The sequence below is a fragment of the Mesocricetus auratus genome, unplaced genomic scaffold (genome assembly GCF_017639785.1).
Source record: "Mesocricetus auratus isolate SY011 unplaced genomic scaffold, BCM_Maur_2.0 Super-Scaffold_100007, whole genome shotgun sequence".
Taxonomy (NCBI): domain Eukaryota; kingdom Metazoa; phylum Chordata; class Mammalia; order Rodentia; family Cricetidae; genus Mesocricetus; species Mesocricetus auratus.
Window position 1 is genome coordinate 63,435,614 of NW_024429191.1, and position 142,876 is coordinate 63,578,489.

Genomic DNA, 142,876 nt, shown 5'->3' on the forward strand with positions numbered 1-142,876 from the left:
CCTGCTACAAAGAAGTGTTTGGGGATTCTGTTATGTAAATATTGTCACCACATCCAATATTCAGCTGGGGAGTAGCTTAATTGGTAGTCCTTGCCTAGCATGCACACAGCTCTGGGTTCAGAATGTGGTCGTGGATGCCTGTAATCCTAGCACTCGGAAGGTAGAGGCAGAAGAATCAGAGGTTTGATAGTAAGGGTCATAGTTGAGACTATGTAGCACTGGCTGGCCTGGAAACTTGTTATGTAGACCACGATGACTTTGAACTCAGAGAAATCCAAATGTGTAGGCTCCCAGAGTTCTAGAATTAAAGGTATGAACCACCACAATTACCCCTCTTTTTTTTTAAAGGATGCTGGCAAAATGACTCATTGAATAAAGGTGATTGCTAATAACCTCTCTCTCTCTCTCCCCCCTCTCTCTCTTTCTCTCTCTCTCTCTCTCACACACACACACACACACACACACACACACACACACACGCACGCACACTTAATACAAAAAAATGTTAAATCAGCAGGGCATTGGTGGCACACACCTTTATTTTTTTTATTTTTTATTTTTTTGGTTTTTCGAGACAGGGTTTCTCTGTGGCTTTGGAGGCTGTCCTGGAGCTAGCTCTTGTAGACCAGGCTGGCCTCGAACTCACAGAGATCCGCCTGCCTCTGCCTCCCGAGTGCTGGGATTAAAGGCGTGCACCACCAACGCCCGGCCGGCACACACCTTTATTCCCAGCACTCCGGAGACAGAGGCAAGTGGATCTCTGTGAGTTTGAGGCCAGCCTGGTCTACAAAGTGAGTTTCAGGACAGGCTCCAAAACAATACAGAGAAACCCTGTCTCGAAAAAAAAATGTTAAATGAATATCTAGCGACAAAGGTGGCATGAATGAATGTAGAGTTGGGAGGAGATGCCTTGGCAGAACATCAGTAAACATTTCTACCATAGAGACAAAATAGACAATCTGAAAAGTTACTAATCAGATCCAGTGATCCAAGACTAGAAAAATACTAGAATCGGCAATTTGCTCAATTGGATCCATACAAGGGATAACTAAGGAATTAAGCTCGCCATACCAGTCTTTCCCAAATGTGCCTGATGATAAGTAGTGTTTGTTAAAATATCACGATATTTCTGGGAATTCGGATTCTAAAGGTCTGAAGCCAGGTGTTTTTTTTTTCACAATCTAGAAGATTTGATATTAGCATTGCTCTCAGAACCACCAATCTGGGCTTAATGGGAAGTAGACAAAATCCAGAACTCTGGAAGACAGGAGGCAAAAGTGAGTTCCTGGGAGAAATTGTTGCAAAACTTGTAGATGATTTTTTTCTGTCCAACATACTTCCCAGCTTGAATGTTTGCTCACTGTATTAATTCAGACTCATCTCTCTAAATCTCATCTCAAGAAAGAAAACCTTCATCCGGGCGTTGGTGGCGCACACCTTTAATCCCAGCACCCAGGAGGCAGAGGCAGGCGGATCTCTGTGAGTTTGAGGCCAGCCTGGTCTACAGAGCTAGTTCCAGGACAGCCTCCCAAGCCACAGAGAAACCCTGTCTCGAAAAACCAAAAAAGGAAAAAAGAAAGAAAACCTTCCTGTGAACACAGAGTAGAAATCCTCTGGCCCAGCAATTTGACAGCATCACAGACACTTGCATATTATTAGACTATTTAGAAATATGCTCTCAAGTTCTGAGGTTGTCATTCTGCAGTGTTATTTTGATACCCTGACAAGATATTTTTGGAGCAACAAGCCCAAATTAAAACGTTGTGACAAACACAGTGAGATTAACTAAAAACTTCATTAAAGTAGAAATACAGCAAATATTTGGTTAAGAGCAGGGTAAATAACTACAGAATATATTTTGAGAACTGTTTGGAGAGTAGCAGAAGATAAAGAGATATTTACGGCCTGTATTCTTAGAGGGATCTACATCTTGTCAGTCAGAGCGGTAAGGCCTTTGCCTTACAGCCTGTTTTGACAGGCCCAGATGTCTTGGATTGGTCCAGGTAGAGCTAATCCCCTGTCCGCACCTCAGGGGAAGCCTATATAGCACTTGAACTTCACTGTATGTGGTCATGAAAGCTCTGGACTTACTTTAATCTCCAGGTGTCTTCTGCACCTGTCTGCTCAAGACTAGTCCTGTATGTGACATTTCTCAGTGCCTCTATTTGAAGGCTTCCATGACTTAGACTTAAAGACCTATTTAACCCCAAAGCCACTGCTGGAAAGGTGCGCACACCTCCATTATACCTGCTAGAGCCTGCTTCCCAAAGTCTTTAATGACTTTTCACGTACAGTTTGCTGCACTGTCAAAGCTTCATGGATTCCCTCAAGCATCATCTGAAGTGATGATTCAGACCCTGATGACCTTGCAGTAGGGGTGCCTTGGCCCTCATCTGGGATCTGTAAGCACTTTTTGCTGCTACAGTACTATGGCTATGTTAAGAATTTGAATGTCCTTCCTTTTCTAGGGGTCTTAATATAATTTTAGTTATATAACTGAGTATTTTACCTTAAAATTTCCTCTTTAGCAATTCTAAGGATACCCTTACGTTTCTCATCAAAGAAAGCGATAGTGGACAGTTCTTTGGGGGTGGGAATGGGTATTCCTTTTTTTTTAATATTTTATTTATTTATTATGTATACAGTCTTCTGCCTGCGTGACAGCAGAGGGCACCAGATCTCATTCAAGGTGGTTGTGAGCCACCATGAGGTTGCTGGGAATTGAACTCAGGACCTCTGGAAGAGCAGTCAGTGCTCTTAATCGCTGAGCCATTTCTCCAGCCCGGGGATGGGTATTTCTGTGCCACTCAGAAAGCAGGGGAGAAAAACAGATCTTCATTTCTGTGAGGCAAAGTTCAAGGAGATGCTAAGAACTGTTTCCCATGCCTACTTAATTCAGGGTACATAACAAGAAGTTGGGAGCTCTGTCTTGTGGACCTTGGTAGGGAGTGACACATGATCAGTATGAGACCAGTCTGTGCAGTAAAGGAGAATGCCAACCTGCATAAAACGGAGTGTGGACAAAGCAGCAGGCCTCACCTCCCAGACCCCTCACAGATGTCTAATAAACATGGTAGCTGTTTTAAAAAATTTTTTTGAATTGGGGGAAGCCGGGTGTGTTGTGTGTGTGTGTGTGTGTGTGTGTGTGTGTGTGTGTGTGTGTGTGTGTAAGTCAGAGGACAGGTTTTTGTTTGTTTTTCAAGAAAGGATTTCTCTATGTAGCCCTAGCTGTCCTGGAACTCACTCTGTAGACCAGGCTGGCCTCAAACTCAGAGATCTGTCTGCTTCTGCCCCTGGGATTAAAGGAATGTGTCACCACCATGTTGCCAGAAGACAGTTTGGGAGATGATTCTCTCCTTGCACTTGTGGGTCCAAGCTATCAGACTTGGAGGCGAGGCCCTTGTCCCTGAGCCATCCCGCCATCCCATGGTGTGTAGCTTTAGAACGAGTGCTGCGAGGAATAACATTGTTAAATGAGTTGACTTGCCCTACAGAGTGATTTTATGCTGGCCAATTAAATTTTGATGTGTGTTTCCCAAAAGCAATGGGATTTGTGTTTGGTTTTAGTTAATGTTGTATGGGAGCCATTCTTTGTTATCAGTTGTCTCTTCAGGCTCCTCCCCATGTTTGATAATAGAGCCATTATGTAAAAGGCGCAGCTCTCCAGAGCTTAGGACTTGCTGGAGGCTTTTGAAGTGAAAGGGAAGTGTTGAAGAGAACAAACAGCCTTTTGTTTCTCTCTTTTGAAATATAGATGTGTGTGTGTGTGTGTGTGTGTGTGTGTGTGTGTGTGTGTGTGTACTGTGAGTAGTAAACATGTATATATTTATTCAAATCTTTGTTTTTACTGTTCTTCAGTGTTGGTCATATCCATGTCAGTTTTGTATTGTAATGTGCATGCCTGTTTTATTTATTTATCTGTTTTTAGACAGAATGTCGGTATGTAGCTGGGTGACTAGCACTCGGTCTGTACAGACCATAGGCCAAGCTGGACTTGAACTTGTAATAGCCCTCCTCCTCCCTCCTCCTGGTGCTGAGATTACAGCCCTGTGTGTTTGGTTTCTGTGGTGCTGAGCATGACACCCAGGACGTTCTGCATTAGCAAGCACTTTACCCACTGAGATGCTCCCTGAGCTGTCTGTTATGCTTCCAATTTTTAATAATGCTATTTAGGTTTCCTCCAAGACAGAATTTCTCTGTGTAACAGCCCTAGCTATCCTGAAACTTGCTCTGTAGACCAGGCTGGCCTCAAAATCAGAAATTCCCCTGCCTCTGCCTCCAGAGTGCTGGGATTAAAGGTGTGTGCCACCAACGCCCAGCTTCAATATATTCTACTTTTTATATTTTGGCTTTTGAGACAGATTTTGCTGTGTATCCCAGACTTGCCTTAAACTTACAACAGTCCTACTGCTTCAGCCTTTTGAGATCCCTGCCCTGCCCAGCTTACAAGTACAAAAACTAAGCAGGGTGGAAAAAAATCCTCTTTGATATTTTGAAGTGTACACTCCAATACCCTTTCCAGTGTATATCCAAAACTGGAATTGTGCCTGCCACACATGCTTATTCCACCCCCATCTCACTTCTCAGTAGGTATAGCTATAGAATAACACTTGAACATATGTGACAGATATGTGTCATAACATTTTAGTTATCCTATTGATGACATTTCCAGAATGGTTTCCAGAATGTCACTGTTGTCAAATCTTTTTCTCCTTAGGACTATCCCTAGAATGGACAAAGGTAATGCTTGTTTTATATCCTCAAACTCATGGTTTGACAATTTCTACTCCCCATAGAGTGTCTAGAAGGCATTCTTTTGCCTTCCCCTAACCAACATAATTGTCCTTAGCTACAAAATAATCCTTAGGGAACAGATCTCCCAAAGTGAGGGCAAAGAAGTAGGAACTGTGATTGTCTCCGTCCCCTCCCCACAATTTCCTAAACGTAATGGTACAGGGAATAGGAATAGAGAATAGTTAAGAGTTTCTGGACAGAAAAGGAACTCACCAAAATCCCAGGGTCTCCTAGCTTCCAAGCCTTGAAGCTGTCAAGAGCCACCGTGTCCTGTCCTGTGGGACTAGATGGACAGAGAGAAGACTCTATTGGCGGACAGTGGCCAGACCCAGTGGCCACCAACAACGAGGGAGAACATGATCAAACCGGGTGGGGGAAAATGGCTCTCCAGCCCCTGAAGACATCCAAAAGGTCCTGGCGATAGAATGAATCCAGCAGCAACGGTCTTTGCACCAGGTAACTAGCTGTGCTAGTTGCTGAAGAACGCGAGGGGGCACTGGTGCCCTGGTAGGGACGCGAAGAGTCCGGACTGAGGCTGGAGCTTCTGATCGCCTACCAGCCAGGCCCATCTTGCAGCTGCAGACGCTGTTGACAGTGTTTGCTCCCAGAAGCCCGCGGGCATGCGGAAGGGAAAAGAGAATCCGACAAAAAAGCCTTGCACCTGTTTCAATGACCACTGACCTAAGGCAAGAGATAGGACCTGTCTACCCGGGCTCTTTATGAAACACTGTTGGTCAGTACTTAGCACCTATCCCCCGATAGGTTTTGGTGAGGATTAATGAAATACACGTTGGCTGTACTTTGTAAATACCCTTGAAGCTACCCAGTTATCCCTCGGCACACCAGTTTGTTAACGTGGTGGCTATAGGGACTAGCAATGTATTTCAATAGAGATTTATTATATTCCATTTTCTTTAGGCACACCCTTTAGTCATTAGTTCTGGAAAAGACTGTTACAACCCCCAACCCACCTCACCTCCACCAACACATTCTCTCAAGAAGCCCCTGGTGTAACTACAGAGGCAGGAGTGGTATCCATCCAGGAAAATTACTTCGAAAACCTTACCAGGGTTTAAAATCAATAGCGTCTGGCTGGAGGTGCACCATCCGGACAGCTGTGAGCCGACAAAAAAAAAAAAAAAAAAAAGGGTGTTGGGGGTGGGGTGGGGCTGGGCACCCAGCACACCCGGCTCACTTACTCACTTACTGAGTTGAGTTCCTGGTTGGGGGAGATGGTTGGTGGCCATCCTGAGGCATGAGTGGACAGGATAGAAAGAGACCTGAGCTCTGTGTTGGCAGTTGCCATGGTTTTGCTCCGAGTTCTGGAGCCGACCTGTCCCACTACTTGGGGAACTCAGGTCACAGAAGCAGTGGGTTAGAAGCCCTCGGGGTACCTAAGGAGTGCTGTCCTGGAGCCTGCTAGCCAAGCTGTTGAGATGGAAGCCTCAGAGAGGCAAGGGAGTGAAACAGACGAGCCATTCCAGAAGGTGAAGTGAGACTCCGTGGGAGGGAGCCAGGAGAGGGGCTGGTTTTGGAAAACCATGAACATAAAATTCAGGGAAGATGATAAGAAAAAAAAAATGGTGGTGTATGTGAATCAGCAAGAGCCCCCAAAGAATAACAGAGCATAATTCTTTTGAACAGTTGGGCTATGGTGTAGCTTAGTAGTAGAGAGCTTGCCCTAGTCCTGGGTTCAATTCCCCAGAACCACAGAGCGAGGGATAAGTGGTAAACACTTATCAAAGATGTGTCTCTGGCAAGATGATGGGAAGTGCCATTTTACTGTTAGTTAGGAAGGCTCACCCGTGCCTACGTGAGCGTACATATGTGTTATGGTCTGTGTGCAGTTATATGGCTGTGCTTATGGAGTTAGCCAGAGTCCCCACTCTCTTCAGTTGGGAGGAACCTGCCCTTTACCTTTCCCAGAGCTTCCCTTCAGAGTGCTCTGAGTGTGGCTCTTCCTCTCTGAACACAGACAGCAAGTAATCTAATTGTCCTGAGAGACTGTGAAAACGGGAGGGTACACTGGCAGTGGTGGCGCCCGCCTTTAATCCCAGCATTCAGGAGGCAGAGGCAGGAGGATCTCTAAGGCCAGCCTGGTCTGCAGAGTGAGTTCCAGGACAGCCAGGGCTACATAGAGAAACTGTCTCAAAATACAACAACAACAAAATGAGGAGCGGTCTATTCTGTGCAAAGTTTTAGTAACATTTTACAGCTACTTGTCACCACGAATTTTCTTTCTTTCTTTCTTTCTTTTTTGGTTTTTAGAGACAGGGTTTCTCTGTATTGTTTTTGGAGACTGTCCTGGAACTCGCTTTGTAGACCAGGCTGGCCTTGAACTCACAGAGATCTGCCTGCCTCTGCCTCCCGAGTGCTGGGATTAAAGGTGTGCGCCACCAACGCCTGGCTCGAATTTTCTTTTCAGTTCCCTTTGCTCCACTTTTGTGCACAAGACCCCTGATAATCACCACCTTATTTAGTGGTGCCCTCCAGATGCATGCTGTAATGCTAAAATTCAGAGGGGTAGATACGGGCCTGGGACTGCAATGAGGGCCAAATAAAAGGAAAAGCAGTTGCTGTCCATGCCCTTAAGGAGTCAAAGAATTCTTTCAATGCCTCACTATTATTATAATCAGAGCTAATGGCAGCTAACCTCAAAGAGCTTGAGGAAAAAGAAAGTGAGCTAATGTTTATCAGGAGTTTTTTTTGTTTTTTTTTTTTGTTTTTCGAGACAGGGTTTCTCTGTATTGTTTTGGAGGCTGTTCTAGAATTCACTCTGTAGACCAGGCTGGCCTCGAACTCACAGAGATCCACCTGCCTCTGCCTCCCAAGTGCTGGGATTAAAGGCGTGAGCCACCAACGCCCGGCTCTTATCAGGAGTTTTGTAAAGTTTTCTAGTATAGCCAAGAATTATTGGGGGGAAAATTCGATGAACTATTCTAGGTTTTCTAAGCAGAGGTTTTCAGAGGTGGCTTGCTTTTGACCAGGCTTACTCTCTGAATGGAGAATGGAGCAGGGTTTGGCTGTCAAAGTATTTGCCAAAATCTGCCCAGCACTGGTCCTCAGGCCCAAGCCCCTCACTGACTGCCACCTCCTTCCAGGTGGGGAGTGTTCCCTGCTTAGAGAAGAGCTCCAGAACAATCCCCACCGGAGATGCTCTGGTCCGCCATGCCAAGGGCCTGAGCCAGGACACCTTCAAAATTGTAAGGGGCTCTCCTGGAACCCTGTCCCTACTAGCCTGGGAGGACTCAGGAGGTGTCCCTACTAGCCTGGGAGGATTCAGGAGGTGTCCCTTCTAGCCTGGGAGGACTCAGGAGGTGTCCCTACTAGCCTGGGGGGACTCAGGAGGTGTCCCTACTAGCCTGGGAGGACTCAGGAGGTGTCCCTACTAGCCTGGGAGGACTCAGGAGGTGTCCCTTCTAGCCTGGGAGGACTCAGGAGTTGTCAGATCCAATTCCAACACCTAATCTGTCACACTCAGGATGGAAGTGGGTGGGAAATTCACTGGAGCCTTCTCACCACACAGCCCTTTCTGAGCCCCGAAGGAAGGACTGCAGTCAGGACAATTTGCCAGACACTTGGGACTGCCCACCTGCCCTTCTTCCTGCCTCTCAGCCCTCACCTTCCTTGTGACTCCTCAGTGTAAAGAATACCTGAGGCCTCAGAAGAAGTTCCTGCGGAAGCTGAACTTGCCCAAGGGCCTTTCCCAGAAGAGGCGGATCAAGTACACAAAGCAGAGCCTTGAGGCCCTGGGGGACCACATCAACACCTTCCTGCAGCATTACTGCCGGGCCTGGGAGATCAAGCACTGGAAGAAGTAGGCTGCCTCCTTGCCTTATCCCACCCCAGTCAAGATTATGCTATTGTCAGGATCCTCTGGTCATGGAGAGGGCTAAGATCCTGGGAAACAGCAGATGTTTAAACAGCAGGGACCTCTAGCCACCAGGGCAGCCCTGATTGTTCCTTAGCTGTACACACAGTAGACACAAGTCTTTGACAGGAGCTTCCAGATGCCTCAGTAAGTGAGACATTTGTTAGTAAGCCTGAGGACCTGAGTTCTGTCCCCCTGGATCCACGAGGTGCAAGGAGACATCCACTCCTATTTGTTGTCCCCAGACCTCCATGCATGCACTGTCGCGCATGCACACACACACACACACACACACACACACACACACATTCTCACATTCACACACACACTCACACACACATATGTGTGCACACTCACACACAGGTTTTTAAGGCCCTCCTGAGAAGAGCCTGGAGGTGAATGGCTGCTGTGTGCAGCATATGACATTTCTCTCCACCTCCATCCCCTCAACCTGAAACTGAGAAAGCAACTGGCAGTCCATTTCTTCTGGGTAGATCTGGTCACAGGCAGAGCAGAGGGAGAAGGGTTCAACCTCTCAGTCTGGCCTCGGTTTTGTCTCTGCAGGATGCTCTGGCGGTTTGTCTCCCTCTTCTCAGACCTGGAGTCAAAGCAGCTTCGCCGTCTCTATAAGTACACCAAAACCAATCAGACAGTCAAGTTCCTGGTGAGGCTTTCCAGAAAGCTCCTGAGGCCCAGCAGGAGTTTGGTGGATGCTGAGGGGAGGACTTCAGGCAGAGAGGCCCTCTGATACCTGCCCCTCTTGTCCCTTCCAGAGCTCTCTGCTGAGGAAGCGCCACACTCACACCTCCCCCATACTACGCCCTGAGGACATGACTAGGGCCACCAAGTCATGACATTTATTCCTCTTCCATACTCACACTGTGGATTTGGCAGGGACAGGGACATCCTGAGCGTGGGTGAGGACAGTTGAGGCCAACCAGGGCCTGAACACAAAACTTAGCCTACTTCTGTCCTCTCAGGGTGGTTGTCAAGCTACCCTAATCTCAGGACACGGTTATTTCCTGAGATCAGTGAGAACTCCAAAAGACATGCTTGTGTGGTTATAGCTATTCAAAGTTACCCTGTTAGAGATTAGAGGTAAGAGAATTTTAATGTGTATTTACTAAATTTTTTAAAATTAAAATAGGAAGTATACACAAATAGTCTATGAAAAAGTAACTTTGCTTTCCAGAAATTTCAGAAAAGTAGTAGTGTTTTCAGCTCTCTTTAGTATCTGGCTCAAGGGAAGCAGCTGCAATTTCAGGTGTGATTCAGTAGTTAGTCTCTGGTGATATATTGTCTTTGTTGAAGCACACAGAAGTACGGCCTCATACAAATATATGTTTAGAAAAGAGCAGATATTTTTATTTGCTGTCATACCAAAAATGAAACAAATAGTAGTTTCTTAATTGTGGTGTAGTGGTAAACTTTCTTGTTAAGATTTATTTATGTATTATGTATGCAGTGTTCGGTCTGTATGTATGCCTACATGCCAGAAGAGGGCAGCAGATCTCATTACAGATGGTTGTGAACCACCATGTGGTTGCTGGGAATTGAACTCAGGGTCTATAGAAGAACAGCCAGTGTTCTTAACCTCTGAGCCATCTCTTCAGCCTGGGAAACTTAATAGGCAGCCAGGTAGTAATGGCAGTGGCAGTGGTGATGCACATCTTTAATCCCAACACTCAGGAAGCAGAGACTGGTGGATCTCTGAGAGTTTGAGGCCTGCTGGTCTATAAAGCAAATTCCAGGGCAGCCAGGGCTACACAAAGAAATGCAGTCTCAAAAAATCAACCAGCCAAACAAACAAACAAAAAGAACCCATAGGCTTTGTTTGTTTGTTTTGAAACAAGATCTCCCTTGAACTCACTATGTAGCCTAGGCTAGTATCAGATCTACAGTCTGGCTGCCTTAACCTCCTGAGTGCTGGGATACAGGAAGTGTGCCACTATGATCAGCTAAAATAATGAATAAACTTTTATCCAGCTATAGTGACCCATACCTTCAATCCTAGCACTGGGAGGCAGAAGCCAGTAGATCTCTGTGATCTGTGAGTTTGAAGACACCCTAGTCTACATAGTGAAGTCCAGGCTGGCCAAGACTACATAGACCTAGTCTCAAAAAGTAATAAGAGCCGGGCGTTGGTGGCTCACACCTTTAATCCCAGCACTTGGGAGGCAGAGGCAGGCGGATCTCTGTGCATTCGAGGCCAGCCTGGTCTACAAAGTGAGTTCCAGGACAGCCTCCAAAGCTACAGAGAAACCCTGTCTCCAAAAACCAAAAAAAAAAAAAAAAAAAAAAGTAATAAGAAAGCCTGGCAGTGATGGCTCACGCCTTTAATCCCAGCACTCGGGAGGCAGAGGCAGGAGGATCTCTGTGAGTTCGAGGCCAGGCTGGACCGACAACCTCCAAAACAATACAGAGAAACCCTGTCTCGCAAAAAAAAAGTAATAAGAATAATAAGAATAGACTTAAACCACTTTAAAGGACAATCAGTGGAAAGTTTGTGTCCAGTTCCTGCCACCCACATTTCCATTGCTTCCCCAGCCATAGAAAGTTTCTTTAGGCACATTTGTCAAGACTTAGTAAGACAACCCTGATAGACCCTTGCTAGAGAAGACCTGTAATTTACATTAGGATTTAGGGTTTGTGTTGTATATGTTTTATAGTTTCTATTTAACTTCTAAAACTTTTAAAATTAACATTAATTATACAAATAAGTTTTAAATTTTTCACACGTGTATAAAATGTGTTTTGATCATATTTCATACGTGTATATATACGTGTATATGTGTTTTGATCATATTTCACACGTGTATAAAATGTGTTTTGATCATTTTCACTCTCCACATCTTTCTCTTACCTCACCTCACACACGCACTCTTACTGATCTTTTCCCAACTAACTTCCTCCTCCTCCTTTTATCTTTTTTTTTTTTTTTTGGTATGTGGCCCAATAAATTCAGAGTTGATTATAGCAACATGGGTAAGGGGTTATTTGCAGAACATAGGCAACTTAACAGTGACACACCAATGGAAAAAAATGTCCCTCCTCTCTGGGCATCCATTGACAGTCTATAGATTCTCAGGAGGGTGGGGCCCTGTGAACTCCTCTGACTTTTTTTAAACCCAGTCTTGCTTTTGAGTCCTTGTTGACCCCAAATTTACAGTCCCGGTGCCTCGCCCTCCCAAGTGGTGGGATGATAGGCATGTACCACCACATCTTGCTCATGTCACAGGTTTTGGTAAATGTATGGTAAATGTCCCTACCCTAGCAGTGTCTTTCAGAGTAGGTACACTACCCCAGTCTTCTGTGATCCATTTACTGCCCACTGCCCTCTCCTTCCTTCTGAGAGCTCTTGGCAAACTGCTCTTTCCACTGCTCTTAAAGTTTTGTTTTGTTTTTGTTTTTTTCTGAGACAGGGTTTCTCTGTGTAGGCCTGGCTATCCTAGAAACTCGATCTGTAGACCAGGCTTGCCTCAAACACACTGAGATCCACCTGCCTCTGCCTCCCAAGTGCTGGTGTTAGAGGTGTGCACCACCACTGCTGGCTGCCCTCACACAGTTTCCCCTTCTCAGAGATGTATCAGGAACTGTCCACATTGTGTTTCACTAGAACCCACTGGCCTGTCACTTGCTTGTTGAACAGCTCTAGCCTTCTGAGGAGTCTCTCAAGGCTTCAGAGCATACTTTGAGAGCCTCTGGTTCAAAAGACTAATCCTAAATAGCAGCAGTGTCAAGCACTTTCTGTTCCTTCCTGTGATCTTCACAAGTCACTCTAAGTAGCAATTAGAGCTATTACTCACCATTTGTAAATGAAACATCCAAAAGCAGGGAGTGAGATAGCTGTGCCAGAGCACACAATGGGGAAGACAGCCAGGACAGCCAGGACAGCCAGGACAGCCAGGACAGCCAGGACGCAATCTGTTTCCCTGTACGAAGCCAGCCCTGGCCTGCTCCGCCAACACTCCCCTCACTGCTTCTCTGCTGCAGTTCTCCAACATGAATGCTTGCATTGTTTTGTTAATTCTTTTACTTTTCCTTCTATTTATTTTTGTTTTGCAATGCTGGGGTTGAATTCAGGGCCTCACACAAGTAGGCAAGTGCTCTACTGCAGATTTATCTACATAGCCCCATCTTTTTTTTCAGAGAAGACAGTGAGGTGGTGTCCTGCTATGTTGCCCAGCACACTCTGACTCCAGGGTTGAATGATCCTCCCACCTTAGGATACAGTCAGCTGTCAGCTGATACTATTTGTTTTTCACTTGGTGTCTGGCACTAGTAGTTCCTTTTCTACTTATAAGATGTTGATGTTATGGTGACTCATGGATTTCTGGGTTTCACTGGCCAGGATAACTTCAAAATATATCTTCAGACTCTCAATTTAATTTTTTTAAAGTTATGATGTAAAAAAGAAAACAAGCACAACTGTTTCATTACAAACAAGCAAACAAGACACCATTACTCTCAAAGAAAAAATTGGAAGGCTTAACCTTACAATAAAAGGTAGCCTGACTGCAGCGTGGGGATAGCAGAGTAGCTGCTCTGCACGCATGAAGCCCTGGTGTCCATCCTCAGCACTGCTGTAAACGAATGACGTGAAACATCTGGGTGCAAGGATACATGCATGGTCATAGCCTTCTGTAGGCTGACACAGCAGGGTTGTGCTTGGACTTCTTTTTTTTGTTTTCCGAGACAGGGTTTCTCTGTATTGTTTTGGAGGCTGTTCTGGAACTCGCTCTGTAGACCAGAGCTGGCCTTGAACTCACAGAGATCCACCTGCCTCTGCCTCCCGAGTGCTGGGATTAAAGGCGTGCGCCACCAGCGCCCCGCCGTGCTTGGACTTCTTAGCATGCATAAACCTACCTAGAAGACACAATTGTCTGCCTAGCCCTCCATAAATCCCAGTTTTTCTGTGACTCCCACCCCATCCTTTTGGCTAAGCAAATGTGAGATCCCACAGTTTCTCAGTAGCTGGGGCTGGGGTTGGGAAAGGCTGGTACTGTAGGATTTAGGCCCCTCTCTTCTCCAGCCTCTCCTCAACAATGGACCGAATTTCAGGTCGCCTTCTGTCCCTTGGATACACCAGAGAGATACTTGCTGGCCAACCAGGAGGACAGTCTTCCCAGACTCTGCAGCGCCTGGGGGTTGCATGGAAATATCAGCGGTATGAAGGAGAGGTTGTCCAAGATGCAGGCCCCTGGCCAGGAGGCTGGCATGCTGGTGGAGCCAAGGTCCACATACTGCTTCGGAGGAGGTGATGCCCACGGGGTGTGAGGGGAGGTACCTGGGTGAGGGGCTGCCGAGAAGTTGGGGGTTTATGGGGATCAGGCTGGAGCATCCTATCTGAGGCTGACAAGCCATCTTTCTTCTTCTTTCTATCATCTCTTCCTTCTGTGCTGATCCTTCTGTCATTTCCTTCCCCTTCTTCAGTCTCTTCTCTATCTTTAGCTCCTCCCCAGATATATTCATTATAGAATCTTTAAAATATGCACATAAATGTGGGAAAAAACAAAAAATATCCAATACCCAGAGGCCAGAACTGTTGGCATTTACTGTAGTTCCTTCAGTGTTTTATGTAAGCCCCCCCTCCCCTGCAGAGGCCTCAAAGTACATACATTTTGAACCCTGTATTTTTTTTAAAGATTTATTATGTACACACTGTTTTGCCTGCATGTCAGAAGAGGGCACCGGGTCTCATTATAGATAATTGTGAGCCACCATGTGGTTGCTGGGAATTGAATTCAGGACCTCTGGAAGAGCAAGCAGTCTTAACCTCTGAGCCATCTCTCCAGCCCGAACCCTGTATTTTTTAGGTAACTGTGTAAAGGCCCTTTCTCAAATGACTAGAAGCAGGATGGAGTTTCTAAGTGCTGTGAGTATGGATCCTCGGGGGTGTTGGATAGCAGTAGCAGGGTACCCACTCTGATGTCGTGGAATAAAGGTAAAATGGAAGGAACTCATGCTTACAGTGAGCTAGATGGCAAGGGAATGGCCTTCTCAGCCACTTTGACTTCTGTGGTGACCAAAATGGTTGGTTATCTGCACGGGGCTGTGGTCTTAGGAGATGTCGCCTTTTAAACAAAAGAAGAGGCCAGTGAAAGGTGGGAACCTGTGAGGGTCCCTGCTGTACAACCAGGCCAGAGAGACTTGGCATACATCCTGGCACACATCCACCTCTATACTTCTAGAACTGGCTTCTGTGCCCCAGTTAGCTGTTCTTGCTTTGTTCCGGTTGAGGGAGATAAAGGCTAGCATGGTAGTCTGGAGAACTCAGTGTAGCCCTAACATGGACTCTATGGCTCTTCTGAGGGCGTGGCTGTTGGAGCTCATGAAAGGCGGCCTCGGGCATCTCTTCCATAATCCCACTGGGCACAAGAGCAGCTGTGAAAACAGCTCAGAGGCAGTAAGCCTGAATCAAACACCTAGTGAGGCCCAGATCTGTGTCTGAGGGCCCACGTGTAGTCTTGGTGCCTACAGTTTAAACTGAGGAAATAAAGCACACACTGGGACTTCAAAGAGTAAAGGCCAGGCCATAACTAAGGTGCTTCTAGGGAAGCATTGCATGAGGAGAGTGAGTTCTGTGTTCTTGCCAGCTTGTATCTGGGCCAGGTGCCTTGTGTTTTCCTGTTGTCCCTGCAGCGTCCTGATGAGGTAGGCAGGAGTAAGTGTCTCCCTTTAGAGATGAGCTCTTCATGGAGCAAAGAGAATGGTAGCCAGGAAGCGCTTTGTGCAGGAGGTGGCTTTGGACAAGCTTTAAAGAAGAAACCAGGAGAGCAGTGGAGAGAAGACAAAGGAGAGTGAGAAGTGTGTGGAGACAGAGAGACAGGCCAGGGCCAGCAGAAGTGAGACAGATGGAGAGTGTAGAGTAGAGAGGTATAGGCAGGATATACCCTGGGAAAAGCTCTGGATGGTGGATTGAGTGGTAAGAGATCAAACCAAGGCTGTCATGTACTATATCCCTGAGCTACATCCCCAGCACCTCCAAGAAAGGATTCAGATAAGTATTGTCACACATGGTGGCTTGTGCCTGTAATCCCAGCACATGGGAGACTGAGACAGGAGACTTGCCATGAAACTGAGATCAGCCTGCACTACATAGTTTCCAGACCAGTCTGGGTTATCGTGTTAGAAAACAAATATGGGCAGACAAAATGACGCAGTGAATAAAGACACTTGTGACTACGTCTAATGAGCTGAGTTTTATTTCTGGGATCCACAGAGTAGGAAAAGAGAACCAATTGCTGAAAATTATTCTATGACCTCTACACGCATGTACTTTGGCCATGTGTCTTCCCCATAAATAGTAATTTTAAGAATTTAAAACAAACCCAGGCAGTGACACCTTTAACCCCAGCACTGGGGAGGCAGAAGCAGGTGGATGTCTTTGAGTTTGAGGCCAGCCTGGTCTACAAAGTGAATTCCAGGACAACCAAACAAGACAAAACCTTTTTTCTTTATTTTGAGACATGGTCTCATATAGTCCAGGCTGGTCTCAAACTCACTGTGTAGTTAAGGATGACCTTGAACTCAGCCCACTGCCCCAACCTTGCAAGTGTTAAGATTTGACAGGCCACCTGATTTATGTGGTGCTGGGGATCAAGCCCATGACTTTATGCAAGCTACCTCACCAGCCTACTTTCTTTTTATTATTATAAAAATTGAAAGTATTATGGAAAACTTAAAATAGGTAGATACAGACTTTACATTGTCACCATCCACACATATGAGACTGTGCTGTATATGTGATTTTGGAGTGAGCTTGAGACAGGGGTCCTCTGTGTAGCCTTGGCTGTCCTGGAACTCACTCTGTAGACCAGTCTGGCCTCAAACTTCCAGAGATCCTTCTGTCCCTGCCTCCTGAGTGTTGGGATTAAAGGCGTGCACCACCACCACTGCCTGGCTGTATATGAGATTTTGATCTTAACTTGCTTGGTGTTTGGGAGGGGGAGCCTGTGTCACATGTGTAGGGAATAGATGAAGCTCCTCAGTCACTTCTCCAACCTTGTTTATTGAGGTAAGGGTCTCTCACTGAATCTGGAACTCTCTGATTGGCTAGACTAGCTAACTGAGATGCAGGAATCTTCCAGTTTCTACTTCCCCATGATGGAATCACAGCTGTGTGCCATAACCAATGTTTTATATGGCTTTTCCATGGCTTGTTATTAGTGGTGAGAAGTGAGAGGGGAGCAGGGAGAAGTCAAGAAGGCTTGAGGTTTGCTCCTGACTGTGCTCTAGCTAGCCATAAAGGTTTGGACACGCCACATCCTTGCTCTACGCTTGGACAAGCATCCTCACCTGTAAAGGGGATGGCGGTGGTGATGATGTCATCTCTCTACCTCACAGGTTTCAGTGAAAAGGAAGAGAAAGGGACACAGTTGGCAAGGAGACAAAATCTTCTTATTCCTCTATTCTTTACACCTCTGCATCTGTTCCTGAGGTTTCTTACTGGTTGTTGTATCATTGAAACCCTCTCCGACTTCTGTTCTTTCAGATTCCTTAAGGAAACTTCCTCCAAAACCAAAACTGAAGAAAAAGCAGATTAAAGAAAGCTCAGAAACTCCCAAGAGCTACTGCTACCTATGAGAAGACCCACAGGCATGGAGGCCAGCTCTCCCTGGTTCTCTGAGCACTTGCATGTACTCTCTAGGGGGAGAGGGGATTGAATAGGGTAGGGAAAATTTACTTTATCAAAGGGATACTCAGTTTTTAATTATGAATAAATGGGTTGGGGAATAATAATCCTTAAGACAATTCTACTTCACTTGGTGAACTTTATTCATCTTTTATTTGGGTCTCTGTGTGTTTAAGGCCAGTCAAAGCTACACAGTAAGAGCCACTTCCTAAGTGGCAGATAGCCTGCCTGCGCACAGATAAATAGTTGTGGCCACCCGTGTGGAGGGATATCTGGGTTCAGTGGGGAGAAAGAACAAAGAGGCTTATGAATGCTAGTCACAGGGAAGCACAGGATAGGATACCTGATTGAACTGGGCTACTCAGTGAGACTTCAGCTCATGGGTAGCTTGGGCCAGGTGATGGAAGGAAGGAGAGATGCAATGGAATGAACTGGGGTCACTTGGGTATTGGGAAGATTTCCAGGTGACCGTGAGCCAAGTATATGAAGGGGAGGGAGACGAGAAACAGAATCCCAAAGAAGAAACATTGTCTTAACAGAATGGTGATTTGGGCCAGTGGTCAAAAATTGGCAGCTACTAATGCATTTAATTCCTAATGATGAGTTCCACTTTTTAACATCATTGCAAAAGTACTAGTTGCCAGCGGGGCATTGGTGGCGCATGCCTTTAATCCTAGCACTCAGGAGGCAAAGGCAGGTGGATCTCTGTGAGCTTGAGACCAGCCTGACTTACAAGAACTAGTCCCAGGACAGCCTCCAAAGCCACAGAGAAACCCTGTCTCAAAAAACCAAAAAAGAAAGAAAGAAAGAAAAAAAAGAAAGAAAGAAAAACCTAGTTACCAATATTACAACTGCATTGTTTCCCATTAAATGCAACATCAAATTTCTGGCTTCTCATACAGCTGTCTCCATTTGGATATGTATTCCTATATAACAGCCGGTGGAACTGAGGGGCGATTGCCTCAACTCGCTGGTGTGTTTCCTAGCCCAGCAGTCTCCTCCCATGCCTAGTACCTTGTACAACGGGCGTCTCACATCTACACCACCCGTGCAACTCTTGGGACCTTTAGTATTTGACATCCCCAAAGCCTGCAGAAGCAACACAGGTATGCAGCAAGAATGATGAACTTATGACTTTATGTAAGGTTAAAAATAATTTGCAGTAGGGCAGTGGTGGCGCACGCCTTTAATCCTAGCACTCAAGACGCAGAGGCAGGAAGATCTCTGAGAGTTCGAGGCCAGCCTGGTCTACAAATCGAGTTTCAGGACAGCCTCCAAAACAATAGAGAAACCCTGTCTTGAAAAACCAAAACCAAAAACAAAAACTTTGCTACTGATCAATGGTGTGTGTGTGTGTGTGTGTGTGTGTGTGTGTGTGTGTGTGTGTGTGTGTATACTCACGACCCTGCCACAGCTTGCTTGAGGAGGTTAGAGGACACTGGGAGTCCATTCTCCTGCCATATGGACCCAGGACGGAGCCCAGGATGTCAGGCTTGATAGCTAACACCTCTTCTGCTGAGCCATCTTGTCAGTCCTTTTTAATTTTCCAGCGCTGAAGATCAAAAAGGACTTTGTATATTCTAGACAACCTTTTACCTCTGAACCACACATATCCTCAGCAGTCAACTGATGGGTTTGAGCCACACCTGTGAGAGGCAAAGAAGTAACGGAGGAAGCTGGAAGCTGGAAGCTGGAGAAGGAAAGCAGGCACATTGTCTCAAGCCTCAGAAACCAGTTAATAGAGAAGTTGACCTTAGTGATTTTCTTTTTAAATTCACTTGTGTCTGTGTGAATGTATGGAGCATGAGGGATCCTCTGGAGCTGGAGTCATAAAAGTGGTTGTGAGCCAACTCCTGTGCATGCTAAGAACACCCACATCTTCCCCTGGGAGGGCCAGGAACACATTGAGCTGCTGATAGCCTTCTTTCTCTCCAGCCTCCAAGGCCCAGAAGGTCTGCCTCCCTCCCTCCCTCCCTCCCTCCCTCCCTCCCTCCCTCCCTCCCTCCCTCCCTCCCTCCCTTCCTTTTTGTTTGTTTTATGAGACTAGGTCCCTCTGTGTAGCTCCGACTGTCCCGTAGACCAGATTGGCCTCGAACTCACAGATAAACGCCTGCCTCTGCATCCTGAGTGCTGGCATTAAAGGCACGCACCACCACCGCCTGGCAACTCCTCTCTTCCTTTTACCCAGTGCTTCCCGTAAGCCCAAGAAGGGTCTGCAGGGGCCCTTGTTTAGCCTTTTGACGACTTTTGACAACAGGATTTGGGAGAGAGGTGCTGACAAGCTAGCTAGAAAGTGCGTGATGCTGAGGGGCTCTCTGCAAAACAGAGAGCTGGTCACTGTGTTGTAGCATCGCCACCTACAGGACCTGTTGTGAGTACCTCTGCCTTCCAATCAGGCTGCTGGGTGCAAAATGGAGAGCTTTCCCTACCCGCAACAAGGGAGACCAGGATTGGTGTCCTCTTAACTCTTTCCTCAAACTCAGTACGACCTTAGAATTCTAAAACAGCAGGTTTCTCTGCTCAAAACTCCAACGTTCCTCAATTCATCCGAAGACAGCGTCAGCTGGTCCTGGTGGTGCACACAATTTCAGCGATAGGGAGGAGAGGCGAGAGGTGAGGCAGGAGAGGAGGCTCGAGAGTTCCAGGAAAGCTTGTCTCAAAATAAACAAATAAAATAAATGAGGAAAATAGAGCCCAAGTCATCGCCAGGTTCTGCTAGATCTTCTACGATCCACTCCTACAACTCTTCAGCTTCTGCCCTAACCCTTGCTTTCCTCAGACTTGCCAGGCTTGTCGCTTTTTCAGTTATCTGTCACCGTGACAAAAATACATACCATAACGAACTTGCGAGGAGGAAAAATTGTTTAAATTAAATTTTAAGCATGCACATAAGTGTGTGACCCACGTGAGCCACAGCTCATCACATGCAGAAGCCGGAAGACAACTTGTTTATTGGTACATCTTGAGCAACTACAAATAGTAGTCACTTAAATTCTGTAGAATTAACAAATGAAAGAACACACACAAACACAAACAGTATTTTTTTAGCCACTGTCAGAGGAGAAAACAAAGCCCCCCCCCCCAAAATGTTGTCTCTTGAACCAGAAATCAGCATAAGAACTAGGTAGGACTTGGTACTGATGAGACATTGGCCGCAAATGGCAGCCCAGTGACACTGTGCCTCCTGCTCTCGGCCAGCCTGTCATTTTTCACAGCATGTAAATCACTGGCAAACTGATGTGTTTTTGTTTTTTGTTTTTTCATTCAAGTGTATGAATGTTTTGCCTGTTATGAAAGTAAGCCCAATTGCATGTGTACCTGGTGCCCTCTGAGGCCAGAAGATGGCGACAAATCCCTGGAACTAGAAATTCCAGACAGTTGAAGGTGTGAGCTATGCGAGTGCTCTGCACTGAAGGCAGGTCCTCCGCAAGAGCAACTAGTGCTCTTAACTGCTGAGCCACTTCTTCAACCCTCTCATGTATTTATTATTCCTAAGGTTAGTTGTTTGTTCTTAGCTAAGGTGTCTCCACCCAAAGTATGATGCTGTAGTGGTAGGAGACGCCAGAGAGTAGCTAGGGAGGCTGTTCAGAAGGGGAGCTAGCTGATACATCATACATCAACCTGTGCCCTTATGGTAAAACTAATTCTAGGTGGGAAACAAAAGAAAACACAAAACCAAGCAAAAACCAGGGCTCCTCCACAGTCTCTCCATAGCAGCCCTTCTATCCATGTCTGTGGTTCAGGAGTGGATGGAATGAGTGCTTTATCCTTTTCATTAGATTTCTATGTCAAACTTGTGAGCCAGATTTCCTTACGGTAGACAGGGAAGCAGGCAAAGAGGTTGGCACAGATGAGCCAGGACCCCCACTGTCAAGGCCTCCTGACTTCATTCTCAGCATTGCTCTTAACTTTCAGTGTCCCCTCTGAAGGATGTAGACATTTCCCATTTTTTATATGCTAAATCCCAAGTCTTTTGTTTTATGTGTATGTGTATTTGGAATTGTCACATTTTTCTCTTGGCATTCCAGTTTCAGTGTTTGCTCTAAACCACTGTCCTACCTAAGCTTATTTTGATTGACATCCTGCAGTAGGAATGCAGTGTGTATGCTTTTCCGTTGGCTGAATACTTGTCCATGGTTGTGAAAGTGTATTTATAGCCCGTAGCAATTAGAAAGCCATTTTGTCTATGACCATTTTAGATGTAGCTTTTTCTATGTCAAACCCATGGTTTACTTGGATCTATGTCCTTGATTTTCTGTTGTACTTTGTGGATTAGTTCTGTCATGTCAGGCTAAGATATAATGAAAAAGAACAGAAACCATAACAACAAAATTGGATGTAACAGGAGCAGATTTGAAAAGGAAGTATTTTTTGTTATTGTGGTTGTTTTACATTTATGTGTGTATGTAGCTCTGGCCTGAACTGACACTATGTAGACCAAACTCTTGTAGACCCCCTGCCTCTGCTTCTTCCGTACTGGGAGTAGAGTGTGCTCCTGTACCTGACATGCATGGTTATTCTTCCAAATGGATAATGGCTGATTTAACTGCCAGGCATTTTTGTTGTTGTTTTTTCGAGATGAGAGTTTCTCTGTGTAGCTTTGGAGCCAGGAGTACAGGTGTACAGGAACTCTCTAGGCCAGGTTGGCCTTGAACTCACAGAGATCCACCTGCCTTTGCCTCCTGAATGCTGGGATTAATGGCATATGCCACCACACCCAGCTTGATATCTTGCCACCACTGCTGGGCAACATTTTAAAAAATCTAAATGTACATAAAATTTACCATCTTATCCTCCAGCTTTTATGTGCTACATCTTTTCTTTTTGGTTTTTTGAGACAGGGTTTCTCTGTATTGCTTTGGAGCCTTCTGGGAATTCGCTCTGTAGACCACGCTGGTCTCAAACTTACAGAGATCCTCCTGCCTTTGACTCCTGAGTGTTGGGATTACAGTTCCCAGCTGGAACTAGCTCTAGTAGACCAGGCTGGTTATGTGCTGCATCTTAACCACTTTTACTGTAATTATGTTTACACTTTCTGTGCAACCCATCTCCAGAACTTCCTCATTGTGTAAAATGGAAACCAAACCCACTAAATAATCATTTCCCAGTTTATTTGGCTTTGCTTTTGTTTTGAGACAAGGTCTCATGTAGCCTAAGATGGTTTCAAACTTGATATTGATTATAAACTGTTCCTCATGCCTCTGCCTTCCATGCTGGGAATACAGGTATGCCACCCATACTCAGCCTTTTGGCTTTTTAGCATATCATGTTATAGTATTGTCATAATTTCCTTTTACCTGTGTATTTTCTTACCTGTGAGAGAGGGAGGTGTGCCAAGGTGCACAGCAGGACAATTTGAGGGAGTCAGTTCTTTTTCACCATATGGGTTCCAGAGTTGGAACCTTAGCTGCCAGATTTGGTCACATGCACCCTCACCTGTTGAGCCAGCCCACCAGTCCATACTTCCCTTTTTAAAGACTGGGGTTCATTTTAAGGATGCCACATTTTATCTGTTCAACCACCAATAGACATCCAGATGTTGGTTTGAAATCTTCTCAGTAGAACCACTGGATCACATGATCACATGGTAAATGTATAAACTCTTTAAGAGGGTCCTCCATATTGTTTTCCATAACATCTACCATGCCATGTTTCTACAATGGTACACAAGGACCTAATCCTCAACACGTGTTTTAAAACAGCAATTCTAACAGGTGTTTATATTCTCTTGGGCAGGAGTATGTGTGTGCCAGTGCTGGGGATTGAGTTCAGAGCCTTGGACATTTTAAATTCATATTCTACCACTGAGCTACGCCCCAGATCATCTTGATTTTTTTATTTTTATTCTATAGTAGTGTTTGAGGTATCTGGGGTTTGCTAACACACTTAGATGTGTCTGTCACAGGGTAACCTGTATCTTATGTTAAATAATGCAGAAATCAGTAAAGTTTACAAGCTGGAAGCAGCCTGAATATTACCAGGTATGAGAAATGTATGAAGTGCTTTAAGTTTGAAATGAAAAGCCAGACTCAGGATGATGACAATTCAAACTTCACTCAGAAAGACAAACATACATTTTTTTTTTTTTTTTTTGGTTTTTCGAGACAGGGTTTCTCTGAGGCTTTCAAGGATGTCCTGAAACTAGCTCTTGTAGACCAGGCTGGCCTGGAACTCACAGAGATCGGCCTGCCTCTGCCTCCCGAGTGCTGGGATTAAAGGCGTGCGCCACCCATGCCCGGCGACAAACATACATTTAATACCATTGCAGAAACAAGCAGTGAGACCCAAGTGAAAGCAGGTTTTTGTCCAAGGTACTTGGCTTAACATTATTTCAAAACGAGGCCTTTGGCTAGCAAGATGGTGCCAAAGTTAGTGAAGTAGGGATGAAGCTGCTCTTCCAAGACCTGAGCTTGACTGCAAGCATCCTTGCCATGTAACAGCTCACAATAACCTGAAGCCAGCTCCAGGGTACCCGACACCTTCTTCTAGCCCCTGCAGATACCTGCACACAAACGCTGCAGACTCACACATTTCAAAACATATAAAATGTGACCCCAGCCGGGCGGTGGTGGCGCACGCCTTTAATCCCAGCACTCGGGAGGCAGAGGCAGGCAGATCTTTATGAGTTGGAGGCCGGGCTGGACTGATAGCCTCCAAAACATTACAGAGAAACCCTGTCTCGTAAAAACAAACAAAAATGTGACCCCATTTCCTGTAATCGACTGTCTCATGGTAGAGTTCTTTTTAAAAGAGCAATTAATGCCAGGGGTGGTGATGCACCCTTTAATGCCAGCACTCAGGGAGGCAGAGGCAGGTGGATCTCTGAGTTTGAGGTCAGCCTGGTCTATAGAGCTAGTTCCAGGATATCCAGGGCAGTTACATAAAGAATCCCTGTCTCTAAAAACAAACAACAAAAGGACAATCTCCTTCACGTGAGGAAAAGGCAGGGCTTTAGAATGACATACTCAAATTCTTACATTGAGGAGCAATTGGAACTTAATCTCAGAAGCAGGGAGTTCATCTTTCAGCTGACTCTACTAGGTCTCTTAACCACCCACAGCTTTTTATAGTCAGAAGGTACTGATGAGTGACGGCTGCTCTCCCTTGCACTGAAGCTGTCATTTCCAGAGGCTGCCATGAGCATGGTTCCCTATGCTGTCTGCAAGAGCCTCTGCAGCACATCTTCATTTTCTTGAACAAAAACACTTCCCGTTCTAGGTTCAAGTTTCTCCAGTAAGAACAATGTACAAAATTAAAAAGCCCTGAGTTCCAACCCAAAGCAATCACAACTCAATTGGAAACATACACTATGAATGCAGGAACACTATTTATTAGGTCAATAATTCATTTAGCAATACAAGTACAGAATATATCACAATGCTGGTTACAAACATACTTAGTGTGGTTTTATAGTTACAAATAACAGTGGGCGCTACAAGTAGGTGAGAATGGTATGAAAGGTTGTCTGACTCAATGAACTGTTTTCAGAATCTATTAATGACCTTAGATATTTCCATAGAAATTCCTGTGGCACTAGTAGTGGGGATTTGTCTGTAAAGAATGTTAGTGATTCATTTGTAATTATTCCATTAAGGGTTTTTTTTGAGCCTATTAAACTATAACTCCTGTTGCTTAATAAGGTATAAAAATAGTACTGACCTGGTAATATTTAATAAAATGTAGCATTCATTCACGTAATAAAAGTAAAACTAAATTGAAAAATTTTAGTCACCATGGCAACATATTTTCCCATAAAAGGAATATACAGAAACGAGTGATGTCATACAAATGATACCTGCGATTCAGTGATCCAACACTTTGTGCACCACAACCAAGATTTCTAGATATCTATATATAGCATATATATTTAATCATAAATTTTACTTTCGAAAAACATGTGCACTTCAACAAACTCATTAAGGCCACTCATGCTATAGATACCTAGAACTGCAAATAACAGTGTTAAGAATCCTACAACACACGCCTTCAAATCACCACCAGGATAAAAGCCGTTTTCTGCCTAAAACATTCCTGAGATTTGGAAACAAAGGAACTACTACCCTTAAAATCTGTAGACTACTTCAAATGTTCTATTTAAAATAAATTTTTCTTTTTTTTTTTTCAGGTAATTTGAAGTCCTCTAAAGGCCAAGAGGCAAAAGAAGTGTTAATCTTTAAAACAAAAATAAAACTCTTAAAAATTCAGTAATTATAAATAAGAATTTTTCCAGTAGTAACTCTGCTAACCCAGAAAAAGAAGACTGGAAGCAGCAAGTCCAAAAACCCAAGGGGAAAACATAAAAAAAAAAATAAGTGGCAGTTAACAACACATGCTACTTAGCAAATCATGCTTTGAATTTTCAAAGTTTTGGCCAAAGCTTGCATCATATTTAGGCTCAGCTGTTTGAACTGTAAAGACAAGCTTAATGGTGGGCTCAAGACTTGAAGCTTGTAGGGGCTGCACTTTCACTGGATTTCCTGAGACAGGATCTCACTGGCTATTAAGTGATTCTCCTATCTTAGCCTCTGCAAGAGTAGTTGTGATTAAATCTTGCGCCACTTAGCAGCTTCCTGAAATTAATGACTCTCAACTCTTCTCATGGTTTAGGACAACGCAGGAATACCTGGCAGGGCACTGTTGAGTTGGTTTTTTTTTTTTTTAACAAAAGAATGTAGATTTGATGGAGAAACAGTCCAATTCCCAAGACAACGTCTCATTTGAGGACCCATAAGTACCATGCAAGAAAACCTCAGTTGGCGCTATTACACTGAATGCAAGTGACTCACCTGTGTCATATGCACAAGCTACCCAGCACCCCCAACTGGAGTAGCACCAGGGTTAGGAAAAAGAGAATTCAGGGGAGGGTGAGATCATAGGCTCTTACTTAAAATTTCATGCAAGCTATTGATTATTGTGAGGTAAATTTTATTCAGTTTTTCCTTTGAAATTTTTTTCTCTGCTTGGAATTTAGTATCTTCCTGCCTCAGTGTCCCGAGTACTGCGATTACAGACATACCCTGCTTTAATTTTAAAATTCAAATCATGGTGGCATTCCTTACTTCCTCATCCTAAAAATTCTTGCTAAAGGGATAAATCCTACACTTGAAATTATTGGGGAATTACTTTTTCAGTAGAATCAGGACATATCAAGTCATACCACTTGTGCCAGGCGGTGGTGGTGCACAATTTTAATCCCAGCACTCGGAAGGCAGAGGCAGGCAGATCTACAGATCCGAGTTCCAGTACAACAAGGGCTACACAGAGGAATCCTGTCATGAAAATCAAAACCAAACAAGAAAACAAAAACAAAACCCAAAACAAACAACCCCCCAACAAAAATACTAAACAGATTGCTAGAGTACAGGCATTAATTTTTATGAACTTAGAGAAAACTGCATTAAAGGACCGGTAAGATGGAGAAACTTGGCAATAATGATGCTGGGGTAGGAGCTGGTTGTCAGCTGACATTATCACCCTGTGACCACAGGCTTCTAAACATGTTACTCTATCACCAAGTATGAGTTAAGCTTAAACTGAGTTAAGGAGGATGAGTCCTTAAGTTATCTGATCATACAACATGTTGTATATGTATAAGACCAAAAATTCAGATTAAATAAAAATAATTCATGTGGAAACTTCAATTTCAAAATATTTATTGGAAAACAATTTAGCACGACATTCCTATACCACAAACATACCACAGGGCTCTAAATGGCCAATAATAGTATACAAAGCCTACCTTGACAATATCTTTGGAGGTATTAAACATACAGGCCCGTGCAGCTGGAGCTGGGTAACTTAGAAATGCCACTCCTGGTCACAAAGCCTACTTGGTAGTAAAGGGTGCCACTGAACAACAGACTGCAATTAACTGGAGGAACCAGCTGCACAAATTGCAAGTGTGCTGATTTATTCTTTGAAGGATTTATAGAGAAATTCAGTTAGAGGAATGAATAAATTCATCTCTGAATTCAAAGCTGTAATCTTAGGGTGTGAGCTTGCCTCATCTACTCGGGTACAGCCTCAGTAAGTTCCTTCCTAAGGACCTAAATGCACTGGCTTATCACTAAGACTGCAAATAGCAGTTTCAAACAAAGTTAAAACCGGGAAGTTCAAAATGTTTGATAAATTCTGAAGTTTCTATACTCTACATGATAACTTTGTTTTCCCCTTACCAACAAGCATGCTAAAGAACAGAATCTGACACACACTCACTCAATCTACAAACTACTCCAAGCATTGTCAGAAGCAGGGTGTCTAATAGCCAAGTCAGGAGCCGTTAGGGGAGAAGCCCAGACTTTTTAACTATAGAGGCACCAGACGGGCCACTGTGCTAAGAACTGAGGTAACAGCAAAAGACCTTTTTGTTACATGTCATAACTCAGGAATTGAGTATTAGCTCCACATTAAATAACCTGGCCAGCTTTAAACAATTAGAAAGTCAGACATTACAGTGGAGGATCTGTCCACTCGCGACTCCTGGGTTTCAGTTAAAATGACTAGTTGTACTATTAACTTCCGTAAAAATTAAGGATTTTCTAAGACTTATTTTTGTGCATTCAGTCTTCTTAATCCTCACAAACATATAGTAAACCTAAAATTGTCATCTGGACATGAGTTATTTCATGACTCTTAGCCAGTATGTCTGTTAGCAACATGGAGTATTAGGGCAAATATTAAAAAAAGGGTGGCCGCAATAGAAGTTACAGACTTGCTTACGACATTGCCATCTATGTACCTTGACTAAAGATTTGCCACTGACATTGCCCAAATCCCATAGTTTGGTATCTATGATACAAATAAAACTCTTGCTTTAATACTTTGCATTCTATCTAACTGCAAATATTCTATTGGAAAAGGCAAGTACTTGACTAAAATAATAACCTAAAGCCCCTGGTCCAAATAACCACCTTCCACAGTTGCCTGGCCCTTTTAGAGCCTTCTGGTCCTGTTAGCAAACACTGTTAGGGCATCTCACTATTGTACCAAAAACAGAGTAAGAGCTGAGCTGCTGGTCCACCTGGTGTTGTGACTGACAGATCAACACTGGTCCAGTTAGATGAATCTGACAGCAGTCCTTCCCTGAAATACAGTTCTGGAATGGCTGTATGCACCGATCTGGGAAAGATAGCCAAGTCTACATTAGGATGTCCCCCTTTTATTAGTACCTGTGTTACTTTTCTATACTGCATATAAAGAGTTTTCCATAAAATTTCTTTACAATACAGTATTGATACCTCCACATGGAAGAATCATGTTAAAAAAGTTGTTAAAATCATCCTTACATAATAAGAATGCAACTCTTTTAAACTCTTAAATAGTTTTATTTAGGGGGTCTTTTTTTTCTTTCAGGCTTTCTGAAAAATGATTTTTTTTAAAAAGGTGGGGGGAAAGGTTTCCTGTTGTTCTAATGGGGTGAGAATGTGGGACTACTTACACACGCGGCACATGCTGATATAACTCAATATATGCTTATTCTACAAGAACTGCAATACAGGACTACCCGAAATAGGGTCTTCAATGGACTGGACCAGTGTTTCAATGCAAATACCAGCCCCAAAACAACATGGTTTTGATTTCACAGTATGAATTCCCTGGAATCTGGGAAAAGGTAATTGTTAGCTGAGGCTGTCCCTCAGCAGCTTGGTCCCTCAACATTCTGAGACATCAGGAAGGACTGCACCACTTCTTCGGTGGACTGGGGACTGCTGTTGACGTCTTCAAGGGCATCGGTCACTGAATACTGTCGATCTCGCAACCGGTTCCAGTTAGACAGAACATTGTGATACTCAAACACTTTTTCGTAATTTCCAATTGAGTTGTAAAGTTTAATGAGGCCTCGGTAATCATATTCTAGTCCACTGTAGCCTTCACCAAATAGTTTCTTCCCTAAAGTAACATAAGAAAGAAACAGATCAAATAATGTACAATAATCTTTTTGCTTTGATTTCAATACAAGTTTAATTCTTTAAATAGGCTGGCTGGATTTTACTTCCATGGAAGGAAAAACTACAGTCTCTGTATCATTGCCTCTTAAATCATTCACATCCATGCAGTATCTCTAAGATGTAAAGGAGTTGGCTTGACTAGAAATGCCAAAATAAATTTCACAAGGTTTTTAAAAATGTAATTTTGTGTGTGTATGTGTGTGTAGGCCAGAAGATAACTTTCAGGAATCTCTTCCCCTTCCATCATATGATTTCCCAATAGAGAATTCTAGCTGTCTAGGTTGGTAGCAGCTGCCTTGACCTGAAGAGCCATCTTATCAGCCCCAAATTTCAGGCTTAAGGAATAATGTTTTTAAGGACATCTTAAGATAATATGGAGGATTTACAGAGTCTATGTAACCCTGCCTGGCTGTCCTGGAACTCAGTCTGTAGACTAGACTGGCCACAAACTCAAGATCCACCAGCTTCTGCCTCTTGAGCACTGAGATTAAAAGTGTGTGCCACCATTCCTGGATAGTTTTGTTTTTAAAGTAAAATGTGCTAGTTTTTATTTTGTCAAGCTGATTAAAACCTAGTCACCTGGGAAGAAGAAACTTCAACTGAGGAAGTGCTTAGATCAGATTAGCCAGTCTGTGAAAGATGTCATGATTGATGACTGATGTGGAGACCCTGGCTATTGTGGCCAGGACCATCCTTAAGCAGGTAGTATCTGGGCTATGTAAGAAAGCTAGCTGAGCATGAGCCAGCAAGACAGTCAGCAAGCACATTCCTCCACGGCTCCTGCCTTCAGCTATTTCCCTGACTTTTCCAATGATGAGTTATGACCTGGAAGTGTACAAGAAAACAAACCATTTCCTCTCCAAGTTCCTCATGACGGTTTTGTCACAACAATAGAAAATACAAACTAGAACACAAATTATAGAGACTATAATATGCTTATTTCATTTAAGAAAGGGAGGATAGCTGGGTGGTGGTGGCGCACACCTTTAATCCCAGCACTCGGGAGGCAGAGGCAAGAGGACATCTGTGAGTTCAAGACCAGCCTGGTCTACAAGAGCTAGTTCCAGGACAGCTTCCAAAGCCACAGAGAAACCCTGTCTTAAGAAAAAGAAGGGAGGATAAAATATTTTATAATCTTTATGTAAAACAACACATAGAAAAATAAGCCAAAAATATATAAAATTGGTCAGTCAAAGCAGGTGTGTGGTAACTATGTAGAAGAAATTAAGAAAACTACACATCCCTAGGGAAGTACTTGCCTATGAATTTGTGATTTTTCAGAACATTAGTATTTCACATACTCAGGGATTGATCAGGTAAGTCAATATACAATGGCTAACACAAATATATGGATCACAATTTGTGACAGAGACAGCAATGGGGGAAAGGACAATCTTTTAAAGAAATGGTACTGGGTCAGCTATATATGTGTTTGGAAAAAACAAAATATGATTCCTTTCCTGTACCATGAATTTTAGGATTTCAGATTTAAAAGTGATTGGTTAAGTAAAGTGTCCAGAAGATAATCTTTTAGAAGAGTATTTTCATAACTGGTAGGAAAAACTCCCTCAAACTAAATACAAAAGGTACTAACAAGTACTTCAAGGTAGTCTATTAACATCAAGGAGGTCTTAGGCTAAGTGTGCTAGCATATGCCTGTCCCAGCATTAGGAGGAAACAAAATGATCAGGAGTTCAGCAGCAGAGTGAGCTACATGAGTCCCTGTATCAATAAACAAAAATAAAATGAAATGAAATAAACTGTCCTTCCCAATGTGTTCTCAGGAAAACAGGCCACAGGACAAGAGGAGAGAGACCCTTGTATCACAGGCAACCAGCAGGGCTCAGAGTTATGGTACATGAAGAATTTCCTAAGTCAACAATGCTAGACAATTCAAAATAAAAATGGGGAAGAACCAAGCTGGGTGTTGGTGGTGCACGCCTTTAATCCCAGCACTTGGGAGGCAGAGGCAGGCGGATCTCTGTGAGTTCAAGGCCAGCCTGGTCTACAAGAGCGAGTTCCAGGACAGCCTCCAAAGCCACAGAGAAACCCTGTCTCGAAAAACCAAAAAAAAAAGGGGGGGAAGAACCATAAGAGCAATTTCATACAATGAGATAATACAGTCAAATGGAAACAATTCAAATGCTCTGGGTGTTCATTAAATGTAGACTAGATTAACAACGACATCCCAATTCAATATAATGTAGTTACGGAAACTACCATGGGACTACAACGCAGCAACATATTACAGTTAGCCCACTAAGAAGGATACTCTCTACTTAATTTCAAGGTCAAAAACAGACAAACATAATTATGTTAAAGATGTGAGACCTCCAGACGACAAGAGGAGCAGGGACAGCAGCTGGACTAACACCTCAACATGGAGACTTTTATCTACACATCCCACTAATGACTTCAATGCTGTCGAAGAGCCTTGACAGTATTCTAAATGGCTCTGTGGTCAGTTCTACCTTCCACAGCACTGACTTTTGTCAGTGCTAACATTTCCCTCATGCAGCATATAAGAATGTGGGCATGCTCTCCAGACACCTAAGAAAAATTTAAAGGTAACATACCAATTGCTATAGATCGCAAATATAGTTTTTCAGCATTTTCATATTGATTCATGTCATAATTATATAAAGATGCCAAATGTCCCACCGAAAGGGCTACTTCATAATCTTCTTGACCAAGAAGCTGCTCTTTAATCTGAATTGCTTTTATATGCATTTCTTCAGCTTCCTGAAAAAGAGTTAGGCCAAATGGAACATTAGATCACACTATTCCTTAGGACAACAATTCTACTCAATGAGCAAATTTGTTCTAAATGTCAACCACAGCTTATGAATGCCATCAGGTATTAAGATCAAAGAACATCCCATACCTTTTCCAAAAGCTGCTAATGAAAAAGCACTACTGGCACTTTTTGTTGTTGTTGTTTGCTTTTTTTTCCAGACAGGGTTTCCTCTGTGTAGCTTGGGAGCCTGTCCTGGAATGAACTCTGTAGATCAGGCTGGTCTCGAATTTACAGAGATCTGCCTGCTTCTGCCTCCCAAGTACTGGGATTCAAGGTATGTACCACCACTGCTTGGATAGATTTATCATTTTAAATTTACTAATCATTTAGAGATAAAAGAATATAAACTCCCTTTACCTTAAATTTTCTCATTGACTGATAGAGTCTTCCAAGGTTACCATAGTGTTTTGCAGTCTGCACATTAAATTCTCCGAAAGCTTTCTTAGCTAGCTGCAGTGAAGACAAGTGCAAGTCATGTGCTTCTTGAAGCAGCCTCTGTTCCGTCTCTTTGTTATGACAGTCAATTGCAATCTCCTCCAAAATAAGTGCTGAACAAAGAAAGAGATGTTAGGAAACTTACCATCCATTTTCTAAAGGGCCCAATATTCAATTGAAAATTAAAGACTGTAGTATTTATTGAATATTGAATACATAACTGACTGTAGTTTAGAACTGACCAAGATCAAAGCCTTCAACATTTGAGGTTGGTTTTTTTCTTTTTTCTTTTTCTTCTTCTTTTTTTAGTTGGGCTCTCGATATATGACATAAACTGGCTTTGAATTCATGGCAATCTTCCTTCTTCAACTTCATTCTAACGCTAGGATTCCATGTGTGTGCCATTATGCTAAGCCAAACTATTCTACTTCAACAGTACACTTTTGGAAAAGTCATCCTATTTACATAGTACATTCATTCAAATGGAGGGAAAAAAGGTTTACCTTAAATTATTTTTCAGAATCAGCTTCTATTGTAATAGCATGCTACATCTTATAGATGGAAACTTGATTTTAAAAGTAAATGGTCATGTGCGAATGGTGGTGAATGCCTATGTGAGCAACTGGGAGGCTGAGGCAGCAGGATGGGGAGTTTAAGGCTAGCCTTGGCTGCAGGACAAGTTTAAGGGCAGCCTAGACTACATGAGACCTTGTCTCAAAAAATCAAACGAGAAAAAAGGAAAAAGAAAACGTGAATGCTAGAAGTAAAAGTTAAAGTTACACAACTACGGAGGAGTGCTCTAAGCACTTCTGGCAATTCTGAAAGCACCCTTTATGAAATATGACCTTTAACCAAACATAACTGACAAAGTGTTGCCTCTTACTTATTCCTCCAACCCAATCAGGCCAGAAGACATTCTATTTCACGGTTCCACCCAAGTTTCCAAGCCCATATAAGGCCTAAGAATACAGACACTGCCAGCTCATTTTACGTCTTGGCATTGTACACAGGCAGTGAAAAGAAAGTCACCTTAAGAAAAGAAGGTTTAAAGCAGTTTCAATTCCAGAGGAGAGAGATTAAGGCACTTACAAGAAAGCGCACACCTATGTATACTGAGATGGGAAAATGCTCAGGATATAGCAGAACACATAAAGCTAGAAGATACTTTCTCCAACATTTATTTATTGTGAGGGTGGGGGACGGAGGTTGGGGTGAATTTGTGCCACAGCAATCAAATGGAGGTGATAAAACAATCTGGTGGAGCGGGGGTGGGGAGGTGAGAGGTGAGGAGTGGGAGGAGTGAGGGTGGCGGTGACACACGCCTTTAATCCTGGCACTCGGGAGGCAGAGGCAGGCGGATCTCTGTGAGTTCGAGGCCAGCCTGGTCTACAGAGCGAGTTCCAGGACAGCCTCCAAAGCCATAGAGAATCCCTGTCTCAAAAAACCAAAAACCAAAAAAACAATCTGGTGGTAGTCAGTTTTTTCCTACCATCTTTATGTGGATACTAGGAATTGAATTTAGGGTTATAAGACTTACTCCCTTAGCCATTTCACTGGCCCTTTAATATCTTATTCAAAGAAGGGACTAAAGGAATCAACAAAACAGTGATTCAGTATTAGTGAGGCTTTCTTTGTGTAACTGATTTTTTCTAACTTCATGGCTGGTACTACTGGATGAAGGTAATCCAGAATGAGCTTAAGACTCACCCGCATGCACATAATTGTTACCACAAGGGTGATCCAGTTTCAACAGAATCAAGGCAGTAAGTGAAACGAAGAGCACTGGTGAGGATGGGCAGACAAGTTAAAAAAGCAAAGGGAGAATTTGGCAAGAACACTTAAAAGTTGGGGTTAAAAAGAAGGCTAGCAGTCGGGCGGTGGTGGCACACGCCTTTAATCCCAGTACTCGGGAGGCAGAGGCAGGAGGATCTCTGTGAGTTCGAGACCAGCCTGGTCTACAGAGCAAGTTCCAAGACAGCCTCCAAAAGAAACCCTGTCTCGGAAAACAAAAAAACAAACAAACAAACAAACAAAAAAAAAAAACAAAAACAAAAACAAAAAAGAGGGCTAGCACTGTAAGTCAACCCTGTGAGAAACCTTGTCAGTCCTAACTATGTTACTGTGGAATCATCTGCATTACTTCTCTCTTACTCCAAGGAAGGGGATAGAGGGAAGAAGAAAGCAAAATGAACAAACAACAATGTTATATGAAAGAGGTGAACCTTGGAAGTTGAGGGAACTATTTTAGTAGTCACATATCCATACAATCTAACAGCCTAACTTTATGCCACATACTGAATTTACAGTTATCTCAGACTAGATTACAAAGGGTACCTTTCACCCTCTTTGAAGAAGCCAAAAGAAGATGATCTTCAGGTAGAATGTGGGTAATGATACCAATGGCTCTTTCTGCATGAAATCTGCAATACACATAAATAGAGTCTAGTGGTTTTTTTTTAGTTATAAGTGATACAAAAACATAACAACATGCATTACAATATTGACAGAAAGTACTAGTATAACTACAAAAAAGAATCTAAGAGTTTTGGGGCTGAACTTGGTTCAGCAGTTAAGAGCATTTGTTGTTCCTCCACAGGACCCAAGTTCAGATCTAAGTACTCACACTGTGTGGCTTACAAATTCCTGTTAGCTCCAGCACCAGAGGATCTGACTGATCTCTCTTCCCTCTCCTCTCCTCTCTCCTTCCCTCTTAGTTTTTCAAGACAGGGTTTCCTCTGTCTAACAGCCCCGGCTGTCCTAGAACTGGCTCTGTAGACTAGGCTGGCCTCAAACTCAAGAGATCTGTCTGCCTCTGTCTTCCAAATGCTGGGATTAAAGGTGTGCACCACCACTGCCAGGCATGAATACCCACTGTCTTCTCATCTCCCTCAAAAAAAGTTCTCATTATGGTCTGCAGGACTCACTCTCTCTCTCTCCTCTGGGTCCCCACCTGTGACACATCCCCTCCCATTCCCACACCAGCCCTCTTAGCTGCAGGCACACTCCCATGATCAATTGTCACTGAGCAGAGCAAAGTCCCTGAAAACCACTTACCTCTCTAATTTTTTGAACATAGTAACATCTGGTTTTGTGTTCACAGCCCAGCTCACTAAACACAAGGCAAACAAACTACTTGCCTACTATACCTGCTTCTTCCTTACAACTCAAACTTGTTTTTAAAAAAATGGTTTAACATTTTAAATTATTTATCTGAGTGTGGGTATATGCACGTGAGAAGCCCACAGAGGCGAGGTGTTGCATTCCTCTTGTGCTGGAGTTACAGGTGGCTGTAAGTCACTAGACATGGGTGTTGTAAACCGAACTCAGGTCCTCGGAAGAGCAGTATTTATTCCTAACCACTGAGTCATCTCTCTAGCTCTCCACTCAAACTTATCTCTATCTTCAAATTCACTAGTTCCCTTTAGTGTTTAACTAGTGTGCTGTTTAACTTGTCCATTTAGTATCAATGACTATACAGACAGATGCCTTTCCCTCAGCCCTGTTGCTTTCTTTGAGACATGGCTTCATTTGGTAACCTAAAGTGGACTCAAACCCCTAGCAATTCTCCTGTCTCACTTGAGTGCTAGTGATCGCCACCATGTTTTTTTTTTTAGTATATTCAGCATAGTACCACTGCAACAATTTTAATACATTTTTATCACCTTAAAAATTCCTAGATAACATCTAGCAATCTTCACATCCCTTTGTGACTAGCTTCTGTAAGTTAGCATGTTTTCAATGCTCAACCATGGTGGAGGATAGATCTTGTTTCATTTAAAATTCCCAGCCTTCAAGAGGAAGCAGGTGAACTGTTTGAGCCCAGGAGTACAAGGTCAGCCTGAGTAACAGCTAGAACTCCCTGCAAAAAAATAAAGTCTGTCTTTGAAAAGGTTTCTGAGTTAGGTGTGGTAGTACATGCCTTTAATCCCATCACTTGGGAGGAGGCAGGTGGATCTCTGTGAACTGGAGCCCAGCCTGGTCTACAGTCCCAGGACAGCCAGAAAAATCCTGTCTCAAAAAAGGAGCCAGGAGCGTTGGTGGCCCATGCCTTTAATCCCAGCACTTGGGAGGCAGAGGCAGAGGCAGGCAGATTTCTGTGAGTTCGAGACCAGCCTGGTCTACAAAAGTGAGTTCTAGTTCAGCCTCCAAAACAATACAGAGAAACCCTGTCTTGAAAAAAAAAAAGGAGAAAGTCCCTGCTTTTTTTTCTCCTGCTGGAGAAAGGGGGTCTTGCAATATGGCCTTCGTTGGCCTGGAACTCACTGTATAGCCCAGAGCGTCCCCCTGTAAAAAATTTTTTTAAAAAAGATTTTATTATTTATTATGTATTCAGTGTTCTACCTGTATGTTGTTTGCCTACACACCAGAAGAGGGCACCAGACCTCATTACAAATGGTTGTGAGCCACCATGTGGTTGCTGGGAATTGAACTCAGGTCCTCTGGAAGAGCAGTCAGTGCTCTCAACTGCTGAGCCATCTATCTCTCCAGTCCATAAAAATTGTTTTTTAAGTTGTTGTGGGAAAGCTAGCAGGAGTCAGCTTTCTCCTTCCACCAGATGGGTCTCAGATAAGGAACTCAGGCTGTCATTCTTGACAGCAAGAGCCTTGAATTCTTTATCTTCTGAACCCAGCATTAATGCTGGGAATACAGGTATGTCCTACCATGCCTGGCCTTCTTTTTGCATTCATAGTTCCTCCAAAATATTACTGTTTATCTCTTTTATATCAGATCTGAGAACTTTCTTTGTAAGGCGCTATACAGTAAATACTCTATTATGTTGGCAACAAATTCTTTCACAGCTATTTAAGTCTACTACTATGACATGAAATAGTCATAGGAAACAGATGAACAAATGAGCATGCCTATGGCCCATGAAAATAGCTGTAGGCCAGAGTCCATGGCTAAGGATGTTAGAGATCATTATTTGTTGCTGGGGACTTTTGCAAGCTTAGTTACACATTTAAAAGAAGAGCTATAGTATATCCAGTTTTTCTGTTTTCAGCACCATGTTTGTAAGTTGTTAAATTTGCCATGGAGCCAGAAGTTATTAAATACTCAAACAAAAATCACTGAAGATGAACTCATGCCATATAGAACTACACAAATTGGGGCTGGAGAGATGGCTTGGCAGTTAAGAGCACTAGCAGCTCTTCCAGAGGACCTGAGTTGCATTCTCATCACCCACATGGTAGCTCACAACTGTCTGTAATTCCAGTCCCAGAGGATCTGACATCTTCACATCAATGCACACACATAATAAAGTTCAATAAATTATTTTTTTTAAAAAGAAATACATAAATCTTAATCTGAAACCAAAGGAAGCCTAAATGGATGCCTTAAAAATTGGAGTAATAGCAGGGCAGTGGTGCACACCTTTAAAATCAGCACTTGGGAGGTATCGGCAGGCGGATCACTGTGAGTTCAAGGCCAGCCTGGTCTAGAGTGTGTGCCAGGATAGGATCCAAGGCTACACAGAGAAACCCTGTCACAAAAAGGAAAAAGGGGGGGGGGGAGGGAAAGGATGATTTTTAAATGACTTCAAGAACATTTTATACCACCAGGAAGACAAATTTATCCATACAATACTTAGGGACTATTATACAATGGGTAAATAGTATTATCCTTCTAATAATAGATGGAACTTACAGTGCATTGTCAAATTTCCCAGAGCTGTACTGATGAACGTAGGAAGAGTAAGCCAGATCTTCATGAGCTGTTGCTACATGAATATTTTTGCCTCCAAACACTGACTGTCGAATGTCAAGGGCTGCCTGAAAGAATCATAAAGACATTTAATAATATTATATACCGCCGGGCGGTGGTGGCGCACGCCTTTAATCCCAGCACTCGGGAGGCAGAGGCAGGCGGATCTCTGTGAGTTCGAGGCCGGGCTGGACCGACAGCCTCCAAAAAAAATACAGAGAAACCCTGTCTCGTAAAAACCAAAAAAAAAAAAAAAGTTGTACACCACCTAAGTTAACTATCCCCATACTCTATGTACCTAACCTCTTAAATTTCAAATGGGAAAGTCCTGCTGGATATAAACGAGGGCATAACCTGAAAGTCACCCTCCTAAGGCCTGGTTCTGTGAAGACAGACATCTGCATTGGGAATCCCATCAGTACTTTTTCAGCAGTAAGGCCAAGTATACACAAGGCAATGTTCCACCACAGAGCCATAGTCTCAGCCCTAATAGTTTCTTTTACATCCTTCTTTAAAAGAGAACTGTGAAATCAGCAATCTCTTGTCTAGAGCCATGGTACAGGACACCATTTACCTGAAATAATGATTGTAAGACTTAAAATTATAGCTATCAACCCTTGCTGGAAAAAGGCAGGAAGACTGACTCCTGATAAATCCGCCAAAGTGAAGCCATCACCCAGGCAACTTACAGACGGAAAATACTGTGGAATATGGACTTACAGCCTAATGATAATATTTTTGGATCACACTCTTCAATTCTTAAAACATTTGACTTTGAAGTCTTTTACATAACACTTAGTAAAGCAATGTTGAGGCCTGCAGGAATAAGGAAAGGCTCCTCAAAGACAGATTTTTAAAAAAATTAGTTTGCTATTGTTTTTCTAAATTATCTTTATTTTATATGCACTGGTGTTTTACCTGCATGTATGTCTGTGTGAGAGTGTCATACTCCCTTATATCCGCAGTTAGAGGATAGTTTAAGGAGTCATGTGGGTGCTGGGAATTAAACCTAGGTCCTCTGGAAAAACAGCCAATGCTCTTAACCACTAAATCATCTCTCTCTGCCCCTCAAAGAGTTATTTTTACATATGATTTACAAATGGCAAACAAATACAGGTCAGCAAGTCAACTTAGGTTAAAAGCAAAGGGAAATAACCATTAACATACCTGATAAATTGCAACAGACTGACAGATATTATCTACATTGAGTAAGTAGAACCCATAATCTAGCAGCGTGTCAGAGTATTTTGGGTGTTTGGATCCAAAATGATCTCTGGAAAAACATAGAGAACTATTAGAACATAAAGTTGAGAAATAAATTAAAACCGTATCTTTAATAATAATCATTTACCGTGCCAAGTACACTGCATGTTTAATTAACTGTTCTGCCTTCTTAAATTCACGTTTTACTACACAGGCCTAAAGACAAAGACAGACAGAAATGATTAAACAACTCTCAAACAGTTCATTAATGTGCAACAATAAGTATAGCTTGAGACCACACTATAATAGTCGATAAAAAAAAAAATCAATGATTCTGCTGGGTGGTAGTGGCACACACCTTTAATTCCAACACTCAAGAGGCATGGGCAGGTGGATCTCTGAGTTCAAAGTCAGCCTGATCTACGAGAGGGAAATTTCCAAGACAGCCAAGGATATACAGAGAAACCCTGTCTTGGGGGTGGGGATTCTTTTAATTTGTAATTTTTTCCAAGTCTCTAATAATTTTTTTTAAAGAGATAGATCTGTAAAGAACTTGGAAAAATTCTGATAGTCATTTCCAACATAAACCTGTTATAACAAAGGTAATCTTTCAGGTGGTACACACTTACCCCTTTATAAAACTAAAATGCTGGGGGAGGATTCAGCATAGTATTTTTAAGTATATATATTCCACTTCCAGAACAGCTTATAGTGAAATTTCCTCACTTTCTTAAATATGTATATACATATTTTTAAATACTTTTTTTGTTTTGTTTTTGTTTTTTTATGAGACAGGGTTTCTCTGCATTGTTTTGGAGGCTGTCAGACCAGCCTGGCCTCGAACTCACAGAGATCCGCCTGCCTCTGCCTCCGGAGTGCTGGGATTAAAGGCGTGCGCCACCACTGCCTGACTTAAATAAGGTTTTTATGTGTGGGGGGTATTTGCCTATATTCATGCCATAAGAAGGTGTTAGATCTCCTAGAATTGGAGTTATAGATGCATATGAGCTGCCATGTGGGTGCTGGGAATCAAACCTGGGTGTTCTGGAAAAGTAGCCAGTGTTTAAATGCTGGGCCACCTATCCAGTCTCATACTTATTATATATATATATATGTTTTAATTTATATTTATTAATGCCGGGCGAAGGTGGCACACGCCTTTAGTCCCAGCACTTGGGAGGCAGAGGCAGGCAGATCTCTATGAGTTCAAGACCAGCCTGGTCTACAAGAGCTAAAGTTCCAGGGCAGCCTCCAAAGCCACAAAGAAATCCTGTCTCGAAAAACAAAAACAAACAAAAAATTATTAATAATTTATGGTGTGCACATGCACATATGTATGAATGAATTTGGTTCTTTCTTTCTACCATGTGAGTCTTCCAGGGGTTGAACTCTGTTGTCATGCTTGATGGCAAGTACCTTTACCCACTGAGCCATCTGACTGGACCTTTCTGTTAAATAGCACCTGCTATTTACAGGCCTAGCTTGAGATCAGATAAAATATGGGACATCAAGTTGCCATGGACACAGGCTAACACAATAATTTTTATATGTACAGAAGGAATTTCAAGCTTTAATTATTATTATTATTTTTTGCTGTTGTTGTTTTCTTTTTTGAGACAGGATTTCTTTGTGTAGCCTTGGCTGTCCTGGAACTAGTTTTATAGACCAGGCTGGTCTTGAACTCATAGAGATCTGCCTGTCTCTGCCTCCTGAGTACTAGGATTAAAGACATGTGCCACTACCACCTGGCTAAAAAAATATTTTGAACCATAAGGATTGCCAGTTTTTGAACTCTAAATACCATGTGCATATACAAATTTTGCATGTATATTATTTCACACAAGCATATATTTAATGTTTAAATTAAGCATGATAATATTTTTCTCATACAGATGCAATGTAAATTATTTATTTTGCTATTCACTTCCTCTAAAGTGAATGATGGAGACTTAGGTACACTGGAACATACCTATAGCCCAAGGAAAGTCACAATTTGAGGGTAGTTCTGACTACACATCATGTTTAAGGCTAGCTGAGGTTACAAATCAAGATCTTCACATCTCAATAATCAACTTTTTTAGTATTTGGCAGAAATAGTGCTATCTTCTAAACCAAAAACCTGCAGTCTTTTTTCTGATTGAAATAACTCACATAAAACCAACTAAAATGGAATATTCAAGTGTGAGTACCTTCCATACAAAGAACATATTGCTTTAAGACTTTTGTATACTGAAGCAGCAACTTTAAGATAGTAATAAATAGACTCAAAGAATTAATATACTTGTTTACAGAAAAAGAAACTAGAGAAAAATCAAATAAAGACTGTCTAGCAGGTCTAGTTTATAACAAGCTCTCTTGCTGTGAAATGCAATCTAGAAGGAAGGTAATGACACTAGAAGATATTCTAGCCCCCAGCCTACAGGCCCCCACATGATTTCCAATGAGAAACTGAGGCTACCACACAGCTTGAAGGAAGACAAAACCTCAAGCCAAATTAGCATCAAATATTACTGTGATGTGTACTTCAGTGATCTCAAACAATTATTTTCACAGGTTTCTTTGATAACAGAAAATTTATGAGACAGCTTTTTGTTTGTTTGTCATCTGAGACAGGGTCTTTCTATGTAGCCTTGACTGTCCTGTAACTCACTCTATAAGCCAGGTTAACCTCAGACGCTCACCTGCCTCTGCCTCTCAAGTACTGGGATTAAGCTATAGGACAGTTTTGATTAGAAACTAAGTTTCTAAAACTAAGCAGAATAACTTAGAAAACAGATCTAGTTCATTATTAAAGATTAACAACTTAAAAGTCAGGTAAGTCCTATAAAACATTTCATTTTAAACACCATATTCACCTTAGAAGCTTGTCTTAAAACATCCACCACAACTTTGACTGGTAAGCCTGATGTAATTTCCTTCATCGCCTCAACGCACCATTTATAAGCCTTTGAAAAAATTGAGAAGAGAAAGAACTGTGACAAACTAAATGACAGTATTTAATGAAATTATGAATTTTTCCTACAAGATTTCAAGTACACACACAAAAATTATTTACAATTGAATATTTCTGAGATTCTATACCTTTCTCAAGCAAAGTGTGGTAGTACACACCTGTCATTCCCGAGTCAGCATGGCAGGAGGCTTTTCCTGAGCTCAGAGTTGGAGGTGAGCCTATGTATGAATCCAATCTCAAACACTTGCACAGGTGTGATACACATTCAGGAAATAAGGCATGTTCTATTTTTCCCAGAAACAGTTCCCCCAACCTAACCTTAGGAAACATTCCCTCTTCTAGACCCTTAGTGTACCAAGCTCATCTTCTAGGCTTCAGTCCTAGACTAGCTTTCCTGTACTTTCCTTTCCCTTCTGTAACGTTTTATCCCTTTCCCTTTACCACCCCCTATTTTTCTATCTGAGAGATGGTGACCTAGAGCTTGATATGTAGACTAGTCTGGCCTCAAACTCAAAAGATCCAACTGCCTCTGTTTCCCAGTTGCTAGGATTAAAGGTGTGTGCCATTATACCCACCTATTACTTTTTATACTAACTATCTGTTTAGTTGAATGTCTACTTTGTGCTAGATATTGTTCTAATAGCACTTAATGTTCATTGATACATTTAACTGATACCACAGCACCATGATATGTACTATTATTATGGAAAAGTGAGGTACAGAGGTCAAGTGACAGGCAATGAGCTAGCATTTCTCTAGTATGAGGAAAACAAACAAAATGACACTTTCTAATTATTAGCATAAGGTTTTTAAAAAAAAGGTAAAATTCATTATCCTAGATAGTGAAAATTGCTATTATATAAAGAAGAAGATAGAGTAAGAATACCCATTTTGGTAAATTCTGGGCTTAACTGAGAGGTCCTGTCTCAAGCTGAAAAAGTGATTGAGATTCCCAGTATCATCCTTGGACTTCCCCATACAGGCATACACACGTAAACATGTACCTGTCCACATACATGCTCTCACACCTGCCTATGTGAATACATATAAACATACTCATGCATACTACACATACATACATATGAAAGAGGGTTATAAAGATGACTCAGTGGCTGAGTAGCTCTTAACCCATTCAGTTTTCAGCATCCACATTAGATTACTCACAATTGCCCATTTTAACTAACCGTCTTTTAGTCTCCTTGGTACTCATGTAGTACACATAGCAACACACAAGCATAAATGAAAACACAATTAAAAATAAATCTATAAGCTGGGCAGTGGTGCCGGGCGTTGGTGGCGCATGCCTTTAATCCCAGCAGTGGGGAGGCAGAGGCAGGAGGATCTCTGTGAGTTCGAGACCAGCCTGGCCTACAGAGAGAGTTCCAGGACAGCCTCCAAAATAATACAGACAAAGCCTGTCTCGAAAAACAACAACAACAAAAAATAAAACAAAACAACAACAGGGGCTGGAGAGAGGCTCAGCGGTTAAGAGCACTGAGGTCCTGAGTTCAATTCCCAGCAACCGCATGGTGGCTCACAACCACCTTGAATGAGATCTGGTGCCCTCTGCTGGCATGCAGGCAGAAGACTGTATACACAATAAATAAATAAAATATTAAAAACAAACACAAAAAAGCCGGTGGCACACACCTTTAATTCCAGTACTCTAGAAGCAGAGATAACAGAGTGGAGTTCCATGCCAGCCAAGGCTACACAGAGAGATCCTGTCTTCAAAACAAACAAAAAAACACAAAAATAAATCTATTAAAAACAAAACAAAACAAAAAAAAAACACACCCGCCGGGCGTTGGTGGCGCACACCTTTAATCCCAGCACTCGGGAGGCAGAGGCAGGTGGATCTCTGAGTTCGAGGCCAGCCTGGTCTACAGAGCAAGTTCCAGGACAGCCTCCAAAACAATACAGAGAAACCCTGTCTCAAAAAACCAAAACCAAACAAACAAACAAAAAAACACCCAAGGAAGACAGCTCCTGAAGAATACCCCCAACACTGACCTTTAGCCTCCACTCATGTAAATTTACATACATATGTAAACACACCTACATATATAACCCCACAGAACATACCCACAGAAATTTTGAGAGATCACTAGGGATAGAAAGAATTATCTGTTTTCTTCTATAAGTTGCCATTTCTTCCATTTCAGTTAAGAAACACCTCTATTCGTAAATAGTAAAATGCAAAAATAATACCAGAAAATTTCACTTTTTCATGAGCTCTGAAATCAGCTCCGGCCTCCATGTTTCTGCTTTGAGTTCTTACACTACTATTAAGATGAAATAAACCCTTTCCTACCCAAGTTGCTTTTAGTCATAGGGTTTTTAATCACAGCAACAGAAACTTTATGACAGCTACTAAGTAAGCTGATTTTATTTCAAAGTAGTACAATAACACTTTTAGAACCATGGTAACTATAATGCAGTTTTAAAACATTTCAATAGTATGGTGCTTGCCAAATTAAATACTTATGTTCAAAGTCATGTTTAATAATTTACAACATATAACTAAATGCTTCTATTAAGGTTCAGTTAACACAGCATTTCCTTTTAAAGAAATCTGCCAAACAAACACCTGTACAAATTAAGCAAAAAAGGCCTAAATTTCACTTGTAAATATTTAAGATCCATTTCACAAACAATTCTTTTGCCTGATTTTCACATTTCATTAGAAAATTAAGTATTTTTCCATTTTGCAATAAAATCTGTGACATGAGCCTGGTATGTGAAAGCTGGGAAAGATGGTACATGCCTGTAACCTGACCCCAGAATTCAGGAGGCAGAGACAGAAGGATCCTAAGCCTGAGGTTTGTCTGGGCTACCCTGGTCTTAACTTACCCAAAAACAAATCAAAACAACAACCCTGAAGACCCTCCCAATATGTGACATGCAATTTAGAATACATGTAAGAGAAAACTGGCTTATCCTATTTCACAAGGAGGTACCTAAAAACACTTACCTCACCATAATGGGTCACATGCCTGTAACCCCAGCACTTGAGAGTTGATAAAGGAAGATCATAAATTCAAGGTCAGCTTGGGCTACAAATACAGACCCTGTCTCAAAACAAGAAGCCAACTTACCTCATCATAGTGGCTTTTTGCAAAAAGGAGTGCACATAGTTCTCCATAGAGAGCAGCTCTGTTTGCTTGCTGGCCATGTTTTGATAACTTATCCATGTATGTCTGAGCTAACTTAAATGTTTCTTCACCTAAATGATATTTGCAATTTCCATTTCGAACGTGGAGCAATCTGAAAAAAACAAAAAGCCCTTTAGTTCTGGTACTTCCAGCACTGTGACCCTGATAACCTCTTAAAATAATGATTAGGCACTTAAATGACAAGACAGTGGATCCAAGAAATGGGGTTGTATTAGAAAAAACTATTTTGTCTCAAGTAGTGCTAATGATAATGTGATTAATCTCAACTGATTTCTTGTGTTTTCTAAATATTCATTTATTTTGTGTATTCAGCATTGCTAAACAAAAAAGAATCCTTTTTGTTTCAAATTCGAATATAATACAGCAAATAGTGAAGAAAATAAAAATCAATGTGACATATCACCACTTGCCATTACCTTTTGTTCTCATTTTTTGTATGTCTGTACATCAATTCATTAGTTGCCAGTGCTCTCATCCATGTTGCTTCCTACGTGCTCATTTTTGCTTACTGTACCACTAACGTAAGTTCAATGATACAGCGGCGATTACCTATTTGTCCTATATACTCTGTGGCAAAAAATCCTGAGTACAACTAAACAAAATAATGTACAACGTGTTAACAATCTGGTGAGTATTAGAGCAGACTAAACTCCAGGCAATAGTAGACTATGCTTCTACAGACTACAAGACAAGAACAGTTGTTAGGAGAAATGCTCATCTATTATAGTGCTGGCTAAATGCCATTATCTACCTACTAGGTCAATATACTCTTCTGAAAATGCTTAGAACCCAGAGGCAATAAAGACATAAAAGATATTCAAAAGAAAACCAAATAGGACACTAATATCAACACTCTAAAGGCAGAGCTAGGCCTATTAATGAAACCGTCTAAACCATGTGAGAAGCAGGCAGAGACAGGTGGTAAAGCCTCTGCCTACCATTTTTGGTTGTAAGCCTAGCCTTTAACAGCTGAGCCATCTCTCCAGCCCGCCTCTTCCTATCATGTGTGAGGCCCTAAGTTCATTCCCTAGCACTGCAAAAACCAGAGAAGAGGAAGGGAGGGAGAACTAATGTCACTACTCTAGAATGGTGGGTGGAATTATTATATTTCTTTCTGAGCAGGGCAATCAAGGTTGAGTAGAATACAAGAGTAAAAAACCAACAGACACTTGAGTGAGGCTGGTGCCACATTGCATATTCATAATCTGCTTGGGCTACAGAATGAGCTGAGGATGCCTCAGCTAGTAGTGTACTTATTAAGCATGCATGAAACCCTAGGTTCAAACCTCAGCACCACATAAACTAGACATGGTGGTGTGAACCTACCTCCCCAGCACTTAGGCAGTGGAGTTATGAGAATCAGATGTTAAAGGCAATTCTCAGCTATACAGGCAATTCAAAGCTAGCCTGGGATACATGAGTGAAATCAAGAGTTGTCAATATCCTTTACCACGAGTATTCCAGAAGGATGATCATTTCTGGCCATTACCTACTAAGTGGCACATGATGGGGCAACAGATTATTTAATGCCAGAAAGGCACTGCTTGGTGTTTTCTCCAGCCCCATTGGCAGTCTGGTCTATTCAAGCATACACTAAACATGTGTCCATCTGGGCTGAGAGCAAGCAGGATGCAACTGACAGGTCTGAGTAAAGGGTGTGTTACTAAGGTGTCAACCTGAACACTACCGTGGAAGCAGATTAGCTTACTTTCACAAGTAACAGCAATGTGAAATCACACCTCCCTATCAACAGCTACAGAAAAAGAAACTGGTTTTTTTGTTTTGTATAAGACAGGGTTTCTCGGTAGCTATGGTGCCAGTCCTGGAACTAGCTCTGTAGAGAAGGCTGGCCTTGAACTCACAGAGATCCGCCTGCCTCTGCCTCTGCCTCACGAGGGCTGGGATTAAAGGTGCAGGCTTTCGGGGGTTTTTTTTGTTTTTGTTTTTGAGACAGGGTCTCTACATAGTCCTGGTTATCCTGGAACTCAGAGACCGTCCTGCCTTTGCCTCCCAAAAGCATAAACCATCATGGGCTAAAAAGCAACTATTGTTCACCATGTCAAACTATTCAAGTTTCAAATGAAGAATATGCAAACATAGAAGTCATGAAATTTATAAATATATTTACTGTAAGACTGAATGGCTGGACTGGCAAGATGACTCAGAGAGCAGAGGCAGCAATGCATATAAAAACTTGACGACAAGTTTCATCTCTAGATTTTAGTGGAATGAGGGAACAAAATCCTAGAAGTTGTCCTGGCTCCCACATGAGCTATGGCATGTACACATGTACTTGCATGTACACAGAATAAAAAAAAATGAAAACTGGCTTAGGGAGATGTTTGGATGGATAAGGTGCTTGCCTGGAAAGTCTAAGGAGCAGATTTGGATCCCAAAACCTACCTACATAATAAGGGAACAGGCCTGGTGGCAGTCTGTAATCCCAGCTCTTGGGAGAGACAGGGGATTCCTGGAGCAAATTGGACAGCTAGACACAGTGAGGAGACCTTACCTCAAAAGAGTGGAAAGCAGCCGGGCGGTGGTGGCGCACGCCTTTAATCCCAGCACTCGGGAGGCAGAGGCAGGCGGATCTCTGTGAGTTCGAAACCAGCCTGGACTACCAAGGGAGTTCCAGGACAGCCTCCAAAACCACAGAGAAACCCTGCCTCGAAAAAAACAAAACTAAACAAACAAACAAAAAAAGAGTGGAAAGCAGTCAAGGAAGACTTGATGTCAGCTACATGACTCTCTACGTGGATACATATATGTATCCATACATGCACACATACATATGAATATACATGCAAACCACACACAGGAACACAAACAATTTTTTGGTGGTAATGCACGCCTTTTATTATTGTTAAAATTTAGTTATTATTTATAGTGTTCTACCTGCAGGCAAGAAGAGGGCATCAGATTTCATTATTGATTGTTGTGAGCCACCATGAGGTTGCTGGGAATTGAACTCGGGACTTTTGGAAGAGCAGTTAGTGCTCTTAACCTCTGAGCCATCTCTCCAGCCCCATAATTTTTAAAAAGAGTAAGCAAATTACTAGATCCATACCAAACAAACGAGACAAAACCAAAATACATGATAACCGGATGTTGAGATGGCTCAGTGGGTAAAAAAGTGGCCTAACAACCTGAGTTTAATGCCTAGGACCCAAATGATGGAGGGAGGGAACTGATTCCTGCAAGTTGCCCTCTGACCTCCACATGAGCACTATGTATGTATGGTATGTGTCTCAGCCCCCTGCCTCTACTTCCCTAATTACAAAAATAATTTTTAAAAAAGTAAGGAACTAAACTGGGCATGGTGGCGCACGCCTTTAATCCTAGCACTTGAGAAGCAGAGGCAGGCAGATCCTGTGAGTTCGAGGACAGCCTGGTCTCATAGTGAGTTCTAGGACAGCCAGGACTATGTAGAGAGATCCTGGCTCAAAACAAACAAGCAAGCAAACAAACAAAACTAATGGACTGGGAAGATGATCAGCAATTAAAAGTGCTTACTGCTCTTCCAGAGGACTGGGGTTCAGTTCCTAGCATCTACACGGTGGCTCCCAACTGTCTGTAACTCCAGTTCCAGCAGACCCCATGCCCACTTCTCACCTTTGCAGTCAATGGCCTACATGTTACACATATATGCCTGCAAACAAAACACCCATGCACATAAAACTTAAACAAATCTAAACCTTAAAAATTATAACTACAAATATTTATAATTATTATAAAATATTAAGAGAATAAATACTGCCAGGCAGTTGTGCACATCTTTAATCCCGGCACTGAGGAAGTCAGATCTCTGTGAGTTTCAGGCCAGTCTGGTGTACAGAGCGAGTTCCAGGACAGCCAGGGCTACATACAGAGAAACTCTGTCTCTATAAACCAAATAAATAAAAATAAACAAATAAAGATAATAAAACAAACTAGTGAATACAAAGTGACATGGATGTGGTGACACACCTTCAATTCCAGCACTCTGGTAACAGAGACAAGTACATCTCTCTGAGTTCCAGGTCAGCCAAGGATACATAGTGAGACAATGTCTCAAAACACAGACACAGACATAGACACACACAAAATACACAATGTAATTATCTTAACTGTCAACTCCATTGGCTTAAGAAAAGCCTAGGTTCGTTATTAAGGCACACCTCTGGCTTCCTAGAGACAGATCATGAGGACTGAACTAATCAATGGATGAATGCGATGGCATCACTGGGACACTGTGAAAAAGAGGTAGGGCTAGTTGAAAAAGGTGACTAGGAGCACATCTTCTCCTGACTCTCTCAAGTATCTCTTTCTTTCCACTCCTGTTCCAATGTGCTTCTGTTGCATCTATATTTAAGAAGACACTGGTCTATAATTAATTGTCTTGTGGTATTTTCGCTAGGCTTTCATTAATGGATCATGGTGACCTCATAAAATGAGTTGGGAAGGGATTCTTCAATATTATGGAGAAGTATGGGGTAGACCAGTGCTAACTCTTTTTTTTTTTTTTTTTACTATATATCCAAAATGTGTTTATTGGGATGACTCCCACTCATCTTGAATCAGATGCTTTTCAATGCTGCTTCCTCCTGAAGCAGCATCCTTCTGTCAGTCAGCCTTGCTTTCCGCCTGTAGGCTGACAGAGGACAGTGGACCCGCCAACACACAAGACTACTGTTTGTGCATGGCTGAAGACTGTGGTGACTTTATAGCATCCTGGGCACTTCACACTCATAAAGTAGGAACTGGGGCTCTGCACCAGTCGCTTTTTCTTGTGTTTCTTCTTTTCCTCTTCTGGAGAGGGATGAAGAAGAGGCATCTTCTCGTAAGGAGGTCGGTCATTGCCAGAAAGGCCACTGCTAACTCTTTAAATGCTTGGCACAATTTGCCAGCAAAGTAGAGACTCTGGTCCTGAAGTTTCTTTGTTAGAAAGTTTATGAACACTTTTGGCAATCTCTACTTGTATTGGGTCTGTTGAGATTTTCAATTTCTTCCACCATCATTTGGGTAGCTTGTGCATTTCTAGAAATTGGTTCCTTTAATATAGATTTTTGTAACTAAAGATGAACAACTTTTCATAAAATTCCCTTATGATTTTTTAAAAATTTCTTCTACATCAGCAGTCATGCCTCAATTCTAATTTCTGACTATGGTTATCTGCATGTTCCCTCTGTTTTTCAATGAGTTTGCTCTAAGTTAAGGAAGAAATCATTGGGTTTTTTTGCTTGTTTGTTTTTTTTTTGGTTTTTCGAGACAGGGTTTCTCTGTATTGTTTTGGAGGCTGTCCTGGAACTCACTCTGTTGACCAGCCTGGCCTCGAACTCAACATAGATCCGCCTGCCTCTGCCTCCCGAGTGCTGGGATTAAAGGCATACACCACCACCGCAGGCTAGAAAGAAATTATTGTGAAGTATAGTCAACACATTCAGCTCTCTATGTGAGCCATTCTTGCTCCTCTTGCTTGATGACAGAGCCTGAGCTTGTTGAAGCACTGACAACTTTTGTATAGGACTGAGAGATAAGCTGTGACTAATTTAAAGCAGTATTAGAGTAGGGATGTCATTCCCCTTGCCAGTGATTGAATCAGGGGTTACCAAAGGTTTTAGCTCTGACATGTAAGACTCATAGGCACATTAGGATCTTGGGTTCTGGTGAATTTGAAAATTTTTTCCCTTTGTCCTGAAAACTAAGTGAGGTACAGATGGGTGGTGGTGATGCACATATTTAATCCCAGTGCTCAGGGAGACTGAGGCAGGTGGATCTCTGGGAGTTCCAGGCTAGCCTGGTCTACAGAGTAAGTTCCAGGACAGTCAGGGATACACAAAGAAACCCTGCCTCAAAAAATGAAATAAAACAAACCCCCCCCCCCCCAAAAAAAAATCAGTGAGGTATACTATTTTCTCTCTAATACCAAGATACCATTATTTTCTTTTTGCTTGTCATTTCTATTTATCTTTGGACTCCAAGGAATTAAACTACCTGAGATTCATGTTCTCTTTAAATCTGGGTTCAAGTTGTTTCCTGCCTATAGTTCAAGGTTTTTTTTTTATTAAAAAGCAAAATAGGGCCGGGCATTGGTGGCGCACGCCTTTAATCCCAGCACTCGGGAGGCAGAGGCAGGCGGATTTCTGTGAGTTCAAGGCCAGCCTGGTCTACAGAGAGAGTTCCGGGACAGCCTCCAAAACAATACAGAGAAACCCTGTCTCGAAAAAAAAGCAAAATAGGCTGGGCATGCTGTTGCACACTTTAATTCTAGCACTTGGGAGGCAGAGGCAGAAAGATCTCTGAGGTTGAGACCAGTCTAGACTACACAGAAAGACCCTGTTTCCACCCACGCACAACTGGTCTATACCAAGTTAATAACATTTTGGAGATGGGAGTTGGACTACTGAAACCACTGCATAATTATCATCTAGAGATTTACTCAATTGTTGTGAGTATACCCAGAATTCTGAGCCCAAACCATTAACATCAAGTAGCACTATAGCTAAGTACAACCTAATCATAGGATCTGCTCCAAGATTACCTCACACAACACTCTACTGCTCGAAACCAGTGAAGCATCTCGTCATGCAGAGTACACAACTGAAGACAAGAGAGAAAAACCTTCTCAGCATCACTGTACCAGCCCGCATCGGAAAGAAAGCCACCTGAAGAACAAGGAAATCAGCAACATTAAGTGACTCAGTAAACTGTGTGAAAGCTACAATGACATGTTTATAACTAAACGCTTAAACAAAACACTCCACAATATTAACTTCTTATGTTTAACTTTTAAAAAGTTTGATCCCCAGCACAGAAGGAAGGAATAGTAATTTGAATTAATAATTGCCTGAAACATACTTTTAACTCTGTAAAGTTGTGAAAACTGTTCAAGTTACAAAATTATCATAGTGAGTGCACACACACACTTACTTTTCCACAATATTTTTTTTTTTTTTTTTTTTTTTTTTTTGGTTTTATGAGACAGGGTTTCTCTGTTTTGGAGGCTGTCGGTCCAGCCTGGCCTCGAACACACAGAGATCCGCCTGCCTCTGCCTCCCAAGTGCTGGGATTAAAGGCGTGCGCCACCAACGCCCGGATCCACGATATTTTTTAAAAGTAGTTTCTGCTTCCCAGACTCTCTGGACATGGGATTGTAGGCTGGCGCTTCCCAGATCTATGTCTAAAATCCATATATGAGAGAGTACATGCCATGTTTCTCTTTTTGTGACTAGGTTACCTCGCTCAGGATGGTTTCTTCTGGTGCCATCCATTTGCCTGCAAATCTCAGGATTCCATTGTGGGTGTCAGTGAGGAGGCCTAGATAATCTATTGAGCCTTGGGCAGTAGATCAGTATTTACCCGGGGTATACAAATGGACTTTGGGCTCCCATCCAATAATGTGAGATGCACTCTCACCCTGAACTCTTGGGGGAGGGTCTAGGCCTTGCCCTGGATGAAATGACAGACTATGGACATCCCCATGGAGGGCCTCACCCTCCCTGGGGAAATGAGGAGATATTGGGGGGTTGGTGGGAGGGCACAGGAGGAGGGGAGGGAAATGGAGAGGGACCTGGAATTGACATGTGAAGCAACCTTGTTTCTAATTTAAATTTAAAAACAAACAATAAAAAAGTAGTTTCTGCTATCCTTACAAATATCTCCACAAAAATTAAAAATAAGCCAGGAGGTGGTGGCACATGCCTTTTAATTCCAGCACTCAGGAGGCAGAGGCAGGCGGATCTAGACCAGCCTGGTCTACAAGAGGTAGTTCCAGGCCAGCCTCCAAAGTCACAAAGATACCCTGTGTCGAAAAACCAAAAAATAGGTAGACAGACAGACAGACAGTCTGTTTAGACAGACAGACAGATAACTAGTTCTGAAAATCAAAAATAAGACCCTAAAAAGATTTAAGTCTCATTTCACAGTTTACAGTAAGCAGTTAAGAATCTGGTGACAGCATGATATAGCAGAAAGACGTGCTGCGGGATCATAGAATTCTAAACATAGCTCACTAAAAGCTATGAGCTGATCCATTTACTCAACTTCTTTAAGTCTACTTCTGTATATGTGAATACTATTACTGTCACTGTGCTGGAATGCCATGAGAATTCAGGAAGACACCACTTACATGCTGAAGTTGAGTAGGTCACACCTAGGTATGACGGTTGCTCACAATCTGCCTATGCAGACCGTGGGAACTCTTGGAGGAACCCTTATCATTAGAAGGTTTAACGACAAGGCCATTACAGAATAAAACATTCCTCTACTTTGTCATTACTCACCTAATACAAAGCCAACTTGGATGGCCTTCTCCTTTACTGCAGCATCTGATTCTGCTATGTAAGAGCACCGTCTACTGAATGAGTAGGCCAAGACAGAAGCAACTTTAACACCATGATCCATCAAAGCCTGAAAACAATGATGGAGCAAATGTCTGAAAGAGAAGAGAAAGGTGATTCTAGAGAGGTAATTGATTTTGCCCCTTTAGAGCTAGCTGCTCCTCTATTAAATATAATACCACTGTTTTCCAAAACAAAAGGTGAGGCTAAGTCTGTAACCTGATGGCACTGAAGGATGGGGCTAGCTTTAAAAATTATATTTACTCCAATAATAAAGACAACTGGGCTGGGGAGATATCTCAGCACTTGCCACACAAGCCTGACAACCCGAGTTTAGATCCTAGACTACATATAAAAGCTGAGCACAACAGCTCAAGCTCTAGTAATCTCAATGCAACCCTATAAGGAGATGGAGGCACAAATAAGAGACTTGTTAGAAGATCACAGTCAGCTAGCCTGGCATATACATCAATGAGCATTAAGAAAGACACTGTCGAGACTGGCGGTGGTGGCACGTGCCTTTAATCCCAGTACTGGGGAGGTAGAGACAGGAGGATCTCTTGAAATTAAGGCCAGTCTGATAGGACAGCCAAAACTACACAAAGAAACCCTGTCTCAAAAAACAAAACAGATGGAGGAAGAGGGAAGAAGGAAAGGGGGAGAGGGAGGGAGGAGAGGGGGGAAGGAGGAGGGGGAGGGAGAGAGACAGAGAAAGACTGTCTCAAGTAAGGTATAAGGCGAGGACCAACCTCCAAAGCCTCAAAACAAAACCATCACATCCCTTGCTAAGCACTTTGTATGTATTTATAAAAGTATGTTCTTTGACTTTTTCCCATAATATAAAGTATGACTATTATTATCATTTGTTCTTCAAGGTTTTTCATTAACTTATAATTCCCAAGCCATGGAATTTGCTATCATAGCATTCAGTGATCTTTTGTCTACTCACAAATATTAATAGCAAAAACATTCTGGAAATGTCTATTACTGATGGCTGAACAAAGTAAGTGTACTTATTCAATACCACTGAACTATATACTATTTTAACACTTTATGTGTGTGTTTTGCCTGCATGTATGTCTATGTACCACATGTATGCCTGCTGTACTTGAAAGGCCACAAGAGGGTGTTACACCCCTTGAAACTAGAGTTTCATTATAGGTGCTGTCCTATAGGTGCTAGGAATTGTGTCTGAGTCCTTTGGGAGAGCAGCCAGTCCTCTTAACCACTGAACCATCTCTCCAGCCTTGAATTATGTATTTTGAAGGTGTATAAGCTGCAGATTTTATAGTATATATGTTTTAGTAGGCTTTTTTTTTTTGTTGAGACCCTGTCTCCCATCTGTAATTCAAGCATTCATGCAGTAGGTGAAAGAGGATCAGGTTAGCAAGTTCAAGGCCATCTTGGGCCACTAGAGACTCTGAAAGAAGGACAGTCAAATTTACGAACACTAGTACACATGTACACAAATTTACCTTTTATCCAAAGCTCTCAAGACTTTAGCAAAAACTTCCAATTCACAGAATTCACTGCCCAGTTGACATAAGCGTCCCTGTTGGTAAAGCTGTTAAAAAAAAAAGATTATTTCAAACTTTTTAATGTTACTTGCTATTCTGTGATGATAAAAACTGGATTTAATAGAGGATTTTAATGATTGACTTTAAGTATTAATATACAGCAATATCAGAATAGAGGCTGACATAAAGAAAAATCTAATGAATTAGCATAGCACCTGGAACATAATAAAGCAACAAGAAGCAGTATACAACTATATATTTATCATATATAAGCCCATCACTTAAGAAACTTAAATGTTTCTTTTTTTCTTTAAACAAAGCTGCATAATTTTAAGTTATTAATATAACAGCAAAGACAGATCTAAAATAAACAGCTTGTTGATATGTGTTCTATTGGGGCCCTTCAGCCAATTCAAATACTCAGCTTAGTTCTGCATGTATTTCATAAGCACTAATGTTATATAGTACATCTATTTATAGATCCAAGATGATAGGACTTAAGTACATCTGTCTTGTTAGAACTGGCTTTTTTTTTGTTTGGTTTTTCCAAACAGGTTTTCTCTGTGTATACCTAGCTGTTCTAGAACTCGCCCTGTAGACCAGGCTGGTCTCAAACTCACAGATCACCTGCCTCTGCCTCATGAATGCTGGGATTAAAGGAGTACACTACCACTACCCAGCAGGAACTGGACCGCCAAGATGGTTTAGAGGATAAAGGAGCTTTATAGCTTAGGCTGATGACTGGAGTTCAATCACAGGACCCATATGTTGGAAAGAGAGAACCAGTTTCCCCAACTGTATACACATTATGTATACAAATATGAAAATAGTTTAATTAATAACATGTTAAAAAACAAATATGAATAGGGCCTTGAAAGATGGCTCATCAGTTAGGAGACTAACTGCTCTTTAGGGGACTCAGGTTCAGTTTCCAGCACTTACATAGTGGCTCACAACTGTCTGTAACTCCAACAGAGGAACCAATATTCTTCCAGCTTCCTTGGGCACCAAGCAAACACATGATACATAGATACAAATTCAGCCAAAGCACCCATACATAAAATAAATGAATGACATTTTTTGTTTTACGAGACAGGGTTTCTCTGTATTGTTTTAGAGGCTGTTGGACCAGGCTGGCCTCGAACTCACAGAGATCCGCCTGCCTCTGCCTCCCGAGTGCTAGGATTAAAGGTGTGCGCCACCACCGCCCGGCATGAATGACATTTTAAAAAAGAAACAAATTCAGTTTTATTATTTTCCCTGGCCTCAATTTATATGTGATAAATATATAGTTGTATACTCAATACTTTTGAACATATGTATATCACACAGTACCTTAAGACCCAGAAATTTTGTTATCTTTGTACACTTTTTATTACAGCTACTTAACACTAAGCTGATGACAACATTAGTTGCAAAAAAGAAGGCAGTTTGTTCATAAAGCAAACATCCTATAGTAAAATTGAAGACAACTATTGTCAGGACAATGAAAGCCAGCTCCAACCACAGAAAACATGGGGAGTTAAGAAAGAAAGGAATGAAAGCCTTGATTCTGAACTGGCACAGCAGCTCCCCAAGTGAATTCAAAATTAACCACAGACTGAAAGTAACAGCTTAGTTGTAATATCAAATTAGCACACAAATCAAGTAGTCTAATTTCTAATAAAAATATGAAAATTTTAATAAAGGGTATAAAAGAAATTGAGTGCAAGGCTGGGTATGGTAACACATACCTTTAATTTCAGCACTCAGGAAGTAGTCTGGCCTATACAGCAAGTTCTAAGGTAGTGAGAGCTACATAAGGGAAACTATGTCGCAAAGAAAAGAAAACAAAGAAGTCCAAAACTATTGTATTAGAAAACAAAACAAAAATAATCAAAGCAGTTGAATGAGCATACATAAATATACAGAAACTCATCTATCCTGTTTATGGTTGTAAGTCAATAAACAGTAAAAATAAACCAAAACAACAACAACAAAAAACTTCAGAAATGAGAGGGACTTATTACCAAGGAAAAATTTCCATGATACACAAAAACTAAGCAAGCTCCCCCCAAATTGGGAGTAATACCATTCCATCTATGTTTGAATGTTGTGTGTCTACAATATATATGCATATATAAAATTTTGAAATGATAGTTAATAGAAAACCTGGTTATCTTTCTACACCCTCAAGGAGAGGACTGCTAAAGAACAGGGTACTGTTTTCTTCAAAGGTGCAGCCACAGAGAACAACCTAATGGCAGAAGTAGTTTAGTGGTAATGGAATGAAGACAATGAGGGTGATTATAACCACAATATAGTGTATGTGTGTACATGAATCTGTCAACAAACACATTTTAAAAGTTTACATATCTGCAGTAAATCTCCACTTCCACCATCACCTCTTTTACTTCCATTACTGTAGCAGTCTGGCAGACCTCGTCTCCCCATTGCCCTTGTCACCCTTAGTTTTCTACACACTAGCCAGAATGAGCCCTTAAAACAGTAAAAAGAGATTGGGTATAGTGAGTTAGAAGCCAGTTAGAGCTACCTAGTAAGACCTTGTCTCAAAATAAAATAAAAAGTAAATTGGTGGGCATGTGGCACATGCCTGTAATCCCAGCAACTGGAAGGGCAGAGGCAGGAGGGCTGCCATGAGTTTGAGATCAGCCTAATCTACACAGTAAGTTCTAGTTCAGTTGCTTAGAACTATATAGTGAGACAATAACTCAAACAACAACAAAAACCACCCTAAATATGCCATTCCCTTTTAATGTTTTTTTAATTGCAGGTTTTTCTTTAATATTTATTTTTATTTTATGTGAATTGGTGTTTTGCTACATGTGTCAGGTTCCCTAGAAACTGGAATTACAGACAGTTATGAGGGGCCATGTGGGTACTAGGGATTGAACCCAGGTCCTCTGGAAGAGCAGCCAGTGCTCTTAACCACTGAGCCATCTCTCCAGCCTACCATTTCCATTTTAAATCTTCCTTATTCTTGCACTCCCTGTGCATTTAGAACATATCCAAACTCTTGAATGTAACCAACTACTGAAAGTAATCTGCCCTCACCTTCTCTTCTGTGGCCCAGTGCGTACCTACACTCCCACCACCTTAGCTCTCAGTTCTGACTTTTGGAAATGTAAGTCATTGTCCCATATTAAGCACAAGCACCAGAATTCTTTGGTTACTTTATAACTCACACTGTCTCTACTACCATGCTACTTTCTTGTGGAGCTCTTTCAGATTTTCAATTTATTATATTTTTTCCATGATACAGTGTGCTGTCTTCCAGAAGCAGACTCAGGATATACATGCATCAACCAAAAAATGCATCTGTGAACCATCACTCCATTAGGTTCTTCATTCTATGAAGTGGCTTCAGTCACTACTATATCCCCAATCCTTAGCACAATGCCTGGTACTAGATATGCATTTAAATTTTTGGAATGAGTAATGCAAATTGGTAGTTACCATAATCTCTGGATGGAACTTGGAACTCAGAAGACAAAATTCAAGACAGTTTATACTTTGTAGTTTATAATTAGCCAATCAAGTATTCAGTATTGTTAATTATTTTTTATTCAGAAGTTGGTGAATATGATATTAAGGAAAATCCCCAGATTTTACACATAGGTATATTGCTCCAACCATGTTATAAACACATTAATGAAAATGTTCTAACAACTTAGCTTTTTGTCTTGTTTTGTTTGTTTTTCAAGACAGGTTTTCTCTGTGTTACAGCTCTAGCTGTCCTGGAACTCACTTTGTACACCAAGCTTGGCCTCGAACTCACAGAGATGGACTGCCTCTGCCTCCCAAGTGCTAGGATTTAAAGGCATGTGCCACCACCGGGTTTATACTTAACTTTTCACAGTACCTTAAAAAAATTTTTTTTTTTTTTTGTTTTCGAGACAAGGTTTCTCTGTATTGTTTTTGGAGGCTGGCCTCGAACTCACAGCGATCCTCCTGCCTCTGCCTCCCAAGTGCTGGGATTACAGGCGGCACAGGAGGATCGCTGTGAGTTCGAGGATGGGCTGGACCGACAGCATCGAAAACAATACAGAGAAACCCTGTCTCGTAAAAACCAAAAAAAAAAAAAAAAAAAAAAAAAATCTAAGTATTTGGCTTTATTGTTCTCTCTTGCTCTCTCTCTCTTTTTTTAAAATACTTTTTAAACAGATTTTATTTTGTTAATTTTGGTTTTTTGAGACAGGATTTCTCTGTGTAGTCCTGGCTATCGTAGAACTTGCTCTATAGACCAGACTGGCCTGCCTCTGCCTCCCAAGTGCTGAGATTAAAGGTGTGTGCCTCCACCTCCTGGCCTTTCCAGCCCCCTTTAAAAAAATATCTGTATTAATTTTTGAGGATGTCATACAATGTATTTTGGTCATATTCAATCTTGCCTCCCGCAATTCCTTCCAGATCCAGCCCCCTTCACTGCCAAGTTCAATTTGTGTTAGACATATTCTCTTGGCTGTAAAGCCATCCATTGATGCTTGGGTTCCAACAGCCACATCCTTAAAGAAAAATCAACTCTTCCTCTCCAATGGCTGTCAGTTGCCAACAGCTCCTCACTCCATGCTGGTATTTTGTCTAGCTTGAAGCAGGACTTGTGCATGCCTTCACAACTGCTGTGATTCACATACACAACTGCCCTGCTGTTTCATTGTGATTATCTACAATCTCTGACTCTTACAGTCTTTTTAGTTTCTTACTCTACAATGAACCTGGAGCCTTGGAAGGAGAGAGTATGAGCTAAGAATTAAACAGTCTTATTCTCTGTACCTTGTCCAGTTGCAGATCTCAACTGTGCTGTGTGTGTGTGCATGCGTGCGTGCGTGCGTGCGTGTGTGTGTGTGTGTGTGTGTGTGTGTGTGTGTGTGTGTGTGTTTTAAGTAACTTTTTTAGGGCAAAGCTGGTAGAACAGCAACCTCACTTTTCTACTTAAGAGACTATGACAAAAATGAAAAAAAATTGAGAACAAATTATGAATACGGTTACTTTATAGATAAAAATAGATGTTTCCTATTTTAACACCAGATTAAGGCAGATTCATTTCATAAAACTCAGAGCTCACGGCACCTGTTGTATCTTCATGGTTTTGATAGCAAAGACCAAAATGCTATAACAAGGAGCATTCCAATTATTTTGACTTATTTTTGGTGCTAAGGCTGAAACTCTTGTTTTATATATATAGATGTATATATATTTTTTAAAGATTTGTTTGTTTATTATATATCCAGTGTTCTGCCTGCATACATGCTTGCACACTAGATCTCATTACAGATGGTTGTGAGCCACCATGTGGTTGCTAGGAATTGAACTCAGAACCTCTAGAAAAGCAGACAGTGCTCTTAACCTCTGAGCCATCTCTCCAGTTCCCAAAACCTTGGTTTTGCACATACTAACTGTGTACTCTAACCCAGCCCCACTTTTATTAACTAAATAAATATCTGAATATTTGAATAAGGCACAATGCTAGTTTGGAGAAAATAGTGGTGACCCCCCCCCATATACCCCACAGCTATACAAAGAACTTTTCTCTTATCTGTACAATTAACTGTTATCTATCAGAGAAGAAAAACGGTCTGCACAGACTTAGGAAGGAACCTAAAGAAGTTTAAGATGACAAATTAAATACTCTCCTCAAGAAACCATTTCAGTTGACATCTGCAAAAGAATGGAAGTATGACAAATAGCAATGTCACAGATGCAGACATCCGACCCTTTTTAAACAGAAACACAAGGTAAAAATATAATAACTCTTGTATAAACATCTGAGTTTGAAGCCTTTCTTTTCTTTTCCTTCCTTCCTTTCTTTCCTTCTTTCTTCAAGACAGAGTTTCTCTGGCTGTCCTGGAACTCACTTTTGTAGACCAGGCTAACCTCGAACTCAGATCTGCCTGACTCTGCCTCCCAAGTGCTGGGATTATAGGCGCGCACCACCACCTGACTTGAAGCTTTTCAAAAGCAGAAAATCTACAGTTGTCAAAAATTAAGAAGATGTAAACTTAGCCTGATGTGGTAGTACACTCCCTTAATCCTAGCACTCAGGAGGCAGAAACAGATGGTTCTCTAAATTCAAGGCCAGCCTAGTCTCTACATAGTGAGTTTTAGGACAACCAGGACTATACAGAGAAATCCTATCTTGAAAAACCAGGCCTAAAAGCTAGGTGTGGTGGTACACATCTGTAACCCCAGCACACAGGAGGCTGATGTGGGAAGATTGTGAATTTCAGGCCATTCTGCGTTAAATAACCAGACTATATCAACCAAACAAACCAGGAACTAGATAGAGCGGTGGCTCAGTCATCCAAATGCTTGCAACAACTAGTAAGCATGTGGACCTCAATTCAATCTCCAACATCTACACAAAGCAAAAAAGCCTCTCTTATAATCCCAGCACTGGGGAGGCAGAGACAGGGTAATCGCAGAATTAGTGGGTCAGCTAACCCTATTTCCCACCACACACACACACACACACACACACACACACACACACACACACACACACACACACAGCTAAGAGAGACCCTTCCCAAAACCAAAGTGGAGCAGGGCATGGTGGCACATTCCTTTACTCAGGAGGCAGGCAGGCACATCTCTGTAAGAGTTCAAGGCCAGCCTGGTCTACATAGTAAACACTGTCTGAAACAAACAACAAAAGGACCAAGGTACACAGCTCCTGAGGAATAATATCCAAGGTTGACCCTCTGATTTACACATACACTACACACACAACCACATTTACACGGGAAACCAAACAAATCTGATATGAACCATGAAATTCACAAAGTCCTCACAGAGACAAATGTAAAAGCACACGGGTGGGAGGATAATGCCATTTCATATAGCAACCACTGAAATTCCAAATAGGGTTTCTCTGTGTGGCCTGGATTGTCCCAGAACTCACTCTGTAGACCAGGATGGCCCTGAACTCACACAGATCCACCTGCCTCTGCCTCCCAAGTGAAAGACCTGCTCCACCACCGCCTAGCCCATAGAAGAAGGAGGAGGAAGAGGAGGAGAAGGAGGAGGAGGAGAAGGAGAAGGACAAGAAGGAGAAGGACAAGAAGAAGAAGAAGGATGAAGGAAGAGGAGAAGTAGTAGCAGAGCAGCAGCAGCAAGAACTGAAAAGAAAAAAAGAGAAAAGTGAATTTACAGCTAAAAAAACACTTAAGAGAAAGATGCGGTCTGAGGAGATGGCTCAGTGGATGAGTACTTGCTGCCCAAGCTAGAGGACCTAAATTCAAACCCCCATCAGTACTGTAAAAGACTGGGCATGATCACATGTGAGCATAATTCTAGCACTGGAACTTGCTGGCTAACAGCCTAGCTCTGGGTCTAGTGAGAAACTCTCTCAAGATAAAACAGTCACATATATATGTCTATATGTGGGAGGAAAAAAGATAAAGCAGAGTGATAAAACTACAGCCCACAATGTCTTCTGTGATCTTGGTATACATGCGTGCAAGTGCACATACATTTCAGATCATTACACATTACATATACTCAGCACATGAAAAGATATTTTCCAGGACCACTGAAAAGAGCTGGGGATGTAGCTTAGCCAATAAAGTATTTGGCAGCCCTGTGAATGGATGTCTATAATCCCAGTACATGGGAGGCAGAAGGATCAGAACAGACTTATTCTTAACCATTTAGGAAGTTCAAGGCCACCCTAGGCTATATGAAATTCTGTCTCTAAAAACGGGAACATAAGTAGTTAGTGGGACTCAGGATCCTGACTGAAACAAGTAAATTGAAATTAGATATGTGCTGGACGGTGGTGGTGCCCACCTTTAGTCCCAGAACTCGAGAGGTAGACACAGATGTATCTCTGAGTTTGAGGCCAGCCTGGTCTACAAAGTGAGTTTGAATTGCAGGACAGATTCCAAAGCTAAAGAGAAACCCTGTCTCAAAAAACAAAAAAACAAAAAACAAAAAAGGAATTAGACATGTATTATACTAGAATTAGACATGTATTATACTAGAATGTTAGTTTCTAAACTACCACAGGTGAAGCCTAATCACAGTACTCTAGAGGCAGAGGCAAGCAGACCTCTGTGAGTTGAGACCAGTCTTGTCTACAGAGCTAGTTCGATGACAGCCAAGGCTATCAAAGAAACCTTGTCTCAAAAAAGCCAAAAGGAAACTATTGAAAACAAACAAAACACAACAGGATCTCACTGTTTGTATTAGGCTACCTACCAGGTTGGCCTCTAATTTCTAGACCCTCCTGTTTTAGCCTCCTAACTCATGCTACCAAGCCAGATTAAAAGAAACAGTAATTTTGTGTTAAAGATGTTTCAGTGAGCAAGGGCTTGCTGCCAAGGCTGAGGACCCAGAGTTTGATTCCCAGAACTCACATGGTAGTGGGGAGAGAGAACCAACTCCTGAAAGTTTTCTCTGATCTCCACATGTGTATATACACAGTAAGTAGTTAAATAAATGTGTATGTATATATACACATATACATAAGAAATGGCAACATTTAGAGATAAACACAGGTCTATCCATCACCCTATTCTATTTTTGTATGTGTTTAATTAAACATGAAAGTTTTGTTTACTTTTATGGTGCTGTGGATCTAGCTAACAAGGACCTCAAACATGCTAGGCAAGCACTCTACCTCCAGCAGGGAAAGGGAGCTGAAGAGATAGCTCAGCAGTTAGAAACACACACAGCTCTTTCAGAGGACACAAACTCATTTAATACATCTAGCTCCAAGCTCTTCAGGGGATTCCATGCTTTCTTCTGGACTCCCAAGTGTACCTTCCCTCCCTCCCTTTTTTGATTTTTTTGAAAATGGTCTCACTATGAAATCCCAGCTGTTGTGGCACTCACTATATAGGTATGTGTACATCATATTCATTCTCACTCTCTCTGTCTCTGTCTCTCTCTCATACACACACACTCACTCACTCACAAAGTAAAATAAAAATAGTGTGTTGGGCCAGGGGATGGTGGCACACGTTTTTAATCCCAGCACTCGGGAGGCAGAGGCAGGCGGATCTCTGTGAGTTCGAGGCCGGGCTGGACCGACAGCCTCCAAAACAATACAGAGAAACCCTGTCTCGTAAAACCAAAAAAAAAAAAAAAAAAAAAAAAAAAAAGTGTGTTGGGCAATACAGCTCAGCAGGTAAAGATACTTGCCACCAAACCTGACAACCTGAATTTCATCCCTGGAGCTCAGAGAGGAAAGATAAACGACTCTAATAAGTTGTCCCTCTCTGGCTTTCACACAAATGCCATTGCATAAGTGAAAATGCACAAGTGCACAAACATACTCTTTAAAATAAACAAAAGGAAAACAAACAAATTCCTTAAAAAACAAAAACCAAGCACGGTAGCATGCCTACCATTAAGGAGGAAGAGGCTAGAAGATCTTGAGTTTCAAGCCAGCCTTGGCTACATAAAATCGTGTCTTAACAACATCAGAGGGGAGGAGAGAGAAGGGAGATGTAGGGGAACAGAGGGAGGAAAGAAATGGATGCTGGGAATTTAGCTCAGTCAAACAAAATGCTTGTTTGCTTTGTAAGCATGAGGACCAGAGTTAAATCCCCAGCATCCATGTAAAAGGATGGCACTCTACTGCATACTTATGGCCCTAACACTTGAAAGTGGAGACAGCAAGATCCATGGGACACATTGGTCAGTCAGTCTAGCCAATGAGACACTGTCTTAACAGAGACAGATGGTAATCTTGAAGATGATACTCAAGGATGTTCTCTGGCCTTCATACACAAGTGTATATATGGGCATTATTTTTAAAACATCAAAACTGATATTAGTCGGGCAGCGGTGGCATACTTTAATCCCAGCACTTGGGAGGCAGAGACAGTGGATTTCTGAGGGCTACACACAGAAATCCTGTCTCAAAAACCCAAAATCAAAATAATCAAGAAATGTCAATTTGTACTCCCACAAACACTGAAGTAGTTTCTATTTGTAATATTCTTTGTTTTCCTTTTAGGGTTCTATTTTTATTGGGTGTATACAGGTGTACAGCCTCTGCTGTAGATACACAGAGGACACATAGAGGACAATCTTGAAATCTGTTCCTCAGGAATACTGACCACCTCAGTTGTTTTGAGGTAGGGTCTTACACTGGCCTGAAGCTCACCAACTAGGCTAGGCTGGCCAGTGAGTCCCAGAGAACCTGGCCTGTTCTGCCGCCTGAATTCAGGTCCTCATGCTTCTAATTTTTCTTCTTTTGTTTTTTTGAGACAGGGTTTCTCTGTGGCATTGGAGGCTGTCCTGGAACTTGCTCTTGTAGAACAGGCTGGTCTTGAACTCACAGAGATCCGACTGCCTCTGTCTCCAAGTGCTAGGATTAAAGGCGTGCCCGGCTCCATTGAGCCATTTTTTTTTTTTTTTTTAATGAGACAGGGTTTCTCTGTATTGTTTTGGAGGCTATCATTCCAGCCTGGCCTCGAACTCACAGAGATCCACCTGCCTCTGCCTCCCGAGTGCCCGGCCCATTGAGCCATTTTTATACCCAAATATATGCTATTTTAAAAGGCAATGTAAGTACTGTAGTGGTGGCGTGTGCCTTTAATCCCAGCACGCAGGAGGATTTCTCTTGGGTTCGAAGCCAGCCTGAGAATAGTAAGGGCTACTCAGAGAAAACCAGTATCCAAAAAAAAAAAAAAAAGAGGGAGGGAGGGAAGGAGGAGAGTGAGGGACAGGGAGGGGGGGAAGGGAAAGGAAAGAAGAAAATTTCAAGGCCTGGTAAAGCTAAGTTAATTCAAGGCCATACCAGGTAACTTACTGTATCAAAATGAAAAGTAGCCAGGGTGGTGGCTTAGACCTTTATACTTACTTTTTATTTATTTAGGTTTTTCAAGGCAGGATTTCTTTGTATGTAGCCCTGGCTGTACCGGAACTCTGTAGACCAGGGTGGCCTCGAACTCATGGACATCTGCCTGTCTCTGCCTGAGGGCTGGGATTGAAGGGGTGCACCACTGCCAGGCTCCATTCGCTTTATTTTATTTTATTTTTTTTTGAGACAAGGTCTCTCAGTGTAGTTCTGGCTATCTTGGAATTATATACATATATAAGTCTGAGGCACAAACTCAAGAGTCTCCTGCCTCTACGCACTGTGCCTCAGGCTTAAATCCAGCATAGCAGACTAATCTGGTCCTCAGAGTCCCAGGACAACAGCCAAGGCTACAATTGAAACCCTTTCTCAATACTCTACCTCACACTTGGATGTTAAGGCTTAAATAAAATAATGTAGATGAAAGTATTTCACACAGCTACAAGCATGGCACTGGGGTTCAATTTAAATATTTGACTATAAAATAGTAAAGTGTACCCAAAAGAAGCAATATGAAAACTGAACCACATGAAGACAAGACATATGACAAGAGCACTAACTGTTCACACTAATAATCTTCAGTGGAAGTAAAAGGTACTGAAGTATTTTTCCTGGTTAGATTCCCAGTGACTGGCTCTAAAAGGTGTATACGGCTGCATATACAACTTAATAAAATTGACAGAAATAGCTCACACTGCAGCAGTTTTCCAGGTTGAGAAGAGCAAATTAATTTGTCCTTGGAACAAATGTAGTTTAATTACACACGGGACCATTTGGAATGGAGGGAGATTTCCTTCTAAACCCCCAAATTATAATACACGTTATCAAAATGAATCTTCTCCAAATATTTATGAGGGGAACGATTTTAGCTGTTCAGAGCTGGTGCAAAGCAGCAGGATTTTATACACTGCAGTATGTCAGTTGCTCATTCTGAAAAAATGCTCAAGCTGGAAAAAGCAGACAATATCTCTAATAAAGCAAACTCCCTAAAACACCACACATACAGAAGAACACATACATCTGCTAAATATCAAATCACACCGTTGTTGACAACTTACTCATTAAATCGTATTTAAGATCTAAAAATAAAAATAAAACCTCTACTGGTCATAGTTTGCAAAGGTGGCTACAGCAAACTGGAGTTCTCGTTGACTCAAAGCAAGGATCAGTGAATAAATCCAGTGTTCACACTCAAATGTGGGGGAGAGGAAAAGGGAGGCTCCAAGTCCATAAAGTTCTCCTCCCTCTCAGAACACTGCAAAAAACTGTCCACGTCTAAGGACACTTACCCTTGAAACTCCTTGGAGAGCAACTTGGGAGACTTTCTGTTCAGATTTTTGAGGGGGAGTGATTTTTGGAATGCTGCAAAATTTAGATTTCTACTTTCCTTAAGAGCCAGTCAACGCTCTCCTATTAATAAAATCCCTAATTCAACACCCAAGTATAAGCTGAAAAGCCAAAACAAAACCTGAAACCACACAAAAAGATTTCAATACGCAAATGAAGACCACAGACTATTTCCAATAATCCCTAAGTAAATCATTTCGGTTTGAGAGGAGAAAGGAAAAAGGGCAGAACTCCGACCAGCGGAGGAAGGAAAAAAAGAAAAGAAAGCAGTAGTGTGTGTGTTGGGGGGGGGGGGGATAGTGCCGACAAGAACTGGGGGGAGGAGTACAGCACACACAAAAAAAAAGTCTAGCTGATGCTGACACTAAAGAGGACAGGGCGGAAAATACCCCAGCGACAGGAGGACGGGGTGGGACCGGGCTGGGCCGGGCATTCCCTGCAGGCCTACCCAGGGACCGCTGAGAGGATGGGGGGCAGTACTCTCACAAGAACTCCCCGGGCCCCACAGCTCGGGAGGCAGACGCGGGGGTGGCGAGTTATCGAAAAGTCGCTACCGCTGCCGGTCTCTGCGGAGATCCTGCCTCGAGTGCGGCGACCGGGCCGCGGACGTGGAAGGGGGGTGCGGCCCGGGGCGGCAGCGGGGTCCGAGCGAGCAGGTCGGCCGTACCTTGTAGTAAACGTCGAACTGGATATTCTCCGGCAAGGAGCGGATGTCGCGACGCGAGCGGATGTAGTTGTCCACGACAGCGGAGATGGCGGTGTTGTAGAGCGTCTCGGGGATCCACTCGAGCTCCACGGCCGCCATCTTCCCTCGCTCCTCCTCCGCCTCCTCCCGCAGGCCCCCGCCTCCCTCCGTAGCGAACCCGTGTGCGGCCCCGGAGGCTTCCGAGGGGCGGCGACCACGCGGACGCGCGCTTCACGGATCCGGCCGCCCGGCCTCCGCGTGCGCACGCGATCTGAAGGCAGACGGCGGGGGCGGCGGCGGCTGGATACCGGGAAGACCGGGACGAACGCAGAGCACGGCCGAGCCCAGACCCTCACATTCCGGGAAGGAAAGCAAGCCCGGTTCCGTTCCGGCGCCCAGCTCTGCAGGGGCGGGGCTGCGTGTGCGACGTCATGACGTCAGCGCGCGCTGACGCTCCGGGGAAGGAATGCGGCAGGCGGAAAACTTGGGAGAAAGCGCGGGGAGCGCCTAAGCGGCAGCGGGTGCGAATTCCAAAAGGGCTGGGCGCTGGGGTGGCTGGGAGGTAGTTAGGACATTATTTAACTCAGCGTGCTATGGCTCTCCAGCTCAGACTTGTTTCAGTGAGTTTTAGACGAGAGCCCTCTTGAACTTTCACGTAAAAATGTAGACTTGATCTTTTCTTCACAAAAGTGCACAGTAGGGCAGAGAGTAGTCCATGTCTTTTATCTCAGCTTTTGGGAGGCAGAGGCAGGAAGATCTCTGTGAGTTCGAGGCCAGCGAGTTCCAGTACAGCCAGAACTGTTACACAGACAAACCCTGTCTTGAAAATATATAAATAAATAAAAATTCTTTTACAGTAAATCAAAGTTTGACATGCATTCTCAGACTACTGGAAGAATTTGGTTAAAAAGCTAAACTAAAAAGTAAATACAATTAATGGATTTTTAAAATGCTAAACGGGGCTGGAGAGATAGCTCAGTGGTTAAGAGTGTTTGCAGCTCACAAAGTAGACCCTGCTTCAGTTCCCAGCGCCCACATAAGGAAGCTCCATTTTAGGGGACTTGATGCCCTTTTTGGGTTTCTCCAGGCACCTGCTCCCATGTGGTGCACATGCATATAAGCTCTGCCACTGAGCTAAATCCCCAGTCCCTCAGCCTTCTTTCTTATTCCTCCCAGGACCTGCTTAGAGTGTCACTGCTCAGTGTGCTGGGTCCTCACACATCAGTCACTAAGCAAGAAAGCGTCCCACAGGTCTGCCTACCTACCAATCTGATGGAGGCATTTGCTCAGTTGAGGTTCCCCCTCCCAAGAAGGTCCTAGGTGTAGGGAAAAGAGAACAGCCAAAGAAACCACTCTGTCCCTGCAACCAGAACTAAAGAAATGTATCCTGACCCTGAAACCAGTGCCAAAAGAGCACACTTTGTCCCTGGAATCAGTCAGTGAAAGAAATGCACCCTGGCCCTAAAATTGGAGCCAAAAGACTAAAAAGGACCAGAGAAAGAAACACACTTTGGCCCTGAAAGTGGAGCCAAATCTGACCCTAATCCCGTGCAGAAAACTAACCAATCCTCAAGCAGATCTCTAGCCAATCTGAGCTCAGCACTAAAATCTGACCAATCCCCACCCTGGAAGCCTATATAAACCCTGTGTCTGTTCTACCAGGCTGTCCTCTGCCACTCTGGCAGGGGGCAGCCACTCTCCTGGATCCTTGTCTCCCAATAAACCCCTTGGATGAGCTTTGGGTGAAGATCTTTTCTGACAGAGCAGAGGCGACCCTGGGCAGAGCAGAGTGAGCAGGGCTGTAACACTTTTGTCGAGAAACCTTCCCTTGGCAGAGCTCTGCTCTCTGCTCAGCTCTCTGGGAGCAGAGCTGAGCTGTAGCAACTTAGCCCAAGAAACCACCGGCCGAGCAAAACTGCTACACTAGGCGAACATCCCCAGCTGGAAAACCCTGTCCTGCCAGAGTGGAGCCGATGCACTGGGGAAGCCTTTCTCCGAGGCAAAGGCTGTAAGCTGCTAATCTTACTGCAGCCTGTGGTGGTCCTTGGCTCCCCAGCTCCAGGATACCTTTCCACCTGAGCTGTGTAACACTCAGTATTCTGTGGCTCCCGAGTGCCAGAATACCTGACCCACTCCTGTTCCATCCCCATCCAGCCCGAAATGCCTACGCTAGGTTATGTTGACAACAAGAAAAAAACCACCAGTACAACGTGTCTGAGCAAACACAAGTACACATCACATCAATCTTTTTCAAGCTGAATGAGTAGTGGCTGTGATACAGACCCTCATCCAGTCCTCAGCTTTAGCAGCCATGACAGAATGCATAAAAGACCCAGCAAGACAAAGTCCCCTGACTCAGCAAAGTGTGCTAAACTTCCAACCTTGCCCCTCACTAGGAAGGCAGATAATTTCCAGGTGGCAAGGAACCAATCAGAAGTTAGCTGGCCTCCAAAGTCACAGAGAACTCCTGACTCGGGAAAAAAAAAAAAAAAGTTAGCTGGCTGGCTCTGGATGTGCTTTAAGGTAACTTGCCATGCAGAGCATAGCAACCAGTTAACCAATCAACACAGGACAGATCATCTGGAAGTGCACCAATCATGAGTCTGTTGTGGACCCTCAGACACTCCCCTTGCTCTGCCACCAATAAATTCCTCTCCCCTCAGTCCCTCTGGGTTCTTCTCTCCTCACTGCTGTGTTGGACAGACAGGAGAAATGGAGTAAATACAGTTAACACATCAAACAATAAAACTCTTTGCTTTTGCATTGGATCTGGGCTCTTGGTGATTTGGGGGTTGAGAATTTGGGCATAACAATAGGCCTTGACTGAAATGGAAATTTAAGTTTTCCCCTAGTACAGTAGAGGAGATGTTGATTGGGAGTTTCGGTCACAGCTCTCACTTATTTATTTATTTCTGGTTGTTTGAGACAGAGTTTCCCTTTGTAACAGCTCTGGCTGTCCTGGAACTTGCTATCTAGACCAAACTGGCCTCAAACTCACTGAGATCCCCCTGCCTCTGTCTCCTAAGTACTGGGATTAAAGGCATGCGCCACCACTGCCAGGCTGACTCTTTTCTTATTCTTTTTTTTTTTTTTTTTTTTTTTTTTTGGTTTTTTGAGACAGGGTTTCTCTGTATTGTTTTGGAGGCTGTCCTGGGACTCACTCTGTCTTTTCTTATTCTTATGAACACCTGTTAGTTATGTAAATTAATTTGATAAGTCTGATTTTAAGAATTTGATGTAGCATCTTTCTGTTCTAGGAATTTAACAAGGAAGTTACCTCTATAATTTTTGGTAACATTCTCAATTTCTTTCTTCCTGATGTTTTTTTTAAAGACAAGGTCTTACTATGTAGACAAGGCTGGCCTCAAACTCAGAAATCTGCCTGACTCAACCTCTGCTTCTGCCTTCTAAGTGCTGGGTTTAAAGTAATGCACTACTACCCTAGTTTCTTCTCAATTAGTCATTCTATAGCAATGTAAATCATGAAGACAACAACAATGTCCACTCCTGTTTTATTTATTCTTTTTTTATTTATTTAGTTTTTTTGAGACAGGATTTCTCTGTGTAGCTTTGTGTGGAAACAACAGACCTTGGCCGGAGACCCACTTCCCCATCAGCCTGGGAGCAGGCAGCTGTAAGACAATGTTTACTAAAACGTGTTTACTGAAAACGATCCAGTGTCCATAAGAAATGTTTACCGGAGCAATAAGTTCCTGGAAAGGGCTTGCCCACGGAAACTCCCTGACCTGGACCTTTTACAAAGACTAATCGTCTCTTCCTGACCCACCCACCGCTGCCTCTGGGGTCAGAGCAGAACCAGCCAGGGGTAAGGAAGGGAGCAGGAGCTTTTCTTGAGGGAAGCCTTTCTTGGGAAGTTTTCTTTCTTTCTTTCTTTTTTTTTTTTTTTTTTTTTTTTTTTTGGTTTTTCGAGGCAGGGTTTCTCTGTGGCTTTGGAGGCTGTCCTGGAACTCCCATGGTAGTACAGGCTGGTCTTGAACTTAGAGAGATCCGCCTGCCTCTGCCTCCCGAGTGCTGGGATTAAAGGCATGTGCCACCAACACCCGGCCCGCAACTTTTCTTCTTATTGTGACAAAATGTTTGACAGAAACAGATGTGAAGGGCTTATTTGGCTCCCAGTTTGAGGGTATCCTCCATCTTGTGGGGAAATCATGGCAGCAGGAGTGTGAGGAGGCTGATTGCATTGCACCCATAAGCAGGAGCAGAGAGAGAAGAATACTGATGTTTCCGCCTCCCAAGTGCCTCTGCCTCTGCCTCTGCCTCTGCCTCCTCTGCCTCTGCCTCCTCTGCCTCTGCCTCTGCCTCCTCTGCCTCTGCCTCCTCTGCCTCTGCCTCCTCTGCCTCTGCCTCTGCCTCCTCTGCCTCTGCCTCCTCTGCCTCTGCCTCCTCTGCCTCTGCCTCCTCTGCCTCTGCCTCCTCTGCCTCTGCCTCTGCCTCTGCCTCTGCCTCCTCTGCCTCTGCCTCTGCCTCTGCCTCTGCCTCCTCTGCCTCTGCCTCTGCCTCCTCTGCCTCTGCCTCTGCCTCTGCATGTGCTACCAAGACAGGCTGCTTTCTTTTTATATAGATTGGGACCCCAGTTCATGGAATGCTGACACTCACATTTAGGGTGGGTCTTCCTCCGTTTATATGTAGTTGGAAAAATTCACCGAATAATGTTTTAATAAGGTATCATTGTAAGTGTTTCGGGCAGATAGGGATGGAACAGGAGTGGGTCAGGTATTCTGGTACTCAAGAGTCCCAGAATACTGAGTGTTACACAGCTCAGGTGGAAAGCTATCCTGGAGCTCGGGAGCCAAGGACCACCACAGGTTGCAGTAAGCTTAGCTGCTTACAGCCTTGCCTCAGAGAAAGGCTTCCCCGGTGTATGGGCTCCGCTCCGGCAGGACAGGTCCTTCCAGCTGGGGATGTTCGCCTAGTGTAGCAGTTTTGCTTGTCCAGCGGTTTCCTGGGCGAAGTTGCTACAGTTCATCTCTGCTCAGGGAGAGCAGAGAGCAAAAGAGCAAAGTGTAACAACTCTTCTCTGCCAAGGGAAGGTTTCCCAGGCAAGTGTTACAGCCCTGCTCTGCCCAGGGTCGCCTCTGCTCCATCTCCACCGCAAAAGAAGATCTTCACCCAAAACTCATCCAAGGGGTTTATTGGGAGAAAGCAGCTGGGCCAGGCAAGCTGAACAGACACAGGGTTTATATAGGGCTTCCAGGGTGGGGATTGGTCAGATTTTAGTGCTGAGCTCAGATTGGCTAGAGCTCTGCTTAAGGATTGGTTAGTTTTCTGCACGGGATTAGGGTCAGATTTGGCTCCACTTTCAGGGCCAAAGTGTGTTTCTTTCTCTGGTCCTTTTTAGTCTTTTGGCTCCAATTTTAGGGCCAGGGTGCATTTCTTTCACTGACTGATTCCAGGGACAAAGTGTGCTCTTTTGGCACTGGTTTCAGGGTCAGGGTACATTTCTTTGGTTCTGGTTGCAGGGACAAAGTTTGTTTCTTTGGCTCTGCTCAGGGTGTGTTTCTTTGACTGGCCCCTTTTCCCTACAATCATGATGTACTGTAAAAAATAAAATAAAAATTGGGTCCTAGGGTGGGTCTTCTCAGTAAACCTTCCTGAAAGCAAACACCTTCTTAGATTCATCTGGTAGTGTGTCTCCATGCTGATAATTTTTCTTATTGAGTTTTTAAAATGCTTTTATTAGTATATTAATATACTAGTGAGTTTTTTTTTTTTTTTGGTTTTTCGAGACAGGGTTTCTCTGTGGCTTTGGAGGCTGTCCTGGAACTAGCTCTTGTAGACCAGGCTGGCCTCGAACTCACAGAGATCCGCCTGCCTCTGCCTCCCAAGTGCTGGGATTAAAGGCGTGCGCCACCAACGCCTGGCTTACTATGACATTTTTATAAATGAATATATTATAATGTGTTCCTGCTCACACCCTCATCTCATTGCCCTTTCTTGTCCCCTTCCTGTTCTCTAAGGTCCCTTTTCTCTTCCCAACTGGTTCCTATTTTACTTTCATGTCTTTTCCTCTCTCTCTCTCCCTCCCCCTCAGTGTGTGTGTGTGCGCGCGCTCGCGCGCACGTGTATCCAAATGAGTTTCACTCATTGGGGTTCACAGGAGCATAGATGACAGGTTCTTTACTATATGTAGTAGTATAGGCACCTGACCAATGGCTATACTGCTGAAGAAAATGTCTCTTTCTTCCCCCAGTAAACATATAGACCCTCAGGGAGGGGTGGGGTCATCTGAGCCCCGCCTGTTCCACAATAGGATGTTAATGGGCTCAGTCGTGTGCAGGTAATTACAGTGTTGTGAGTTCAAAAGTGCAATGACCATTTCATGCCTGGAAGACAGCAGTCTGTCATGACCCATCCCACTCTCTGGCTCTAACATTCTTTCTAGTCTCTCTTTTGTCATGTTCCCTAAACCTTAGAGGAGGTGATATAAATCTCCCCTTTATGCCTTGAGCATTCAAGAGTCACTTATTTGCAACATTGTGACCAGCTGCCACTGCATCGGACAAAAAGGAACTTCTCTGACCAAAGCTGACAGAACCAATAATCTGTGGTAATAAATATAATTATTTAGAAGGCAATTTGACAGGCATATCCGGTACATTTAGCAAAACAGCAGTAGTAGCATCCTCATTAAGGCCTATGACTTTCCCAGCTACAGGATTTTGAACAGGTTTACAGTACCAGACATGAATTCCTCCCTGTGGAACAGGCCTCAATTCCAATCAGGAAGTGATTATCAGCTCAATAGATATGTCACCACTATTGCACCAGTTGGCACATCTTGCCTGCATGGTCAGTAATGTCGCACACAGGACCCACAGCTGAGTATGACTGTCGATAACCATTCTTCCCTACTAGCCTGCGGAGCACATTCCTGCACTAGAGCTATCCAGCAGGAAGGAGGCCTCCATCTCAGTTCCAGCTTTGGCTTTCCCTATGTCCTAAGAGCAAAACATGGTGTCTTCAGTAATAGGTCTCAAAAAACCAAAGGAAACTGCTGGGTTGTGGTGGCAAATGCCTTTTATCAAGACACTGGGGAGGCAGAGGCAGATGGATCTCTGTGAGGTCAGCCTAATCTACAAATCAAGTACCCAAACAGCCAGGGCTGTTACACACAGAAATCCTGTCTAAAAACAACAACAACAAAAACCAACCACATAAACACCTCTGCTACATAGTGCCTTTTTAGTCTGGCCTGGGATACCTGAGATTCTTAGATCCTTTTTCTTTCCTTCTTTTTTGTTTTTTATTTGTTTGTTTGTTTGTTTGAGACAGGGTTTCTCTGTAGCTTTGGAGCCTGTCCTGGAATTCACACTATACACGAACTCACAAAGATCAGCCAGCCTCTGCCTACCACTGATCGTCCCCACTCTACTTTAAGGCAAAGTAGTTAGATGCTATCTCTCTCTCTCTCTCTCTCTCTCTCTCTCTCTCTCTCTCAGTGATGAGAGCTCTAAATAGACCATAATTTTAAACTCATAGGCAGCCAGGACAGCCAAAGCTGTTACACAGAGAAACCCTGTCTGGGAAACACACACACACACACACACACACACACACACACACACACAAACCAAAACCTCACAGGCTGGTATGATGGTGCACAACCTTAATCCTATCACTCAGGAGGTAAAGGCAGGCAGATCTCTGTGAGTTCCAGGCCAGCCTGGTCTATGTAATGAAAACTAAACTGATGTAGTTCATTGGTAGCCTGAGCAGGACAACTTTCTACTGTAGACACTTAACTTTGTTTGTAGGGAACAGGATGTTGCTTTGCAGCAGATTGTGACCTTGAAGGTATATTCTCCTTCTGTCCTAGCCTCACAATTACTGAGATTCCCAGTCTTCATCAACATTCTTGGCTTTGTTACAGTGTTTATGAGAGTAAACTGCCTAGATAAAAGAGAATGGAGCACTGCCTGTTGTGTAGCAGAGGATGACCTTGAACTCTTGACTTTAATCCTCCTTTACCTCCCCAGAGATAAGACTAAAGTTGTGAATCATCACAGCATGCTACAGTAGGTATCTAGAATAGGCAAAGTCAGAGACCGAAAAGCAGAATAGGGGATCACTGCTTAGAGAGTTCAGAGTTATTGATTAGGGTGATGATAAAATTCTGGTTCAAACTGCGTGGTGGTGGAGCATGTCTTCAATCCCAGCACTCAGGAGGCAGAGACAGGTGGATCTCTGTGAGTTAGAGACCAGCCTGGTCTACAAGAGATAGTTCCAGGCCAGCCTCCAAAGCCACAGAGAAACCCTGTCCCAAAAAACTTTAAAAAAAAAACTGGTTCAAGACCAGTCTGAGCAACATGAGATGCTGTCTGAACCAAACAGGGCAAAGCAAACTAGATGTTTAACATAGCAGAATTTTTTTAACATTAGTGTTTCTGTGTCTAGCTTACTAAGATGTTTTCAAGTGGGCCTGGAGAGATGGCTCAGCAGTTAGAACACTGCCTGATCTTCCAGAGGTCCTGAGTTCAATTTCCAAGAACACCATGGTGGCTTACAACAATTGATAATGAGATGTGATGCCCACTTCTGTCATGAAGACATACATGCAAATAAAGTACTCATCTACATGAATAAATAAACCTTTTTGAAAAGGAGATCTTTTCAAGTTTCATCCATGTTATAGCATTCATCAGACTTTCGTTCTTGTATGTACCTGTGGGTGTGTATGTGTGGAGGCCAGAAAATAACTTCTGGTGTCATTCCCAGGAACACATAGGCCTTATTTACTGAGGTAGAGTGTCTCACTGGCCTGGAGCTTGCCAAGTAATTGAGGCTTACTGGCTAGTGAGCCTCAAAGGTACTTCTCCTCAATGCTGGGAATAAAAGCCTGTGCTACTCCACCTAGTCATTATTTTTGTTGTTGTTAGTTTTGTTTTAATGTATGTTCTGGGGAATAAACTCAGGTCCTTATGCTTTCAAGGTAAGCAAGTCTACAGCCCAGATTTGTATTCTTTGTTAAGGCTTGGTAATACTCTACTGTGTGTACATACCACACTTAGCTTACCCGTTCATTTGTTGCTGAACATTTGGTTATTCCTACCTTTGGACGAGTGTGAATACCACTGCTATGAGCATTAAAGTACAAAGATCTGAGCCGGGCGTTGGTGCCACACACCTTTAATCCCAGCACTCAGGAGGCAGAGGCAGGTGAATCTCTGTGAGTTCGAGACCAGCCTGGTCTACAAGAGCTAGTGCCAGGACAGCCTCCAAAGCCACAGAGAAACCTTGTCTTAAGATAAACAAAACAAAACAAAACAGTACTAAGACCCGAGCTGGGCAGTAGTGGTGCATGTCTTTAATCCCAACAGAGGCAAATAGATCTCTGGGAGTTCAAAGTCAGTCTAGTCTACAGAGTGAGTTCCAGGACAGCTAGAGCTACACAGAGAGATCTTTTTTTTTTTTTTGGTTTTTCGAGGCAGGGTTTCTCTGTGGCTTTGGAGGCTGTCCTGGAACTAGCTCTTGTAGACCAGGCTGGCCTCGAACTCACAGAGATCCACCTGCCTCTGCCTCCCAAGTGCTGGGATTAAAGGCATGCATCACCAACACCCTGCCACAGAGAGATCTTATCTCCAAAAACAACAACAAAAAATCTGTTTGTACCCCTACTTTTAGGGGATATACTCAGAAGTAGAACTGCTGGGCTATAAGGTAATATCTTAACTATTTGAGGAACTGCCAAACTGTTTTCCACAGCATCTGTACCATATTACATACCTACAGGCAGTGCAGAAGGGATCCAGTCTCTCTACATTCTGACAAGTACTTGTTATTTTCCATTTTTGAAAAAAAAGAATATTATGGCCATCTTAATACGTGTGAAGGACTATGGGAATATTTTTGTATATCACAAAAATTTACCATAGAGGCGCTGGGCATGGTAATGGATGTATGCCCTAAATCCCAGCACATAAGAGGGAGAGGCAGGCAGATCTCTGAGTTCCAGGCCAGTCTTGTCTACATAGTAAGTTCCAGGACCACCAAGGTTCTATACAGATACCCTGTCTCAAATAAATAAATGTGCCACAGAGTGATGAGCTAGTTTGTGAGCACAACATACTAAATATAGTTAGACTGGGAAGCGGTGAGGCAAACATTTCAGGGTTCAAACTTAATTTATACTTATTTCTTTCCATGTTCAGGTAAATATCCGGATAAGGATATTTATACAGCTTGTTTGTGTATGGAGAACCTTCAGTTAGGAACAGTGCTAGCTCAGAAGCCCTGCCACATCTACAGAGGCAGCAACTAGCAGTGTTCTTTTTGTTTTGTTTATTTGAAGATTTAGTCTATTATTTTTTAATTTTTTTCCTTTATTTTATTTATTTATTTATTTTTGGTTTTCCGAGACAGGGTTTCTCTGTGTCTTTGGAGGCTGTCCTGGAACTTGCTCTGTAGACCAGGCTGGCCTCGGAACTCACAGAGATCCGCCTGCCTCTGCCTCCCAAGTGCTGGGATTAAAGGCGTGAGCCACCAACGCCCGGCTCTTTTTCCTTTATTTTTAAGTGTGTGGATATTTGACTTGATTGTCTGTGTCATATGCATGCATTGCCCAAGGAGGTCAGGAGGTGTCAGATCTCCTGGGACTGGAGTTATGGGTGACTGTGGGCCACTTGACCTGAGTGTTAGGGACCAAACTCAGTTCTCTGCAAGAGATTAAGAGATGGCACCAAGCCATCTCTCCAGCCCCTAGCTAGTGTGGCTCTATGGTTCTATGTTTCAAGGGAGAGAAACAAGTAGACCTTCCTTTGCTTTTTGTGGTGGTTTATGTGGCCCCCAGAGACTCATGTGTGAATGCTTAGCCCATAGGGAGTGGCATTATTAGGAGGTGTGGCCTTGTTAGAGTAGATGTGGCCTTGTTGAGGATGTGCCCAAATCCTGAACCTCAAAATCACCAAGAGATCCATTCTGATGCAAAAGCAAAGAGTCTTTTATTATTTAACGAGATAACTCTATTTACTTGGGCCCTCCGAAGGACACAAAGGGGCCAAGAGGCAAGGAATTTATTGGGTAGAGCAAGGGGAGTGTCTAGGGATCCACAACAGTCTCAGGATTGGTGCACTTCCAGGCTTGGGGACCTGTCCTGTGTTGATTAGTCAACTGGTTGCTATAGCCTATAGGCCCTCCCAGGGCAGTTGCTGTGCTCTGTATGCCACTGTTACCATAAAGCACACCCAGAGCTCCCAAAGTGCATCCAGAGCCAGCCAGCTAATTTCTGTTTGGTTCTTTGCCACATGGAGGCTTACCTGACCTTCTAGCTACTAGGAGGTCAGGCAAGGTCAGGGAGCTCAGCACATTTTGCTGAGTCAGAGGCCTACATCTTGCTGGGTCTTTTCTGCAGCCTGTTATATGACTACCAAAGCAGGGGGCTGGATGAGGTTCTGATCCCTTCAGTTGGGGAAGTGTGTCACTGTGGGGGCAGGCTTTGAGGTCTCATATATGTTCAAGCCTTGCCCAGTGTGACAGTCCACTTCTGCTGCCTGCAGATCAAGATGTAGAACTCTCAGCTTCTTCTCCAGCACCATGTCTACCTACATCCTGCCATGTCCCACCATGATGATAATGGACTAAACCTCTCAAACTGTGAGCCACCCCAATTAAATGTTTTCCTTCATAAGAGTTGCCATGACATGGTGTCTCTTCACAGCAATAGAAGCCCTAAGACACTTTTGCATTTTAAAAAGTCTCTGTTAATAACAGCAAGTGGGGTCGGGTGTTGGTGGCGCACGCCTTTAATCCCAGCACTCGGGAGGCAGAGGCAGGCAGATCTCTGTGAGTTCGAGGCCAGGCTGGACTGAAAGCCTCCAAAACAGAGAAACCCTGTCTCGTAAAACCAAAAAAATAAAAAAATAACAGCAAGTGGGTGAAAACAGGCAACATGGTAGACCTGGGACAGATTAGAATATAGTTTTCCAATTTGTTTTGTTTTAGAGATGTCAGTTTCCCTGCAGAGGAAAAGGGAAAAGGAGGCAAAGTCCAGCTTAGAAAATATGGAAACCCAACTATAGAGGAAGTACATGTATTTATCTTATTCCCTTCTTACCACTTCTGTCTCCACCCACAGGGGGCTTAGAGTAAAAATGGGGGAAATATGGGTTTGAGAGAAGCCTGCACACACAGGGTCCATTTCCATAGTCCAGATATTGTAGTATGAAATCAGACCACATCCCAGACTTACTGCGTGATGCTAAAGTAGTACCTAGACTCTTGAAGACTGGCAAGGAACCAGCCTCTGTGAAGTTTCTGTGACAACCTAAGAGTCTCAGAACAACAGAATGATTCCTATATCTAAGGACTTTAGATTGGCACTCTGTCAGGTGGTGGCAGCACACACCTTTAATCCCAGCACTCAGGAGACAGAGGCAGGTGGATCTCTGAGTTCAAGGCTAGCCTAGGTTACTAAGTGATTTCCAGGATATTGAGGTCTACACAGAGAAACCCTGTCTCAGAGAGAGAGTGAGTGAGAGAGAGAGAGAGACAGACAGACAGACAGACAGACAGACAGACACAGAGAGAGAGAGAGAGAGAGAGAGAGAGAGACAGAGAGAGAGAGACAGAGAGAGAGAGAGAGAGAGAGAGAGAGAGAGAGAGAGAGAGGGAAGTAGACTGGCATCTGTCACAAGAGCTGACAATTTCAGAGTGTCAAAGAGGGCCCATAAGACAGGTGGAGGAAATCTCTTTCAGAAGAAGTTTGATGAGGGCTGGGGATGTAGCTCAGTTGGTATAGTACTTGTCGAGCATGCAAGAAGCCCTGAGCTGTATCCCCTGAGTGGTGTTTCACACTGTTTCTCACAGCAGGAGATTGAAGTATCAGAAGATCACAGTCATTTTTAGTTACATAGTGAGTCTGAAGCCAGCCTGATTTACATAGTGTTTCCAGGCCAGTCAGAGATACGTAGTGTGACCCTGTTGTGCTGGATAGTTTTCTGTCAACCAGACACAAGTGAATATCCTCTGAGAGAAGGGAACCTCAAATAAGAAAAAACTTCTAGCTGGACAGCTGGACAGTACTGGTGTATGGAGGCAGGCAGATCTCTCTGAGTTCAAGTCCAGCCTGGTCTTCAGATCTAGGACAGCCTCTAAAAGCTACAGAGAATCACTGTCTCGACAAAAACAAAACAAAGCAAACAAACAAAAGCCTTTATAAAATCAGGTGATCAGGCTGTAGGGTATTTTCTTAGTTAGTGATTGATGTGGGAGGGCCCTGCCATTGTGAGTGGTGCCATCCCTGGGCTGGTGGTCCTGGCTTCCATAGGAAAGCCGGCTGAGGAAGCCATGAGGATCAAGCCAGTAAGCAGCACTCCTCCATGGCCTCTGCATCAGCTCCTGCCACCAAGTCCCTGCCCTGCTTGAGTCCCTGCCCTTTGATCAATTGTGATGTGGGACATAAGCCAAATAAACCCTTTCCTTCCCGAGATTCTTTGGTTATTGTACTTCATCACAACAATAGTAGCCCTAACTAAGACAAGGAGGTATCAGGACAGTGGGGTATTGCTGTGACAGACCTGAACGTGTTGTTTTGGGAAGGATTGTGGAAGGACTTTGGAACTTAGGGCTAGAAAAGCCGTTGAGTATTGAGAGCTCGGTGAGCTGCTTTGTAAGAACTTGGAAGATAAGAATGCTATGAGCAGTGCAAAACAATGGACGCCTGGCTTGTGAAGTTTCAAAGGAAGATTACAGACTCTGTGGTTTTGGTTAGCTGAGGCTGGATAATCAGCTGTGATTAAGCAGATACCAGAACTATTAAAGTGAAACTTTCCGCCTTGTTGGGATACTTGATGCTGGTCAGCTGAAGCTGAGAAATTAGTGGTGATTAAGAAGAGACCAGTATGATGTTGGTGGTATACCCATTTAATCCCAGCACTCAGGAGGTGGAGGCAGAGGCAGGTGGATCTCTGTGAGTTCAAGGCCAGTCTGGCCTGCAAAGTGAGTTCCAGAACAGCCAGAGTTACACAGAGAAATGCTATCTTAAAAAAACCAGGAAAAAAATGTCATATTACAGAAGTTTATATTGAGGAAAAGGGAGAAATTAAGGAAAGGAGAAAGAAATTCCTAAGGTTGGGAAGGGGTTTCTGAGAGGGAAGAAAATCATTGTGTCAAGGAGTTCTTAGAGCAATGGCAGACACTGGGCAAAGGCTGAGGTGATTTTTATCGAGATTGGTTAATTCTCTGGGCTGCCATGGGTTGACCCAGTGGAGGGCCCACCTGCTCTAATAACTGTCCCCTACTCCTACAAGTCAGATGACCAAGTGCTGCCGTCTCTGTCCATCCCCGACTGCAGCTTTGACCTCGACCATCTGCTAGCTGTTTCTCACTGTCCAGTGTTTCTACCCTCCAGCCTCGTAGGTGTCTCAAGTTCAAGTGCTTGCAATTATACTACTCTGTTCTCACTCTATAAGATCAGTTTGTAGCTGAGAGTTTCTGCCCCAGACACCAAGAAGCAGCTGCAGTGTTTTCTAGTTGCTTTGCTTTTGGCTCCTAGTTTCTAGGGTGGGCTCTTGAGTGGAAACTTCCTATTGCAAGCCATATTTACTTATAATTTAGTCACAGTTACCTGAGCTGGAGGCAAAACTACATGAACGGTCACTAGTGCCTTAGGCATATTTCTCAAGGGCTTCAGGAGGCCAGCCTGGATGCTGTCACTGCCCTTGAGCCCTGTCTGCCCCGGTTCCTGTCTAGCTTGGTTATCTTATACCCAACTCCAAGTCCTCTTACTCAGTTTCTCCAGTGTTTGAAACTCTGCTGTTTTAACCTTTAATCTTCCTTTTTTTTTTTTTTTTTTTTTTTTTTGGTTTTTCAAGACAGGGTTTCTCTGTGGCTTTGGAGGCTGTCCTGGAACTAGCTCTTGTAGACCAGGCTGGTCTCGAACTCACAAAGATCCGCCTGTCTCTGCCTCCCAAGTGCTGGGATTAAAGGCGTGCGCCACCAACGCCCGGCTTTAATCTTCCTTTTAACCCCAGCTTCTGTTCTCTTTACAACATACGCGGGTAGCTTGCGGGACTTTTTTGTTTTTTTGGTTTGGTTTGGTTTCGGTTTTTTTGGAGGGTGGGGTGGGGTTTTTTGAAGTAGCTTTCGAGTCTGTCCTGGAACTTGCTCTGAAGGCCAGGCTAGCCTTGAACTCGCAGAGATCTGCCTGCCTCTACTTCCCAAGTGCTAGCTAGCAGTTTTACTCTGGGCCCATTTCCCTTACGGTGAAGAAAACCAACTCCCATCTCTCTGCCTCCATTCTGTTCCCACCACAGTGGTCACTGAAGGGCCTAGATCTTAATCCAGCCCCTGCTTTAGCAGCCATGACAGGCTGTAGAGAAGACCCAGCAAGATGTGCTGAGTTCCCTGACCTTGCTAGTCAGTCACTAGGAAGTCAGACACCCTGCACGTGGCAAGGAACCAATCAGAAGTTAGCTGGCAGACTCTGGACCTGCTTTGGATGTGCTTTACAGTAAAAGTGGCCTTAACAGTCCTGTGCAACCAGTTAACCAATCAACACAGGACAGGGCGCCCAAGCCCGGAAATGCACCAATCCTGAGACTGTTGCGTACCCCTAGATACTTCCCTCGCACACCCCAATAAATTCCCCGCCTCACAGTTTCTCCAGGTCCTTCTCACTCCACCCACCATGATGAACAAAGGACCCCAGTTAAGACAGTTAACTTGTTAAACAATAAAAGACTGTTTTTGCATCAGAATGGGTCTCTTGGTGATTTGGGGTTCAGAATTTGGGCATAACAGTAACCTGCTCCTCTATTCTTGGTGTGCACGCTCTCAGCTACCTTCAACATGAGCATTCTCTGTTTTTCTTCTTGCTTGAGTGGCACATTCCACCCAGGCCTCCTCGGATCACCCTAATTAGCACTGTAAATAGCCACTCACTCTGAATCTTCCTTCTCTGCTTTCATTATCATCATCCGTTCCCACCCCCCCAAGTCCCGAGTCCAGTCCCCCATCTCCGGGTGTCCCCCGGCCCCCCCTCCATAGCACACACACCACCTTCTAACACTTCACATAAACTACTCGTTGTTATCATTATTGCAGTGCTGGGAATTGAACCCAGGACTTCGTACCTGGTAGACAAGCACTCTTCTGTTGAGCTCTAACCCCAGCTATTATATTTATTTTTCTTGCCTTTCCACTGCTCTTATGAAGGCCCCACGATAGTAGGGAGTTTTGTCTGTTTTGATTTTACTTCTCAGGATCCAGTGAGTAGAACAGCCCTCAGTATGGAGGGCGCTCAGTAAGTGGAGTACATAGGGTGTACCTGTTGCTCTTATAGAGGACCTAGGTGTGATTCCTAGCACCCCTATGGCAGCACATACACAATGAATATGTGCAGATAAACACTTGGAGCATGATCCTAATTAGTCTTACCAATAAAAACCTGGAATCAGATACAGAGAAACCCTGTCTCAAAAAACCAAAAAAAAAAAAAAACTGGAATCAGATATAGGGGTAAAAGCTGAAAGGTCAGAGAAGCAGGGCAACAGCCACCAGAGACTCCTTATCTCTCTAAATTCCCTGACCAAAAGGACCAAGATCCTAACTCTCACCCACCTTATCATGTCCTGTTTCCACGTCCTGAGTGCTGGGATTAAAGGTGTGCGCCACTGTTGCCCGCTGCTGCCGCCACCGCCGCCGCCGCCACCACCGCCACCACCACCACCACCACGAGCTTCTATGGTTAACTAGTGGTTAGCTCTGCCCTCTGATCTCCAGGCAAGCTTTATTTGTCAGAACACAAACAAGATATCACACAACAAACACTCAAATACATAAAAAATAAATTTAAAGATTTTCGTTTTGTTTTTGTGTTTTTGAGAGAGGGTTTCGCTGTGTAACAGCCCTGGAACTAGCTTTGTAGACCAAGTTGGCCTCATCAAACTTAGAGATCAGAAAGCCACCTGCCTCTGCTTCCCACTGATTCAACACCCCAGCCCCATTAACTCTTCCTTTAAAATGAATTATTTATCTATATTATATGTTTACTTGTATGCCTGTCTCTCTAAAGGCCAGGGTGTCAGATCCCCTGGAATTACAGTTACCAGAGGTGACTGTGAGCTGCCCCATACAGGTGAAAGGAAGTGACGGTTACGCTGCAAAAGAGCAGCAGTGCTCCTGACTGCTGAGCAGTCTCTCCAGCCCAGCACTGGCTTCATAGGCCTAGGAAAGCACAGGCTTAGGCCTGGGGAGATGACTTAGTTGCTGAAGTTCTTGAAGACCTTGAGCTCAGTGCCCCCACCCACTTATAAAGCGTGGCACAGAAACAGGCTCCTGTGATTCCAGGTGGAACAGGATCACTGAGTCCATCTAGCCAGCCGTTCTAGCCAAATCAGTGAGTTCCACGTCCAGTGAGAGAACCCATATTCATCCATTGAAGAAGATAGTCAGAGTTGGTGTCTGACTTCTGCATACACATGTGAGGACACACACACACACACACACACACACACACACACACACTTAAGCCAGCAGTGGAAAAAAATAATGTTGACATGATGTGTATCACCAACCACATAAAGACCTCACTAAGCTCGTTTAAAAAAAAAAACCTCAGGGAATGGTGACAACATGTATCTTGAGATTGGGGAAAGGAGAAGCTGAAGACAGAAGAGTGGACAGATAAAAAAAGCAGTCTGATGCCCATCCTTCACATCCTGCCAGATTCATAAAACACAGGGCCCAGAGACACCAGATTAAGAGACGAGGATTCTAGAGCAAAGACGAGAATACTCAGTGATGCAAGTTGAGATGGTCCTCTTCTGAAACCTCCTTCCTCTCTCAGCTCCTAAAATGCCGACAACCAGGTGTATATGCTTAAAGAAAGTAGCATTGGGCTGGAGAGATGGCTCAGAGATTAAGAGCACTGGCTGCTCTTCCAGAGGTCCTGAGTTCAATTCCCAGCACCACGTGGTGGCTCACAACCATCTGTAACGAAATCTGGTGCAGGTGTGCATGCAGACAGAACACTGTATACATAATGAATAAATCTCAAAAATAAAATGTTAAAAAAGAGAAAGTAACATCAAGACCTCCTACTGCCATCAGCATGTGGACCATAAGACATCTCAGTGTTAGATGGGAGTACTTGACCAGGTATCACCTCACATGAGATGAAGGCATCCAGTAAATAAGGAACAAAACAAACAGCAAAAGCAATGTTAAGGAATCTGTATACTAAGAGAGAAAATAGCAAGCGAAAAGTTGCACATACTTTCTGTGCTGGCTAGTAGTGGCAGTTTGAATGTAATTGGCCCCCATAATCTCATAGGGAGTGGCACTATTAGGAGGTGTGGTTTTGTTGGAGTGGGTGTGGCCTTGTTGGATGAAGTATGTCACTGTGGGAGCGAGCTTTGAGGTTTCCTATGCTCGGGATCCCACCCAGTGTCTCAGTCGACTTCCTGTTCCCTGCAAGATGTTCCTCTCAACTCCTTCTCCAGCACCATGTCCTGTACACCACCATGCTCCCCACTGATGGGGAAGTCCTTCTGTGTATATATTTGTCTGGTTGGTTGATAAATAAATAAAGATAAGTGGGACTAGGTGTCAAGGAGGGTTTTGGGAAATGTAGTCAAGAGTGGAAAGTCGCTATGTGATCCTGGGAGGAGAGGGCTCCAGTCTGGCATTCTCAGTAAGGTAAGACTTTATAGAAATAAATATTAGTAATTGTGGGTAAATAATTAAGTCAGAGCTAGCCATTAAAAAAAACATAGAAAACGGCCAACAGCTTCATAATTAATATAGTGTCCTGCGTGTTCATTTGGGACTGATGTGGCTCAGGGACCAGGCTGGCGGAAGAATGTACGTTACGCCCCATCATGGTGATAATGGACTGAACTTCTGAAACCGTAAGTGAGCCACTGGTCATGGTGCCTCTTCACAGCAATAAAAACCCTAACTAAGACACTAGGGTTTTTTGTTTTGTTTTGTTTTTTTGAAACAGGGTTTCTCTGTGGCTTTTGAGGCTGTCCTGGAACTAGCTCTTGTAAACCAGGCTGGTCCCGAACTCACAGCATTCTGCCTACCTCTGCCTCCCGAGTGCTGGAATTAAAGGAGTGTGCCACTCATGCCTGACCAAGACACTAGTTTTATGTCAACTTGACACTCACAAGCTAGTTATTAGAGATAAGACAGCCTCAATTGAGATAATGCCTCCATAAGATGGGACCTGCGGCAAGACTGTAAGGCATTTTCTTTTTTTCTTTTCTTTCCTTTTTATTCTTTTGGGGGTTTTTTTTGTTGTTGTTTGTTTGGTTGGTTTTTTTGCTTATGGTTTTTGAGACAGGGTTTCTCTGTATAGCCCTGGCTCTTCTGGAACTCACAGAGATCCACCTGCCTCTCCATGCACCAACAAACTCAGCATTTCCTTAATTAGTGATTGATGTGGGAGGGCCAGCCCATTGTGGGTGGTACCACTCTTAGGCTGGTTATGCTGGGTTCTGTAAGAATGCAGGTTGGGCAAGTCATGACCTCTGCATCAATTTCTGCCTTCAGGTTCTGGCCCTGTTTGGATTCCTGTCCTGACTTCCTTCAATGATGGACTATTGTGAGGAAGTGTAAGGCCACTAAACCTCCCCAACTTGCTTTTGGTCTTGGTGTTTCATCATAACAAGAGTAACCCTAACTAAAGACACTTTCAGAGGTATTTCTTCAACTAGGTAAGAACAAGATGCAATTTCATAAGGGAACACTTAAACTTTCAAGAGCGAAGGAGCTCCTGGAATTTAAAATATGAAGCTGGAGGACTGGAGATGTCACTTACTGGGATGAACCAGGCTTTTGTGCTTGTTGCATAAGCACTTGACCAACTAAGCTTCATCTCCAACCCACGAAAGTTGGAAATGTTTCCTTCAATGATGTTTATGGAGTCTACACATTAACAGTTCCAATAACAGGTTTCTTCCCACACATTCGGTGTCTTTGTAACTTATCCTTTGTTGTTTCTTGGCTTCATTTTATTTTGAACAGGGTCTCTCTATGTAGACTCGACTGATCTGGAATTTGCTATGTAGACCAAGCTGGCTTTGAAGTCACAGAGATCCTCTAGTCTGTGCCTCATGTGTGCTGGGATTAAAGACACATTCTACCGTGCTTTGCCTCTTTGGAATCATATTTGAAAATGTCATTCCTCCCAGCTTGGTCTTCCCCACTCCTCTCTCTGAGACTTCAGTTCTTTTTACCTTTCTGGGAAATGTCTTAAACTTTGAAGTCTACAAACCCTGCTGAGGGACTGGGAGTGTAGTTCAGAGGGTAAAGTACTTGCCTCTCATGCATTAAACCTTAGGTTCAATTCCCAGTACCCTGTAAACCAAGTGTAGTGGCACAGGTCTGTAATTCTAACACTGGAGAGAAGAAGCAGGAAGATAAAAAATGCAAGGTAATCTTCAACTCCACAGGGCAGTCAAGGCCATCAAGGCCTTGGCACATAAAAGAAGTTATACTAAACCAAAATGTATCCATTTTACTTCCCAGCTTAAAGACTTCTTCTGTTGATCCATTGTTACCTGAATTGCAGCATTTGCACAACAGTAGCTTTTTAGTCTTTCACAGTCAAATCATTTTTGTTCCCACTCTACCCCTAAACAATTTCCCTATTATTATTATTTTTTGTAATCTGGTCCAACTACATTAAACACACACATACACCTAGTCACCGTCTAGTCACACAGCACATGATGAATCACCTCTCTATGCTCCGCATATTTCCTATCAATACTTACAGGTCCTTTGTACCCTGAGTTACTCAGGGTGTGCCCTGCCTGGGTTACTAGGCAACTCAAAGTCATCTTTGTTGCCTATTCATTCTTACTAGCCTAATTTTTATATTTTTCATTTCTTTGGACCATATCTCTGTCTTTATATTTAAATTTTTAACCTGGGAATCGTAACAGACATTTGTATACAGAACACAGGAGGCAGAGGCAGAAAGATTGAAGCATGTTTGAGGCCATCTGGGCTGCATAATGAGTTCCAGGTCACCCAAGGATACATCATAAAGTCTTATCTCAAAAAAAAAATGTGGGTTTTGCTAGACAAATGACAAATGCCTGTAATACTTGGGAGGGAGAATCAGGAGTGCAGAGTTATCTTTAGCCACATAGTGAATCCAAAGTTGGTAGAGTTACATAGATTCTGTCTAAAACAAAAAACCACTGAACAAAAAATAATTTAAAAAATATAACCTGGATGTGGTGGTGCACGACTTTAACCCCAGCACTGGGGAGGCAGAGGCAGGCAGATCTCTGTGAGTTTGAGGCCAGCCTGGTCTACAGAGAGAGCACCAGTATAGGTTCCAAAGCTACCCAGAGAATCCCTGTCCTAAGAAACCAAAAAAAAAAAAAAAGAAAGAAAGAAAATTATAAAATCTCCAGGTGGTGGTGGTACACACATTTAATCCCAGCACTTGGAAGGCAGAGGAAGGTAGATTTCTGAGTTTGAGACCAGCCTAGTCTAGAGTGGGTTCCAGAACAGCCAAGGCTACCGAGAAACTCTGTCTCAAAAATAAATAAATAAATAAATATTTTTAAAACTGTACAATTAATGACAGCCAGGTGTGGTGGCATACAACTATAATCCCAGCATTTAGGAGGCTGAAGCAAGAGGATGGCAGGGTGGAGAAGGACAATCTGATCTACATAGAAATTTCCAGGCCGTGGCTGGAGAGATGGCTCAGTGGTTAAGATCACTTGCTTCTCTTCCAGGGGATCCAATGCGCACAACAGATGACTCTTAGCCATCCGTGACTCCAGCTCCAGGGGATCTGATTTCTCTGACTTTCACAGGTATCTCCACTCACACATACTGTACCCACACGAAGACACAAATGCCTACAAATTAAAAACTATTAGATGGGGATGTCCTTCTGTATGCTGTGAATATATGTTTCTCTTATTGGTTGATAAATAAAGCTATTTTGGCCAATGGACAAGCAGGATTTAGCCAGGCAGGAAATCCAAACAGGGATAGAGAAAGGTAGTAGGCGGAGTCAAAGAGACACCATGTAGCTGCTGAGGAAGCAAGAGACCCAGGCATCACCAGTAAGCTAAGACCATGTGGAGTTACACAGATTAATAGAAATGGGTTAATAATTAAGAGAGAACTAGCCAATAATCATTTCCTGATTGGAATTGAGGCCTGTTCTACAGGAAGGAATTCATGTCTGGTACTGTAAACAAACAAACAAAACAGAGAAGTTCCCAAGCCACCAAAGACAGCATTGGAAGCTTCTGTCTCAATAGTAACTTTTTTTTTCAATAATAACTTTTATTGAGTCAAGGTCTCAACGTGTATCCCTAGCTGGCCCGGAACTCACTGTGTACAGGAGGCTGGCCTTGAAATTAGATTTGCTTGTCTCTGCTTCCTGAGTGTTGAGATTTTAAAAAAAGGTTTTGCCACCACACTATTAATAATTTTAAGAGACCACTGTTGTCTGTATAGTTCATTGCTGACTGAACATTAAATGTCTCCTGACTGTAGAGATGAAGGTACATTTCTTTTTCTTTTTTCTTTTTTTATTTCAAGACAGGGTTTCTTTGTGTAGTCTTGTCTGTCCTGGAACTCCCTCTGTAGAACAGGTTGGCTTCAAACTCACATCTGCCTGCCTCTGCCTGCTGAGTGCTGGGATTAAAGGCGTGTGCCACCACCGCCTGACTGTATTGGTCTTTTATATTGGTCTCTTTGGTCGGTAAAAGCATTTTCTCACTGATATGCTCATTCATGATTTTAAACTATGGGTCAATTTGAAACCCCTTGTGTTGTGGGTTCTGTGTGATGATGTACTTGCTTTGATTGGTGGGATTTACAGAGAGAGAAAGGAAACGGAGACACAGAGAGGAAACAGGAGGTGCAAGATGGAGGAAAGGTAATGCCATAGTGACACGTGACAGAATGTAGATTAACATAAACGGGTCAGTTTAAGTTACAAGAGCTAGTTAGGCCGGGCGTTGGTAGCGCACGCCTTTAATCCCAGCACTCAGGAAGCAGAGGCAGGCGGATCTCTGTGAGTTCGAGGCCAGCCTTGTCTACAGAGCGAGTTCCAGGACAGCCACAGAGAAAGCCTGTCTTGAAAAACCAAAAAAAAAAAAGAGCTAGTTAGGAACAAGCCTCAGCTCTAGGCCGAGCTTTCAGGAGTTTTGAAAGTTTTAGTTATTTATTGTGTGTTGGGGGTGGTTCTCTCCCTCTACCATGTAGGTTTTGGGGACTGAACACAGGTTGTCAGTCTTGACAGAAAAAGCTTCACCCGCTGAGCCATCATACAGACCAATACTCCAGGCCCCTCCCCAAGCTTTCGTCATTAATAAGAAGTCTCTGAGTTGTTATTTGGGAGCTGGCTGGTGGGACAGAGAAAGACTCCTTATACCCTGTGAGTTAGCTGTATTGTTGCTGTTACTGTGTCTGAGTGTTTTGCCTGCCTGTGCGTGTGTACATTACATGCTTTGTGCCCAAGGAGGCCAGAAGAGAATTTCAGATCCCCTGCAACTGCAGATATGGACAGTTTTGAATCTATACATGGGTGCTGGGAACTGAATCCGGCCCTCTGCAAGAGTAGCAAATGGTCTTACCCCTGAGCATCTCTCCAGTCCCTTTGTTATTTATTTATTTATTTATTTATTTATTTTTGGTTTTTTCGAGACAGGGTTTCTCTGTGGCTTTGGAGGCTGTCCTGGAACTCACTTGGTAGTCCAGGCTGGTCTCGAACTCACAGAGATCCGACTGCCTCTGCCTCCCGAGTGCTGGGATTAAAGGCGTGCGCCACCAACGCCCGGCTCCCTTTGTTATTTTTTTATGACCTTCTTATTTACTTTTTCTCCCCTATTCCCTAGTTTTCTTCCAAAATATTTAGAACACTCATCTTTAACTAGGCCTGGGAGTGTACACTGGAAGCAGAGGCAGACAGATCTGTGAGTGCAATCTGTTTTACATACTGAGTTCCAGGTGATCCAGGGCTACATAGAGACACCTTGTCTCAAAACAAAAAGAAATTATTTTTATCAAGTGGCCCCATGTATTTTCCCCAGGTTGTCCTTTGGAGCATGTCTTCATTTTGTGGCTATTTGGGGCCTTAAAAATTCCTTTTACTTTATATATATGGTTTTGTTCTTAATGTTTTCTGGTATCTATTTAGGCTTGAAATCTACAGGCAAATTTTTCAGATTTTGTCATATCCTGACCATTGTGTATCAGTTCTTTCAAGAACACTGTGTACCCAGTGATGATTCAGGGGAGGAGATGCTGGCCGTATCAGACAAGCCCTTCCCACACTTCTTGGGTTGGTCTTCCTGAGTCTGGTCCTGGACAATAAGACAAGTGTGATAGCTTGTCAAGGCCGTTGTGAATGTCTCTTTGACGCCAGCTTGCAAAAAGTCAAGGAGAACACTCACATTTTACTCATGGGCCACATTCTGCACAAAATGGGAACTTACAGTTTCCCTGCTGAGCTGCATTCTCACATTTAACTTACTAGATGCCACAGGGACAAGGCGACACCGGTTTTGTTAAAATTTAATGTTTGAAATGCAATAGTGTGTTTTTCCCTTTATGTTTAAAGAGCAATCCATATTACCAAATGAGTCCACCGTCCTTTTTGTTCTCAAAGAAACATTGGAATCCTCCCAACTTCTCCGTTCCCAACTCTTCTTTCATGGGAGTATAGCTGGAGGAGGCTCGTTCCTCCTTTCTAGACAGTAGTGGCTTTGTCCGTCTCCTGATAAATCTGTGTCGTTTCCTCCATCTTTCCTCAGGATGCTTCATCCCAATTCTGCAATTTTCTGAATTCTAAAAAGAGTCAGGACACTGTGCCAGCAAAATGTCCTTGCCCGAGAAGTTTCATTTCCCAAACAGCCGTGATTTTCTCTAACACAGAGGAACAATGGAGTCCATAGGCGAGGTGCCAATCATTGTCCATCAGCAGAAGCCCTGTTGTTGGGGGAGAAAAGACAGTCAAAGAGAAAAGTCTTTGTTTTAGACTTGCTGGGAGTGGTGTCTGTTCATTCCAGCTACTGGGAGCATGCCACACACGAAGCTAAAATTCACCTGAGACAGATACCTGCATGCTGTCCCAGCACTTCGGAGGTGGGAGAACTGGGAGTTGAAAGTCAACCCAGGCTGTGCAGCAAGCTTCAAGCCTGCAAAGGCTACCAGAGACTGTTCCAAATACATTTCAACTGAGAAGTAATAAGAATATGCACTGCTCAGTTGTAGAGCTCTGGCCAGCCTGGCATGGGCAGAGTCATGGGTTCGATCACAGCACCACAAATCTTATGGACAAATAGTCAACCAGGAGAAAGTTCATAATAATAAGTGCAGCGTGGTGCTCCTTGCGGTGAGAAGAGGGATTTACACTGATATCAAACCTCTGCTTCTTCCAGACCACAGCGCTCAGAGTTTTCTTTTCAGTGCTGGGGGTTGAATACATAACCTTGTGTGCACTAGGCAGCTTGACTGCCATTAAGTTACATTCCCAGCCAGACTCAGCTTTTGTATCTTTGAAGAAATAAATTATAAATAGATTAAGAAAATTGAAAGTTGGGCAGTGGTGGCACACAACTTTAATCCCAGCACTCAGGAGGCAGAGGCAGGTGGATCTCTGTGAGTTTGAGACCAGCCTGGTCTACAGAGTGAGTTCCAGGAAAGTCAGGGCTACACAGAGAAATCCTGCCTCGAAAAGTCTAAATAAATAGATAGAAAGAAAGAAAGAAAGGAAGGAAGGAAGGAAGGAAGGAAGGAAGGAAGGAAGGAAGGAAGAAAGAAAGAAATTGAAAATAGTTGTTCCTAAGCTAGGCATTGGTGGCAAACGCTTTTAATCCCAGCACTCAGGAGCCAGAGAGGCAGGAGGATCTCTGTGAGTTCGAGGCCAGCCTGGTCTACAGAGCGAGTTCCAGGACAGCCTCCAAAACATAACCCTGTCTCGAAAAACAAACAAACAAAAAAGTTGTTCCTAACACTCTCACACATGGGCCCTTGTTTGTTAAAATGGCCCACCATCAGCGCCTGCAAGATGGCTTAATGCGTGAAGGCGCTTGTAGTTAAATCTGACTGTCAACCAAGTTCAATCCCCAGGACCCACATGGTGAAAGGAGACAATCAACTCCTGAGAGTTGTTCCCTGATCTCCGTGTGTGTGTGTGTGTGTGTGTGTGTGTGTGTGTGTGTGTGTGTGTGTACATACACACTGTGCCACTTGTGCATACACTCATAAGTAATATAGTTAAAGTTTTCCTTTAATTGCTTATCCTCCAACCTCGTCCATGGCGAGTGTTCAGCACATCCTGTACAAAAACCAAAAGAGCAAGCTGCTCTCCCAGCAGCCAGAACACAAGACCAAACACATGGTTCGCCACTGGAATCGTAATGCTGTAAAAGAGCTAAAGAGATGAACTGCAGCTCACAAGCCATTCACTGCTGGGGTTAAATACGTCTTGGTAAAAGACAACTGTGGAATCTGTAAGAGTGGCTGCTGGTCCTCATAAACCCCAGACCAACAGGACCAGAAGAAGCCACAACAGAGTACAGGGAAGTACCAAAGAAGGACGTGCGACCTCTCCTTCCCCATATGCCGGAACCGCAAGAACTGAGGGTACCGAGGCCACCGGCTTCTCTTCTCTTTCCACACAGCACCACATGGAAGCTGCTGGAGCCAGAGGAATCTGAGAATTTAACCTTTAGCTCAGTGCAGCAGGTCAGTCCCTAGTATCTCTTTTATCTCTTATTTCCTACTGTTTAAATTCCACCCTTGCTTGCATATGTTTCTGGTTTTGCTCATTTTTGTTTGTTTGTTTTGTAGATTGTGCAGTTAGATTTTAGGATTGTTTTCTTTTCTGCAACAGCATTCTTTCCTCTTCGGCCACATCTCCTACACTCCTCTTATTGTGCCTAATCTTTTCTTCTTTCTCTCATCCTTATTCATTACTTATTTTATTTATTTATTTGTTTATTTATGTTTTTCGAGACAGGGTTTCTCTGTATTGTTTTGGAGGCTATCCTGGAACTCACTCCGTAGACCAGGCTGGCCTCGAACTCACAGAGATCCGCCTGCCTCTGCCTCCCGAGTGCTGGGATTAAATGTGTGCGCCACCAACACTGGGCTCTTGTCACGACCACCTCGACCAGCAAGGAAGATGCGACTCAGGAATCCTTCTCACAAGCAGTTTATTTAGGACCTTGAACAAATCTTCTGACTCCAGGGAGTGCCTGCCCACATCTTAAAAAGGCCCTTGGGCGGCCAACCCCGGTAAACCATGTGGCGACAGCAGATAGGTCCACATACGAGGAAGCAAGCCAGATATCCAGCCTTGACCAAATAAGGAGTTGTTTATCACAGAGAGCACTTGCTATCGGGCTAGCAGAGGCAGAAGCCACACCATCTTAAGTGTGCAGCACTTCGCAGCTCTCTACAGGCTCTTATTTTATTTCTTAATTAAAACTTATATAGAGTTAACAATTTTCAAAATCTGTGGACCCTAACAGCATCCCTACTCTCCTTATAGCTCCTTTACCCACCTTGATTTTTCTCTTTTCAAAGTTGACTAATATTTAATCTTTAGCCTTACCTGCCTACTTCCTCCCTACTCCTAATCTCATTAACTAAAATGCATGTAAGCCCCATAGTCCCCTTGATTATTTATCCTCCAACAGTTACTGAAGTCAAAGGGGCCACTGTTATTCGCTGGTTAGTATATTTGCATATATTATGTGATATACTATGGTATATTTGCATAGTAGTGATATCAAGCAGCTGTGGTTACTCTTCCAGTTAATAGCTCACTCGGGGAATGATATAAAATTAGCCCAGGCACCCTACATTCTTGAGTAAAGGGATTGTTCTCTGAATACACACTCAATACTACAATATTCAGCTCTGCAAATACTTCAACTGAAAGAATATAACTGATAAAAAAATAAAAATAATCCAAGCAACAAAATAACAACTGATGTTTAAATCCCAATGCAGTAACATAAGAAACATGAAAAAAAGTCAAGACATTATAATTCCTCAACAATTTAACAGTAATGGCATCTAGTGAAAGTGTGCTAGTTAAAATCCCATACAGAGGCCGGGCGTTGGTGGTGCACGCCTTTAATCCCAGCACTCGGGAGGCAGAGGCAGGCGGATCTCTGTGAGTTCGAGGCCAGCCTGGTCTACACAGTGAGTTCCAGGACAGCCTCCAAAGCCACAAAGAAACCCTGTCTCGAAAAACCAAAAAAAAAAAAAAAAATCCCATACAGAGAACTCATGACTGTAAGTGTGTCAAAGATACAGAGGCTGGAATAAGGGAAGTGATGCATGATACAGAATTCAGCAAAGAACTTGAAATGATTCCCTGTATTCTTGCTAATCACAATGGAATAAGCCTACAAATCAATAGTAAGAGAAACCCTAGAGCACACACAGACTCATGGAGATTAAACAACACATCACTGAACAGTGAATAGATACTTGAAATAATCAAAATGGCAATTAAAAAACAGTACTAAAATTCTGTAAAAATAAAAACAACATAACAAACAGGATCTATGGGATACAAAGGAAAGTCATCCAAAAAAGGAAATTAATAGCTCCAAATACTTATATTAAGGAGATAGAAAGATCTCCAATAAATAACTTAATGGTACACCACAGAGCTCTAGAGAAGAAAGAACAGAGCAAATCCCAAACCACAACATGAAAAGAAATCATTAAGAGCAGGGCAGCCGAGGGACTGGAGAGATGGCTCAGAGGTTAAGAGCTCTGGCTGCACTTCCAGAGGTCCTGAGTTCAATTCCCAGCGACCACATGATGGCTCTCAACTGTCTATAATGAGATCTGGTGTCCTCTTCTGGACTGCAGGAATACATGCAGGCAGAATACTATATATATAAAATAAATAAATCTTTAAAAAAAAAAAAGAGCAGGGCAGGCAGGCAGTAGTGGTGCCTGTCTTTAATCCCAGCACTCTTGAGACAGAGGGAGTCAGATCTCTGTGATTTTGAGGCCAGCTTGCTCTACAGAGCAAGTTTCAGGACAGCCAAGGCTACCGAGAAGCTTTCTCAAAAAATTATGAAATGCAGAGTTGGCTCTTTGAAAATATAAACACAAATCCTTAGCTAAACTAACCAAAGGAAGAAAGAAGACTTAAGTCAGGCAGTGGTGGTGCACAACTTTAATCCCAGCACTCTGGAAGCAAAGGTAGGTAGATCTCTGTGAGTTCAAGGCCAGGTTGGTCTCAGAGTGGTTGCAGGACAGCCAGACTACATATAGAGAGAGAGCCTGTCTCAAAGGAAAAAAAATAAAAAAATAAAGAAGACTCAAATTTAAAAATTAGAGATGAAAACTGGGTGTGGTGGCACACACCTTTAATCCTAGCACTTGGGAGGCAGAGGCAGCTGGATCTCTGAGTTCGAGGCCAGCTTGATCTACATTAGTGAGCTCAAAGACAGACAGGACTACATAGAGACACCCTGTTTCAAAAACAAAACAACAAAAAACATTCATCTATGATCAAGTATGCTTTACCAAAAACAATATAATAGGCTTGATATTCAATAAATGTTATGAATTACACAGTCTCAAGGGCAGAAATCAGATGATCATCTCCATAAATGTCTCTGACAAAATCCAACATCCCCTTCACATTAAAATTCTTGAAGGAGCCAGGCGTTGGTGGCACACGCCTTTAATCCCAGCACTCGGGAGGCAGAGGCAGGCGGATCTCTGTGAGTTCGAGACCAGCCTGGACTACCAAGCGAGTTCCAGGACAGTCTCCAAAGCCATAGAGAAACCCTGTCTCGAAAAACCAAAAAAAAAAAATTCTTGAAGGAACTTGAAATAGAAGCACTATAACTCAAAATAAGAGGAATTAAAAGTGGGAGGAGCATATGTGCATATTAGAAATGCATTGCATCTAGAGTATAAAAAGACATCTTGCTACTCAGTAGGAAGAATATAAGCAACCTGATTTAACACTTTTCCTTTTTTTTAACACTTTTCCTTTTAATCTTTTATTTTATTACATTTTATTTGCTTTGTATGTGTGCTGTATATGTGTGCTGTATATGTGGTGTGTGTGTGTGTGTGTGTGTGTGTGTGTGTGTGTATGTGTGTGTGTGTAGGTCAGAGAATAATTTGCAAAGTTGATTTTCTTCTATTGTATGGTGTGGGAACACCAGATGTTGACCAGAGACCCACTTCCCCATCAGCCTGGGAGTAGGCAGCTGTAAGACAATGTTTACTAAAAACAAGTTTACTAAAAACGATACAATGCCCGGGCCAATAAGTTCTGGGAGCCGCCCTGGCCTCAACCTTTTCCAAAGACTAACCTCCTCTTTCTAGCCACCCACCTCCACCTCTGGTTTCAGGGTATATAATAACCAGCCAGAGTAGCAATAAAGGAGAGCCTTCTTGAGGAGCCTTCTGGTCTGTGTCATCAATTCCCGACACCCTCCGCACATTCTCGGACACAGGCTGCGCAGCGGGTGCGGCATATGGGTTCCAGGAATTGAACTCTTTTGTCAGACTTGGTAGCAAGCCACTCCTCCAGCTCCACGACCAGATTTTTGTTGTTGAGTTGTATTGTTTAATTTTGTGTGTATGGGTGCTTTGCTTGCATGTGTTTGTATGTGCCAAGTGTGTGCAGTATCTGTGGGGGCCAGAAGAGGGTGTCAGATCCCCTGGGACTAGAGTCTCAGATGGTGGTTAGCTAGTTGTCATGTGGGTGCTGGGAATTGCACCCAGGTCCTCTGGAAGAACAGCTTGAGCTCTTAACAGCTGAGCCCTGTAATTTGTATTTTTGAGACAGGGTCTCACCTTGTATCTCAAGTTGTCCTGGAACTTACTGTGTAGACTAGATTGAACTTAAATTCATGGCAATTCTTTTGTCTCAAGCTCCCAAAGTACTAGGATTAGAGGTGTAAACCACCATAGCTCACTTGTAAGTTCTTTTTTGTTTGTTTGTTTCCAAGACAGGGTTTCTCTGTATAACAATCCTGGCTGGACAGGGTTTCTCTGTATAACAGTTCTGACTGTCCTGGAACTGATTCTGTAGACCAGGTTGGCCTCTAACTCACTTGAGATCCACCTGTCTCTGCCCCCCAAGTGCTGGGATTAGCCACCACTGCCTGACTCACTTGTACATTCTTATTTCATAAAGCTCCAAGTTTATGGTGTCCAGAAGGAAACCTGAATTCAAAAAGACCTATGTGTTTGTATCAGACCAGTACTTGTCCTTATCAGAAATTTGGAGAGCTCTGAGGTAACTCTGGGAGTCAATGAGCTTGCCCAGGATCCTCCTTAGGGTTTCCTGGGGAGCAAAGTATTTATTTCAGCTTACAACTTTTGTCACACTCTGTCCCTGAGGAAAGACAGGGCAGGAAACTGGAGTCAGGAACTGAAGCAGAGGCCATGGGGGCATTTATTTTGTCAGTTGAGATCCCCTTTTCTCTCCTTTTCTCTTTCCTTTTTTTTTTTTTTTTTTTTTTTTGGTTTTTCGAGACAGGGTTTCTCTGTAGGCTTGGAGGTTGTCCTGAACACTCTTTGAAGACTAGGCTAGCCTGGAACTAACAGAGATCTGCCTGCCTCTGCCTCCCGAGTGCTGGGATTAAAGGTGTGAGCTACCACCACCTGGCAAGGTTCCCTTTTCTCAAATGATTCTATCTTGTGTCAAGTTGACCAAAAACTAGCCAGCAAAACCAGCAAAGCTGACTACCTGAGGTGGATCCCTACAATTTATGATGGAGGGACAGAACCAACTCTGATCTCTGTGTGTGAGCTGGGACATACGTGTGTCCCTTCTGTAGTAATAAATAACATTTCAAAATCAGAAAGTTTGAAGGTCTTGGAAGTCACTGTGAGACCTTGCAAAGGATACTCTATTTTGCTGGAACAAAACAGCCACATAGATCACTGCACAGAACTACCAAAGGGCAGTCTGCAGCAAAATCGTGTTCCTTTGGCTGGAAGTTAGAAGTCTATTCCCTCTATAGTCCCCTCACTTACGTTGTAGTCCTCTCCACCAGGATTTCAGAATGTGACCTAACTTAGGAACAGAAGCAACCAAGCCAAGAGAAAGTCACACTGGATTAGTGTAGGTCCTCCTATAGTGACTGATCATTTATGGCTGAGAGTTAGGCACAAAGACAGCCTGACAACGAGAACACTGTGTGCTGACAGAGACCAAGACTGGAGTTTTACATCTAAAACAAGGGCGGCCAAGGACCTGGAGCTAAGGAAGACCTTGCTTGCTCTGTCAGCTCCGGCCAGAAGAGGCTGCCCAGCCATAACAGCACCCTCAGCAGACACTGGCCTTTGTGGGGATGGGGTGGGGGGTCGATTTTAAACAGTAATGTGTATTTGCTCTCCTTTGTTTGTCTGTCTCTTGTAGAACTTTCCCACAACCTAGAATTAGCTCTGAATTTCCCATTGTTTTGGGGAAGAAAGTGAAGAGAGTGGGGCGAACACTCTCTGGTGTGAAAAGTGGGAAAATTCTAGTTCTTACCTTCACGGGCTGTTGATGCATCTCAACGCCAAACATGAGCAAGCAGAAGACCAGACAGGAAGGTAAAGGCTAAGAATTTGAATTTGATGGATCTCTCTCTCTCTCTCTCTCTCTCTCTCTCTCTCTCTCTCTCTCTCTCTCTCTCTCGCTCTCTCCCACACCAGTGAGAAAACACCAGACCCAACCAAACACAATGCATTTTTCTTTTCTTTTTCTTTTTTTGTTTTTTGAGGTAGGGTGTTCCCCTGGAACTCACTCTGTAGCAGACTCAAACTTACAGAGCTCCACCTGCCTCTGCACCCCTGAGTGTTGGATTAAAGGTGTGTGCTACCATTGCAAGGCTATACATTGCATTTTCAACCTTAGTTGAAACTGAGTTGTATTTGTCTTAAGTTATCGAGACTGTTTTCCATATCAGCCTGGGAACTCAAGGTCAGACAGTCAAGATTAAATTGTGTATATACACTCATAGGCCTCTGAGCGTGAGCCCCATCTCCTTCTAAAAGCTACATTAAATTTTCATTTATTTATTTGTGATAGCTTGTGCACATGCTCTTGTGCATGCTATGGCACACCTGTGGAGGACAGAGAGCAACTTGTTTTGTCTGGTTCTTTCCTTCCCCCACGTGGTCCTGGGGATGGAACTCAGGTCCTCATAGTTGGCAGCGGAGGCTCCACCCCCTGCTGTGCTATACTGTCCTCTCCCCCTTAAAACATTTTTATTATATTTTACCAGCCTTTTTAATTGTGTGTGGGTACACTTGTGCCACTACATACATGTCAAGGTCAGAGGACAAGTTCAGGAGTCAGTTCTTTTGCTCCACCATTGTGGGGCCTGGTGACAGAACTCAGGTCACTAGACTTGGAGACAAGTGCCCTTACCCTCTGAGCCATCCTGCTGGCCCTATCTCCATACACTGCTCACACCAGGTCTCCCTTGCCTTGCTTTTAATTTGCTGCTTACACTTTGTGTATCTTTCAACATATCCTTTGGTTTTCCCTTGGATTCCTGCCTAGGTCCAAGGCAGCTTCTCTGTTTTCTGAGACTACTTTTATGGCTGTTAGATCCATAGTCCTAGTCTGTCCTGTGTTGATTTTGTATAAAACTATACCATGAGGGCTGGAGAGATGGCTCAATGGTTAAGAGCACTGGCTGCTCTTCCAGAGGATTGGATTCAATTCCCAGAACCCCATGACAGCTCACAACTGTCTGTGACTCCAGTTCCAGAGGATCTGACACCCTCACACTAATGTACATAAAATAAATAAGTTAAATAAATTTTAAAAAGTCCACCATGAGCCCAGGTGACATCTTAATGTCTAGCTAATTCAGGGCTGACAACTTAAAAAAAAAAAAAACCTCTTTCATCCAAACAAATGTGTATGTATGAATACATGAAGGTTGTATGTGTACCTTGGCTGTGGTCTTCAGAAACACCATCTACTTCCTTTGAAACAAGGTCTCTCATTGGCCTGGAGTTCATTGATCAGATTAGAACTGCCTGGCCAATGACTCCCAGGGATCCTTCCTCTCCATTTCCCCAGCAATAGGATCACAAGCATGTGCCACCATGCGGTGCATTCATCACTGGTCTCATTGCTGTGAGGATACTGGGAAAACACAGCTTAAGCAAGGTTTATCCTGGCTCACAGTTCCAGGGAACACAGTCCATCACGGCAGGGAAGGCACAGTGGCAGGAGAGCTGGCTGTTCACGTTGTGTCCTCTACCGGGAAGCAGAGTGATGACTCCAAATCCTCATGATGCCATCTCCTTTTGCATGTACAGCATTGCCCCAGCCAAGGGATGGTGCCACCCTTATTTAGGATGACTTCCCGCCTCAGCTATCCTACTCTCGAAATACCTTCTCAGACATGTCCATGGACCTGTCTCCATGGTGATTCTGGAGTCAGACACACTACCGTTGCACCACGAGGTCACTCCGTGGTGATTCTGAATCCCATCTAGTTACCAGTCAGGACTAATAGTCACATCCAGAGTATGTGGGTTTTGGAAACCAAAGTAAGCACAGTACTGATTAAGCTATCTCCCCACCTCCTACCAAGTGTTCTTTTTTATTTTTATTTTATGTGCATTTGTGTTTTGCCTGCATGTATGTCTCTGAGAGTGCTGAAACTGGAGTTATAGGCAGCAGCAAGCTACCATGTAGGTGTTGGAGATTGAACCCAGGTCCACTGGAAGAGCAATCAGTGCTCTTAACCGCTGAGCCATTTCTCCAGCTCTACAAGTGTTCTTAAAGGGGGAAATGGTTCCTTCATGAAGGGTATACCTACCCTAAAACTAGACATCAACCCTGTAACTTTGGATCATTCTCCAAAGTATCTATCTTGCTTTGTAGTTTTATGTATCGCACTTTAGAAAACACCCCCTGGTGGACACATGCAGTGTTGCTTCTAATAAGCACCAGTCACAAGGGGTCCACCAGCAGCGTCCACCTTATTAAGCAAACAAGCCATAATGACCTTCCTTGATGCCACCATGTCTTTTCTGCTTCCCTACCTACAAATTTTAATCACTAAGTAAAGTGATTATCTAATCATTCTTTGTCAATAAAAACTCAGGAGTAAGAACCTGAATGACCAGAGAAGCAGAGGAAAAACAACTAGTGACCTCCTCTCTCCTCTCAAAAATTCCTCCAGGGCTGAGACCCTCCCTTTGCCCAGCCCTACTACTTCCTGTCTCTCTGTCCTCAGTCCTCCAGAACCTCTATGGTTAATTTTGGTCAGTTAGTAGCTAGCTCCATCCTCTGCAGTCAAATGCTCTTACTACTGAGCTATACCCTCCTTTAGTTCCAGCCTCTGATTCAAAGCAAATTTGTTCTCAGTCTTGGGGGTGTCAGAATGCAATTAAAAAAATTTGTTCTGCCGGGTGTTGGTGGCGAATGCCTTTAATCCCAGCACTCGTGAGGCAGAGGCAGGAGGATCTCTGTGAGTTTGAGGCCAGCCTGGTCTACAAAGAGAGTTCCAGGACAGGATCCAAAACAATACAGAGAAACCCTGTCTCGAAAAAAACAAAAACAAAATTGTTCTTTTTTGTTTTGTTTTGTTTTGCTAAGACAGGATTTCCCTGTGTAGCTGTGGAGCCTATCCTGGAACTAGTTCTTGTAGACCAGGCTGTCCTCAAACTCACAGAGATCCACCTGCCTCTGCCTCCTGAGTGCTGGGACTAAAGGCATGAGCCACCACTACCCAGCTGCAATCAAAATATTATGCAACATTTCCCCTTTTTGTCTAAATAAAAAAGAGTAGGTTTTAACTGACAGAAAAATCTATATACAGTAAGAACAATTATCAGGTAAGAATTAGATTTCAATGTCCAGTTCATTTGGCATATTTGGAGAAAATACTCCATTATTTATTCTATCTTGATGAGTCCAGAGCTCTGTACCTAATTTACCTTCTATCATAACTAATGAAAACTAGAACTATGACTATTTGGTGTTCGATTCTGTTGAAGACTTCAGAAGGATATACTATTATAACCTGAGTAAACAGAGTGCAGAGAAAACAACTTCCAAAACTAAAAAATGATAGAGACATCTTGCTGCCTGTACAGTCACCTAAGCTTGCTCTGCAACCTTGAGGCATTCACCTTTGGCCTAAAGGCCTAGACTATCTGACAGACTTTTCTGTGATGCAGGAAATTTTAAAAGACTGTCCTATTGTCTTGGTGACCATCACATTTCTTTCCCAAATGGCTAGCTTTTGCCATAAAGAAAGCAAACTCCATATGCAGGTTCTTTGATGCCCATTATCCGTTTTTTTAAAAATAGATTGGTGCCACCAGGAGCAAACGTGTCTCATTGTCAAGAAAAGACTTATTGTAGTAGCATCTTGTTCCACCAGTGGACTTGGGGTGGTGGCCACATCTTAGGTCATGGCTTCAGTTGTATGGACATGACCCCTTTTAGGGAAGAGGAGGGGCTGGCTTCCATTCTCTTGGGTTGTGGTTGGAGCATCCTGGTGGCCATTGCAACTGATGTTATTAAAACATTTTAAATGTCACAATTTGTAGGTCTTTGAAGTGTGAAGATCACTTACCTATTTAAAATATTTCTGTGTGACCTTGAAAGCATGCCTAACATGACTGTAAGTTTGATAGTTATAAATGACTATTAGCCTGTAGTTATTATCCTAAATAGCTTTCAAAGACTAAAACTTTACATTACATTTTAAAATGAGCTGCATAGGTACAATACCTTAAACAAGAAGAAAAACATACATACAGTATAACAAAAATAACCTTAAATTTGTATCAATATACAAAAATTCACACCAATGTAAAATATTTGAGACTAGTGGTTCTTTAAAAGTACACTGAAAGATCAGGCGGTGGTGGCGCACGCCTTCAATACCAGCACTTGGGAGGCAGAGGCAGGCGGATCTCTGTGAGTTCGAGGACAGCCTGCTCTACAGAGCCAGTTCGAGGACCGCTAGAGCTGTTACACAGAGAAGCCCTGTCTCAATACCAAAAAACCAAAAAAAAAAAAAAAAGTAAACTCAACAATCCACCCTATTTTTTGGTTTTGTTTTGATTTGTTTATTTTTGAGACAGGGTTTCTCTGTGGCTTTGGAGGCTGTCCTAGAACTAGCTCAACCTTCCCTTTTATAATTTTTATAATATATGCCCCTTTTTTCCTTCAGAAAGAGATCCTTGACTCTAACACCTTTGTTTAGCTTTGTTCCTGACCACGACCAATAAAAACTTGTAGCCAACCTCCCCCAAATGATGACAAATATCCATAGCTCAATGAATGACCCAAAACCACCCATACCACCTCTTGGGAATGTGGGCATCATGTTCTCTAGATTGTTTCCTGTTGGGCTGGACACCTGACTGCTCTTCCAGAGGTCCTGAGTTCAACTTCCAGCAACCACATGGTAGCTTCCAACCATCTATAATGAGACATGGTGCCCTCTTCTGGCATGCAGACAGAATACTGTATAAATAATTAAAAAAATAGATTCCTTCCTGTTATCTGGGGGTGATGGCATCTTTAGGGGACCTTGAAAATATTGAGATAATTATCAAGTTCTGGGAGTGCTAGCTGTATCATTTGTTGCTAGTCCCTGTGTAATGAGAAATGTAAGATTTATCTGAAGTCCTGGCTGGAGTAGTGCATGAGGCTGGACCATCCAGCTCATCCAGCTGCCTTGAAATTGTTCTGAGCAGTTTGTAGTACAAAGCTGACCTTTGGGTGGTGTTTGTCAGCTTAGCGGCATTACCACAATACAAGTGGAAATTATTGTGGGGCCCTATCATCATCCTTTTGGAGACTTCAAGGTTTGCTGTTCTTTACAGACATATAATACAAATGGTCTTTTTGTAGTCCCTAATCAACTAAAAACTAAAGCTGGATTTGGAGCTGGAGGATGGCTCACTCCTTCTTTTTTTTTTTTGGTTTTTCGAGACAGGGTTTCTCTGTGGCTTTGGAGGCTGTCCTGGAACCAGCTCTGTAGTCCAGGCTGGTCTCGAACTCACAGAGATCCGCTTGCTTCTGCCTCCTGAGTGCTGGGACGAAAGGCATGCGCCACCAGTGCTGGGCCTGTGCAATCTATTTCTAGGGAGCATTTATTGCCCCTTTCTGTTTATTAAGCATATCTTTTAAAGTGCCCTGTAGGATTGTGTGGTATACCTGTAATATCCTTTATGTTGTAATATACAAAAATTCTTTCATTTTACTAGAGACATATACTGGAGCATTGTCAGTCTTAATTTGAGCAGGTATCCCCATGGTGGCCATTTCTTCTACTAAATGTGCAACTACAGAGTCAGTCTTTTCAGAATCAGCCTTACCTGTTCTCAGTCCTCCAAAACCTGTATGGTTAATTTTGGTCAGCTAGTGGCTAGCTCCACCCTCTGATTCCATGCAAATTTTATTGTCAGTCTTGGGAGCCTCAGAATTTGATCAAAATATCACACAACTACTATGCAGTCATTTAAAAAGTTCATTCCTCAAACTCTTACTTTGGTATTCATGTCGTTTGCTACTTTACTGGCATCATATTTCAGGGATTAGCTAGTAGTGGTGGCACAAGCCTGTAATCCCAACACTTGCAGCTGGGGGCAGGAGATTTAGGAGGTCAGGGCTATCCTCAGCTATGTAATGAGTAGCCAGCATGTTTGAAACTTCCTCTTAAACAAAAGAAAACAAGTTTTGGAAAGTATATAGAACAAAGGCTCAGATGCTTAGCAAAGAGGGAGGAAGGCCATTATTGGTATGACTATTCTCTATCAACACAAACAGGTTGTCCCAACAGGAAAATTTCCAAACTAAAATTACATAGATCACACATGACTTCACTAGATGTTTCTATACTTGAATATCTGTGCATACATAAATCATGACCTTTATTCTCAACCAAAAAGTAAGAATTGCAGCCTCCTCAGGCACAGGTGCAGCCTGTTGCTTATAGGAGTTGCCTTCAGGGACCTTGGAGACAAACCTTCTCAGTGGCCACTCACACCTCTGACTTGGTGCTTCTGGTGTAGGCTCCAGGCCAGTAAGCAGGATGCCTTTGGGAAGGCCCAGAGCACGGTGACTATGGTTCACACTGGCTATGTCATCTGAGCCATCCAGACCAAGAACAAGAAGCATGTGACACACCCTGCAGAGGGCCAACATCAGGCTCCCTGGCTGCATGGGTGTCTCAGAGAAGTGAGGCTTCATGGCAGTTACTACAGATAAACATGGCAGCTGGGTGCTTGTCTTCTTTTGTGACTGTGGGTTTAAGTACTTCTGGACTTATGGTCCCCTAATAAAGCGGTGGGTCCACACTCCAAAAGGCTTCTAAAATACGCTTCCTCCTCTTTAGTCAAAGGAAAAAATAGCAGTTCAGCAGTGGGACCAGAGAATGCTCAGCAGCTAAGAACACTGGCTGCTCTTACGTAAGACTGGGGTTTGGTTCCCAGCATCCACATGGTGGTTCACAACTGTCTGTAACTCCAGTTCCAGGAGAGCTGATACCCCCTTTTCAAATGTGTGAGCACGGAGCACGAATGTGATGCACAGATATAAATAAACCTTTACAAAATATCTGGAAATCATTTGTTGTTGTTGTTGTTTTACTGTGTTTTTCTTTTCTTTCCTTTTCAAATCTGGAACCCTTCACAAATCCATGTGTAATCTTTGTAAGAGGGCCATGCTAATGTTGGCTGTATCGGTGTTTTGTTTTTTGAGACAGGGTTTCTCTGTGCAGTCCTGGCTCTCAAACTCACAGAGATCTGCTTGCCTCTGCCTCCAGAGTGCTGGGATTAAAGGCATGCACCACCACCACCACCTGGCAATTTTTTTTAAAGCTAAGGAGTCTCAAACATAGATCACTTACAGATTAAAACTTTTTAAAAGATTATTTATTTGTGTTTATTTTTTTTATTTTATTTTCCAGTTTAAATTTAGATAAGAATCAAGGTTGCTTCACAAGTCAGTTCCAGGTCCCATTTGTGTTTATTTTTGAGACAGGTTTTTTGTTTTGTTTTGTTTTGTTTTGTTTGTAGCCTTAGCTGTCCTGGAATTCTCACTGTAGATCATGCTGGCTTCAAACTCACAGAGATCCGCCTGCCTCTGCCTCCCCAGTGCTGGGATTAAAGGTGTGCACTACCACCACCCCTAGATTTATTTTTCATTTTAGTTTAATGCATGTTTTTGTAGTTGAGTGTACGTGTGCCACTTACATGCAGTTACCCGCACAGGCCAGAAGAGGGCATCAGGTCCCCTGGCACTGGAGTTGCAGGCAGTTGTGATTGGCCTCATGGGTTAAGGGAAGTCAACCTAGACCTGGAAAAGCATCTTGTGCTCCCAATCACTGAATTATCCTCCATCCCCACAGATGAGATCTTATCATGGGAAATGTAAGAGCCAAACTGAAATCCCCATTCCTGAGTTTAGACAGACAAGAATGATTAAATACTTGAAATTTTGAGTTATCTGTTTTTGCACCAGTGGGAACACAAGTACAGCCTTTGCCATTTCTTCCCTTGTTCTAGCTGCAGTTTGGTGAAATACCGCATCTCCCCTTCTTTGCTAGCTGGGAGCTGCACACTTGAATTTCAGCTTACAGAAGGAACACAAACAGACTGCTATCAGAATTTATGTGTGTGTGTGGGGGGGTTGTGGTAGCTCAATGATAGAGCACATGCCAATCATTGGTGAAGTCCTAGGTTCAAATCCCAACAAGAAGATGAAGGAGAAGGAGAAAAATAAAAGGCTATTTCATAGATAATGATTCCCAGTGAGAAAGTTGGTTCCATTGTGCTTGCTGGGGATCAAATCTAGAACCACACGCTTCTTTTTTTTTTTTTTTTTTTTTTTTTTTGGTTTTTTGAGACAGGGTTTCTCTGTGCTCTGTGGCTTTGGAGCCTGTCCTGGAACTCGCTTGGTAGTCCAGGCTGGTCTCGAACTCACAGAGATCCGCCTGCCTCTGCCTCCCGAGTGCTGGGATTAAAGGCGTGCGCCACCAACGCCCGGCTGAACCCCGCGCTTCTTAGGCAAGTACTCTGCCGCCGGGCTACACACTAGCCTTCTCATAAGGGGGTGTCTTAGACACGGTTACTGCTGCTATTATGAGACACCATGGCCTAAAGCTAACTGCGGAGGAAAGGGTTTCTTTGGCTTACACTCCCACATTGTAGTCCATCATTGAAGGAAGTCAAGACAGGAACACAAACACGGCAGGAGACTGGAGGCAGGAGCTGATGCAGACATTGTGTGTGCGTGGTGCGTGTGTGTGGGGGAGTGACTGCTTACTGACCTGCTTCTCATGGCTTGCCCAGCCTGCTTTCTTATAGAACCCAGGACCGCTAGCCCAGGGATGGCATCACCCACAATGGTCATGCCCTCCCACACCAATCACTAATTAGAAAAATGCTCTAAAGCAGTGATTCTCAACCTCCCTAATGCTGCCACTGTTTAATACAGTTCCTCATGTAGCCAGGCGATGGTGGCACACACCTTTAATCACATCACTCAGGGAGGCAGAGGCAGGTGGATCTCTGTGAGTTCTAGGCCAGCCTGGTCTAGAGTAAGTTCCAGAACAGTCAGAGATACACAGAGAAACCCTGTTTTGAAAATAATAAAAAAAAAACCAAAAACATTTCATTGCTACTTCATAACTGTAATTTGCTACTGTTATCAATTGTAATGTAAATATTTGATATACAGGACATCTGATATGCAACCCCCAAAGGGGTTGAGACCCACAGGTTGAGAAATGCTGCCCTACAGGCTTACCTAATAGCCAGATCTTATAAAGATAAAGGCATTTTTTTTTTTTTTTTGGTTTTGGTTTTGGTTTTTTGAGACAGGGTTTCTCTGTATTGCTTTGGAGCCTGTCCTGGAACTAGCTCTGTAGACCAGACTGGTCTCGAACTCACAGAGATCTGCCTGCCTCTGCCTCCTGAGTGCTGGGATTAAATGTGTGCACCACCAATGCCCGGCAGTTCCGTCCTTTCAGATGACTATAGCTTGTGTCAAGTTGACTAGCTAGCACAGTGGGGTTTTGGTTTTTTGTTTGTTTGTTTTTTGGTAGCATTAGAGATTGAATAGAGGGTCTCAAACTTGCTAGGCAAGCACCGTAGCCACTGAGCCCTTTCTGTATTTTGTAGTTTATTTAAAATTCATTTATTATATCTGTTGGGAGGGTCAGAGAACATCTTTTGGGAGTTGGCTGTGTCCTTCTACTCTGTCATTCCGAGGATGTCTCTCAGGTAGCTTGGTAGCAGGCATCTTTAGCTGATGAGCTATCCTTCCAGCGCACTGCTTTTTGGTTCTTTGTTGGCTTGTTTTGTTTTCTGTTTGTGGCAGTGTCTTTTGTAACTCAGACAGGCCTATAACTTATTATGTCATCAATGGTGGCATTGAACCCTTAATCCTCCTTCCTCCACTTTCCAAGAGCTAGAGTCACAGGTGTGTGATCCCAGGCCTGGGTGTATTTTATTTTGAGACAGGCTCTCACTAAGTTGCTCAGGCAGGCCTTGAACTTATGATCCTTATCTTTCATATTCCTAAGTGACTGGGGTTTTAGGTCTGCAACACCAGACCCAGCAAAAATGTCTTAACTGTGATGAGAAAATTTAAAAAGCTATGAGAAATGGATTGTGATTCCATACCAGCACTTGGGAGACGGAAACAGGAGGATCTGGAGTTCAAGGTCATCCTCATCTATCTGGGGAATTTGAGGACAACTGGACTCAATGAAACACTATTTCAGAAATCAGCAACACCAACAACCCAGATGTGGCTACTTGTGCTCACAAAACCAGCCTGAGGAGGGTGAGGCTGGAGGATTGCCACAAATTTAAGACCATACTGGACTATGCTCGGACAGCTGGTACCAACAGTGTACCCTGTATCTAGTACATCCAGTCCAAGGACAGTCTCCGTGGGAGCCTTGGAAGGTCATACACAGGTGCAGGTCAGGGCCTCCCTCACTCAAGAAGATGGGAACGAGTGAGAATCTGGCCTCCTGTCCTTCAGAGCGACCATTCTAGATGTCCCTATTTCTGAGGTTTCTTGGGAGACACATGCTGCTAATAACAACAAGCTAATAATGACGCGTATGTGATCTGTCTTCATTCCTAGTTCACCATTCCCAGCTCATGCTTTGATCACCTGCCCAGAAAACCCCTTCACTCACTTCCTGTGTCAGGCTCTCCTTCAGGGACCGAGGAGTGTTCCTGAGACGCAGGTGCTGCCCGATGTTCTCTGAGTAATCTAGGAATGTGTCTACTTCCTTGTTCCCTTTTGTTTGATCAGGCAGAACGACACCTATTTCCATTCTCTTCTCCCTCTTCCGTGTTCAGTACGCTGTGGATGCACTGACCTTGCTGTTTGTCCAACAAACCAGCCAGTCCATGTCTGGGAGAGCTGAGCCTAGAGCACGTTCCTTCCTCCTGTGGCTCTGTGTGGCAGGCCCTGGTGGCGGCTGCCGTTGCTTCCTTTAGAACTGCACTTACTTTTCTGTTTATTATGTGTGTGATGGCACGCACGCTATGTAGGGCACATATGTAGAGGTCAGAGGACAACCGTACGGGAGTCAGCTCTCTCCTCCCACCATATAGGTCCCAGCAGTCAAATCTAGGCTTGCTGCCAAGCACCTTTACCCTCTGACCGTCTCACTGTCTAGATGACAGTTTCTTGTCATTCAAATCTCAGCGCAACTCTCATTTTGTCAAGTAGGAAGACCTTGACTATGAAAAATAACCAGCACATACACACCCACATCACACAGATGTAATTCTTTGTCTTATTTTCCGCACAGCGGGTAGGAATCTATCTGCCATGTGACTGCTGGGAATTGAACCTGGGTCCTTTGGTAGAGCTGCCAGTACTTTTAACCACTGGGCCATCTCTCCAGCCCCAGTCCACTTATTCATTGATGATCGATTTCTTCAGTTAGAATCTAATCTCCAAGTACAATTAGGCATTCAATGCACATTTGCATACTAATACATCCTTTTGAGTTTTGCTTGAAAATAATTGATACAGTTTTCTTGAACCCATGCTTAAAATCAATATAGACTCTAATCCAGCCAGGGTCTGAGAAGGGGCAGCCTGGCCTTTCCCTCTATACAAACAAAAAGCTTGAGAGAGAAGACTCAAGAGGGTAATGGAGATGTGGATGAAGTATCTTTTTAAGTTTGTATTTATTATTTTTAGTTTTTGAAACAAGGTCTCATTATGTAGACCAGGCTGGTCTGGAACTCAGAGATCTGCCTGACTCTGTTTCCAGGATCCTGGGATGAAATATGTGTTCCATCACACATGGTTTAAAAGAAAAATAAAATTGCTGGATAATGGTGCCGCATGACATTAATCCTAGAACGTGTGAGGCCGAACTCTGAATTCAAGTCCAGCCTGGTCTGCAAATCAAGATCCAGGACAGCTAGAGCTGTAACACAGAGAAACCCTGTCTTGAGAACAAAACAAAATTGAGTTTTATGTGTGCGCATGCCCACATTGTGCATCCGAGTGTGGGTGCCTGCGGAGGACAGAAGATGCTGGGGTTACAGGTGGCTGGAAGAGCCATCTACCCGCCCGCTCAGGATGAAGTATTGACCCCAGCACGTTCTGTGAATGAAGGGGAGAATGTCCACATATGAGTCTTACCCCGGTGTGGGCTGGATGGATACTGATGCTGATGGAGGAAGGGAGAAGTTGGTGTATGCAGTTGTTTTGTCACTTGATCCCGGGGCACAATCTGGAACAATTAAACAACTTTAAGACCAATAACTTGAGCCAGGTGCGGTTATTGAGCCACGCCTTTAATGATGCACTTGGAAGGCAGAATCAGGATGATATTTACGAGTTTAAGGCCAGTTTGCTTTATGCAGAGTCTCGGGTCAAAAAAGAAAAAGAACAATTATTGGGGTCAGGAGAGACAGCTCAATGGTGCTGCTCTTGCAGAGGTCCCATGTTGGGGAGCCTCTCCCCAGGGGGATCCAATGCTCTCCTCTAGCCACCAGGGGCCCCCTGCCACCCCTCCACACACAATTTTAAAAATCTTTTTTTTTTTTTTTTTTTGGTTTTTCGAGACAAGGTTTCTCTGTGGCTTTGGAGGCTGTCCTGGAACTCACTCTGTAGACCAGGCTGGCCTCGAACTCACAGAGATCCGCCTGCCTCTGCCTCCCGAGTGCTGGGATTAAAGGCATGTGCCACCAACGCCCGGCTAATTTTAAAAATCTTTTAAAGTAAGATAATTTGGGGGTGGCTGGAGAGATGGCTCAGAGGTTAAGAGCACTGGCTGCTCTTCCAGAGGTCCTGAGTTCAATTCCCAGCAACTACATGGTGGCTTACATCTGTAATGAGATCTGGTGCCCTCTTCTGGTGTGCAGACATACATGAAGGCAGGATGTTGTATGCATAATAAATAAATAAATCTTTTTAAAAAACCAAAAAAAAAACAAAAAAATAAGTTAATTTCTATTTTTTCTTTCTTTCTTTTTTCTTTTTTTGGTTTTACGAGACAGGGTTTCTCTATTGTTTTGGAGGCTGTCGGTCCAGCCCAGCCTCGAACTCACAGAGATCCGCCTGCCTCTGCCTCCCGAGTGCTGGGAATAAAGGTGTGCACCACCACAGCCCGGCTAAAATAAAATAATTTTGATAAGCGGATAAAATGTGTCTGTCCAACACTCATTTTGAATATCAACTAAAGACATTCCTTTCACACGAATGCCTGGGTAGTTCTTCGGACTGTCAGGTAATTGACAGAGGCAGGGTGGGAAGTCTATTGAGAAGGCCATTCCTGGACCACTCCTAAGGAAGAAGGAATTGACTGGCTAGGAAGACTGATGCCTTGCAAGCTGCTTGGCCTGTCATCATCTGCTCTCTGTGGGTAGGGCGGGGTGGGGGTGGGAGGTTGGGGGGGCTGATCCTGGAAGTGGAGAACTCAGCTCTACCTCTGAGACCATGTGTTCCTGGCCTACACAGGACTTTCCTTTCTCTTGCCAGCACCCATGTTCTTACCACACCAGATTCACGTCATTGTTCCACAGGCCAGTTTCCTCTCATTCTTGGAATTCCCTCCTCTAGAAATATTCTGTCCTTGGCTTCTCCGTTGTAGATGTATTAGTTGGGACTAGGTGCCACAAATCTGCAGTTTGGTTGGTTGTGGGTTTGTTTTGTTTTGTTTTTTGAGATATGGTCTCACTATGTAGCTTGGGCTGTCCTGGACTAATCTATGTAGGCCAGGCTGGCCTGGAACTCACAGAGATCCACCTGCCTCTACCTCGTTGTGCTGAGATTAAAGGCGTGCACCACCAGGTCTGTAAATTCCACATCTGCAGGCAATCTTTCCTTTTCATCATTTTTCCCTCTTGTCTGAAGAGCTTGTAGCTCAGAGTCAAATATCACAGCCACCCAGTGGGCAACGTGTTCTAGGTAACAGGATGGCAGTGTGTACTTTCACTGACATGAAGACCCCATGTCCCACAGGTCAATCCGTTTTCACACTAGCACGAGGCCTGGCTCGCTGGTGGAACAGAGTTTTTGTTCTCTTGTGTGACTGCTCTGGTCGAGGGTGTGAATGGAAAAATAACCTTTTGGGGAAGGGTTATGAATTGTGTTCTTTAGGCAGCGGTGGTGGCTCACGCCTTTAATCCCAGCACTCGGGAGGCAGAGGCAGACAGGCCTGTGAGTTCAAGGCCAGCCTGGTCTACAGAGTGAGTTCCAGGACAGCCATGGCTACACAGAGAAACCCTGTCTCAAAAAAAAAAAAAAAAAACAAGGAACAAACAAAAAGAATTGTGCCCTTTGAGGCTCATTGTTAAGAATGCATACTGCTCGCCCAGGGGACTCATGTTGGACATCTCACGACTACCAGGGGATCTGTGTCCAAGGGCACCAGCACACACGTGAGCAATCCCCACACACAATTAAAAATGAAGTAAGGCTTTAAAAAACGAGAGAAAAGAGCTTTGCCCTTTCTAAGAGGGGCATGGTGGCACATGCCTCAGACCCCAGTATGAAAGCAGGGGATCCCAGATTGGAAGCAAATCTAGGTGACATAGAGAGACCCTGTGTCACACACACACACACACACACACACACACACACACGCACGCACGCACGCACGCACGCAGGCAGACAGACAGACAGACAGATTGGAAAATAGACAACAACTTCTGAGGCCTAAGTTTCAAGTGAAGGAAACTGGTCATGGGGAGGGGACAGCATGGAGGGGCTGTTCCAGCCGCCCCTCACATTGACGGGTACAGTCCCTGCATCTGGCTGTCAGAGAGCTCATTTGTGAATTATGACAATGGCATTTTTGAGGCATTTCTTCCTCGTGGTTAGAGGAGCTTTTCCTGTGCGATCAGTAGACAGGCTGTCCTTGGAGACCTTGTGGCTGCATGCTGCACCTGGCCATAAGGGACAGGTGCATTCCATACATTGTTGACAGTGGAGTTCCCCATCTGCTGGAGAACAGGCTTATGGGTTCAGGGCTTGAGAACTTGCCAGGCTTGTTTTGGATATTTTGCTGTTCAGGGTTTTGGGATTTGTCCCTGCTTTTATTTCAACCTGACCTGAGCTGCTGTTCACACTTTCACACTTTTTGTTCGTGCCTCTGACCAGTAACCACACCTCCTTAGGGTCGTTTCTGTTTCTGTTTTTCTTTCTTTTCCTTTCTTTTTTTGGGAGGGGGGGATTTTTGGCTTTTGAGGCGGGGTTTCCCTGTGTAGTCCTGGCTGTACTGAAACTAGCTCTGTAGACCAGACTGGGCTCGAACTCATAGAGACCCACCAGTCTCTGCCTCCCAAGTGCTGGGATTAAAGGCATGAAACACCATGCCTGGTTTAGGGTAATTTTCTTTCTTTCTTCCTTCCTTCCTTCCATCCTTTCCTTCCTTCTTTCTTTTTTTTTTTGTTTGTGTTTTTCAACCCTGGGACACGTGCATAGTTTTGCACACATTCACAAAAACATTCAGATTCTCTGAAATATGTCAAGGCTTTTACCTTTTCTTCTATATTTTTTAATTACGTGTGTGTGTGTGTGTGTGTGTGTGTGTGTGTGTGTGTACCAGACTGTATGATTGGTCATTTCAAGCATGCAGTACCAGCAGAGGCCAGAATGGTGCATCATATGTCCATGGGATTGGAATGTGTGCCATTGGGATGGTTGTGAGACATCCTGTGTGCTAGGGTTGGAACCCTGGTCCTCTGGAGGAAGAACAGCCAGTGCTCTGGAGCAATCACTCCAGCCTCCATGATGAGGCCCTTGAGAGGCCTCTTAGCCAGAGGTTCTGTAGAATGTATTCATTTTTCTAGTCTTAGTGGCTCACCCCACCTGAAAGCAGACTCAAGCAACACTTAGATGATGATTTATTTATTTATTTAGTTTGTGTTTTTAGAGTGTCTCACTAGCTAGACCTGACTGGATTGGAACTCACTATGTAGACCAGGCTAGCTAGTCTTGAACTCAGATGCTTCTGCTGGCATTGAAGGCACCCCACCACCACCACCACCATCTCTCTCTCTCTCTCTCTCTCTCTCTCTCTCTCTCTCTCTCTCTCTCTCTCTCTCTCTCTCTCTCTCACACACACACACACACACACACACACACACTCTCTCTCTCTAGTTGTTGTATTGATAACACACCAGGGGAGGGCATTTTTCTTCAGTTCAGCTGAGTTCTGAGTCAACTCAAATAGTCACAACTTCTGAGGAATAGAAAATTTCCAGGGAGCTGCAAGTTTGAACAAAACATTGACTGTGTTCATGCTGTTTCTTTTAACCAAGCTGAGGAGTCCACCCCTCCATTGGCCAAGCCCCTCTGGCTGTGGCAGCCTCCTGCTGAACCTCAGAGGGAGAAGTGCAATGCGCCCACATCAACCCTAACCCATGTTACCAAAGGGTCAATAATTTATGGTGATCAAACAGTTTTCATTTTGTTCTTTGGCTTTGGCGAATTCCCAAAGTTCTGAAGTGGATTTTAGAAACTTTGCCGTTATTTCCATTATTTTCAAGGGAGAGTGAGTTTCCACCGAGGACCCCTCTTGAGAACTTGAGAACTGATTGGCTCTTCGGAAGTTAATCCCCTGTTTTTTCTCAGGTCTCCTAGAGCTCCAGAAGGCCTACAGCTTGTTTAAATGATCTAAAACTTGTCCTGCTTCCACCAGACTAGTCAGGCAATGAGCCTTTTACAAGATTTTTGGTTTTGTTTGTTTTTTCAAGACAGGGTTTTTCTGTGTAGCCATGGCTGTCCTGGAGCTCTCTCAGTAGACAAGGCTGGCCTCAAACGCCTGCCTCTGCCTCCCAAGTGGTGGGTTAAAGGAGCGCGAGCGCCACCACCGCCAGGCAAAAAGGAAGTCTTAGAAGGGCAAGCGAGCAGCATTGTTCGGAAGTTTCCCAAAGCTAGGAAGTGATTCCAAAAGGAGTTGCCGAAGACTGATGAATCTTAAAAAAAAAAATCTTTAAAAATAAAGTGTGTGTGTGTGTATGTGTGTGTGTGTGTGTGAGAGAGAGAGAGAGAGAGAGAGAGAGAGAGAGAGAGAGAGAGAGAGAGAGAGAGAGAGAGAGACGACCCAGCTGGGGAAAGTGCTTCCTGCACAAGCCAAATTACCTAAATTCAACACCCAGAACAGAACCCATGGTGATTGGACAAGACTGAGTCGGGAAAGTTGTCTGACCTCCAAAGGCTGGATGTGGCATGTTCTCTCTCTCTCTCTCTCTCTCTCTCTCTCTCTCTCTATATATATATATATATATATATATATATATATATATATATATATATATATATGTCTCACATAATAAATAAATAATAAATAGAAATAAATAAAAACAAATTTTAAATAACTTAAGTCCTGCCAAGTTCTCTGTACAGCAGGGCTAGCTGGGACAAATCGTAGTGTATATTATTGGTATGAGGATTTTGTTTTTTAAAGAGTCTATGTACCCAGGCTGGCTCCTAAGTTCTGTGAATCTATGGATAGCCTTAGATGTTCCAACTATACCTCCTAAGTGTTTTCATTGCAGATATGTATTACTATGCCGGGGTCACTAAGAATCGAGCTCAGTGCTCAGTACAAGCTAGCCAACCATTCTATCAACTGATTGATATTCTTAGTCCTCAATTAAAAAAGTGTACTGTTGGGAATTGAACCCAGGGCCTCACCCTCGCCAGGCAAGTACTCCACCACTGGTCTATACTGTTATCCAACAACCCTTTTTAAATTTTGAGGCTGACTCTTGCTATGTGGCACAGGCTGGTTAAAAGTGAGTACATACTCGAGGCTCACATTGAACTTGTCCTCCAGCCTCGGCATTCCAAGTAGTGGAGATTCTTGTCCCATCAGGTCTGGAATATTCTGGGTTTTGCTTGTTTAATTGTTTCTAGTGCTACGGATTGAGTTCAGGGCTTTGTGCATATCAAACAAACACCCTACCATCGAGCTACAGCCCAGCTCCAGGATATAGTATTTCTTTTTTTGTTTTTGTTTTTTGTTTTTGTTTTGTTTTTGGTTTTTTGTTTTTCGAGACAGGGTTTCTCTGTATTGTTTTGGAGCCTGTCATGGAACTCACTCGGTAGACCAGGCTGGTCTCAAACTCACAGTGATCCGCCTGCCTCTGCCTCCCGAGTGCTGTGATTAAAGGCGTGTGCCACCAACACCCGGCAGGATATAGTATTTCTTAGTTCATCATGGGTGTCAGGAAGAAAAAAAAAGCACTGTGGGTTACTTGGGAGAAGTGCTGAGATGTTCCACTTAGTTTTTGCCTTTCATTCTTACCTGTCATTAGCAAAGTCAATCAATAATACCTGTTGTCCAGATTTCTCAGTCTTTACCCTGAGAATCAGTTCACATTGTCCCCAGATCATTGTGTAACTTTTCCTCGGAGACGTGTCCTGTGCCTATTGGGGTCACGCGGTAATCTAATGGGAAGTGTTTTCCTCCTCTTTATTGAATTATTGAGACAGGTCTCACCGTAAGTCTGGTCTTTGAGCTCTTGATCTTTCTGTCTCCACCTCCTCGCTGGGATCACCACCAGATCTCCTCAGCTCGAAATACACTTCCTATAATCTTTTTATTTATTGATTTTATCTTATGTGTATGGGTATTTTCTTTGTATGTGTGTCTGTATATTGTGTGCATTCCTAGTGCCGATAGAGGCCAGAAGAAGGCATCAGATCCTCTGGAACTAGAGCTACAGATGGTTGTGAGCCACTGAGTAGGTGCTGGGAACCAAATCTAGGCCCTTTGAGAGAGCAACAAATGTTCTTAACCACTGAACACTCTCCAGCCTCTTTCCTTTTTTTTTTTTTTTTTTTTTTTGGTTTTACGAGACAGGGTTTCTCTGTATTGTTTTGGAGGCTGTCAGTCCAGCCCAGCCTCGAACTCACAGAGATCCGCCTGCATCTGCCTCCCGAGTGCTGGGATTAAAGGCATGCACTACCACCGTCCGGCTCAGCCTTTTTCAATAATATCTTTAATAAGTTTTCTTATCCTCTAAGGATTGAGTAGAGATGAGGAAAAAGACTCTCCCTCTATACAATGGATTAAGATGATCAAAGGAAAATTAATATCAATGAAAATAGATGTCAGAGGTGGAGTGAAGGGGGATATAGATGAATCCCAGTCAGGATTTTTCCTTGATAATTGTCATCTAGTATCAAATCCTAGAGCAAACCACATATAGTCACGTGCTGTCTAATATTTTAGACAATGACAGATCCATATACAATGGTGGCTCTGTAAGATTGTGATTGGGCTGAAAAATTCCCATTGACTGAAAATGTACCTGTCCTAATATAAAATTATTCCTGTGTAGTAGTATGCATTGCTCATGCTAGTGCATTGATGCTGACGCCAACAAACCTGCAGGACCGCCAGTCATATAAAAGTATAACATGCACAGGCATGTACCATATACAACATATGGTAATGATAATAAATGGCAGTTACTAGTTTATGTAGTTTGTATACTTAAAAATTTTTTTTTCCCAGGTTGGAAATTGAACCCAGAGCCCCACAAAATAGGCAAGTGTTATTTTGGTTATTTTCATCATCGTTATTTTAGTACATACTCCCACTTGTAGAAAAATGTTTATTGCAGACTAGTATGCCACATGACACTAACAGCTGCCTCACCGTTTGGGTTTGCCTCATCTGTGGATTGCATCGAGAGACTGAATCATCCAGTGACTGACATGTACCTTCTAAGTGTGTGCCAAGGTGCTCCACAGTGTTCACATGACAGAGTCACCTAACAATGCAATTCTCACCGTCTCTCATTAAGCCCCATGTGACTCTATAACTCTTTCTAAGCGTGGAGTGTGGTATTTTGAAAACTAAGTGCAGGAAACCCTAGCAGATCCCCTCTCCCAGCCCTCCATCACCACAATAAGCACCAAGCAAGCTCCCAGAGAAAGCTATTATTTGGAGAGTTGAAGAGCCATTTTGTCTGGAATCACTCTTAAATTAAAACTTTGAAATGTATTCATTTTATGTGTATGAGTGTTTTGCCTGCATGTATGTGTGTGTACCTTGTGAATGCCTAGTGCCCTCAAAAGTCAAAAGAGGCCACCAGGTCCACAGGAACTAGAGTTAGCATGTTTGTGAGCCACCACATGGGTGCTAAGAATTGAACCTGGGTCTTCTGGAAGACCAAGCAGTGCTCTTAACCACTGAGCCATTTCTCCAGCCCCCACAATCTCTCTTAATGCTACAACTCAATAGCCCCTGAAGGTTAGTAACTGCAGCTATGAGGACAGACTTGGAGGCCACCAAAGCAGAAACATGTATTGCAAGGTCCTTCCCTGACTCAACACCTCGTTAGAGCAGGTAGCTTCACTGCAGCACTTACAGAAGCCACCTTATCTCAGGAAGGGTCTCCCTCAACTCAGCTCACGAAACTCCGAGAATGACACACACATGTTCAAATGTCTTGTACCTACCTGAAGCAAAGACCAGAGCTAACAGAAAATCCAAATGAGAAAAAAAAAATGAGAAGATGCATAAACAGTATCACAGCAACAATTTAGTCTTACTTTTGTAAACTATATATTTGTGTGCGTGTGTTCATGTGTAAATACATAGCAACTTGTGGATGTCAGAGGACCTTAGGAGTTGGTCCTTGCCTCTCAGGCTAGCTGGCCCACAAGTTTCCAGGGATTCCCCAGTCTCTGTCTCCCACCTTGCCGGGCTTATGAATACACGTGACTGGTTTGGCTGTTTGTGGGCTCTAGAAGTCTGAATGCATACCCTCACACTTGCAGACTACAGTTTTACCCATTGAGCCATCTCCCCATTCCAAAGTTTGGTGTTTATTTATTCATTTATTTATTAGACAAGATCTCCCTCTGTAGCCCAGGCAGTCCTAGAAATATGTAACCAGGCTGGCCTTGAACTCATGGCACTTTTCCTGTCTCCACCTTCTAAGCGCTGGGATTACAGGTATGTGAGTGTCGGTGCCCCGACCTCTCGCCCAACTAGAGCAGCAATCTGAACAAAGAATGGGAAGAGGTCCACAAGGCAAACTTCTGAAGGAGATGCCCTATGCCTTTGGATTCCTGGGAACTCTGTGTCGGATTCTAAACTGTTGGACTGGTTATTGCAGTCCTCATAATGAAAGACTCCAGCAGCACACAGGTAATAGTGAGAGGCCTGCAGAAACAAATTCGGGGTATTTTTAGTTATCACACCAATCTAATCAGGAAATGGAAAAGTTTTTTTATAAGGAAAAATGGGTGGTTAGTTAAAGTTTAGTGGGCCAAAATGCATAATCAGGGTTATTGCCTAGCTATTCATATGACTTAAAATATTACACTACTTACTACAAGTTTAAAATATATAAAAGCTATTCCTAACTTGTAGGCACAAAAAAAGTAAAATTAAACAAACAAACAAACAAAAAAACAACAGGTGCTTGGCCAGATTTGGCTTATGGAATCCTGTTTGCTGATCCATGATTTTAGCTCCATCCAATCGGACATGAATAATGAGGATTATCTGGGGTTTGTGTTTCTGAAACATAAAGGAAAAATACAGGCCTGGGGAGCTAGCTGAATGGTTGAGCGCCTGCCTAGCGTGCGTAAAGCACCGAGTTCAATTCCTACTGCCAGAGAAGAAGAGGAAGGAGGACAATGATAACATAGATGATAAATGTAGTGTATGCATAGTCAGCATGGTGGCTCGTTCAAATAATCCAGTACTCGGAAGGAAAACTACCAGTCTTTCAAGGCTGGTCATGGCTATGTAGTGAGCTTAAAGACACTCTGTGGGGCAACATGCAATCTCAGCTCTCAGGCTGAGACTGGGGCATTGTGAGTTCAAGGCCTAGGCTACAGAGCAAAATCCTGTATCAAATAACTTACAAAGAGACAGACATGTAATTGTGGAGGTGAAAGTGGTGGTCCATTCCTTAAGGTCCAGACCTGGGGTTAAGTTGAGGCAAGATGATCAGTGGAACCCACGAGTTTGGGAACTGGCTGAGAAATACCACAAGACTCCATTTCAAATAGAAAAATGCAGTAGCTTTCCTGTTCTCCCTCTTTTGTATATCTCAGCAATTTTAAGAGACGATCTCTGGGCTGGAGAGATGGCTCAGGGGTGAAGAAGGCTTGTAGGCCCAAGATGGGTTCCCTGTAACCACGTCTGGTAACTCACAAATGGCCGTAACTCCAGAATGATCTGAGGCCTTCTGGGCTCTGAGAGCCCTGCGCTCAGCCTCTACACCCACAGAAACACACACATATACACATAATTAAAACCAATCTTTGTTCTGTCTGCCCTTTACTCGGTTCCTGAGTAACCTGCCTGTGTTGGAATCAGTGTCTCCTTGTCACTTCCCACAGTCCTCACTCCCTGTATGTGACTCAGCCACACTACTCTTCCTGGAACTTCTTGGGCAAAGGTAAGATGTAACCCTTTGGATACCTCCAATGGATGCTATTTTTTTTCCTCTGCTGTACTGGGAGTTGAACCCAGGGCCTTGTACATGACAGGTAAGCCCTCTGCCACTGAGATGCAGTCCCAGACTGGGTGATTTTGGATGATAAATTTACTTGATTTCTCTGTATCACTAGACACTCTTGACTATGTGTGCTTCTGAAAACTTTCCTCTGGCTTTTTGTTTTGTTTTGTTTTTTGAGACAGGGTTTCTCAGTGTAGCCCTGGTTGTCCTGGAATTCGCTCTGTAGACCAGGCTGGCCTCAAACTCACAGAGATCCCCCTGCCTCTGCCTCCTGAGTGGTGGGACTAAAGGCGTGCGCCACCAAAGCTCAGCTTCCTTTGGCTTTTGAGAAGCCGTATTCTTTTCCCATATTCTTTCCTGCCTCTCAAGCCACTCATAACCAGCTTCTTCTGGTCTCTCCTCTCCCGACAGGGGAGAAGTCATGTTGTCAAAGACCATTCTCTCGCCTCAGTACTCTCTCTCCCCTGGGGGAGATAGCTGCTGCTTTCGACCATCTGTAGTAGTAACTCCAACATCTTCCCACTAGAGGCCGGTAGCACTCCCAGGGCTCACACTGTCTCTAGAAGTTGCTAACTGTCCTGTGGGGAAAATGATGCCTGAACCTAAGAACTGTTGCCTTTAACTGTTGGCTTTATGGTAGCTTGGCTGTAGAGCCCTTGCCTAGCGTCTGTGAGGCAGTGGATTCTATTCCCACCATTAAAGAAAGAAAGAAAGAAAGAAAGAAAGAAAGAAAGAAAGAAAGAAAGAAAGAAAGAAAGAAAGAAAGAAAGAGAAAATCCAATGTGACTGGCTTGGCACACAGGTTTGGTAAAGATTTCTAAGAAAGTGTTTAGCTTTAGAATAAGCTGAGGGGAGCTGTTACAATTCTGCCACTTGAGAAGCAAGCAGTGTTGGTGCTGTAGGCGACACTGGGTGAAGAAAGAGATGGGTTCTAATGGTGTCACCGGGTCAGTGGACCCACCAGCCCTGCCGTCTGTGTGACTTCATCCTCACTAACACAGCTTCCTGACTTGCTTCCTTGGCCAGACAGGCGCCTGGGTTTCTTCTCTCTTCCTCTGGTGTGTCTCTCGCTCTGGGCGCCTCAGATGGACTTTGCACTCACACTGGTTGTTTTTCTGCTTCAGTTTCCCCCGAGGGACTGAGGCCAGGACTGTCACCACCGGCAGGATGACCCAGCTCTTGGATCCACCTGGAATCTCACAAACATCTCTGCACAGCTGAGTCCTGGGTCCTGGGAATCCAGAAGCAGAGACACTATCCTGCTGGGATGTGGCAACCTCTCCCCCACCTGTGCCTAGGGCTGATCTCTTCTTGAAACTCGCAGCTGGTTGTAGCACTCTCCTGCTGAGGAACCAGCATTGAGAACAAAAACAGGACGTTCAGACGGGACAAGTCTTTGGAATTGAGGACTGGTAGACTCAAGGGCCCCAGGCATGGAACTCTGTGCGATTCCCTCCTTTCTCTACTCCCAGTGCCTGAGAAAGCCCTGGCCGATGGGAGTGCTCAGTGAGTATTTGCTTAGTGCCTGGACAACTGGGAAGCAGAAGCCTAGTCTGCTGAGAACAGCATAGCTGAGATTCTTGTGTGTCTAGAAAAAGAGTAACTTCCTTGTTTCCTGACCTGTCCCACCAACGTTCTCATAGAACCCAGCTGGCTTCCATCCCCACTGGCCCCAAGTGACACTCAGCTACCAGAGTCACAAATCCCATTTTATTTACAGTATTCAAGAGGTTTAGTATAAACTGCCAGTCCTTTTTATATAGCAATTAAGGTTTGTTTTTTTGTTTTTGTTTTTGTTTTTAGCAATCTGGCCTCTAACTCACAGAGATCTGCCTGCTTCTGCCTTCTGAGTGCTGGGACTAAAGGCACACACCACCACCACCCAGCTAGCAATAAAGTTTTTAATCTGAGTACATGGCCTATTTACGCAAATAAGTGAGTTTCCCAGCCTTCTATAGATTAGATATGGCCTTGTGTCTAAGATCTGGCTAACAATACCAGCAGAAGTCTTCTGGGCTGGTTCTACAAAACATACATATTCTGGACAATGTGAGTAGCTGTGCCAGCAGGAAAGTCTCAAGCATACCTGTGAGGGATTATCTAGGCTCTGCACAGGCCTGTGAGATCGTGTGCTGATTAGGGAAACTGAGGTGGGAAAAAGAAACCTAAAAGTGAGTTGAACATAAGCACTCCTCACTCTGCTTTTTGACTTCAGATGCAGTGTGACCAGCAGCCTCAAGTTCCTGCCACTGTCTCTTTCCACGATAGAACCCTTCATCCCTAGATCATTTTTGTTGGGATATTACCATAGCAACAGAAAAGAAAAGTAACTAAGATACCTAGGAATTCCTGGTCCTCAGAGAAGGAAGAAATTAGGAGCCAAACATCCTTCTATAGTTCCGTTTAGCTCTAACTGTCCTGAAACTCAGAGATTCTCCTGTCTTTGCCTCCCGATGGCTGGGATTAAAGATGTGTGTCCCCACCATCTGTCTCCTCTCTGTGGGTCTTATGCTGTCCTTGCCGTGCACATTTTAATTCCTGACCTGGTTTGTACCACACCAATCACTGCCAAACCACGGTCAGTAGTATCAGCTGCCATGTATGGGTCATTGCTTTCTAATTGTTGTTTCCACTTAAAGTCACATTTAGAAATGAGGAGAGGAGGCCAGGCCGAGTGGCTCATGCTTGCAATCCCAGCACTGGGAAGATGAAGTGCATGGATCCGGGATCTGAGACTAGCTGGAAGGAAGGAGAAACAAAGAGGAGTGAGGGAGGAAGGGAGTGAGGGAGGAAGGGAGGGAGGGAGGGAGGGAGGGATGGAGGAAGGGAGGGAGGGAGGGATGGAGGAAGGGAGGGATGGAGGAAGGGAGGGAGGGAGGAAGGGAGGGAGGGAGGGTAGAAGTCTAGTGTGGTGCAGTGCTTCGGAGGTGAAGCAGGATGATTGCTGTGAGTGAAAATTAGTTTGAGCTCTATATCAAGGCCCTGTCTCAAAAAGAGAAAACAGGGCAGAGGCAGACAGATCTCTGAGAGTTCTAGGCCAGCGAACTGGTCTACAAATGGAGTTAAGGGCTGGATGTGGAGACTAACCTGGGCTACCTAGTGAAACACTATCTCAATTAAACAAACAAATAAATGGGTAAATAAATTAAAGAGAAGAAATGAGAAGAGGAAAAGGGACTGGGGGTTGGTGTATTTCAGTGGCAAAGTGAAAGAGGCTTTGACCCTCAGTACTACCAAAGAAAAATAAAGGAGTAGGGACCCACACAGACCCTTTCCTTACATGCTAGGTTGCTACGGCACTTTCCTTTGTCTCTTAGCAAAGAGCCAGCTCAGCAAGAAGGAGTATGACATCACTAGCAGATAACACCCTAGTATTTAAGTCCCTTTATCCCCACACATCCCTCTTATATCCATGACAATCCTCAGATCAGAAAACTGCTTGATTAGTGTTTCACACTCCTTCTCTGTGTCCCTATGCACAGGGAAGCCTGGGGACAACTTTTCCTGCCGCACTATCCGTCAAACTTGTGCTGTGCCTGGCCCAGGCTGACCTCTTCCTCGGAGCTTGGGGGGCTGTGTGCCGTCTGCTCGTGTTTCTCCTCTAAACTTTCTCAGTAGGCTTTGCCTTGTGCTTCATGTCCTTAGCAGTTTCTTCCAACTTGTATGCACAATAGGATATGCTCTTGAAAGCTAAGTCCATCGTTCTTGAATCCCAGAATTGCATGGGCACACCCACTACCATGTGGCACCGACACTCAAAGATGCCCAAGCCTGAATGCCTCCTGCTGGCAGGATGGCAGACTTACCTATGTGACTCATAGAAAATTCATGTTCAGCAAATTACTACATTCCTTAAAGACGGATGTCTTATTCAGAGCTCTTAGTTTTCAATCTTGCTACTTTTCTTTTTTTTTAATAATTTATTTTATTTTCATTGGTGTTTGCCTGTGTGAGGATGTTAGATTTTGGAGCTACAGACAGTTGTGAGCTGCCATGTGGGTGCAGGGAATCGAACCCGGGTCATCTGGAAGAACAGCTGGTGCTCTTAACGGCTGAGTCATCTCTCCAGCCCCTCAATCTTACTTCTTTTCTGTGCTCTTGGGGTCATTTAAATCCTCTCTAGAAACTTTACTCAGAATCTGGACAAACCCACGACAACCAAGACTCTCCAGCCCAATAAAGTACAAGGAAAGGACATTGCCTTTAATCCCAGAACTAGAGAGGCTGAGACGGGGATTGCTGTGAGTTTGAGGTCATCCTGGGCTACATGATGAGGGCCTGTCTCAAAAGTTCTGAAAACCAGAGGAAAGAAAAGGCCATTTGAATAGGAGTTTCTGCTCAGCTCCCCTCTCTGTGTGCACTCTCATCTCAAAGCAGTGTGCTTATTGAAGTGCTGGACATCGTATTGCTTGGTCTCTCTCATATGTATGTACGTATGTTTTGGTTTTGTTTTGAGACAGTCCCACATAGCACAGGCTGACCTTGAACTCCATATGTAGTGGAAGCTGTCCATGAACTTTTGATCCCCCTGCATCTATTTCCTAAATGCTGAGATTACAGGCATGCATCAATAGACACAGCTGCCTCTGGTTTTCAGATAGTAATTCAGTAAAAGGGTTTTATAAGTTCCTCTCTAAATGCATAGAAAACCTAAAGAAAGATGCTTTTATTTGTTATCACAGAAGGTTGGGGGGAGGGGGCAGGTAGGGCTTCAGAGAAAGAGGCAGACTCCCAGGTAATCAGGGAATGAATGCTCAGACTCTGGTCAGTATCTGAAAGAAAAAGAGACTCAGAAAAGAGACCAGAGACCCTGCAGTGTTGCCTTCAAAAATAAATTCAAGCTGGGTAGTGGTGGTGGCACATACCTTTAATCCCAGCACTTGGGAGGCAGAGGCAGGCAGATCTCTGTGAATTCAAGGCCAGCCTGGTCTACAGAGTGAGTCCCAGGACAGCCAGGATCATTTCACAGAGAATCCCTGTCTTGAAAAACAAAACAAAACAAAATCAAAGGGCTGGACATGAAGTATGTAACCTGAAATCTCAGTACTTGGGAGGTGAAGCAAGGGAGATGAGAAGTTCAAGACTAGTCTTTGTAACATAGCAAGGACAGCCTGGGCTACCTGAGCTCCTCCAGGAGGCAGGAGGTAGGGAGACACACACACACACACACTCACACACACACACACACTCACACACACACACTCACACTCACACACAGAGAGAGAGACAGACAGAGAGACAGACAGAGAGAGAGAACATCATATAGACTCATATTTTATTTTACCTTATTTAGTTAGTTAGATTTGGCTTGGCTTTTTGAGGCAAGGCCTAGTAGCTTTGGCTGGTCTGGAACTCCATCTGTAGACCAGGCTGGCCTTGAACTTATAGAGATCCTCATAACGCTATTTCCTGAGTGCTAGAATTAAAGGCATTCACCACCATGCCCAGCATAGATTCACCCAATCTACTTGAGGAAAATGCCTGAGAGAGAATCAAAGACATCCTAAAGTGCTGAGCACACAAAATCAGATAGATAAGAATTTTTTCATTTAAAGTTAATATATAATAGCCGGGCGTTGGTGGCGCACGCCTTTAATCCCAGCACTCGGGAGGCAGAGGCAGGCGGATCTCTGTGAGTTCGAGGCCAGCCTGGTCTACAGAGTGAGTTCCAGGACAGCCTCCAAAACAATACAGAGAAACCCTGTCTCGAAAAACCAAAAAAAAAAAAAAGTTAATATATAATACCTTAATTTTACCAAATAATGAAAAATTAATCTCAAGAAATGGGTTGTTTCAAATTATTGAGATTAAGTTAGTCCCTCACAGGAAATGCACGAGTGAGTAGTGACTGGGCCGTATGTCGAGTCACCATTGCACGCTGGCATCTGCTGAGATTGCCTTTTCTATCGCTTCTCAGGACACACGCTGTTCCCTGCAGGATCACGTCCTTGCTCGGGTTCACCATCCAAAACCTGGAAGTACCAAGTCTGTTCCGATGCACTGGGATACTGGGAGAGTTAGACAGGAGGCCTAAAGGCAGGTAGGTGAGCCCCATGCCATCTGGGTGCGTCCAGTCAGCTCCCAGGGCCTGTCCTGTAGGCAGAGCCAGGCACAGAATAGCCTACCCTTGGCAACACCGTGTCTGCCTGCTTCTCTCTGTTTTCTAGGTCATCTGCCATGCAGCCTGCAGATGATTAGGGTTTTTTTTAAAAATCTTACTTAAGTGCAGAAAATATAAATAATAACAAAAATCATAATCTGTATGTAGTGGGATATGCCTATGATCCCATCACTGAGAAGGCTAATTTCTTAGCTTTCACAGGAGAATCAAGAGTAGTAGCTCAGCAGTGTCCAGGCCAGACTCTCCCTCACTTTTCCTGGAATTTTTGTCTCAGTTGTCTGCAGGGAAGTTGACTGTGCCAATGTTTGTGCCTTTAGAGACTTTTGTCACCTTTCTTTCTATCTCGCAGATCCTTATTCTCCAGTGGCCTGTATGCAGTGAAGTTTAGGAAAGGGTTAGGTAGGTTGTTCCACTCCAGTAGAGAAGGTAGTTAGTGAGATAGGAGGAGTGAAGGGTGATTTATGGGTCAGCTGATGCATGTCTGATAAATGTCCTAAAAGAACATCCCTTCTTACTGCTGTTAAGAGTTGTGAATGAGCTTGGTGGTGGTGTATGCCTTTAATCCCAGCACTTGGGAGGCAGAGGCAGGGGAATATCTGTGAGTTTTAGGCCAACCTGGTCAACAAAGCAAGTTCCAAGACAGCCAGAACTGTTTTCATGAAACAACAACAAACAAACAAACAAAAAATAAGTTGTGAATATACCACACTTCTCTATCAACTTGACTATTATTATTATTATTATTATTAATTTTTGAGACAGAGTTTCTCTGTTTAGATCTAGCTGTCCTGGAACTCATTCTGTAGACCAGGGTGGCCTTGAACTCACAGTGACCTGCCTGCCTCCCCATTGCTGGGATTATAGGTGCATGTCATAGTGTCTGGGCTTCTTATACCCATTCTGGGGGACTGAACTCAGATCCCCATTCTTGTACATCAGGTACTTTATCATCTGAGCCATCTCATGAATTGATTTTTTTAAGTTCTCACTTTAAATTTTTATTTATTTATTTATTTATTTATTTATTTATTTATTTAGTGTGTGTGTGTGTGTGTGTTTATAGTTGTGTGAGTTTATATGTCCCACATGCATGCAGGATCCTGTGGAGTAAAGAGGTAGGTCATCAGATTTCCTGGAACTGGAGTTGCAGACAGTTGTGAGCTGCCATATGAGTGTTCGAATTGAACCTCTGGAGGAACAGCCAGGGCTCTTAATGCCTGAGCCGTCTGTCCAGCCACATTCATTGCTATTTTTGAATAACAAAACCAAAATTTTATTCTTTAACTCATAACAGTTCTGTACATCTATACATCATGCTTTTTTTCTCTTCTCTCCTCCCCCAACTCCCATCCTCTTTCCTTCTTTTAGTTCTTCTGCCTTCAGACCATTGTCATTTCACTCCTAGATCACATGTGAGAGATGTGGTAATTGTCAGCTTTCTTTAATTATTTTATTAGCATGCTAATTTTACATGATAATGAGTTCCATCATGAAATTTCCATATATATAAATAATGTATTTCGAATGCATTCAACCCCACTTTACCCTCATCTTGTCTCCCTCCTACTGTTATCCCTTTCCCTTTCCCAGCTACTAGCCCCCCCTTCTACTTTTAGGTACCCGCAATTTTTTTGTGACCCAGCAGTTTCATTAGAGTTGTTTACATGCACTCCTTAATAGTATCTATTCCATGGAAGAAAATGTCCTTCAATTGACCAACCATTGTCTTCATATAAATCTTCAGGAAAGCATGGAGTCTCACAAGTCCCTCTCCCCTCCATGGCATGATATTGACAAGCAAGGTCTTGTGCAGACAGTCACAGCTTCTAGGAGTTCAAGAGTCCAATAGCCATGTCATGCTGGAAGACAGTAGAGCCACTGGTAAGGTTTACATCTTGCTTTGCTGGTTGGCATTGCTTCAGGCAGGGCCCACGGCTGAATAAGACTTGATGAGAGTCTTTTTTTCTGCAGCCTTCATAGACCCTTGCAGCCCTATGAGTGGGAAGCAGGGAGAAAGCCTTCAGCCACTTACAACTTGGTTTTCTATGTCCTTGTCTTAGTCACTGTTGTTTCTGTGAAGAGACACCATGACCAAGGCGACTTTTATTTTTATTTTTTATTTTCTTATTTTTATATCCCAACCAAGCTTCCCCTCCATCCCCAATTCCCAGACCTCCCCTCCCTGCCCCACCCACTCCTCTTCCACTGTTTCTCTTCAGATACTGGCAGACATCCCATGGGTATCAGCCAGCCATGGTATATCAAGCTGCAGTGAGACCAGACATCTTCTCCACTAGGGTTGGATGACGCAATCTGGCCAGAGGAATGGGTCTCAAGATCAGACAACAGAGTCAGAGACATGCCCCAGTCTCACTACTAGGAGTCCCACACGATGACCAAGTCACACAACTGTAACATATATGCAGAGGACCTAGGTCAGTCCCATGCAGACTCCCTGGTTGTCAGTTCAGTCTCTGTGAGCCCCTATGAGCCCAGGTTAGTTGATTTTGTGGGTTCTTTTGTGTTTCTCTTGACACTACTGGGTCCTACAATCCTTCTTCCTCTTCTACAGGATTCCCTGAGCTCCGCCTAATGTTTGGCTGTGGGTCTCTGCATCTGTATCCATCAGTTGCAGGCTGAAGCCTCTCAGGTGACAATTGGACTAGGCACCAATCTGTGAGGATAGCAGAATATCATTAGGAGTCATTTAATTGACTTTTTTGCCATTCATGTTTGTGTCTATTCTAGAACTCATTTCTGGGTCCTGGCCAACATTGTATAAGGGTGCCCTTTCCCCACATCCTCTGTAGCATTTGTTATTTGGTTACAATAGCCATTCTGACAGATGTGAGATAGAATCCCACTGTAGTTTTGATTTGCATTTCCCTGGTGGGCTAAAGGTGAGATCAGGAGTTTGAAGCAAAAAGCTGAACATTTAGCATACTTTTCTTCCCACATCATTTTCCTGAGGCCTAAACATAACCAAGAAAGGGAAGGGTCATGAGGTGATAGACGCGTCTGAATGCACAAAACTGGTAAACACAAGAAAGAAAGAAATCAATAAATAACATTTAAGAACTTGAAGCTGCTGGGCATGGCTCCTGTAATCCTAGCACTGGGAAGGCTGAGGCAGGAGGAGTGAGTGCCATTGGTTTGAGATCAGCCTGGAGTGCATGAGTTCCAGACCAGTGTATGAGACAAAATGAGACCTTGTTTCAGAAACACAAAATCAACAGTAAGCAAACAAAGAGACCTTTATGCTGGTGTCCACAAGCCAATCTAGAAACAGATCTGAAGTGCTCCTGGAATGAAAGCAACGCTAGAGCAGGCAAACTTCTGTCATCCCAGCACTAGGGAGACCGTGGTGGGGCTGCTGCAAGTCTGAGGCTAGCCTGGGCTGTGGGGGCGACTACATGGCTTCCTCTTGACACCGTTCCACCTCTACTAGCAGAAAGGTGGCAGGGGTGACATTTCCATTTCCTGAGAAGACTTTGTTTCTCTGTCAGTCACTCTGCTACTAGGATAAGTCCCCTTTCCCAAGAGCCCAGCACACGTCCTTATGCCTCATTGACTGGTTATAAGTTTACTAATGGGCCCATCCTTAAAGCCATGGAGATGGAAAGTGTGGACTGGCCTAACACCATCTGAGATGTCTTCCAGTGCTGGATCTGGGCCGGTTACTGACTTCAGAGTGGGACAGCTCACCTAAAAGAAAATGATCATGGTATTTTACCAAAGGAAAGATGAACGGATGTGGGACAGGGAAATAAAACGGTCCATCAGAGTAGCAAAATGCACTTAAAGGTGTTGGGTGAGCACAGCTACCAGTATACCCTTGACTGAAGACTGGTCCTCCTCCATCAGGTAAGGTGGCTGCCTTGGACCCAGTACTGTAGACAAAAGTTTCTGTCCCACCCTGTCCCACCGCCATTTAGTCCCAAATAAACACACAGAGGCTTATATCAATTATAAACTGTTTGGCTTAGTCTTATCACTAACAAACTCTTACAACTTACAATAACCCGTAATTCCTATCTGTGTTTAGCCAAGTGACTTGGTGCCTTTTCTCAATATGGCATTCTCATCTGGCTTCCTCCGCATCTGGTTGGCAACTCTTTCTTTCTGCCTTTCCTCTTTCCAGAATTCTCCCAGTCTGTAGCCCCACCTATACTTCCTACTTGGGTACTGACCAATCAGGGTTTAATTAAACCAATATGAGTGACATCTTTACAGTGAACAAGAGCATCATCCTACATCACAGCACAGTTTTCCTGAGGGATGGAGGAAGAGGATACCTGCCTTGCCAGCCAGATCAGCTGGGTCAACCCCTGCAATTAGTAGGGTGGCAGCCAGGTGGCCCTCACACACATGTTGTTTTTTTTTTTTTTTTTTAAAGTCTATGTATCACAGGCTGGTTTTGAACCAGCTATGTAGCCAAGTAAGGATGGCCTTCAACTCCCAGCCCTCTTGATCTAGCTCCTGAATGCTGGGATTCCTTTAAAAAACAAAACAAAACAAAAGTTGTGGTTTTAATCAGAATATTCTGGGTGAAGGGGGGTGGAAGAAGAGAGAGAGAGAGAGAGGGAGGGAGAGAGAGGGAGAGAGAGAGAGAGAGAGAGAGAGAGAGAGAGAGAGAGAGAGAGAGAGAGAGAGAGAGAGAGAGAGATGCCAAGTATGGTTCTCCCCTTCCTCCATGTGGGTTTTGGGGATTGAGCTTGGGTTCTCATCTATGGACCCGCAGGCAGCTCCCTGCTTTGACCTTACTCTTGGGTCGGATCTTGCGTGTGCACATGTTTCTCGTGGCTTTAAACAGTTTGGTAATGCAGACACATGAAACATTTGCCTCGATCATTTTTGACATAGTTATTGTGCTGGAGCTGGGGGAAAGGTGGCCTGGTGACGATGTTATGCAGGCGCCACACCAGCTGCAGTGTGGAGTCTTTCTGGATGTTGTAGCAGGACTAAGTGCAGGTGCCCTGCAGCTGCTCGCCTTGACAATCAGCTACTGCTGGTTGGGTGGGATGTTTTTCTTGTCTTGGATTTCAGCCTTGACTGTCTCCATGTGTAACTGGGCTCTGTCTCGAGGGTGATGGTCTTGTTCAGCAGGGCAAAGACAGGCTTGTTGGTGACGGTCTTCTATTGTCTGGAATTGTTTGTGTTGTTTTGAGGTGGGGTAGGGTGGGACTCATGGGGGCATTAAGACAGGATCTTTCTGCATAACCCTGGCTATCCTGGAACTTCTTGCTACGTAGACTAGGAAGGCTTAGAACTCAGTGATTTGCCTACTTCTATCTCCTGAATACTGAGATTAAATGTATCCAGGCTGGAGATATGGCTCAGGGTTTTGAGTGCTTTTTTTTTAATGATTTATTTATTATGCATACAGTGTTTTGTCTGCATGTACCCCTACAGGTCAGAAGAGGGCATTAGATCTCATTACAGATGGTTGTGAGCCACCATGTGGTTGCTGGGATTTGAACTAAGGCCCTCTGGAAGACCAGCTAGTGTGCTTAACCACAGTAGCTCTTGAAGAGGGCCAGATTTGGTCCCCAGCACCCACATGGTGGCTCATGAAAAGTCCTGTAACTCCAGTTCCAGGAGATCTGATGCTCTCTTCTGACTTTGACACCAAGCATGCAGGCAAAACACTCATACACATTAACAATAAATAAGTAAAAGGCATGGGCAACCTCACCATGCCGGTTTGTAACAGCTCAGGCTATCCCTGAACTCCTGCCTCAATCTGTTGAGTGTTGGGATTGTAGGTATGAGCCACCACACACAGCTTGAATCTTTTGACCTCTTTACCTCATTAATATTTGAAGCCTGTCTGGAAGCAACCCAACAGTATTCTTTCAACTAGTCACCACAGGGATGATTCACTGGGTTAACTAATGCTTTCCACTGCCTCCAAAGTGATACTGAAATCCAGAAGATGCTCAGCCCCTGGGAACTCACTTCAGCTGAGCTACATCCACACCCTATGATTCCCATGTGCTCGGTCAGTGCTTGGGCACAAACCAGTTTATTCTAGTTCTTCTTGTTCTGAGTGCATATTAAATTAAATGTTACATAACATGTGCAATATGAGTGTAGGAAAATGACTTCTCCTTATGAAAAATAAGTTAAAAACTATGGAGAGGTTCCATAAAGGCACAATAATCTTTTGTTCGTGTAGCAGCCTTGACTGTCTTGGAACTCACTTTGTAGATCAGGCTGTCCTCAAACTCACTAAGATCTGCCTGCCTCTGCCTCCCTTGTGCTGGGATTAAAGGCACCACCACAATACCTGGCAACAAAGCAATCTTTTTATTCAAAAAATGTTTAGGCTTATCTAACTATATGCATTTTTGCCTGCATGTATGTTTATGCCTTTGAAGGTCAGAAGTGGGCATTTGATCCCCTAGAAATGAAGTTAGGAGGGTTGTGAGCCACCATGTGGGTGCTGGGAATTGAACCGTGGTGCTCTGTAAGAGTCACAAGAGCTCTTAACTGACAAGACATCTCTAGACCCCAAGGCAAATCAATTTTTAAAACATGCAATTGAGAGCCAGGGTTGGTGGTACAAGCCTGTCATCTCAGCTATTCAGAAGGCTGAGGCAGGAGAATTGCATTTTCAAGGCCTGCCTGGGCTACAGAGTGAGTTCTAAAGCTGATATAGGCAACTTAACAAGAAGACCCCATCTCATTTTTTGTTTAAATCATCTAGGTTGACTTCGAACTTGTTATGGAACTGAAAACAACTGAATTCCTGCCATCTTTAAAAAAAATGGCACCAAGTGGATAGCTCAGGAGGGATGATTGTCTGCTTTGAAAGAGTGAAGGCCTGAATTCAAATTCTCAGATTTGTAAAAAAGCCATGTGTGGCCACATGCTTCTGTAAACCCAGAATGATAGACGAGGCAGAGATGGAAGATTGATGGAGCTTGCTGGACAGCAGCCTAGCTCCAGGCTCAATGAGAGACTCTGCCTCAAGAGAATATGGTGGAGAGTGATAGAGCAATACACTCACTTAGCGACACCACCATCCTCTATACCCCCATATGTATGCCTATGAGTATACCATGTGAGTATAACACTCACACAGAGACACACACCACAGTGCAGTTAACAGCTTTGGGTGAGGCTACCTATAAACAATTGTTGGTAGAACAGGGAAGTCATAAAATCCAAATGATTCTGTGTTAGAAGGACTGTGTGTATGTTTTAAAGTTCTTGTTCTGATTTAAAGAAATCAAAGCTGAAAGATGCAGGTAACTTTCTACTGGTGTAGCTTATGGCAGTAAGGGAGTTGCTGAACAATGTTGTTTTTATCTAAGTCTCTATCATTCTATTTTCTCAATAAAGACTCAGGAGCCAGATGCTGGGGTGAAAACCTGCTAGCTCAGTCAGGCTGAGAAAGCACCCAGCTGCTTCCTTCTCTGCTTTCATCACAGAAAGAGTTTTCTCCTATTTTGTCTTAGGCAAAAACTCCTCCAACCTGATATCTCCCCCCCACTTCCTCTGCCATCTCTTTCTTTGTCTTCCTGACTTCCTCTTCCTCTTCCTCTCTATGATTTTTCCTGTCAACTGGTTGCTTGCTCCTCCTCTTGACCTAAGTTTGATTTTATTTAATCCTGCTTACAATATTTAAGCAGGAAACTCTTGGATTAAAGGTGTGTACTAGGGTTGAGGCACACCACAACAAGAAACAGGTTTTTCTAGTAAATAATGAAGTCTTGGGGTTCACAGTGATCAAATATCCTGCAACAGAACACCAAACAGGAGATGCATCTAAGGTAAAGGTCTTGGCCTACAGCAGGTGATTGACAAGTAAATGTGTTGATACTAGTAAATAAAATACAATAAGGCATCTAAAAACAAGTTTGATGACAGTTGTCAAGTGAAAAAGAGAGGGGGAGAAAGCAAGAAAATGTGAACCAAGTTTGGTAAATTAGGATATAAAAATGTGGAGAATGTGGGGGCTTTATCATGGGAGAATTTTTTTAAAAGTTGAGAAAATTTAATAAAAAAAGTTAATAGAAACAATGATTACTGATGATAAGGGCTGGGCCTGGAAAGATGGTTTAGGAGTTAAGAGCAGAATCTTCTAGAGGCTCACAAGCACTGTAACTTTAGTCTCAGGGGATCTGACACAATGTTCTCATCTCTGTAGGCACCAGGCACACACAGAGTACACAGACATACAGGTAGGCAGAACATTCATACACATAAAGTACAGTTTTAAAAAATGAAAAGAGCTGATACAGCTTGATGTTCATAGGCATTATGGTAGGTTTGTTTGCTTCTTTTGGCTTTTCTGAGAGGTTTTCTCTGTGTAGCTCTGGCTCTCCTGGAGCTCACTCTGTAGACCAGGCTGTCCTGAAACTCAATATGTAGGATAGGCTGGTTTTGAACTCACCAGATCCACCTCTATTTCTCAGCTACTGGGATTAAAGTTGTGGGACTCCGCATCCAGCTCAAATTAGATTCTTTTTTTTTTTAAGATTTGTTAATTTTTCTGGGCAGTGGTGGAGCACACATTTAGTTCTAGCACTCAGGAGGCAGAGGCAGACAGATCTCTGTGAGTTCAAGGTCAGCCTGGTCTACAGAGTAAGAAACCCTGTCTTGAAAAACCAAAAAAAAAATAAATAAATAAAAGATTTATTTTTATTTTATATGCATTGGTGTTTTGCCTGCATGTATGTCTGTGAGAGTGCCAGTTCCCCTGGAATTGGAATTACAAACAGTTGTGAGTGGCCATGTGGATGGTGGGAATTGAACCCAGTTCCCCTGAAGAGCAGTCAGTTTGTCTAACCAACAGCCATTTCTCCAGCCTCTGATTAGATTCTTATACTAAAACTGAATCTTAAAGTACATGTTTAAGTAAAGAAGTATACGTTTGACAATTTTGGACTCTAATAGTTAAGAACTATTATACTAAGAAGTCATTAAAAGCAAGATATGAATTCAAAATCAACCAATTGATAAATGAGGCAGTTAACCCTGAAGTAGATCCCAAAATACAGAAAAATTACCTAATAGAAGAAATTTCCCTAATCAATGGCTAAACTGGGCAATTTTTACAGGCGATGTTGGGAAATATAACTGTTTAAAAGACATTCAATGGGCTAGAGAGATGGCTCAGCAGTTAAGAGACTTTACTGCTCTTGAGAGGACCTGGGTTTGGTTCCCAGTACACACATGAAGGCTCACAACACCTGTTAACCCCAGTTCCTGGAGTCTGATGCCCTCTTCTGGCCTCTGGGTCCATATGTTGGAAAGAGAAATCAATTCTTGAATGCTGTCCTCTGGCCTCCACACTTACACATACACAAATATACACTTGTGCACACCATCCTTGTGTACAGACACAGACACAAATAATTAAAAAAAGAAAACAAGGGGCTAGAGAAATAGCTCAGTGGTAAGAGCACTTGCTGAACAAACATGAAGATCTGAGTTCAAATCTAGAAAGCCAGTAAAAAGTTGGGTGTGGCTGTGCATAGTGCTGTGGGAAAGGGAGGGGAGCTGACAGAGACTTAATGTTTGACTCCAAGTTTAGAGCAAGAAGACTTCCTCCTCTGGACTCTGCACACACACACACACACACACACACACACACACAACGAAAACAAAACTAGAAGAGGCAAAAATCCAAGTAAAGTGGTTTAGGAGTAGTTGCTTGGTTAGAATTAATTTAGAATCAACTATGAGGTAGGAATTGAAAATGACAATTAGATACAAGACTTTTTTTTCCTTTTAACTGTAATGAGGAACAGAAAAATGAGGTAATATAAAGAGTTAAGGCAAGCCTGTGATGGTGGTACAAGCTGTAATCCCAGAAGTCAGGCTTGAGCAGGAGGGTTGAGTTTAAGGTTGGTCTGGGTAAAACAGAAGAAACTGTCTCGTAAAAGAAATAAACCAGGGCCGGGCGTTGGTGGCGCACGCCTTTAATCCCAGCACTCGGGAGGCAGAGGCAGGCGGATCTCTGGGAGTTCGAGGCCAGGCTGGACCAACAGCCTCCAAAACAGAGAAACCCTGTCTCGTAAAACCAAAAAAAAAAAAAAAAAAGAAATAAACCAGGCATTGTTGTGGAATATTAGTTGACGATGTGTTACACTTGTTTACACTGTGGAACATTTGTTTAATGATGCAAAAGTGTTACATTCCTTTATGTTGCATTTGTTTAACTCTGTGAAGCTGTGTTATTTGCCTGCCCCAAACACCACATTGGTCTAATAAAGAGCTGCATAGCCCATAGCTAGGCCGGAGAAAGGGTAGATGGGGCTGGCAGGCAGAGAGGATAAATGGGAGGAGAAATCTGGGAAGAGAAGATTGGGGAGCAACTAAAGGAGAGGAGGACACCAGGAGCCAGTCACCCAGCAACATGGCCAGCCATGGAGTAAGAAGCAAAAAAAGGTCTACAGAATAGACAAATGTAAAAGCCAAAGGCAAAAGGTAGATGGGGTAATTTAAGAAAAGCTGGTTAAATGTAAACCAAGCTAAGGCTGGGCATTCATAAGAAAGAATAAAACTTTGTGTGATTTATTTGAGAGTTGGGTGGTGTGCCCCAAAGAACCAAAAGAGTAAAAAAGAAAAAAAAAACATAACTAAGTCAGGGTGGCACAGGTCTTTGATCCCAGCACTCAGGAGGCAGATGGGTATCTGTGAATGTGAAGCCAGCTTGGACTACACAGAGACTTTTTTTTTTTTTTTTTTTTTGGTTTTTCCAGACAGGGTTTCTCTGTATTGTTTTGGAGGCTGTCCTGGAACTAGCTCTGTAGACCAGGCTGGCCTCGAACTCACAGAGATCCACCTGCCTCTGCCTCCCAAGTGCTGGGATTAAAGGCATGCACCACCAATGCCTGGCCACACAGAGACCTTTAGGCCAACCAGGGCTACAGAGTGAGAGTCTGTCACACCGAGTGTGTGTATGGTAGGTATGTGTGTGTATGGGTATGTGTCATATAGAACCAGACTGTGGTGATATCCATTTATTTATTTATTTATTTATTTGTTGTTGATCTTTGTGACCCAGGGCCTCACTGTGCTGTCCAGGCTATTCTCAATCTCACTGTATAGTTCAGACTGGATTTGAAACAGGAACCATTCTCTTCCTCAGCCTCTCGAGTGTTAGGTTTGCAGGTGTGTGACATCACACTGGTCTGATACCATGCTCGAATACAAGTGGAAATGACTCAGTAAAAAAATCCAAGAAATTGCCTGGTGATAGTGATGGCGCACACCTTTAACCCCAGGACTTGGGAGGCAGAGGCAAGGGGATTTCTGATCTGAGTTTGAGGCCAGCCTGGGCTACTGTGTGAGTTCCAGGACGGCCAAGACTATACAGAGAAACCTTGTCTCAAAAACAAAAACAAAACCAGACCCCCCCCAAAAAAACAAAACAACGACAACAACAAAAACAAACCAACCCCCCCCAAAAAAAGCAAAAAAAAAAAAACAAGAAATTGGGAAATTGAAATGGCAGGAACAAGAATGACTAATTGTTAATGTTTTGTAAGGTAAAGTCTCCTGTATTCCAGGCTGGTCTGGAACTAGTTGTATAACAGACAATGTCCTAGAACTTTTGATCCTCCTGCCTCTATCTTCCAAGTGCTGGGATCATGACTGCACACTATCACATCTAGTTTATGAGGTGGTAGGGCTTTATTTATGCTAGATTAACTATCAACTAAGATACAAATCCAGCCTAAAGATGAAGAAGAGAATAGGACTGGGGTATTGGTTCAGCAGTTAAGATCATTGGAGGCTCTCCCAGAGGACCTGAGTCCCATTCCCAGCAACCACAAGGAGGCTCACAACCATCTATGACTCCAGTGTCAGGGGATCCAATGCCCTCTTCAGGTTTCCATTGGCACCAGGCACACATATAGCACACAGAAATATCAAGACACGCATACACATAAAATAATAAGTAATTTTAAAAATTAAAAGAAGAAAGGTAGACCAGGCAGTGGTGGCACAAACCTTTAATCCCAGCACTTGGGAGACAGAGGTAGGTGGGTCTCTGTGATTTGAGACCAGCCCAGTTTACAAAGTGAGTTCCAGGACACCAGGCTACACAGAGAAACCCTGTCTTGAAAAACCAAAAGAACTGAGTAGGGGAACAAGCCAGTGAGCAGTGCCACTCAGTACTCAGTAGTCTGTTTAAGTCCGGCTCTTTGGGTTCCTGCCTGGCCATTTCCTTCCCAGGACAGTTGCAGTCAGTGTCTTATCACAGCAACAGGGGACAGTGCTGGGGCAGTTAGTAAGCTTTGAATAAAAGAAGAGTGAGGGGGGACGGACAGGAAATCACAGCGTCCGTGATTTGCAGAGGAAAGAAGAGTCTCTGGAGGTGATAAGGGATGGGTAAGAATCCTGTGAGGGATGTGTCTGGAACAGGAAGTTGATTCAAACGTTCCCAGATGAGGCTGAGATAATGTGGAAATCGTGGGCAGTAGAAATTGAAATATTTAGGATGACTAGGGAAGAACAGGATACGGGATCCATTCATCAACGAGGTGTTGTGAGTTTAGAGATAATGGGTGACCTGGAGGCTGTGGTCTGAGACCGCGAGGAAAAGTGGGGAGAGGTGTGGTGGGGTTGTTTTTGGAATTCTCTTGGGGCAAAGGCCAACATGCTAAGGTAGAAATCTACAGGGAGGAGAATGAGCCGTTGTCTTTCGCAGGTCTTGTTGGAGCATCCCTGCTAGTATCTCTTTTGTTGTTGTTGTTTTTTGTTTGTTTGTTTGTTTTGTTTTTTTTCGAGACAGGGTTTCTCTGTGGCTTTGGAGGCTGTCCTGGAACTCACTTTGTAGACCAGGCTGGCCTCGAACTCACAGAGATCCGCCTGCCTCTGCCTCCCGAGTGCTGGCCTGCTAGTATCTCTTTTAGGATTAATCTCATTTAAAATTCAGCCATGAGATGTGGCTTATACATTTTTGCTTATTGCTACATTGTTAGGTTTTGATAATGTTATGATCACCTGCTAAAACAAGATGAGGTCTGTCGATGGTAATAGAGCGCTTGGGAAGCAGAGGCAGGCGAATTTCTGCGAGTTAGAGGCCAGCCTGGTCTACAGAGTGAGTTCCAGAACAGCCAAGGTTACACAGAGAAATCCTGTCTTGAAAAAAACAACAAAACAAACATCCCCCCCCCAACAAACTGAGTGCCACAATACAGAGTTGGAGGTCAGGAAAAAACTTGCAGGAGTCAATTCTCTCCTGCCACTTTGTGAGTGGGTCTTAGGGATTGAATTTAGGGATTTGGAGTTGGTGACAAGGAGAACCATCTCTCTTGCCCTGTTTTCGGTGTTTTCAGACTGAAGATGAATAAGGGGAAGATAATGTAATTGTATTTTAATTTAAAATCAATAAAAGGTGTTGGTATGTGTATTTTAGCTTTGCTATGAACCAATAATCCCCCCCCCCAAGACAGGGTTTTTCTGTAGTTTTGGAGCCTGTCCTGGAACTCACTCTGTACATCATGTTGGTCTTGAACTCACAGAGATCCACCAGGCTCTGCCTCCTGAGTGCTGGGATGAAAGGCATGTGCCACCACTGCCCGGTGAGCCAGTAGTTTTATATGTTATTATATGTCTGTGTATGTGTGTAGGCTTGAGAATGCCATGTCCTGAGTATGAATGTCAGAGGACCACTTAGGTGTGTTATTCT

The 142,876-nt window shown here is 43.5% G+C and overlaps 2 protein-coding genes and 1 pseudogene across 3 annotated transcripts; 1 reads left to right on the forward strand and 2 right to left on the reverse strand.

Moving 5' to 3' along the window:
• The first annotated feature begins 6,134 nt into the window (after nt 1-6,134).
• Nucleotides 6,135-18,401, forward strand: CUNH17orf64 (chromosome unknown C17orf64 homolog). Of its 2 annotated transcripts, XR_005878067.1 has the most exons (7): nt 6,135-6,281; nt 7,896-7,997; nt 8,436-8,611; nt 9,230-9,329; nt 13,727-13,922; nt 17,160-17,336; nt 18,203-18,401. XR_005878067.1 is itself a non-coding variant. In XM_040748017.1 (6 exons), the coding sequence occupies exons 1-6, from the start codon at nt 6,231-6,233 to the stop codon at nt 17,249-17,251; spliced, it is 717 nt and encodes a 238-aa protein (XP_040603951.1). In that variant the 5' UTR covers nt 6,135-6,230; the 3' UTR covers nt 17,252-17,409. The 2 variants fall into 2 exon arrangements, 1 of the variants encoding a protein (XP_040603951.1); XM_040748017.1 differs by lacking the exon at nt 18,203-18,401 and having other exon boundaries at nt 17,160-17,409.
• A 6,213-nt stretch (nt 18,402-24,614) lies between these two features.
• Nucleotides 24,615-68,596, reverse strand: Appbp2 (amyloid beta precursor protein binding protein 2). The gene is made up of 13 exons (XM_005076911.4): nt 68,172-68,596; nt 55,309-55,397; nt 53,777-53,928; nt 52,036-52,159; nt 45,438-45,606; nt 42,242-42,331; nt 39,535-39,602; nt 39,351-39,456; nt 38,127-38,251; nt 34,815-34,900; nt 32,403-32,593; nt 31,825-31,990; nt 24,615-29,189 (listed from the first exon to the last, which is right to left on the reverse strand). Exons 1-13 carry the CDS (start codon nt 68,307-68,309, stop codon nt 28,936-28,938), a joined length of 1,758 nt encoding a protein of 585 aa, XP_005076968.1. The 5' UTR covers nt 68,310-68,596; the 3' UTR covers nt 24,615-28,935.
• Nucleotides 49,329-50,790, reverse strand: LOC110342177 (annotated as a pseudogene).
• Nucleotides 68,597-142,876: the final 74,280 nt, after the last annotated feature.

Excerpts from the sequence above, each read along its gene's own strand:
- CUNH17orf64 (XM_040748017.1), top strand. The coding sequence starts at position 6,231 with ATGGAAGCCTCAGAGAGGCAAGGGAGTGAAACAGACGAGCCATTCCAG. Across the intron at positions 7,998-8,435 it reads GCCAGGACACCTTCAAAATT|TGTAAAGAATACCTGAGGCC; the intron begins GTAAGGGGCTCT and ends GTGACTCCTCAG. Across the intron at positions 9,330-13,726 it reads ATCAGACAGTCAAGTTCCTG|GTCGCCTTCTGTCCCTTGGA; the intron begins GTGAGGCTTTCC and ends ACCGAATTTCAG.
- Appbp2 (XM_005076911.4), bottom strand. The coding sequence starts at position 68,309 with ATGGCGGCCGTGGAGCTCGAGTGGATCCCCGAGACGCTCTACAACACC. Across the intron at positions 45,607-52,035 it reads GCAGTAGAGTGTTGTGTGAG|ATTGCTCCACGTTCGAAATG; the intron begins GTAATCTTGGAG and ends TGTTTTTTTCAG. Across the intron at positions 39,457-39,534 it reads CATGCAGTGTACTTGGCACG|AGATCATTTTGGATCCAAAC; the intron begins GTAAATGATTAT and ends ATGTTTTTCCAG.